The 144,179-nt window shown below is 44.8% G+C and overlaps 1 protein-coding gene across 3 annotated transcripts; it reads right to left on the bottom strand.

Moving 5' to 3' along the window:
* Window positions 1-35,503: 35,503 nt before the first annotated feature.
* On the bottom strand, window positions 35,504-118,887 carry LOC129505409 (mast/stem cell growth factor receptor Kit-like). 3 transcript variants are annotated; one of them, XM_055318451.1, is made up of 21 exons: window positions 118,754-118,887; window positions 82,495-82,764; window positions 79,402-79,683; window positions 78,176-78,312; window positions 73,432-73,603; window positions 69,333-69,522; window positions 66,091-66,206; window positions 51,627-51,741; window positions 49,483-49,676; window positions 48,199-48,305; window positions 47,980-48,106; window positions 47,590-47,694; window positions 47,393-47,503; window positions 46,034-46,184; window positions 44,038-44,129; window positions 43,430-43,557; window positions 41,989-42,111; window positions 37,956-38,067; window positions 37,743-37,842; window positions 37,294-37,399; window positions 35,504-36,227 (listed from the first exon to the last, which is right to left on the bottom strand). In XM_055318451.1, the coding sequence occupies exons 1-21, from the start codon at window positions 118,818-118,820 to the stop codon at window positions 36,099-36,101; spliced, it is 2,934 nt and encodes a 977-aa protein (XP_055174426.1). In that variant the 5' UTR covers window positions 118,821-118,887; the 3' UTR covers window positions 35,504-36,098. The 3 variants fall into 3 exon arrangements, with proteins under 3 accessions (XP_055174426.1, XP_055174424.1, XP_055174425.1); XM_055318449.1 differs by having other exon boundaries at window positions 49,495-49,676; XM_055318450.1 differs by having other exon boundaries at window positions 49,495-49,676; window positions 73,432-73,600.
* Window positions 118,888-144,179: the final 25,292 nt, after the last annotated feature.

The raw sequence follows: 144,179 nt of genomic DNA, 5'->3' as shown, positions 1-144,179 counted from the left end.
GCATGTAAGGTATTTTTTGGGGTCTCTATCTCAGTGTCTTTTTTTTTCATTTGTTTTTATTGAAGTTCGATTTGCCAACATATAGTATAACACCCAGTGCTCATCCCAGTGTCTTAAAGGAAAGATTATTCCGACCTCTTCTAGTGGTCTGGCATTTTGGGTGTGCAAAGAGCCTTACATTAACTTTCACTTCACAGATGAGTAGATGAGCCTCATAGAAATCAAGTAAACATTGCATGTGTGCGTGTGCGCACACTATTTATGTGTATCCTCCGTAAGCATATTCCCGACACCACATACTTTTATACATCCTGTATTTTAAGATCATATGCACATATGGATGTATATATCTCTCTCCACATAGTAGTACAATCGTTCATCCCACAGATATTTACAGAGCAATCACTAAGTCCTAGATTAGTCTATAGGTGCTGCATCAATAAGGGGCGGGGATACAGACATGGCCTCACCACTCATCCAATTTATAATCTCGGTAGGAAGAAAAGGTTAAATAAATAATCACACATGAATATATACTTAGTCTGGAGAATGTGCTACCAAGGAAAAGCACAAGGGGTCATGAGAATGTACAGGAAGGGCCTGGCCAGCCCGGAGGAAAGGCCTTGGAGCTGAGGTATCGAGATGAGCAGGTGTAGACCACAGCCTGTACGCCGCATCTGCTGAGAATCTAGAAATGAAACCATGGGTATGGGGGTTCATCACACTGTGGATGAGGCAGGAGTTTCCTGAAAAGAGACCAATTTCACAAAGCTAGATCATAAGTCTCAGCCCAGATCAAAAGGTAGGAGGGCTTCATGGTTAGCTGAGGTTAAAGTCCAATCACTTAGTGACCACTTAGAACGTGACATGCTGTAGAAATGGAAATCTGAACACAGATGAGCTCTCCAATAGGTTTTTCTGCCCTTTAAGCTTGAAAAAAAAAATAGCAAGAAGCACAAGACTTGCTTCTGGCTCTCAGAGCTTCCTGGTTTTGATGTTTTTCTCTCCGCTCCCCGTCATTTCTTTCTTCTCTACCTCTACTTCTCTTTCCTCTAATTCTGGATTACTCTCAGCGACTCTATTAATCTTGATTATAAATACCCATCCTCTCCATGTTAAGTGCTGACCAGTTGTCTTCTAGGGTCCAAAATTTAAAACTATATATGACATGGCAAAAACTTTTACCCTATCACAGAATCAAGCTTTTATTTTGTATTTACACACACACGCACACACACACACACACACACACACACACACACACGATCAATACCAAGGGTTGTTGGTGCAGGCTGGCATCAAATAGTTTTCTGGCGTCCAACACTGGAGGTTCATACACGCTCAGGAGAGCTCAACCTGCTCCTGGATGGTTGACTTAGCCTGGAGGGCCTTTGCAAGCAGGTAGTAAAACCAACACAGCATTACAGCAACGTTCTCAAAAACAAAGAGCTGGATGCTTGCTGTTGCCTTTCCTAAGTAAAGGAGAGACTTCCTGCCTTCCTTGTTCCTATTCAGCAGTTTCCAAGAGGCAAGAACATCAACACTTGGGCAGAAGCCGGGGTGGAAGGCGGGGGGCAAGCTAGCCAGTGGCCCACAGTGAAGTTTCCACACAGTGGTTGCCTTGGAGCCCATTTGGAGGTTAACTTGCTCTTGTTTCTCCAACATTTCCTTGCTCAAGGAGGTTTGTACTCCAATTCCTCCCTGGTTCCAACTCCAATAAAACAACGATAAGATGCCCTGGAGGGTTGAAGGCAGGCCTGAGGGGCAAACAGGGTCAAATCGCATCATGGGAACAAGATGGGATTTTACATAGTTTGAGTGTTGGCTGTTTCCCACTCACCAACAGTAGGACGTTTGTTCTTGTTGTTAAATAATTAAATAGGCAGTTTGTATTTATTTAACATACAGGCTCCAGCCAATTCCCGCTGACAGCTACCAAAATAACCCCGCACTGCCTGGGCCCCAGTGGCTGGGGAGGCTGCTGGCTGACTGCAGGGGCACCTGGGCGAGCGAAACTCCCCTCCAAGTCTCCGAACACCTTTTTTCATCACTTGGAACAATAAATCAATTCACAGCGTGGGATCCAAAAACAACAGGCCGGTTTTATTGGATGAGATTCCCGTGCTCCGAGGCGCTTCCCGCCACCAGCGCTGAGCTGTCTTGAAACTATGCTGGGCTGCGAGGAGGATGAAAAAAAAAAAAAAGCTATATTATGTTCCCTCGTTTGTGCCTGTCCGGGAAGGAAAGTGCTCTGTGCTCTGATGATTTAAAAATAGCAGGGGGGTGGTGGGGGGGGGAGTGGATGATGAGAAAGGAGCGAGTTTGGGAGACGCAGGCCATGGAGGGAGGGTCGAGGAAGGATGTATTTCAATGTCGGGTTGGGTCACCTGGGGAACTTTGGAACAGTCCCTGGTAAAGTGTAGGCCCTGGGTGGTTCCCAGAGGGGGGTGCCAGGAGCCACCAAAGACCAAAGATCCTCTGGATCAGGAGAGGGTGCTGCTGAGGGGATGCTGGGCATCTTGATGTATTCATTGTCAAGGCTCTTACGCTATCACAGGTGCAGAAAGTGTTAGCAGAGGAGCTAGAAACCAGACGCCCCTCGAGATTTCCATGGGCTAGTGCTTGGGGTATGTAGGCAGTGCCCGCTCAGGAAGGGGTTTTAGTGGAAGCTGGAGCCGGAGGAGGAAGCCCTCTGGGCCTCCCTGTGTAGGGAGCATCGCCCATCGGCCAGCAGCGTGTCGATGTGTGGGTGCCACCGGGCCACATCTGATGCTCCCCTCAAGGTGGGCACCAAAGGACCCCCCACCCCCGACCCCAGGGAGAAGCAAGCAAAGGAAGCAACAAGGGGGATGCCCAGGGGGAAGAAGGTTTCTTTTCCAACTCCCCATTCTACCTCATCGCCTCCCTGACTCTGGAATGGTACCTCTACTGGGCCGTTTGCCTCTTCGAGTGGCTCTATGGAGGGTGGGAACCGGGAAGGCCTCTTTGTGGTCAATGTGAAAACTAAGCATCCACGAGGCAAAGTGGCCCCGCTTTGAAGGGTTCAACTTCAATAGCAGCACAGGTTGGAAGGAAGGTAAAGAAAACCATCCACACAAGTCAGAGGCAGGAACCTGTTCGCATGGCGCAGCATTTCATCTGGAATATGATGCCCGAAGCGAGAAGTCTCTCACCCTGTCACCTGTACATTTTTTAATGGTCTGGCCTCAGTTTTCTCATCTGTGAAATGCACCCCTCCCCCCACCATCACTGTGTCATCCTGAGGACTGGAAAGCATCGTGGGAATGGAAGTCACTCTCTGTCATTCATCATTAGTGCCATCCTGTTAACCAACCTGGGGGCACCAGGGTTCAATTTCTACCTCTTCCAAGATGGGAAACTATGGATCAAACCTCAGAAATAATTTGTTGTTGTTGTTTTTTCTTTTTAAGTGGTCACTTCAGCCTCTGATTTTCTCATTTGCAAAGGGAGGAAGTATTCCTATAAAATCTCCAAGGTTTCTTCCAACCTTAAAGGAAAAAGAGAAGAAGAAGAAGAAGAAGAAGAAGAAGAAGAAGAAGAAGAAGAAGAAGAAGAAAGAAGAAGAAGAAAGGAAGAAGAAGAAGGAAGAGGAAGAGAGAAGAAGAGAGAGAAGAAAGGGGGAGGGGAGGGGAGGAGAAGGGGAGGAGGAGGGGAAGGGGAGAGAGAGAAGAAGAAGAAGGAGGAGGGAGGCCGACAGGCTTCGGGAATGTCACTCATAGGGTCTTGACCAACTTTGGAATGAGAAGTGACTTCTCATTCCAGTAAACCTCAGCTCAATCTCTGTTAGCTCAGCCACAGAAGCAGATGTTCCGGGCTTGGACGGCTCAGGAGCAGAGGCAGAGACCTTGGCGTGTTTGAAGGCGTGTTGAAGTGGGCGTGGGTACCAGAGAAGTGTGTCAAAACTGCGCATTATCCGGAACCACACTCCTAGGAGGCCCATGCAGCTATTCATAGCCAAGAACCATTCCTGGTCATGGTCCCAACTCTCCTGTGGGAAACCTGCTTCGGGTGCATCACCTGTCCCTGGGTGAGCTTTGCCATTCCCCCAGACCATGAATCAAGAGACCACTGCCAGAAGCAGTCAGGTGGCTGACTCTGGATTTTCTAGAAGGGTCGCTCACCTCTCGCTGCACTTTATTTCTTCTCCCTTTCTTGCCCCACCCACTGGGACCCTCTACCTTCTTCACTATCATCCCTTTTCTCTCCTGATCCTTTCTCTCCCCTTCATTTTCTCCTTCCTCAGCACCTCCGCTGATGGCAGATGCTGTTTTCCATATTTCTAAGCTTCTATCAGAATCCACACAGCCAGCTTCACTTACATTTCCCTTCCACCCCTCCTTGCCTGTGCCATTATGATTCCTCCCCACGGAGGACTAGGGGGCTGTGTCCAAACTGGGACCAAATGCAATCAACAGGGACTTTAATAATGCCCCACGCCCACAGTACCCTAAACCCCAGTATCATGTTCAGCAGGTCAGAGGACCAAACATCAAGCCCTTATTAGGATGGGATATTTTTGATCCCTGTGGAGACTTCGCCTCTGTCAGTCGAATCCCTTGACGTCCATCATACAGAACTGGATAATGGGCAAAGAAAAAAAAGAAAAAAGATCACAGTTTGGAGGTTATGGGAAAAAAGTCAGAGAGACAAATCAAAGTAATGTGATAAATACCGAGTGAGAGACATAGAGCTGAATGAGATGGAGAAGCATTTTGTGGGAAGGGGGGGAGCAGTGTTAGTGAATGGGAACAGCAGAGTAACACGGGGTCCAACAGAACTGGGGCGACAAACAGGAGGTAGGAAACGTGTCTCTGGGTTATAAGTTGGATCCTCACAGCCGTTTTTAAAAAAAGAGATACATCTTGGAGGCTGGATTCCTTCTTGATTACTTCTGGCTGTTTGATCTATCAGTCTTTGAACATACGTCTCTCTAGAAACGGAGCCATGTGAGTCAAGGAGGCAGATGGTTACACACTGGAGTTTAGGTAAATACAGGAACTTCTGGGTTGTCTTCAGATTAAGCTCTGACCACTGAGTTTAGGAAGGGTGATAATCGCTGGAATTTCCCCTACAGCACTCTCTCATCAGACAGATTTTTTTTTCCCCAAAGGGGAGTCATTTTAGCACAATTGGATAAAGAGATAAATGGCATCCCTATGCGTCTGGTATTTGATGCATCCATCCTCCGCTGAGAAGCTAATGCCTTCGTTCCAGGCTTACCTGAAGCCATTAGGAGACTACCAAAGATTTAAAACTCCTGTGCTAGGCTGAGAGTCAGTAGGTTTTAAAGCTAGAAGAATTCTCTCTCCGTAGTTCAAATGGCATTCAGAAATCCAATTAATGTTTGGTTTTTAAAGCAGAACCTGTAATTGTGTTCAATACCGCCAACTGTTCAGTCTGATAATAAAATAGGCGACTCCGAAGATGACTTTTAGTCATTAGGGAAGTCTGGCTCTGTAGGATAAACTTTCCCTTTGGAATAATAGTATCTTACATTTTTATAATTTCTTTTATCCAAGAATTTCACAGCATTTTAAAATACTTTGGGGGTAGATGGGAAATGTAATGTTTCATAAGTTATGTTACATATGTCAATACTTCGCCTGGGGCCAGAAAGTACTTATGCTATGGCAGTGATGTGGGTATCTAATTTTATTCCACTTACGCTGTGAAAGTATCACTGTTAATCATTACAATAGCTATTATTTGTTGAAAGCAGAATGCTTCTTCTGTTAGGCTTCACTGTATTAAGTGCTTTACGTGTATTAGCTCATTTAATCTTCCCATGAATCTAATTCTAAACCTCGAGTCATCCTAGTACGATTCTTTGAGAAAAGTACTGTTTTTATCCTTCCTTCACAGATGATGTAGATTAGACTCAGAGAGGTTAAGTAACTTGTTCCCCTGTCACATATCTACTGAGAGTGATCATGTCCCTTATTGGGTGGGAATCAGTCAGTAAAAGTTCTGGTGGTCAGCTACTTTTCCAAATGTCATCTGCATGGCAGTTTATGCAACCTCTTAGATCATGAGGCGATGCACTTCTTAATCCTGGAACTGTGTGGCTGAAATCTCTGCCAATTCTTCAATGTGCTAAGGGGTGGCTCCATTGTCCCTTGACACCTCAGTAAGTAGAGAAAACTCAAGGGTGGTTTTGAAAATATAGCAAATGACACCCCTTCTCAACTGTCAGCCAGTTCTCTAGAATTACAGCTACACCACGTACCACAGCCAAAAATTCTAGTACTTGGAGATATAGGGCCACCATCTTTCCCCTGGATTGTTGCAATATCCTCCTCTTAATTGGTCCTCCTGCTTCCACTCTTGTCCCCCACAATCTCATATTGATTGCACATTTAGAAAAATCATCCTAACATGTAAAACCAAAGTTAATGCCCTGCTTACCATCTCCCAGGGCTTTCTCATCATATTCAGAATCAAGCCCACAGTGGAATGCTCTACAGGATCTAACCAAGTCTACCAACAACCTGCTCCCATCTTATACCTCTCTTCTGGTCCATTCCATCCTAGCCTGACTCACTCAGCCTTTTTCAGATCTCCAAACACACCGAGTTCATCCTGCCCATGGGTCTTCATGAATGTTGTCACTTCCTGCTGAAACCTCTTACCCCTGGTCTCCTCCCAAATCCTTTCCTCTAGTCTCAGGTCTCAAATGTCACACTTAGCTTTTAGTGACACACACACACACAATTCTAAATTCTCCCTAAATTCTCTCCTTGCCACATTTTCTCTTAATGCCTTGTGTTTTTCCTTCATAGCTCTCATCCATATGTGTTTCCTATTTTTTTTTTTTAGTACATGTCTAATGCCATGAGGAAAAACTCCTTATCTTTTTCGTCACATTGGACTCCCAGCACAGGAGACATTGCCTGGCATGCTAGGTACCAATGAAATATTGGTAAGTCGAGCGACTCAAAATTTGATTCCTTATCAACCACCTGATTGCTAGTTACTTTGGAAATATATTCAGTTTCTCTAAGTCTCCGTCTTTTTCTCCGGTAAGTGGAGCTCACAATAACTATGTCACAGAATCTATGCGAAGAAGATGTACGATATTGTGTATACCACGCTTCATAAATTATTAAACCTTGTATTACAGAATTTTAAATTTTAAATTTCAGATTCAGCTTCACCCCTCCGAAGTAAAGGGCACTTCCTCCTGTGTGCTAGGCTAAGCTTGCAGAAAGAGCAACATGTGGGCAGTTTTCGCAAGGCTTGTAACTGGACTCCAGGGCGCTCAGGGGCTCAGAAAGGAGTGAAACGGGCCCAGCTTGTCCCCTGAGAAGTGCACTGGCCCCTCAATGGAGCTAGATGCTCAGATTGCTTATTTAGGCTTCAGAGACTCAGCCACCTCCTGTTGGCCTTTCATCCTCTTTCCTAACCGACTTCTCCCCCAAAGCACAAAGCCAAAGGGAAACCCACAAGGGCATGTGTATCAACAGAGCACATGTCCTTGGAGGGTCAGGGGGATCTGTGGTTATTTTAGGTAATAAAAAGATGGAAAGGCTCTGCAGTCACCTCAAACACGGGCTCTTATCTATACTCAAAGTAGACATCACCCTCTTGACTGCTTATAGATGTTTGGAAGGAAGGGCTACATCTGACACAGACTAAGACTTTCCCCAGGGGTTTTGATGAAAACCCTCTTGCTTCTTGTTGATCTGGACCTAAAAAAGCAGTAGCATCAGTAACTGTATTAGGGGAAAGGTCAGGATGACTTGAGGCCATTTGCTAGGGCAAGAGGTCACCTGTGGACACCAAGGTCTAAGATATATGCTTTCCTTTGACTTTTTTCTTTGCATCAGTGGGCGAAGCATCTGTGGAACCATCCTTGGAAGTTCTCTAATCCCCTCTAGCACCTCGAGGTAAACAGAGTACCTCAGAGCAGACTACAGAGCTTCCTTGCCTTACAATGACTTAGATCTTGATAAATCCATTGAAATATCATAAGTAGAAAGGCACTTAATACACTTCACCTCCTGAGCATCGTTAACTTAGCCGAGCCTGCTTTCAACATGCTCAGAACGCTCACATCAGCTTACAGCTGGGCAACATCATCTAATGTAAAGACTACTGTATAATAAAGTGCTGAACATTTCACACGATTTCTTAAATACTGAAACCGAAAACCAAAATAATTGTATAGGTACAGAATGGGTGATAAGGGGGTCAGTGTTTTGCCCACATTCAAACCCAGAATTGTCAAAGTCCGGAGCCCAGATTCCAATCTAGGATGTTTCTCTTGACCTTGAATAATGAGTAGAACTCTGGGATGAGTATTTGAAAGTACTTCTCAAAGTAGAAGTCATAAAGAAAAAAGAGAGGGAGGGTGGGGTTGACATGGCACCAGCCTGGGAATCGATATTGGAACAGAAACTTGAAAACTGGTGTGTCCTGCCTGGAGGAGAATGTGCCGAGCGGGCCCAGCTGTGGTTGGTGCACACCTGGTGAGCAAGCAGCTGCAGTTCACGTAGCACCCTGGGCTGGCAGCGGGAGCTCCAAGGAGGGGAGCACGGACTCCCTCGCACTCCCTCCAACCAGGCTGCTGCTGCTGGGATCTGCTGTGAAAGCAAAACACTTCCCTCCTTAAACACCAGGTAGGCCCCCTCCTGTTACTCTGACTAGCTGTAATAAGAGCTGGAGGGACGCATCAAAGAAACAGCAGAGCTGGGGATCCCGTTCAGCAAACTTTAATTGCTCCAAAGGAATGGTTATAGTGTGTCTACATAAAAGCCCCTAATTATCTGTTAACCCAATAAAACAAATTTCAAAGGGCCCACAAAGACCTATTAACCAAATGTGTAATCTGTAATTACAAATCATCCATTGGGCAATCAATAGATGTTTTAGCCATTACTTGAAAGTTTATGTACTTCTGTGGGAGGTGGTTTTCCTGAAGCCTTTTATGTTTATTTTTAAACTGAAATATACATAAAAATTGGATCATGGGTATGAGCTACCCACTGTTAAGGAAACTCCCACATCAAGACGGAATATCTGAACGCTGATGGGTTTACAGATGCAGACGACGATGTTGAGAGCAGTTCCTAAGTTGTACTAAAGGCAATGTAGGAACTTGAAATTGGGTCTACAGGAATAAAATGCTGGTCTTAATTCAAGAACTAACAGCTTTTGGTGTGTCTCAGCCATGAAACTAGAGCATCCTGGCTCTTGGGCTGAACGAGATCCTCGTAGGTGGTTTCATCCACGTATATGTTCATTCATCCAACAAATATTCATACTGTACTCCTACTCTATGCCAGGCACTTTGCTACACGGGAGGATTAGATTGACAAGGCCCTGCTCCCAGTGAGCTTGTATTTGGATGTTGGCAAGAAATAAGTCAATGGATAAGATAATTTCAGAGACTGGGTCGCTATTGAGACACTAAAGAAAGATGAGGGGATAGTGATGATCCAGTAGGAGGCTGGAGAGGGACTGATCTAGATTGAATAGAAGGCCTCTTGGGGAATGGGATCCTTTAGCAGAAGATTGATGAGAAGGATCCAGGAACATAAAGATCAACAGTGAGCTTGCCGCGTGTGAGAACCAAACAGAAGGCCAACGCGGCTGGAGCACAGTGAGCAAAGTGGTTACAAAACAGTATCAGAGAGGCAGGCAGGGGACCAGCTCATCTGGGAAGTTGTCATTCTGTGTTTCATTTTAAGTGCAGTAGGAAAACTGTAGGAGTGTTCAAGTAGAGGGATGACTTGAAAATATACATTTAAAAATAAAGAGCATTCTGACTACTGAGCTGATAATAGATCACAGGAAAGCATGAGTAGACAAGGAAACAGCTCAGACGCTATTGGAATAATCCACACAAGAGGAAAAAAGAAAAAAAAAACATAGGCTTGGATTACAGTGATAACAATGGAGATGGTGAGAAGTGGTTGGGCTTGGAATCTATCCTGGCCTCAGCGCCAACAAGGCCTACTTCATATGGAGGATGACGGAAAGTGATAAATGGAGGCTAATTCCTGGGATTTGGACCTGGGCTGTTGGGTGGATGACGGAAGTGGTCGCTGAAATAGGGGAAGGCAGATGAGGAGGAAGTTTCAGGAGCTGGAGCTGCAGGAATCGGTAGGTCTACTTTGAAAATGAGTTGCGTCTGCCTGTTGGGTATCGAAGCGAAGAGGTCAGATTGGCACCGAATGACTTAGAACTCAGAGGAGAGGTCAGGATTGGAGCTTTTACATATTGAAAAGTATCCCGATGTCAGGAAAACGGAGACTTGGGCAGAGGGGTCGTATATGATTGAGGTCCTACAGCTCATGAACGTCACCTCCCAGACCCCCGTGAGGGCCTCCTTCTACCCTCAGCAGCATTCACGGCCCCCTTGCCTGTTGAATCTCCAGCCACACTGCCTTTCACTCTACTCCTCAAAGGTCCAGAGCTCCTTCCTATAGCTTCAGCCCAGACATTCTTCTAGTTTTCTATCCAGCCCAAAGTCATTTCTCAGAAAAGCTTTTCTGACCCCCTGAAGTACATCGTGTATATCTCTGCAATCTGTATTCACAGTTCCTTTTACGTGTTACTGTGTGCCGTAATCAAATTTAAATAGGTGTGATTATTTGATTAACTTCTGCTCCTCCCCTAGAACATAAGCTTCATCAATGATCTCTTACTACCACAAATCCAGGACCTGGTAATCAGGAAATAGACATTGAAATTGGCAATTCATAAATAGTGGCAATCGATAAATACATGTCACTATATGTTGAAAGAATGAATACATTTTTAAAATGTTATGATTTTCTTATTGAATTCTAAAAATTAGGGCAGCCGGGTGGCTCAGCAGTTTAGCGCCACCTTCGGCCCAGAGCATGATCCTGGAGACCCGGGATCGAGTCCCACATCAGGCTCCCTGCATGGAGCCTGCTTCTCCCTCTGCCTGTGTCTCTGCCTCTCTCTCTCTCCCTGTGTCTCTCATGAATAAATAAATAAAATCTTTAAAAAAATAATTGATGACTATATGGATAGTTTTGTTGCCTGAATGATGTCAAGGAAGTTATTTAGCTTTCTTTCATCTTCTGCTAGATGTATAAAATTAAAGTGAAAACATCTTCTTTATCCTTCTGGGGATGTTAAAAGGCTTTATCCTTCTGGGGATGTTAAAGTGCTTTGCTAGTTTAAAGATAAGACCTTTATAAGTATATAAGGGTATTTCTAGACACAGAAAATATCCGTACTAAATCCATACTAAATATCATTTAGTTAGCAGTCTACTTTATCAAACCTTTTCTTAGAGTGGCAAACAAATTCATTTGAACAGATTCATGTTTTTCCTCCCTTCTCATCCTTTGCTCACCCACTTTTAGAAAGTGGCAATATTTAAAGAAAATGTTTCAGTTTGAGAGGGACCAGGAACGTCCCTCGTAATCTTCTAATAACTACGGAGTTAATCCCCAGAGGTTAGAAAAGCTGAGTATTTTTCTCTCCTGTTGCCTTCTTCATTGATGGCCAAAAGACTTGGGACCCAATAAAAGCCATCACAGGGCATCTGTGGGCCATGGGAAAAAAAGCGCCCTTCGCACTTGAGCCAAATATAAGAAGCCCAGCTACCTGCTGGAAAGACCATGTGCAGAGGGGAGAGGTCCTGGGATTACACCAGGGTCACTGGGAGCGTGAGAGCATAGCCCAGTGAGTGGTGGCGCCAAATCTCCCTGCCATCCCCACCAAGGTCCCAGAAATATGAGCAAATCAGGTCTGGAGACTTTAGTCCCTTGGCCCCCACCGTGACTATAGGCACAGCTGACACTATGTGAAGCAGAAAACTAACTGCCAAGTTAGTCCACAGAATCACACGAGATCATAAATTGTTGCTTTAATCCTCTAATATGTGTGCTGATTTCTTAGGCATCAATGCAAAAGATTATTGTATTTTTATATACCACTCACAATAATATTGCTTCAAATATCATTTATGCTTCAAAACAATTAAATATTTAGGACTAAATATAGCAAGAGCTGTCTATGCGCTGAAAGTTATAAAATGTTACTGAGAGAAATAGAAGAAATCCTAGGTAGGACCTACTTGCTAAATTGGATGCTGCCTGAATTAAAAATCCCTTAATCGAGCCAATTAGATAGAAGGAGGAGGAGGAGGAGGAGGAGGAGGAGGAGGAGGAGGAGGAGGAGGAGGAGGAGGAAGGAAGGAAAGAAGGAAGGAAGGAAGGAAGGAAGGAAGGAAGGAAGGAAGGAAGGAAAGAAGGGCCAAAGGAAGGAAGGAGAAAAGAGGGAAAGGAAAGACAACAGAGAAAAGACAAAGGAAATCCTAAATAAACTGAAACCTAGGCCAATTTTCATGACCCAGAGATTAATAGCATAAGATATCCATCTCCTCAAACTAATCTACAGATTTAATGCAATGCTAATAAAAATTCCAACAGGTAATTTTGTCAAAAATTGACAAGGGAATTCTAAATTTTATATGGAAGTACAAAGGGTCAAGAATAGCCTATCTACTCCCTACATCGTGAAGAAGTTCTAATTTAGAGAATTTAGATTACTAGACATCCAGTCTTAATTATAAAGCCCTGGTAACAAAGACCGTGTGATGTTTGCACAAAGATCTACAAATAAACAGAGAGCACAGGATAGATTTCTGCCCAGATGGACACTTTTATTGACTTTAAAAGTGGCAAAGTAAAGCAGAGAGGAAGATACGCTCTTTTCAGGAAATTGAGCCATTTACTTGTACACTTTCCTGAACGCATATTCCACTTCAATAAAAATGCCTATTAAACAATTACTTTGCCAGCGTGGGATGGGAGGCCCTCCTTGGCCTTCAGAGGCGAGTCTTGAGGAGAGCATGTTGCTGGTTTAAGAGTCCAGCCTGGAATGCAAAATCTGCGTCTAACCATGATGAGCATCACTCAAACCCCAAATGAGGAATGATCTGCTTTAAAAGTGTCAGCATCACGCAGGGCACAGAAGGGCCGTGGAAATAGTCCAGATCAAAGGTAACTAAGGAGACACAACAGTGAAGCACAATACCTGATGCTGTGCAAAAGGAGTGGACTAGATCAAGAGATCTAACTGGACGACGGAACTACTTTCATGAAACCCAATATTTAAGCAAAAAGGGCGATAGTGAATGAAGATTAGTCTCAGATGGCTCAGAAAAAAATATTTCACATATATACACAAATATAAGTACACATAACAGGTGAATCTGGGTGAAGGATAGTCGCTGTGTTTTATGTACAATTCTGATTCTGGCATATTTTCTCTAAGTCTGCAGTTATTTCAAAATAAGAAGATTTCAAAATTGCACTGGCTTATTGGATACCTCCGCTGCACAGACACTAGTTGACATGGTTTCTGAGTTTATACGTGTTACAAATAACTGAATAAATGGTTGAATCGCCCGCCACAGCCTGTTCTGCGTGGTTCTCCGGGCACAGCCACCCAGCTAGGTGTAATGAAAAGGGTGTCCCCCCATAACCCTACAGGTGGACTCAGCAATCAGATTCCGTAAGTGGCATTGACAATGACTTACAAGTCATGTTTAGTGTCCCTCAAACTTGGGAATATAGAATGTCTGTGACACTCGCATGTCTTTCCTTCTCATTGATCAATTCGCCCATGGAGCACCTACTATGTGCCAGGCCCTGCTTGAGGCTCTGAGCGTAGGGCTGAAAAGTAGAGAACCCACATACTATCCGAACTCCAGAAGGGAACATTAGAAGGGAGCGACATAAGAACAGTTTAATCGAGGCAATACTGATTTCACAAATGCTTATTGACTGGATTTCGATACAATGGGAAAGTTTTTCAAATGATGATTAAATACACAAACAATAGAGCTATAAAAATTCGGTCTACTTACTGGGTAAGGATCCAGAATTACCCTGCTAGGGTGGCATGTGTGTGGCCATGGCCTTCCCCCCATATATTCAGAGCCGCCCACCAACCTCCCATGGGGTGCACACCAAAGAGAGCAAAAAGAATGGAAGCAATCATCTGTGGAGAGATTATTGTCTACTGGACCCTGAAGGTGTTCGGCTTGGTGGTGAGTTGAATCGTGCCCCCCCCCAAGAGGTACGTGGAATGACTAGCCCCCCTTTACCTGTGAATGTGGCCTTATTTAGAGAATAGGCTCTTTGGGCACCTGGGTGGCTCAGTGGTTGAGCATCTGCCTTTGGCTCAGGTCGTGATCCCGGGGTCCTGGGATCGAGTCCCGCATCGGTTTCCCTTCGAGGAGCCTACTTCTCTCTGTGTGTCTGTCACAAATAAATAAATAAAATCTTTAAAAGGGGGGAAAAAGAAAATAGGATCTTGGCAGATGTAATCAAATTAAGATGCAGTCATAGTAAATGAGGGTGGCCTCTAACCCAGCGACTGGTGACTTTGTAAGAGAAAGGACAGGAGTTGAAGCACATGGAAGGCAGGCGAGACCTGCCTTTGACGTCAGAGGCAGAGCCTGGAGAATGCCCCAGGATCGCCTGCAGCCACCAGCCACTGGGAAGGCAAGAGGGAGTTCTTCCCTAGAGTCTTCAGAGGGAGGCTGGTCAGCCCTGCCCATAGCTTGATTCTCAGCCTCTGGACTCCAGAACTTTCCAACCACCCAGTCTGGGGTGACCCTAGGAAACCAATGCAGCCCTGATTTATCACTGAGGATGCTGGAGTTCAGAGACGTTACTGCTTGCTCAAGTTCACACAGCTGGTTATTAGCAGAACCAAAAGCCCATCCTGGCACTTTCTCTCCCTCTCTCTCCAGCCCTGACCTCGCTCTCTCCTGCATCACACCTGCCATATCAAGACGTCTACCTTGTAGTGTGACTGGATGATGCATAGGCGTCTCTTCCATGCCAAAATTAACGGGTCAGAAATGAACTCTTGAGTCTCCCTTCTCCCCCCTAGACTCCCCATCCCAATAACTTATATCGCCATCCACTCAACTTTTTCATTGAAAAACCAGAGTCACCCCTGCTTATTATCCCCCATTCCCCAATCCCTTGTGTCTAATCCGTTAGCGAGTGCTGCTCAGTTCATCTCCAAACTGAATCCTCAACCTGGCCACGTGTGGTGGCCCTCAGTGCAGCCACACTGGTCAGGGCGACGCTAACCCAGCTCCACCTGGCAGCCTGGGGTGACCTTTGACAAATATAGATCAGGTCCTACCGCTTCCTGGTGAAGGTCCTCCAATGACTTCCTATTTGCACTCAAATAAAAAGCTAACCTTTGTCATGACACAACGGACATCTGTCATTTCTTTGGTGATTCAGAATCCAAACCTCTTTGGGGAAGTCCCTGATTTGTGAGTTTTGATGGGTGCCAGAGTCTACTTCCCACTCTGGAACACTTCAGATACTCATTTTCCAGGCTGTTGTGTCCCCTAACATGTGGGCAAGTGACCACTCAGCCAATGGGCTGCGCTTACCCACCACAGTGGTTAAGTTTATGTGTCAACTCGACCTGGCCAGGGAGCGGACAAACATGGGGTTAAACATGATTCTGGGTGTTCGTGGATGAGATAAGCATCTGAGTCAGTAGACTCCGCGAAGCAGATAGGTCTCCCCGGAGTGCGCAAGCCTCATCACTGAAGGCCTGACTAGAACAAAAGGCAGAGAGGCGGAGTTAGCTCTCTCTGCTTGAATGTCTTTGAGCTGGGATGTGGGTTTTTCCCCCCCTGCCTTCAGACTGGGACTCAGGGCCTGGAACTCACACCGTTGGCTCTCCTGGGCCTCCAGCATGCCAACTGCAGATCTTGGCACTTCTCAATCTCCATGATCATCTAAGCCAATCCCTTATAATAAACCTCTTTATCTATCCGTACACGCATAGCACACATGTCCTACATCCTACTGGTTCTGTTTCTCTGAAGGACCCCGATATACCCACCGCTTGCAAGCTCTGGTGACTTCAGGGAGTTGTCCTGACGGTGGTGGCTTGGAGCAGCTTGGTTGCCATCCAGAGAAGTGTCCGGCGACCAGTGCTGGCAGGGGAGGTAGCATTGTCTGAGTCCAGCTGCCATCCCTTCCCTTGTCTCGCTTCCATATCTGTCCCTGGCAAACCTACCTAAAATCTTTTCAATAAATTCCTTTTCTGGTATAATCAACCAGTCAGCCTCTGTGACTTACAAAGGGACTGGTTTATGGTAAATGTGGCTTGTAAGCCTTACAAATGCTACCTCCTTGTCCAATTTCGTCATACCCCACCCTTCCCACTGGGTCCCTACACTCCATCTCTCTGGATCTTTTTTCTCCAAACCCTTGCCCCCTGGGTCTTTGCTGCTCAGCCTTCCTCGGGGGTCTTTACATGGTGGCTCCTTCTTATTACTGAGGATTCAGTCCAAAGAGCTCCTCTCGGGGAGGACTATCCTGACTGTGTGACTTAAAGCAAGTCCTTCCCCACCAAGATACCTTCATTATTTTTTTAAATTTTCTTTTTTTTTTTAATTTTCTTGATAACACTTGTAACTACCTTAACGTGTCTTGTTCACGTGTTTACATGTTTATGGTCTACCTCTCCCATTAGAGGTGAGCCCAGGAGAGCAGAGACCTTTTCTTCCCCATCAATGCTGCATCCCCAGGACCTCGAATGACATCTGGCACATGGTCAATGTGCAGGAATCATTTGCAGAATAGAAAAAATAAAAATAAAAAAAAATGAAGGCCCTTCATAGGAAGCACCCGGGGCCAGACTTCTCGGGGGCCCTCTGTCCTGCTCCAGGCCTCACGCTTCATGCCCGAGCATTCATTTCTGAGTGTAGTAAACTCATGAATTTTTTTCTTTCTGAGGATCTGGGCTTTATCCCCCTAAGGGTGCCAGCAGGGGTGGTTCTGTCCATGTCGATTACTGCCATTTAAACTCTGAAAACTGCTAGAGTGTTTGACAGGGAAAAGTTAGAAGGCCAAAGGCCCTGACCACCCCCAGCTACAAATGTCATCAAGAGAGCCCTGGCTGTGCTGGCGACAAAGGGCATCCACTGGTACTTTTCACTGAGTAGCAATAGTAACAAAAAAAAGAAAAAAATTCTTTCTTTGTTCTGGTCTGTCCTAATCCTATTAGCATGTTTCTTGCTGGAGAAGGGAGGGCACAGGGAAGAAGAGGACCTGGTTTTTCAGGCTTTGGGAGGAATATTTAGAGAACCAGGCTGTTTGGGGTGGGCATGGGGAGGAGGATGCAGATAGGGGAAATCGGAGGGGAGGGAGAAGGGAGGGAGAGAGCCAATCTCAGAGGGCAGCAGCGAGCTGGAGGGAAGGAGGAAGTGCAGCAGAGGGATGAAGGATGGAGGCAGGAAAAGGGGAAGGAAGGAGAAGAGCAGAAGGGAAAGGGAAGGAAGGGAAGGAGGAGGAAGAGAACCTGAGGCCAAGGAGTGGGACAGGTATGGAGAAGTGTGGATCCCAGGCCACTTTTTTTTTTTGTCCCCAAAACAGCAATTTCCCTCAGTGAGGTAGTAGAAGGCGCTCCTGTGTGGTTCATCTGGATCCGGTGCACGACCCTCCCCTCCTTCCTCCATCCTCCAGACTCCGGCCCATCGGACATCCACAGCGATGAGCAAACCCAGCACAGTTGCAGGGGGCCCCACACGGCTCATGTTACCCCTTAAGCCTTGCAAAGGCCCTAGGTGGGAAGGTCGGTGCCAGTGGCCCCATTTTTCAGATGGGAAAACCGAGACGCACAGAAGTGAGTTAAGCCTGCCGGGGGTCACAGTCTGATGAAGCGGCGCTGGGGTTCGACTGCAAGCCGTCGAGCTCCGGAGTCCGACTGTTGCAAACATCCCTCCCTGCCACAGAGAGTGGAGCTGCCAGTGCACTCGGGGCTCCCTGACGCCTCTTCCACCGGCCCAGGCGAAGCTGGCCACCCCCTTCTGCGCTCCCAAGGTGTGTGTGTGCCCCAGGTGTTGTCATGATAGATTGTCCCTGGATGATCTGCTTGCCCCGGGAGCCCTGACGTTGCTCGAGGGCTGCTGGCTATGCCTCCTTTCCCATGTGCACCTGGCACTTAGTCGTGCACCTTGCACACAGCAGGTCCCCACGCAGAGGGTGTGTGTTGGCTCACAGGGAGTGTGCCACTGCTCTGCCAACGTTACCCCCTCAGAGCCCGGGGCTGCAGGTGCCGAGGCCACAGTGAGGGCCCCAAGGCAGTGTGCAATCGCCTGTCCCTGTCCCGATGCACGTACCACCAGCTCGTGCAGCCCAAGGCGAGCTGGGAGGCCAAGTGGGGCAAGCAAGGGGTGCAATCACCAAAGCGGAGGGGAGGCAGGGGGCATTGCATCTGCAACTCCAATCCCCAAGGGGCCTTGCCCAGCCCAGGGGGGCTCGGGGCTGGCGCAGCATCTCTGGGATGCGAGCCCTTGGGGGGGCCCCAGTGGGACAGCACCGAGGGGGCCTCGGTGGGACAGCAGACTGGGGAAAGGTCACCCCCCCTTCTCAGCAGATGCCACCGCCTTCACAGAATCCCAGGCCCCAGAGTTCAACCCACTGGTGGTTTGCAGAACCTTTCTCTTGCCTGAGCAGCAGGACCTTTTCTTCCGACCAGAACCCACGGCGGAGAAATGTCAGGGGGCTCTGGTTAACAGGGGGGGGGGGCGGGGGGACTCAGACGTCCCACCACTCCCACCTCCACACTCGCGGAGTGTTTTGAAAACCACAGAGGCAGCACGACTGGCTCATATCAAAGAGGGTGACCCCGAGCCCCAGAGAACCTGAATGACCCAGAGGAGGTGACCTCGGGGCCAAGGGGCATGTGGGTGGGATGAACCAGACCCGAAGATGTGCCCTCCACTATGTCCCTCTGCTTCTCTTTAGAATAAATACAAATCCACTACGAGCAGTGATGAAAAGGGTGCTCTGAACGCTCCAGTGGGTGGCTGTCAGGGCGCTCGCTGCCTGCTGCAACCTGCCGACAGGCCCCTGGACAAGTGGCAAAGCCCTGGGTTGTGTTACGTGCGCTGGTGTTAACACCCGACGGGTGGAGAAGCTCTTTTTTGGCTGTGGTGGTGTCCTCTGTTGAAAGATGAGTTTGCGGGACAGGCAGATGCTGCTAGAAGACAGACGCCTTCTCCCTTCTGTCGCCTTCGCTTTCTAGAGGCTGGGTTCCCGGCAAGGCCTTAGGCAGGTTTGCCCAGAGGGAGTGAGGTGGCAGCTGGACTCCTGTGGGGGGCACTGGGGTGGGGGAGGACTTGGAGAGGCTCCTCACAGGGCCTCGGAGCTGCCCTGGAAGGCAGGCAGCTAGGATTCGGGCTCCACACCAGTAGGGGGCAAGTCCTCAGTGACAGAGAGCCAGGCCCAAGGTCAGGTCCCCCCCCCAGCAGTCACCAAAGCAACAGGCGTGCCTGGCTTGCAGGGGCCTGTGCATGACTTTTCTTTCCCCAGCTTTACTGGGGTATAATCTACAAATAAAACTGTGAGTATATTATATTTAAAGGGTGCGATGACATGATTTGGTATATGAGTGCATTGTGGAAGGATTCTCGCTGCTGAGTTAATGCACACATCCGTCATCTCACATCGTTCCTTTTGTTTGTTTGTTTGTTTGTTTTCTTTTTTAGTGAGAACACGTATGATTAATCTCTCACCAGCTTGGTAGGATGGGGGTGCGGAGCAGCTAGAATTTGATTTAGAAAAAGAAATGTGACTTGTCTTTTGGAGACAAAAATGCTGAGATCCCCACCATAGACAAGATTGAGGGAGCCAAATAAGCCAAATACGCTCGGCGCCTTATCTTCTCTGGGCTCCGCACTATGACGTGAGGTAGGTAGGGCACGTGCTACTGCTATATTCTCATTTTCTCAATGAGCAAACTGGGTCTCCGAGTGGTTTAGTGTCCCACGGCTACTAAGAGGGTCTTCTCCTTTTTCCTCCAAATATCACTTCCAAGATTTGTCTCGGAAAAAAGGATATAATTGCTTCTCCCTCTGCCTGTGTCTCTGTCTCTCTCTCTCTCTCTCTCTCTCTGTGTGTGTGTGTCTCTAATGAATGAATGAATGAATAAAAAATAAATAAATAAATAAATAAATAAATAAATAAATAATACATTCTTTAAAAAAAAAGAAAGGGTGGTGGGGGATCCCTGGGTGGCTCAGCAGTTTAGCGCCTGCCTTTGGCCCAGGGCGTCATCTGGAGACCCGGGATCGAGTCCCACGTCAGGCTCCCTGCATGGGGCCTGCTTCTCCCTCTGCCTGTGTCTCTCTCTCTCTCTCTCTGTGTGTGTCTCTAAAGAATAATAATAAATAAAAATCTTAAAAAAAAGAAAGAAAAAGAATATATTGGATATGATGTCATGGGAGAGCTTGCTACTCTTAAGAAAGTAAGGGGATGGGTGCCTGGGTGGTTCAGTCAGTTGGGCGTCTGACTTCAGCTCAGGTCATAATCTCGGGGTCCTGAGCTGGATACCCACATCAGGCTCCCCACTCATTGGGAAGTCTGCTCCTCCCTTTCCCTCTGCCCCTCTCACTGTTCATGCTCTCTCTCAAATAAATAAATAAAATCTTAGGGAAAAAAAAGAAAGTAAAGGGATGGGAGTATTTTTGTAATTAGATTCCCCCAAGCTTGGACCCAAAAGGATGCACAGCAACTCAGAAAAATACTTAAAGTGGGGATGCCTGGGTAGCTCAGAGGTTGAGCATCTGCCTTCAGCTCAGGTCTTGATCCTGGGGCCCTGGGATTGAGTCCTGTGCTGGACTCCTTGCAGGGAGCCTGCTTCTCCCTCTGCCTGTGTCTCTGCCTCTCTCTGTGTGTGTCTCTCATGAATAAGTAAATAAAATCTCTAAAAAAAACTACTTAAAGTGTAGTGTAAGGAATTGGCCCCCTGCATCCATTGCAACCTTCTTCTGTCATTTGCAGCTAACAGGATGTCCTAAGCTCCCTTGAAGCTAGGGTTCTGGCTATGAATTAGATTCCACCCATTTCAAGTGTTTATGTGAGATGGAGCAGGTGAAAGCGACACAGGGCCATCTTTCCCCTCCCGCCTCAGCTGCTGCGTTGGCCCACAAGGGCACGGGGACAGGGGTATCCTTGCCTGGCCCCTAGCTTCATGGGTGTGAAAGGCAGTGGCAGCAACTCACCAACAGCCATATCTTCATCCCTGCACTGCAGCTCCGAGGGGAGCTTTGGAAGTCAACAGTTCCGGTGGCGGCCTCCTGATTTTCATTTCCTGCTCAGAGACATTAGTTAGCTGACTCTGCAAAGACAGTTTTTACAATAGAGGTAGCTGGATTTAACTCCTGCAATTAAAAAAAATTCTGAGACAGTGGAAGGATGGGGAGACACCATTTTATATATTTTTAAAACATATTTTTAATATCTTAAATATAAACATTTTTAAACTATGTATATATTTATATATAAACACATACTTTTAAATATATAAAAATATTCATTATACATATTATATAAAATATTTCTGCAATAGTTATATTTATATAAGCAAATTAAAATATAAAATATTATATTATATTAGATATGCACCAGAGACAGCAGCTCCTTTGGTGAGTCAGTTCAGCAGTGTTTTTCAGAGGGCCAACTGGACTGGTCTAGAGCCCACCTTTTGACGCTTTAAACCCCGCATAAACCCTGAATCTCCTGTGTTAAATCTCTCTCTACTTGAAACAGAACAGTTATGGGTTTTGTGTCGGTACCTTGAATGATGCACAAAGTTCCATAAGATAACATAAGCCTCAGAAAACTATCCTGGAAAATGAAAGGAGGGGCAAACGAGGCCTGTGATTAGTACAAAGGGCGTATCATCGACACTGTCTCCATCTGCAAGTGGTGGATCGCTCATTTGGTTCTAACCTTTCTAGGAGTGACTCCGGAGAGGAGAAAGAAGCATTCGATTTGCAAAATTCATTAAGCCAAAACACTCCATTTCAGGGAAAAGCACCATTTGTTTCAGGACCTGAAAGAGATTTCTCTCGCGGGTCTTAAAAATGCTGTTAATGACAATAATGTAGTAGGAGTGATCTGGGCACAGTATTTCACTAATTGATTTAAAAACAAAACAAACAGAACCCCAATACTGGTTAAAGTGGGGGGCAATTATTTACCAAAACATCATGATACAGGCACACCTTATGCCTTTTATTTAAATTAATCCTATGAATATATGTTTGTTTCCCAATCTTATGGTAGGGTAAGGCCCTTTCTTTGATTCTGAATCTTCTGCTTTGAGTTATGGTGTCATCCTTATTCTGTAAATCACATCCACAATACATCATGACTTGAAGTTAAACTGGAGCATGAAATTAAACAAATTGTGAAGTATTTTGAGTGTGTATTTCTTCTGGGGTTTTTATAGTTTTTCCCCCCATTTTAAAAATTGTTGTTATATTCATACCTACATTGAGAGCAATTTTTTCTTGGCTACTGATCTTTATGAAGTTTTTCCAAATATTTTCCTTTATTTTTATTAAAATAAATTGCAGTCATACATATTGGAGCATCTTAATGTAAATATCAAAATATATTACTGTGATAAATTCAACTGACATAAATTTGTTTGGAATAAAACTACTCGGCTGGTATGAGCACAAGTGGGAGGGCAGACTGGAGAATGACCCTATTGGCCCAGAGTGTCCAGAAGGTCTGGACATCAGTCTTTATGATTCACAGAAGGTCTAGAGGACTCTGGTGAAAGTCACGCTCAAGTAAGACCCTGAGCTGAGTACCGTACGGCTAGAACTTAACACAGGTTATCTCCTGTAATTCAACAAACAGCCTATGAGCTAGGAGCTGTTGTTATTTCTATTTAACAGATGAGACAGCTGAGGCTCAGAGAAATTACAGGACTGGCCTAAAGTCTTATACTTAATAGATGGCAGGGCTGGGAGTAAAACTCAGGTCTTCTCGGGCACCTGAGTGGTGCAGTTAAGTGTTCACCTCTTGGTTTCAGCTCAGTTTGTGATCAAGATTGTGAGATTGAGCTCTGACACACTCTGCACCCAGTGGGGAGTCTGCGTGAGGTTCCCTCTCCCTCTCCTTCTGCTCCTCCCCTCACCACTCCCTCTCTGAAGTAAGTAAATCTTTAAAAAAAAAAACAAACAAACTCAGGTCTTTTCAACCCCAAACATTAACCACAATAATGTTCTTTTTATGATATCCTTAATCTAAGGTGGAAGCCAATGGAATATCCCAATGTCTAATTCAGCAAAAGGATTTCTGGGGATTATGGGACAATATAAACCTAGTCTGTGCACACAGCTTTCTTCTGTTCATGGACAGAACTTGACGTTCAAATGAGAGGGGAGATGAACTAATTATTCTTTAGACGATTGTGCATAAGCATGGTTTCTATCTATGTGGTTTTCAATGGATTCTGAATGTCAGGGAGTTGGAGGTTACCCTGCCTGACAAGTAGCTGGAACGCAGCTATTTTCACTGTCAGGATAAAAGCAGACTAATGCTTTACTAATCAGCCCAAAGAGGGGCAAGGATTGACATTCATGGGAGCGGGGGAGTTGCGATCATTGGGCAGCAGTTCGAAGAAAAAGTGATCGCCTATTGTGGTCTGAACAGTTCACATCTAATGTAACCATGGTGTGGTTTGGCTTTATTTTACTCAGAGACAACTGAGCTCTAAAGCATGGGTGTGATTGAGAAATAACTCCTTTCTTCCAATTTCCCTTAGACATCTAAGAAAAGCTAATAATCTTACTTTTTAAATGCATTGAATAAAACCAATCCAGGCAAACTAATATTCCTTCTACTTTCTCTGTCCTTTTTTACCAACTAAAGGATATTATACTTCCGGTCTTCAATAATGAATGCATGCACCCGCCTAGCACCGCTCTGTACCCTCTCCTATGGATCATCTTTATTTAATAAACTGACTAAAATGTATTATCACATACTTCCCCTTGATTTAGCTTCTTACCCAAACAAAACAATGCATGATATCCTCTACATTTGTTAGAAGTGGACCAAAAATATTAGGTCTTAGACTTCCAGTCGCCAATGTGGCAAGCTCTTATCTAAAAACATCAGGTTTAAAAAAAAATAAAAAATAAAAATTTCAGGTTTTTGGCACGTCCATCCTATGGGAAATCATACGTTTAATTTATATGTGATGATCTGTCATGATAATCACCATATATTGGAAGTTAAAAATGTAAGTTGTAGTATTAATAATATTCCCATTTCTTTTTAATTTTTTTTAAGATTTACTTATTTATTTTAGAAAGAGAGAGAGAGTGGAGGGAGGGGCAGAAGGAGAGGGAGAGAGAGAATCTTAAGCATCACTCTTCACTGAGCATGGAGCCCTGCTCAGGGCTCGATCTCATGACTCTGAGATCATGACTTGAGCTGAAACCAAGAGTCAGATGCTCAACTGACAGAGCCACCCATGCGCCTCTATCCCTATTTCTTAAATAACAGGAATAAATTTAAAAAGGTATGGGAGGAACCATACCCAAATGATCATTGATTGCCTAAGGGACGGTAACAGCTCAACAAATCTTTTCAAAATAATAGTATATGACATACAAGTTAAAAAGAAATTTGGAAACAAATTGGTGCTGGAGAAGTCTGGAAATATTGCAGACAGGGAAGGTGTACTTTCTTCTCTGTCTCCCTACTAAGTCAAAAGGGGAGTCTGCGGTTAAGTGGCTGGGGACTGCCCCTGAAGTGCTGCAGGCCTGGGTGTCTTCCAGCAAGAAGAGGCATGAGCCACAGCCAACCACAGCAGGTGGGATGGCATTTTAAGCTTCTGAACTGCAGAGGACTTTCAGTGGTCTTTGTAAGATGAGAGAGTCTGGGGGTAGCTGTGGGACAGGGGTGTAGAAGCCCGGTAGGTAGACTTCAGGGACCCCGTTGCCACTGTTTTGGTATTTTCATGTAACTTGGGCTGCAGCAGAGGCAGCAACAAAAGAAGTTGAAAATTTCCAATTCCACTCAGAAGGACTTTGGAGTCAAACCAAATGTACTTCATCTCCCTCTCACACGGCTTCCTCATCTGTGTAACATAGATAAATTCAGACCTTTTAGTGCTGTTAGGAGCATAACAAGAAATAATGCAGTTAGGTACTTAACATTTAATATATGGTCACTTAAAAAAAAAAGGGTCACCTACATGGTAAATAGAGGCACAAGTGGGGCAAGTGACAGGCTTGGAATACCTTCTACTATACCACTGTCTTCAACTTTCTCTGTCACCTTTAGACATTATGCATTTCAGAGACCTGGGTTAAATGGTCACCAACATATGTTCTGAGCACCTGTTCATCCTGGGAACTTCCTCTTTCCCTGAGAAAGTCATCGCATTTTGCCAGGCTCCTCCCTAAATGCTCATCAGCCTGGGAGGAAAGAAGGCCAGTAGGACACAAAGCTAGTGATCGTGATGGTGAAGACCCCCTTCTTGGATTGTAGGCCAGGACAAAATGCAAGGCCTTTACTGACCCAAGCAGTCTGTCTTGATTGAAACAGGATAATAAATGCACAGAGAGTAAGTTTGACATGATGGTAAGAACCCCAACTCTGAAACTAGACTCCCTGGATTCAAATCCTGCTCCAGCCCTTATTGACTATGTGGCCTTGGTCAAGTTACCTGCCCTCTCTGTGCCTTAGTTTTCTCATCCATAAAATAAAAACTATTGCACATGCTTGTTGAGAGGGTCAGATTAGGAAATGTTCGCAAAGCACTTAAAGCATAGTAAGAGCTATGTAAGTGTGCGCTGTAAGTGAATTCACGCGCTACATTTCTCACCGACATAAATCGATGACAGCATTCTTTTTTACCGAGTCTCTTTGAGTTCTCTGTAGCCTTCTGATCAAAGCCACTCTATGTATTGTTAATTGATTGGCTCGCCGAATGAAAACTATTTTCATGTCGTATTATAATGCCAACTGGAATGTTTAGAGGTAAGCATTAGAGAAAGTCAGTTCCCTCATACCAGTTCTCTATGTCAAACACTCTGCAAAAGTAAAAACGTATTTTTATTAGAGGCAAATGATGCCATGCAAGGGAGATTGGGCACTCAGACCAGGCGGCTTGCTGTGTGGACACAAGGGTTTTCAGCAGCCCTAGAATGCTTATTCACATCCTGAGACAGGCAGCCATGAAAACGTCCTTTTGCCTGTCCTCATTCTTCATTTGCTGTAGAATACGAGTGGCTGCTAAGCCACAGACCACAAAGAAAAAGGTCAGTCTCATAAAATACGCCACAGTCCTGCTGATGTGCTTGAAAAAGCACGCACACTTCAAAGCCAGCTATGGACGGAGACACATGGGCGAACCACTCGAGAACATTCATTTCAACTAGGAACATTTACCCTGAGGACCCAGCCCTTGTGCGGTTAAACCCCTCATAGCAGAACCCACATCATAAAAGCTGCATTTAACCAACAAAAGTGGAATCAACAGTGAAGGAGACAGATGGCTAACAGCTTGTTAATTTATAACCAACAATAACAACTGTTGAAGCGAAGGCAAAGCGGTGTTTTCACCCCCTACTCTCACTGAACCGAAATTCTTGATTTGCCCTCTCTCTCCTGCTCTTCTCTGCACTTCAGACCCCACCCCCTCTGCCAACCCAACGTTTGTTCTTCTCGTGAGGCTCAAATGAACAACTGTTGTTTGAAACATAAAGGGAAAAATGTTCCTGGAGGGTATGGGGGAACTTTGCATGGTACAAAAGGGAGTGGACAGATGAGGAACCTGCGAGATCGATAGATAACTCTGGAACCTCACATTTAATTTTTACTTCAACTGCCATTCTCACCAACATTTAGAAGAGCTGGTAAAGAGTAGCAAAGTGGTTGATTTATCTTTTCTTATATTTTTGAAGGTGAATGAAATGGCTAAAAGATCATCCAAAGCCCAAAAAATGAATAATAAGGGACTTGCCCATATACCAATTGGATTGGTGACATTATTGTTTAGAATCCTAGGATTCAGAGGTCAAACAAACTAGCACTTGCCTCTCAGCTCCACAGCTCTTAAACATGAGGTTTAAGACAAGGTTTAAGCAAGACAGTGAGCCTCTGAGAGGCAAAGTTTTTTCATCTTTATTTTTTTAACGATTTATTTATTTATTTATTTATTTATTTATTTATTTATTTGAGAGACAGAGTGAGAGGGAGAACAAGCAGGATGGCAGGGAGAGGCAGACAAGCAGACTCCCCAAAAAGCAGGAGGCCTGACTCGAGCCTCCATCCTAGGACCACAGGGTCATGGCCTGAGCTGAAGGCAGATGCTTAACCAACTGAGTCACCTAGGTGTCCGTTTCTTCATCTTAAATGGAGATAAATCATAGCTACCTCCTGGTGGTAATGTGAGGCGTAAATAAGGAAATATGTATAAAACAGCCAATGTAGATCCAGGTACACGGTAGACACTCAATAACTATCATTATCATTATCACCGTCATCATCATCATCATTGATGATGATCCAAGCAAGGTAAACCTATCAGTTATCACTGTTAATTATATGACCAAAACATCTAGAAAGATCCCAGAGACAACAAGTGAGACTGGATGAGTGTGTGCACGCTGTAAGAGAGAGTCAGATGTGTGGTGTCATCTTACCAGGCAAGAATATTGAAAATTAACCCATGGAAATTATTTTAATACCTATTAACTACAAACAGGAATGAGAGAAATTGAGGGGAGGATGAGGGCAATGTTCTAAAGCTGAATCACAGGGATGGATGAACAACTTTATAAATTTAATAAAATCACTGAATTATATATGTACAATGAGTGAGTTTTATGATATGTTAATTATACCTCAATAAAAATGCCAAAAAGATTCTCCATGGACAGGAGCTGAAGGGGAATTCAGATAACATGAAAACAGAAACCGCCTTGCATGGAGCATAAAAAGACAAAAAGAAGGAAAATGTGAACGTTGGATTAGAAGACACTGAGAACAGAGTAAGAGACTCTGTGGTGCACTGAACGGGAATCCCAGAAGAGAAACATGATGGGCAGAGGCCATTTTAAAAGGGCTGACAATGTCACAATTGATGACATTGATGCAAGACACCAGTCCACAGATTCTAGAAACCAAAGAATCCCTCAGAAGATAAATAAAAAGAGATCCTAGTTTAGATAGACGATAGTGACACTACAAAGACCAAAGGCAAAGGGACAGTGTTAAAATCAACAAAGAAAGCACAATAACTATCCTTAAAAGAACAAATTGATCTGACTTCTCAACAGCAATGATGGAAACCAGAAAAGAGGGAAATAAATGTGCTGAGATGAATGTGCTGAATATAATTGCCATTCTTAAATTCTATTTCCAGTGAAAATACTGTTCAAGATTAAAGGTGAGGGACCCCCGGGTGCCTCAGTCAGTTGACCATCTGACTCTTGGTTTTGGCTCAAGTCACGATCTCAGGGTCCTGAGATCAAGCCCCGAACTGGGCTCCGCAATCAGCAGGGAGTCACCTTCTCTCCCCTCCCTTTGCCCATCCCCCTGCTCATACACACTTTCTCTAAAATAAATAAAATCTTGGGGATCCCTGGGTGGCTCAGTGGCTTGGCACCTGCCTTTGGCCCAGGACGCGATCCTGGAGTCCCAGGATCGAGTCCTGTGGTGGGCTCCTGGCATGGAGCCTGCTTCTCCCTCTGCCTGTGTCTCTGCCTCTCTTTCTCTCTCTATGTGTGTGTATCATGAATGAATAAATAAAATCTTTAAATAAATAATAAATAAATAAATAAATAAATAAAGCTTAAAAAAACAAAAAAGAACAAAGGTGAGATAACACCTTTAGACTCCAAAAACAAGGAGATTTGCCACCTACAGACCTTCACGACAATCCAATTCCTCCTTGTGTTGGGTTTTTGTTTTTTGTTTTGCTATCACTGAAACTCTACATTCCTTCCATGAGTTGGGCCTTGATCGTTAATAATTAGATGCAGTGCCTAACTTCAAGAATCCCCAAATCTAGATAAGAGTTATTAGATTTAGCAAACAAAATAAACCCAGTTTAGTGGATTTAACAAAAATGCAACCCAGTTTAGTTTGCATTTCAGATAAATGATATTAGTATCTGTGTGTGCCAACTAGCGCACAGGACATTTAACTAGGTAGCCTCTGTTTTACCGGCAACCACAGTCTATTTGAGGGGAGAGATGTCAAAGATAGCACTGGAAATTGTCAGCTCATAGGTGACGCCCACATCCCAGGGTGGGGACTGGATGAGACAGATCTGAGCTTGGTGAGAGCACGTCAGGTGAAAGAAGACAGTAAAGGACCAGGCCCAGCATTCCAACCTTCGAAGAGTGAAAAGAAGAAAAACAGAGAAGAGGAGGACAGGGAGGGCAGGGCAGGCCAGGCCAGAAGGCAAGTTCCAACGAGGAGGACTTTCCCATCACATGAAGCTGCATTCATTCGACACGTATTCAGTGTCTGCTACAGACCAGAGAGCGTGGTGGACATTGTTCTAAATAATAAGAAAAATTGAAAAGGATGCCCTGAAATTTGCACTTTGGAGATTGTGTTCTTGAAGTTCTTCAAGAGCCAATTTTACTACTCTAGTGAGGACCAGGTCACCGGCTACAATATGGAGGGGTTTTGAGGCCTTCCTGTTACGGATTGAATTGTGTCCCATCAAATTCATATGTTGAAGTCATAATGGTAACTAACTCCCAGGACCTCAGAAGGTGACCTTATTTGGAAATCAAGTCATTGCAGATGCAGTTAGTTGAGTTCATACAGGAGTAGGGTGGGCCTTTAATCCAACAGGACCACTATCCTTATAAAAAAAAAAGAGGAAATTTGGATGCAGACATACACACAGAGGGAGAACACATATGAAGACGCAGAGCTCTGCAGGTCAGGGAATGCCTAAGATTGCCAGCAAATCACCAGAAGCTAGGAGCGAGGCATGGGACAGATTCTCTCGCAGCACTCAGAAGGCGCCAACACTGCCAACACCGGGTTCACCTCCAGAACTGTGAGACAATACTTCTCTGTTGTTTCCACCCCTTTTCCCCTGCAACATGCAGTACTTCGTTACAGAAGCCCCAGAAGACTAATACTCCCTTCCACAAAAATCTCCTTGGATGCTGACCAGATGGTACTTCCTGCTACAGCTTAGCTGTTCCCAAGTCCCCTCATGGGGGGTGTTTCCCCATGCGGATGCTGCCCCCCATCAGCCCTCTCCTAAGATCAAGCCTAGAATAGTAGAGGTCTCCCATCAGCAGTTTTTGTACTCCCCGTCCGGAGACTTGTTGGTAGCTCCAGTGCCTTTCCCCCATTCCAGCTATGGAAAGAGAATTTCTGCCACTGCTCCTTCCTGCCTACACTTCCCCATCCACCCAAGTCCCCCTTTTGTCTACTTCTTAGCTCCTCGCTCCCACAAAGCAGCTGGGCACCCCTCACCAAGCCTGCCCAAAAGAACTTTCCTAGTTCCCCTTTCCCTTTCTCCCGAAAGAAAGACTTAAAAACCTTCTGACTCACCTCCCACTAGTGAGTGTAAAATAAAGTCCCACTCTGGGTAAAAGTTGTGCTTCCGTAGAGTTCCTATCTTTCCTGGACCCATGTCTTCCCAGATGGCTCTCCCTTACTCCATGCTGATGGGATGTTTAATTATTCATTCAAAAATATTAATCACTCATGAAGCACTATCCTAGAATCTTCCCGAGTGTCTGAGACAGAGACCACCTGTGTCTCAAGAAAGTTGAAATGTGGGGATCCCTGGGTGGCGCAGCGGTTTGGCGCCTGCCTTTGGCCCGGGGCGCGATCCTGGGGGCCCGGGATCGAGTCCCACGTCGGGCTCCCGGTGCATGGAGCCTGCTTCTCCCTCTGCCTGTGTCTCTGCCTCTCTCTCTCTCTCACTGTGTGCCTATCATAGATAAATAAAAATTAAAAAAAAAAGAAAGTTGAAATGTGGTAATCATCTAAGGGTGACAAGGCTTAGGCTAACTCCAATAGATCTGTATGGGCTCCCTGGAGAAGACTGGGACTTCTAAGGCACCTTGGCTCTTTGAGAAAGAGTGATAATGAGTGATGTCTGCATGCACATGCAGTGAGGGACGTCAGCATGGGAATACTCGCCACCACCAAAGTACAGACTCCAGTCTGGATCCAAATTCTGGCTCCTTGTCTACTAAGTGAACTTAGGGAAGTCTTAAGCTCTCTCACAACCTCCTGAGCAGTTTATCCTTTGGGGTGTCAGATAAATATTTTAACAAGGAAGTGATGATCACTAAACCTAGCAATCCTAGCACATAGAGGTACTTTATGTTCACTGATTTTAAGACAGGATAGAGTGGGGGGTGAGGAGGAGACATACAAACCAAAATAATGACCGTACAAGGCAGAAGAGACTTTAAGAGCAGTAATTAGGAGTACAAAACGCCATGGGAATCGAAAGCCATCTCCCAATTGAGATCATTTCCCTAGTCTTGAAAGGTGGCGGCTGATAGGAAAGGAACAGACGATATGAAATCTGAATGGGTGGAGGCAGAAAGAGTGGGGCATATTCATGGGTATATGGTAATGGAAGAGAAGCCAGGAAGGAAGGCTTGATCAAGGACAGGGAGCCCTGCATCGGCTAAAAAGTTGGAATAATTTTAATAAAACACAGAAATCTCCATAGCAAAGTCAAATTTCACAGCAAACTAGCGCGATATTGTTTGCATTTGGGGAAAAGAAAACAACCAGAAGCAAATGTTGACGGTACCGTTCCACATGGGATACCAGCTGGGTTATGCTGGTACAGGAGCATCTTCTTTGTTCCTAGTAAGCCCAACTAGTCTTGACAAAAGTTACCATTTGTGAGCACTATTTATGTATTAGGCATATGAACGTGGTCTCGACAGCTTCACATTAGTACATTGAGGCAGATCATACTATTATGGAAACTAAGATTTCAAGAGCCGATCTGCCCAACACCATGCATTTTAGTAAGTGGTCAAGACAAGCCTGGAACCAGGACTTGAGCCCAGGTTTAGCCAGGACATCAAGCACCTTGATGCTACTGTGTGATTAGAAGCTGAGCCGGTCGACGGACACATGAAAAATGCTCCACATCACTCGGCATCAGGGAAATACAAATCAAAATCCCAATGAGGTACTACTTCACACCAGACAGAATGGCTACAATTCGCCAAGTCAGGAGAGGACAGATGCTGGCGAGGACGCAGAGGAAGGTGAGCCCTCTTGCACTGTTGGTGGGAATGCAAGCTGGTGCAGCCACTCTGCGGAGCAGTACGGAGGAGGTTCCTCAAAATGTTGACCATAGAGCTACCCTACGACCCAGAAATTGCACTACTGGGTATTTACCCCGAAGACACAAACATAGTGATCCAAAGGGGCACCTGCATCCCAATGTTTATAGCAGCAATGTCCACAACAGCCGAACTATGACAAGAGCCCGGATGTCTATGGATAGATGAATAGATAAAGAAGAGGTGGTACATATACAACGGACTACTACTCAACCATCAAAAAATGAAACCTTGCTATTTGCAATGATGTGGATGGAACTAGAAGGTTCAGAGAAAACAATTATATGATCTCAGTTGCATGTGGAATTTAAGAAACAAAACAGGATCATAGGGAAAGAAAGGAAAAAATAAAACAGGATGAAATCAGAGAGGGCGACAACCCATAAGAGACTCACTCTTAAGTGAAGTCTGAAACAAACAGGGTCACTGGAGAGGAGAGGGGTGTGGGGGAATGGGGTGACTGGGGGATGGGCATTAAGGAGGGCACAGGTATCATATAAGACTGATGAGTCATTGATCTCTCCCTCTGAAACCAATAATACATTATATGTTAACTGAATTTAAAGAAAACTGAAAAGAATTAAAAAGGAAAGAGAAAAGCTGGGCCAGTCAGGGAACTAACTAGAGGCTAATAATACAGGGGCTGTCGACGGCTTTTAACTCAAGATTTCACACGATGAAAAAGCCTAAATGACACTGAAAACATTCAGAAAAAAGGGACTTCTTTGTTTTGTGGTCAGTTAGCATTCATTCCTGTCCGTAATGTGATAATGGAAAAAGCTTGGCAGAAATGTGGGTGCTTTCACAGACAATTGAAGCGTTCCTGGCCACACCATTCCCTCCTGTAAAAGGATTCGTCTTCATTGTAGGCCGCACCTTTCACCCTTCTTCCTTTTCCTTTCCGGAGAGAACTTCTGCGGGTTTAGACGCCACGTCAATAAAGAAAATCAAAACTGATGGTGTTTTTTGTGCCTAACTCATTTTTAGGAGGATTCTGTGGTTCAGGGTTGTTGTTTGTTTCAAGATGGGAGGACTCGCAGGCCCTGGACAGGTTTCCCTGGTCTGGACAGTATTTCCTAATCACAAAGGATGCTCCGGCCACAGGACAGGACCCAACTAATTGGCACAAATCACCTTCCTCCAAGCAAGAGACAGAGCTTCACTGTTCCAGAAGCAAGTGAGGATAATGGTTGAAGGGTAGAGCATGAACATCTCATGATGGACAAAAACTCTTTTCAAAATCCAAGCCAACGAGAACACACACCAGTGTCTTGGGAGTCCTCATGTCAACCCCGTGGATTACTTTACAGTTCACGTTCATTTTTAGGCAATCTCTTTCAGGAGGAAACATGCCAGTTATATGAGACTGAACCACATGAAATTGCTATTTAGCTATCATTTTGCCCACAAAAACGGTCATTTCACACAAATCAACCTAATTATAATCATAGCAATGCGTAGTATTCTCAAAATGTTTCCTATATTTATTTTTCAATTTACACGGGGACACTGGGTTGCAAAAATAAAAGGAGAAAATACAGCACATACTAAATTCTTAATGTATCTGTTGAATCTTCAAGTATATAAATCCTAGTGATGCGACGGTCTTGCTCAGATCCTAGGCCTGCCAGGAACAAACTTTCTAATGTCAGAGTGAATGCACTTTAACACTTTGAGGTTGGGTTTCACTAAGCTTGAAGAAATAACCAAACAATTCCACTTGATTTATATGTGTACATTTTTATTAGAATTCTTCAGAACTGTCAACAATTGGACAACATACCAGGAAGAAAAAAAAAAAAACACATGGAATACCAACATCCTTTAAACTTGCACCGCTTACTTTTTCACACATAAAGTTACTGTATATATAAAAAATATTTTCAAGGACTCATGGGCTTAGGAATATTCAAAAGACATTATTGCTACATTTCAATATTTACCAAAAAAGCCATAAAATAATTTCAAACATTAAGCCACTGCAAAGAAATATCCGATGTAAAAAAAAAATCATAAAAATATAAACTTTCAAGAATATCCAAGACAAAACTCTCAGTGAAGTGCCCCTGAAGTACCTAGACATCTACAATTGACAACCACTTTTCTTACCATAATCCAAGTCAATAGAAACACAAAGGAAAGTTTCCGACAAAGGAGAGCAAACAGCGACAATCTCTCACGTGACAACAAAACCCCAAAACCCGTTACCTTTGGAAAGGTGCAAGAGTATAGAACTCCAGTGCAAATGGTTACTTCCAGATAAATGACCACAGTTCTCTAAAATGTAGTCTAAGGGACCCAGGAGGGGGAACCATGAAGGCAGCATACCTGAATCTCGCAGGACAACACACGAACCTGACCGCAAACACGCGGACCCCTGACAGTTGGGCAGTGAGTTTTTTTTTTTTTTTTAAGTGAACTCTAAGAATAATATCCAGGCTACAGCATAAAGGGTAAAATTTAAATATGCTTTAGTGGGGAAGTAGCCTTAGGTCTAAGGAATGGGTACGGTACATTGAGTCTAAACAACAGAGTGCTTGAAGTGTAGGTGGACTGCAAATAAATAAGTATTTAAGCACTCTGCTTCCTATATGGACGCTCTGTAAGCTTTTGGGAAGCTCCTCTAGACAGCTAGGTTCAGAGAAACGAGCAGTACTGATGATAAAAGCCAAGCTACTACTTGGGTACTGAAGGACCCTCTTGGGCTCAAGGCAAAGAACACCCCCCCCCAAATATTTCTCTACAAGCACACACACACACGCATACACGTGCACACACACTTATATAGGTACTGGCCCGGCGTCCAGGACATGCCTGCAGTTGGAGGCTGGATTTAAATTTAATTTCTGGCTACCGAAGAATCCAGACTAAAAGGGCACTGTATCGTCACTCCCGCGGGAGTCATGCAGTAGTAAATCAAGTCACTTTTTCAAACGGCATCCAATCCACTGAGCGCAATGCCATTCTTTCTGAAGCTGGTAGGCTTGTTCTGGACCATCTGCAGAGCAAGTTCACAGACTACAAAAGGAGATTTTTGTGAAGATTGTGCTGGGCGATTATGGGTTTTTTTCTTAAAAAAGAAAAAAAGAAAAGGAAAAGCACGGTTTCCTTCAATCCTGTCTGGCTCTTCATCTATTTCTACAACACAGCAGACTTGAGCCAGGGTCGTATCCAGAAACTACATCTTGTGGGTCCCCCCCCCTTCAAATATAGGAACATGTACAATTTACAGATGAGTATATACAGATGCTGGCTGGGGAGGCCTTCTCTCCAATTCTCAGCGTCCTAATAGCAAACTCTATTTACAAACCAGGTCAGTAGTACAAAGGCTCATGCACAGCAGCGAGTCTTTGTTCGTGCTCAGGGAGCATTTTTCCATGGCCTATGTCTCATTCCCAGCATGAAATACTAGATTTCTTAAGCCCAGACATTCATAAGCTTCTGCCCTTTGTTCTAATAACATCCCATTTTCCACATCAAGAGATCAGGTTTCAGCTTCTAATCTTGCTGCATCATCATATCATTATGGATGGTTAGGAGGCCCAAAGCCGACCACTGCCATTTATTCGAATAAACTATCAACTGTGCTTTTCAAACAGAAACTGGAGAAGCCTTGGAAAGGACTCGGGGTGTCTAGCCCATCCCATCGTCCCTTGCTCCAAGTCTGTATTATTTATTTTTTTCATTAATGGGGGCTGCCTTGCTATTGGGAATACAATGTGCAGTCTGAACTCTTACAACAGGATGGTGGCTGATGACAAAAGTCACTGGCCACTAATTAGAGTGTGCTCATAAAGAGGGAGGGACAGAGGGGTGTCCGCTACCCTGGAATAGGATGCAAGCTGAAGGAGAACAGAATAACCAGTATAGGAACCAAAAGAACAGGGATCGCTCTTGTTGGGGAGACCCCCGGCACTCCCCTGCTTCACGCATCTTCGTGCACCGGCAGAGGCTGGGTGGAAGACGCGCCGCTGCCCACGGAATTGACCTGCACGGAATGGTCCGCCACGGGGTGCTCTGGGTTGGGGCTGCGGTTCGCGAAGTTGGAATAAATCTGAGGAAAACAAGTCCACGATTAATATGCCAGTGCCCGCAACGGACACAGCAACAAGGGGGTACATATGCATTCTCAGATCACAAATAACTCACAAAGCTTCTTAAGGAGAAGAGATTTACAAGACTTTCACAGCCAAAACCCCATATTGATGAAAGAAAATATAAGCTTTGTCTTATTCCTCATTTACCCCAAGGTCTGATGCATAAGACGTGATGGCCAAAAAAAAAAAAAAAAAAAAATTTTTACTTTTTTGCTGGGACACATATGGAAACAAGTACTATCTAACCTATTAAAAGAGTTTCTAAACCTCTGTAGCCAACTATAACCCAATGGCTGATGTCATTTACTGGGAAATGGGTGGCCTTCCCAGGGGCCCTCTGCTGAGAATTAAACACATAGGTGGGGAATGCTGTTTAATTGGAAACATGCCCTGACACCCTAAAGAGCAAGCTTTAACCCCAAAATACCAGTGGTATGCTTTTAGAAAGGATAGCTCCAGGCCAATCCACCCAAAAGGCAGCTTTAAAAAAATCTGAGTTAAAGTAAGGATCACTAATTCTTCCGTAAGAGGGGGAGGAGAAATAATGGATTTGAGTTTTTCAATTCCACCCCTGCCCCCCCAAATCACTGGCAGGGATCTCCCAAACTCAAAAAGCTCTTCATGCTATATGGCTTGTGGGCATGACAGCCAGCTGCCATTTCTGGCTATGCTTGTTTGAGCAGAAGGCTTATTTCACTGCTGTAACAGGCTGTCTTTTCTGTGCTTTTATTCTAGTTCACGTTACCCCAACCGTCCCAAGGCTGAATGGCCCGGACACGTGAGGCAGAGACCACGCCGACCCCATGATCAGCATTTGGGGTGGGGAGGAACCATGGCAAATCTGTATGGCAGGCTCAGGACAGGGCTTGGCCCGGAAGAACCCGTTTCATTGCCTTCCTAGCCTCCCCGAAGCTCAGTACGCTGCTTGAGCCAAGGAGAGAAGGGATGGGTAACAGAACCCCCCGAGCCTGAGAACCCCAGGAGAAAGCAGGGAGGTTCTACGCCTGGTGGGAGTAAACTCACATGATCGCTGCTATCTGAAATCTGCTTCTCAATTACCTGCACGATCTGATTGAACGTCGGCCTTTTCAGGGGTTCAGCATCCCAGCACATCTTCATGATGTCGTACCTGCAGAGCGAGGACCATTTCCTGTCACTCAATGCCCTTAGCCTGGCTTCTCACGGTGCACGGTGTCATGCGACAGTCTCAAAAGTAATTCCAGGGCCATGCAAACTGGACATATCACGCATGAACCAAAACACCGTGCGTGTGAAAGGCTGCTGAAACTTTCTGCACATTTGGTGACAAGAGATCATGAAAAGCTACACGACACGTCATAGGAAGGAACCAGGAGACACTGCTGTTTCAAACCATGAAACCGTAGTGAAAACCCTCAACACTCAGGTTTCAGTCTTTGAAAAGGAAAATAAAAGGGGAAGCATGATCTGAAGGGAAATATCCCGGCCCTTACATTTCAGCAGGTGCATGCTCAGGGCTGAGCATCCGGAACCCTTCCTTGATCATCTTGTAGAACTTTGAATTGATTGGCATCCCAGGGTAGGGGCTGCTTCCTGAGGCACAAACGGTTTGCAGATCAGCATTAATAATAAGCAAGCAGGACCCTGCTAACCCCTTAAAGAAGATGCTCTCGCCCAACCAAGGTGCCTTTGCCCAGGCGTTTTACCTAAAGAGAAGAGCTCCCACAGAAAAATCCCATAGGACCAGACATCACTTTCAAATGTGTACACACAGTTGAAAATGCTCTCAGGGGCCATCCACTTCACAGGTAGCCGAGCCTGTAATGGAAGCACAACAGATCCGGCAATGTTAATTAAGAAGCTCAAAAAAAAGAAAAGAAAAGAAAAGAAAAGAAAGGAAAGGAAAGGAAAGGAAAGGAAAGGAAAGGAAAGGAAAGGAAAGGAAAGGAAAGGAAAAGAAAAGAAAAGAAAAGAAGAAAAGAAAGAAAAGAAAAAAGAAAAGAAGAAAAGAAAAGAAAAGAAAAGAAAAGAAAAGAAAAGAAGAAAAAGGAAAGGAAAGGAAAGGAAAGGAAAGGAAAGGAAAGGAAAGGAAAGGAAAGGAAAGGAAAGAAGAAAAGAAGAAAAGAAAAGAAAAGAAAAGAAAAGAAAAGAAAAGAAAAGGAAAGGAAAGAAAAGAAAAGAGAAAAGAAAAGAAAAGAAGAAAAGAAAAGAAAAGAAGAAAAGAAAAAAAGAAAAGAAAAGAAAAGAAAAGAAAAGAAAAGAAAGAAAAAAAGAAAAGAAAAGAAAAGAAAAGTATTCCTACAGACATCGCTCCAGCTAAGGGGGTGAGGGTGAGAAGGTGACGGTCATCTCACAAAGGCCTTTTACCCTATGACCTCAGAGGACTCCTTCCCACTTCTGAAATAGGTGGCTCACATGGTACTACCCTCATCTTCAAGATGGGGACATTGAGGGACACCTGGGTGGCTCAGTTTGTTAAGTGTCTGTCTTCGGCTCTGGTCATGATCTCGGGGTCCTAGGATCAAGTCCCACATGGCACTTCCCTGCTCAGTTGGGGAGTCAGTTTCTCCTTGTGCAATCCCCACTCTGCTCATGCTCTCTCTCCCTCTCAATTTCTCTCTTACAAAATCTGTAAAAAAAGGCGCGGGGGGGGGGCACCCTGAGTCCATACAGCATGGTGGTTAAGAGCACAGATGCCAGAGACAGACACATGGGTTCTATTCTTGGCTCCACCACTGGCCTTGATTAACACAGAGATTGGTTAGTTGCCACTGAATATGTTTTCCCTTTTTTCCTTAATAAGAGAAACATGGTCCTCCTACTATAAAAACTACATTCCCAGTTCCTTTGCGGCTTAGCAGAGCCACGTGACTCAGGTCAGCCACTAAGTGGGAAGTATGATATGGCAGGTGCAGGGAAGCCTTCTTAAGACATGGCTGGCGTGTGCCCTTTGCTCTTTTCCTGCTTGTCCCTCCTCCATCCTGCCTCTGGCTCTGGTGGCTGGCTATCTGGTGGCCATCGCGGCCCAACGAGGAGGGCCACACCAGCGATGGTAAGAAAATAGGAGAGTAGAAGGACTTGGTCCCTAGTGCTTCACAGAAGCTCTACACCTGCCCTGGCCTATGGCTACGACACTTCTTTGACTCCTCTTTTGGGTTTTCTCTCATATGAAACCCAAACTATCCTTTACAAATACGTTGCAAACGGCACTTAAGTATCTGTAAGTAAGCCTCAATGTGTTCTTGGGTCAAGAAGAAATAACGTTTCAAATGTCACGAGTCATTTTGCGGGTTAAATGAGATCGTGTGGGTGGCCAAAGGTGCTTAGCACAGTACTGCTGACTCACTAATCTCGAAGCAATTGCCTCGCATAAGCAGACACACAAAGAACAGTAGGGGCCTATGGTGACCATGACTATTCCAAGGTGGCGAGCGGCAGTTCGGGTTTTAAATTCAACAGCTGAACCTCACATCCCGAACCCTTTCTGCTAAAATCGAGCCAAACTTGCTGTGACTATTCCTCTTATAGACACTGTGGATTCTTGGATCTTAATCTACCATAAAAAGCTACAGCAATCCTCCTCTTAATCCATTTAGGGTTGAAAACTGGGAAGACCATCTTTTTTTCTAGCATTAAAGTTATTTTAGCCAGCAGGAAAAAAAAGAAAGTAAGAAAGAGAGCAAGTGGGTGCCTTGGTGGCTCAGTGGTTGAGCATCTGCCTTCAGCTCAGGTCGTGATCCCAGGGTCACGATCAAGTCCCGCATCGGGCTCCCCACAAGGAGCCTGCTTCTCCCTCTGCCTGTGTCTCCGCCTCTCTCTCTCTCTCTCTCTCTCTCTGTGTGTGTGTGTCTCTCATGAATAAATAAATAAAGTATTTTTAAAAGATAGGAAAAAAGCCTTCTAGTATCCCCTTCCCAGATTTTATGCTAATACTCCCATGGGGGCTCTTAACCTGAGACCTACTACAGGTGTCTTGGGTTCGGGGGCCTGTGAAAGACCTTTCCGAGAAACCGACACAGGGACATCTCAGTGACTGTGGATATAGTGAATTTGGGGTGGTACCAAGCTGTGTGAGCTTGGTGAGGAGAGATTTGTAATTGGTTAGTTCAATGGCCCTGAGCTGGAGCCCCCGATCTTGAAGCCGGGTGGGACCTAACCCATCCTTTCTCATTCCAACTATGGTCACTAACCGGTAACAAGCTAGTAAGAAGCTGCAGCCTAACAACCACTGTCATGATTATTTATATTCCAAATCAGACATCTATAAAGAACAGTTCGGAAGAACAAGTGCCATGTATTAGCTGCAACGTGGCTGGCACTGTTTTAAGCACTTCACATAGATTAACTCATTTAATCCTCACAACGTGATGAGTCAGGTGACAGTTATTATTCCCAAGAGGAGGGAAAAAAGCAAAGTTGAGAGCCACTGGGTAATTCTTGCCAAATAATAACACTCAGCCACTTAACGACGGAACCAGATTCAAACTGGGGGAGACTGGGTCCTGAACCTTCTGCCTTCCTCCTCGTGCCCTTCATTCTTTCTTCCAATACTGCATGGACCAGGATGGAGACAACTTGCTTCCATTAACCCTCATAACGATGGAACCTAGTCTTAGAAGAGGTTTATTAGAAATGCATGCATTGAGGGGCACCCGGGTGGCTCAGTGGATGAAGCATCTGCCTTCAGCTCAGGTCATGATCTCGGGGTCCTGGGGTCGAACCCCTGCATCAGGCTCCCTGCTCGGGCTATTTCTCCCTCAGCCCCTCCCCCTTCCTTGCTGGTGCTCTCTCTCAAATCAATCAATCAATCAAACAAGGAAAGAAATACATGATTTGATCAGGAAGTAAAGCCAGCAGCATTTCTACAAAACCAAGTCAAGTACAGAGGATGCCACGGTGATGGAGGAGAAAATATTACATTATCCTAAGGAACATAAATAGTTACCTCCAGAAATAAATCTGGACTGGGGAAATGGGCCTGGGCAAATAGATGTAGAAGAATACAGAGACACAGGACTATATGGCTTCCCATACTAATGGGACGCTGCTCTGGAGATCGTGGGCTCTGGTTTCGGCCTTTACCGACCTGTGTCATCTCAGACTTAGTTGATGATGCTTATTACTAAAATATATAAAATAGACTGAGCTTTAGTTTCTCCAACGCTGAAAATGTGAAGACACTGCACTCCAATGCCAGGGGCTTGTTCTGATGCTACGTGGAGAATTGGCAGGGACATAAAGCACTTTGAAATAAAATCACTATGTTCTCTAACCCAATCATTACTTACGAACCTACTTAATATGCTCTCTATTGATTAGAAGATCCAACATTCTACATACCTAATTCTGAACATTTTCTTAGATTTTGATCTTTTGCGCATAGCATGTCAATGTCCAAGGAAAATTCCCCTGCTGTGACCTTCAGGCCCACATTTGTTTCACTTGAACAAAATAGAGTTCGTTGCTATTCTCAGGCTATAATGAAAATTAAGGCTATTTCTGTTTCCTTCACGTGCCCCATAATTACACAATTAGAATTAGGAGTCCTATTATCGGAATGTTAGTTGTAGTAATGTTCAGCCTACCATGCAAATTTTGCTGAAGTACGCTTAATCTGACTGCTAAAATACATGGCATCTCAAAGGTAGGATTTGCATTAGGAAACTCATAAAAAGCAATTCTTAGAAAAACTCGAAACTAAAATCCTTCACGGGACTGTCAAGCAGAGTGGGTACTCACGTTTCCTCTGACCACATAATTAGAATCATTCTTGATGTCTCTGGCTAGACCAAAATCACAAATCTTTGTGATTCGACCGTGAGTAAGGAGGATATTTCTAGCAGCCAAGTCTCTGTGAATACACTATTAGGAGAGTGGGAGAGAAAAAGAAAACCATTTACATTTATTTTAAACTCTTCAAGAATGAAAACTCTGTTCAACACGAGGATGCTGCTATGTCACACAAATCCAGTACCTTGGCTTTGCCTTGAAACTCTTCGGTGCACCAAAAATAAAGATCTAAATTACGCTCTGAACGATGCTCGGAATTTGTGTTTCACATCGTTTAGGACCTTAATTACGATAGTCGCCTTCCAAACCAACTCGGATAATTTTTTTTTCTTCTTATGACTTGCTTTCATTCATAGGAAAATACATCATAAATAGTCGTATCGTATTTTTTAAACCAAAACCTCATTTTGCATGCTTCTCTTTGAATGTCCTTTTATAGAGTTTTTAAAATGTCTTTGCAACTCCAATTTGATGCCTCCCGAGGACACAGGGAAGAGGCTCTTTATTTCAGCCATCCTATATCCCTCTTTTAGTTTCGTGATTGTTTGGAAATGTCACCAATGACACTTAAGGGTAGGATCTGTTCCCTCCTCCTGGTCTGCTAGTCTCATTCGCTACTGAATTCCTCTCACCCTTCCAGAGACCATGTTCCTTCGTTCTCTTCCCATTTCTACCTTTTTCCCAAATGCTTATTATTCTCTCCGATTCCTTATTCCCCCACACTTCATGAAGCCACACGATATCTGAGGCCCAACTTCAACAAGACCCAAGCATGTGCTTCACCGAGCGCTGCAATTGCATGAGGTTCCTCCTCCCTTTGCTGATGAAACCATTCTCTATTTTCTAAGAGCAGCTCCTGTATTCTAAGAGCCAGGATTTTTATTTTTTTTTTCAGCAGAAATTATTTCTTTTTTTATTTTATTTTATTTTTTTATTTACTTATGATAGTCACAGAGAGAGAGAGAGAGAGACAGAGACACAGGCAGAGGGAGAAGCAGGCTCCATGCACCGGGAGCCCGATGTGGGATTCGATCCCAGGTCTCCAGGATCATGCCCTGGGCCAAAGGCAGGCGCCAAACCGCTGCACCACGCAGGGATCCCGAGAGCCAGGATTTTTAAATGGATTTGCTACATTAAAAAAAAAATTCATAGAAAGTTCATTTAGACAGGCTTACACTTTAAAGCTTATACATGAGAATAGGAATTCCAAAAAGATAGTGGTTGGAACATGAAGAAACGAAATTTCCCCTGTTTTGGGTCACCACACTTCAAAACGACACTGTGCATTCTATGAACTCTAAAATGCGCCACTGGGGTTAGGGGGTTGTGGGGGTTGGCACGGCGGGGGGGGTGGTGGTGGCAATACTCCTGGAGAACCACATCCACTCACATTCTTCGAGGCCAGGAATGCCATGCCCTTGGCCACCTGGTAAGAAAAGCTCAGTAAGTCGTTTAGATCTAGAGCCAACTCATCATCTTCCATGACGGCGGGAGTCACATCTCTTTCTTGGCGTGAGCCTGTTAGGAGAAGAAGGACTTTCTTAGCAATTAAGCCTCAAAGCTTGGAAAACAGAAGACAGCACAACAACAATACCAAAGGTTGGTAATAAGGAACTGATGTGACCGCGCAGGCAAGTCACCCACGCAGCGTTGAGGAAAGGTAAGTGCCCAAGCACCAAGTTCATATTCACAGTCTGGGGCTTCAGGGGAGAAGGATGGTGGATAAATACACAAATCTCCTATTTTTTTTTGATGTGTAAAATACATAGTTGATACACATATATCTTCATTGGTGCAGTGAGATGCTCCTATACGATGACGAACACTCTCCCACCCCAATGCTCACTTGGAACCCTGACCTGCCACTGACCAGTGGCTCTGCCGTCGGGCCCTCCTGGAAAGGAGAACCAGTCACCGTGGGGCATGGTAATGTATTTCCCAGCAGTATGAGAAAGCCTTTGTGAATGAAGTTGTTTTTATTATTTGACAGGTACCCACCTATTCTCGCAGATCTCCTTCTGCCTGCCTCGGTTGGCACGACGTAAGAAACGCTGGGTTTCATGTCCATGTATCCATTAATACTGTTGCTGCTGTGAGAGATGAAATATCCATCCGTCAAATTATGACTGAATAAAATGGGAAAATGGGGGAGTTCCCATGGGGCAGGCTCTATCTCCCCACTGCCTTTTTACGTAAGAGGCTGATTTTATTCAGAGAAAGTATTACTAGGTTCGAATGAAGAAAAGCTTGTTCATTATGCAGGAGTTTTTAATATTCAACATCAGGGCCCGATGCCCAGGAATGAGACGGTCTCTTTTGTGTTCATAGATGGGACTCAGGTTAGAAATGTCCCATCTCTTGACACCAGAGGTGTAATGGGAAACAGAGAACCATAAACAGTATCCCCTGTTCCCTCAAAGTCTCAAATTAGCCCCAAGAGACAAGATGAAAGACACAAGAAGGACGAGAAGAGCAGGAGCTCTGAGACGTGTGATGGGGAGGAAGGCAGGGATCGCTAACATAGAGCGACTGATGGAAGAAGGTCTAAAAAAGGCAACTTTAGTTCAGATAAACACCAATAATTTGGATGATTTTCTGAACCATCTGGACCTCTTGAATCTGCAACATTTGGCTGGAAAGTCTTCAAGATTTCTAGTACTTCCTGCTTCTGATTAGCATAGAAACACTATGACAACAATCTCCTTCAGAGTGCGCTGGTGGTTCCAGTCCCATATGGGATCCCAAAGCACAGAGAACACGACATCGGATAGAACAATTTGAGCCATTATTTCAGCAAGTTGAAAAACACGTATGGGGCCAAGGTTCTAGAAATAAGGCAAAGTGGCTCATTTATTCACATAAGGAGCATATGCTCTGGAGAAACTAACCAAAGGTGGTTTGTAATGTGTTTTTACTACCACTTGACACTACCCAAGTCTATAGGACTAAAAAAAAAAAAAAAAAAGGACAATGAAAAGGCTTCACCTGGGGTGAAGAAACCCTTTAGTCAAGGGGTACAGAAAAGGTCTTTAAGAAGTAACCCCCCATCAGTAATAGTTGCTGAGGCCTTCTCGAGGGCCTGGAGCTAAGTTTAAGAAACACAGTCTTGCCATCTCAAAACGTAGGGGACAGAACGAATAGAAAGGAGAGGAAAAAATCCACCACACCACTTCAGAAATATAAAGTATAAGGGATTGGGCATGACGAATATGATTTCTGTTGGGCTGGGGGCATCTAGGGAATCTTCCTCAACCTTTAGAAGGAACAGGCCAGGCCAGGCAGAGAGGAATCCTATTCTGGTCGTTAAGCCACACTAATTGTTCTTAAAGGAATCTGAAGCTCTGTGCACGTCATTCAAATTCAGAAGGATATTAAAGAGGAAAAGAGATGAAAATAAGGTACAGAATTTTTAAACACGTGCTAGAATCGTGTGCCTTTTTATGGCATGACTGAGTTTTTTTTAAAAAAAAAAAAAAAAAAGAAGGGCAAGGTATACGGAAATAATTCAGAGGTAGATGGGGAGAAACCTACGTGCAGGGGTATGTTCAGAGCTCCTTTGCCACTCCGTTAAAGGTTTTCGAGAAATTTACCAAGACAACTTGACAGACTTTAGCATTTTTCCTACAAACAGTGTCTCACTGCAGAGATGCATACAGTACCAAGCCCAACAGAATAAATGAAAGGACACACGAGAATAGAGCCCTGATAAGTGAAACAAGTACAGAATTATTCAATCGAACAGAACACTTTGAAAAAAAAAAAGCTAAAGATGCATTAAAAAAATCAATAAAAATCTAAGTTCAACGCTATTTAAATCTTTACAAACGCCGTTCAAACTTTCTAAATCGTCGACGACACCTAAATGATTTAATGATTCTGATTTGGCGCGCCTCGAAGTACCTCTGTTCATTTGTTGAAAGAATCAGCCTTGACTGCAAACCCTTTCGACCCCCTGAACTGCCTGTTGACAGCGATTGATGTGAATCAGTCTCACCAGGAAGGCTCCTTCGAATGCAGAAGGTTCTTATAAAGTGCCACTTCTCCGTGATCTTCCTGATTGGAGCCAATAAATGAATCACGTTTCCTTCGCAAAAAATTCGAAAGATCACCATAGCAACAATATTCCGTAATGACCAAGGTGGGCCCTGCAGATATGTAAGAGAAGGTGAAAGAGAGGTGAGCTCTCTAGACGACCCTGCGCCCTTTACATAGACTCAGGGGCCATCATGACCGGTTTCATTCAGGTTCCTTGATAAGGCAGATACTTAGCAGGCTCGGCAAAAACCAGCATTCTGAGGAGGACGACTCAACAAGTAAGCCTCCTCGTACCCCTCCCTAAGCGAGGTCAGGGCTCGGGGCCTGGCCTGACCTACATCCAAGTTACCAGCTTCCAACAATATCCTACAATCATCATAATTTCCTGCACGAATCCTTCCATCCACTTCGCTCTGCATCAGGGCTTCACACCCTCTCCTCATGTTATTATGGAGATGACGAAGGGCAGAAAGTGCAGCCTCAGAGGAAAACCAATGGCACGGGGTGGCCAGCTGAGATGACCCTGGAGAGGGGGAGCACCTGGCACGCCGGGACACCACCTGCCTTCTGAGCACCACCGGCCACCGGTGTTTCCGGGGCTGTAATTAAACCTCACGCTGCAGCTCTGAAGCCAAGAGGCACCCGATTAACTTGGGCAGGAATTTTTGCCAACAGGTCACGATGTGGAAGCAACATTAATGGGGGCTGTTTTAAGAAGTAAGTTAAGCCGTCAACTTGACTGCGAACCTCAGTACATCTTGAGGAATGGCTCATTCTACACATCTCTGTTCCTTTAGACCAAAAGGTTTTCTGGAAACATCGCAGAAATCCTTGAGGGAAGGCTCTACCTCAGAATTGCTTCCAACTGGAAATTTACTTTTTTTTTTTTTTTTTTTTTTTTTTGCCGAGGTGAAGTGTTTTGTCTCATTTGGTGTGTACTGGAGAACTTGCAGGCTTCAAGGTCTATCTTTAATTATGGATAGTGACCCTTTAGTGACTAGATGTGCTCCGGTAAAATAGCTTGCAAGATAAAAGAAAAGTTTTCTGGAGGAGATGAGAGGTTCTCGAGGTACTCAAGAGGTTGATGCTGATACAACGCCCATGACAGTAACTAGGGCATGTCCCCATGGTGATAAAACTCAAATATACATTCTTAAGAATGGCTTTTGGGGCAGGGGTGTGAAACATCTACAAGAGGTAACAACCCGGGTAAAAATCTTGCAGTAAGATATAACCAAGCACTGTCGCAATCATATTAAGATCTCCCCTCTTTAGATAATTCGAAAGATGACGAAAGTCGATTTGGTCATGGCCCTACCTCCAACGGTGCATGCTCCAAGAAGATTCACAATATTCATATGATTACCGAGGTAACTCAAGACTTTGAGCTCAGACATTAGGGCTTCTTGTTCGGTTAAATTGGCATTTGCTAAAATCAGAAAAAAATCTCATTTTAGCAAGAAGCAAATCTGGCAAGCCAATGTTGAGGGCATGCAGCCACCTGCAGAAACTTACGTTTGAGCATCTTAACGGCAACGGTCATGGCCGCATCTGACCCAGCCAGGCCATATGCAATGGCTTCAACCACTTTCCCGAAGGCACCAGCACCCAAAGTTTTCCCTGCAGAAAGGAAGAAAAGACTAAGGGGTGGTGGTAGGACCAAAGGAGCATCTGGGCAATTTCAAAGTCAACAATCGAGGAATTGTTAAGGAATTAAGGACAAATCCAGCTAGAGACATTTCTCTATAAGGTGCTTTATGCGGAATCTATCAAAAGTGATGGAACTTCACAGAAAATACTTATTGTCTCAGTTGGAACAGAACAAAGGAAGCTAATGGGGTTCCCTAAAGTCCCTGTTACACGTGCACAAAAACGTTACATGGAAAGCCCCTGTTTCATACTGACCAAACCTCAGCCTGTGTCTGGGAAACTCCCATCTGTGATCGTAAGGAAGCTGTGTTGGGTCTACGTAAACATAATTGTTTCCATTGATCTCCCCAACAACCCTCCACTGTAGTTCATACATGGGTTTCTGGTGGGGGGAGAAAAGAGAGACAGATCATCTTTTAATGATAACAGTTCGATCATTATGGCACTTGGGGCAGAGAACAAATGAATGGTTACCTGTAGATATTTGTAGGTAAGAATCATCACGATAATGCACATGATTCCAGCTGCGGTCACAAAGCCAATCAGCAAAGGTGTGAACAGGGTGTGGGAATGGATCTGTTCTAAAATGAAAGGGGGATGCGGAATCACAACGTATTAGCAGGGGTGGAGCTTCATGACAACCACCTGACCCCAAACTCACCCATCCCCCGCCTTACAGACCATGGCAGGATTCAAAGCCAAGGGCATCTCATAAACTCCTTGCCTTGCTAATACTACCTTCCTCTGGTTATTCAAAGGGATCTCTCGAAGGAACGACCTCAAACCAGACTACTGTGCAAGTTGAGATTTCTGTAGCCCACAGATAATTCTATGGCTGTTTTGTCAATGAAAAGCAACATAATAAGTGAACTTTGTATTTCAGCTAAATTCCTGCCTTGGACAACTTTAAGAAGTTTCCTTTACGGATAGTTATATTTTCTTCCTTGGGCTTTCCTGTATTTTCCAGATTTTCTACACTGATGAGAATTTCTTTTACAACCAAGAAAATATCTTTAAAGTGTTCTTTTCATTGCCTGAGGGGGAAAAAAAAAACCTGTGATGAAGAACAACGTAAGACTCTTCCCCTCGTTACTCAAAAACCGGGAGTATAGCACTTACTGGCACACACCTTTGCCAACTCAAGAAAACAAAACCAAGCGCTGGGAATGTAGAGGCCCAGCTTCTTTGTCTTCCACCTTCATACCAACTCATCAATGTATCCACAAGGATCATTTAACTTAATGTTCAGAGCTAGTCCCTCATGGATCAAATCTGGCAGACACGAAAGAAATGGCTCACTGACATGACTTCATAAAAGGCAACGTTAACTTTCTCGTATAGCATCCGGCAACGTGTTCAAACACATGATTTTCAAGGAGTAAAATTAAAATTTTTAACTGCCCTAATTCTGGTCATATCTGGCTGTGAGGCAAATATAATTCCCTATTTTCTTTCCCCGCCCCTTTTCAGTAGGAATGACTGGAAATACGCGATTCACTACACACACACACGCACACGCACACGCACACGCACGCGTACATACCTACGTGTAAATATACATGTATGTGGTTGAAATCACTGCGTACGTGTTATCAACAAACTAGTACAGGATGAAACTTAGTGAGTTTGATGACAGCATGGTATAATGTGGAAATTACCAGAAATGACTTGGTCATTGATGGGATGGACTTAAAATCATGATTGATGTGGCCGGCAGAGCCTAAACGTCCCCTTACATTGGATCAAAAAGAAATATACCTTCGCCATTACCTTTAAATGCAAAGTTAAAAAAGGCAGAACTCCTGCCTACATTGTTGTAAGCCCTACACTCGACTGTGCCATTGTGCTTGAAGGCACTATAATCGATGGAGCTCTGAACCACTAGTTTTCCAGACGGTGACAGAGACGAGTTTTGCATCTGCACATCCATTGGCCCAATAGGGACAGAACATCTAGAGGGAAGAGAAAATAACAGCCCGGATTTACTCTAGGAAAATCAATCAATCAATCAATCAATCAATCACATTGGAATGGGCATACGTTTAAAACTAAGGGAGTGGGTCATGATCAGAAATGTCCTTTTTCAACCAAGGGTGTGAGGATGCATGAGCACTCCCCTGGCGCTGTGAGCAAGAGAAGCAGGGCGGAAAGGAAGAAATGGGGAGTGAGACAGGAGTTTGAATCCAGATTCAAATACCTGTTTGGTTGACAAGCTACTTAAAACCCTCCAGGACTCCGTTTCTACAGCTAGAAGGTCGGGATGGTAATACCCACTTTGGAGAGCTACGGAAAGGGCTGGAAAGGAATGGAAGAAAGGCAGCGGGCACACAGTAGGCCTTTATAAAGTAACTGTGAAAGGGTACATGTGTGAGGGTTGACAAGAGAGCTTAGAGGAGGAGAGAGTTCAAGTCTGCGAGAATGAAGGCAGGTCAGCCCCCCAAATCCCAGCAGCTGAGGTCCTGATCCAGGTTTTAGAGGGAGACAGAGGCCGGACCACTGGCTTGTACTCCAGGTAGCAAAGCCCATCCATCAGGGGCTGGACCCCCAATTTATTTTTTTTTATTTTTTTTTATTTTTTATTTTTTTTGGACCCCCATTTTAAATCACGTCCCCCATATACCTAATATTTTTCTATTCCCTTACACCTTGCTTGGTTTTTCTCATTAGCACTTACCTGTTTATTTCATCTTTTGCTCACCTCTCTCTACCCATTAGATATGAACTCACAAAGCTGGGACTCCGAGGTGTGTTTGGCTCACTAGACCAGGGTATGGCATACAAGTGGCACCCCATAAATATTTGCTGTATGGAGAACAGTAACTGCTGGGGTTACTTCCACTGTAGGGGCTTTTCCAGGGGCCCCGGGTCCTTCTTACTGTTCCCCGAAGGAAACATTCCACTAAAACGCCGCTGAAAACAACAGTCCTACGTAACCTCTTCCAACGTGCTGTGATAAAAAGGACTATTCTGTGAGAAATGAAATCTCTATTATTATCCTGACTATTCAATTGTGATGTTACACTGGGCTTTTAAAAGCCCGAGCGCAAAATAGCATTTGATGGATAAAAACAGCCATGGTGACCCCATTTTCATCTCCAGGTAATGTGAAAGGACCATTTAAGGCTTAAGTGCAGATTGGAAGGGAGAGGGAGCACCCTGCCGGATGTGCTCTGCTCAGGGGCCGGGCACCTAATCAAGGAGGAAAAAAAAAAAAAAATTTAAAAACCCGCAGCTTACAAATGCCGTATGTATGTTGTAACTGCACGATCATTACTTTTTGGTAACTTGGCAATTAACTTCGAGGCAATTTTTTTTTTTCATGAAAACTACAGCCACATCTCCCACACACGTTGCCTCCTGTGTACAGAATGGAAATCTAATTACTCTGTCCTGGAAAATTGCTTTATCTACCTGCAGGCTAGAAACTGCACGATAAATCCAGAAGATAACCACCAAGACAGAGAAGTAAGTCACTCAGTAATCATGTCTCAGCAAACAAAATTAATGTCTACCACGAAAAATATGGCAATTATGCCCCCCTTAAGAAGCCACATGGGTAGGGAAAAAAAGGATAATCAAACAAAGCTTTAAAAAAAAGAATCTGGGATCCCTGGGTGGCGCAGTGGTTTAGCGCCTGCCTTTGGCCCAGGGCGCGATCCTGGAGACCCGGGATCGAATCCCACGTCGGGTTCTCGGTGCATGGAGCCTGCTTCTCCCTCTGCCTATGTCTCTGCCTCTCTCTCTCTCTGTGTGTAACTATCATAAATAAATAAAAAAAAATTAAAAAAGATTAAATAAAAAATAAAAAATAAAAAAAAGAATCGGAAAACCTATCTGAAGTTCAACTACCCTGCTGTCCTTCCCTCGTGCACGTTAAGTAGTAGCCAAAATAATCCCCTCACCTCTGCTCAGCTCCTGGACAGAAATACCAATCTACCGCGGGCTCTGGGAATCCTGCAACCACACACTGGAGCATGCCATTCGTGAGACTTTCGAGGGTCAGGATTTCTGGCTTTGCTGTAGGAAAAGAGAAATGGCCATAGGTCAGGCTGCCGGAACACCTCACCAAGGCTCCCCTCCACGGTTTCCGAATCCTTAGAACTTTCTTGAGTTTAAAGAGGACCCTGAGGGGACATAGTCAAAGGGGAGCATCGGAACCAGTGATGGAAGGCACAGGGAGGCAGAAGCGAGGGTCAGACCAGGAAAGGGTTTCCCCCCGTTTAGAGCTGCCTGGCTCCATTGTGGACTGTCCACACTGCAGGTGACAACTCCCTGTCTGGGGTCGAGTGAACGGAGGTGGGGTTCGCAGGACCCCCGGCCGGGTTTCTGCTTCCAGTTGGGGGGTGGTGGGGGCAGAATTTGCAAGACTGCTTCTAATCCAAACTTTAGGATTCCAAACTGTTGTGAAGGTGGAAATCGTGTTTAAGGTTCTTGCCATCAGACTTTCAAATTGCTGAACCTGTCATAGAGAATTTCAAGTTATGGCACAGACTGGGATGGATAAAATTAAGAGGAGTTCTAGGAAATGGGAAGCCCCCACCCACCCACCCACTTCCCCCCTCCAAGAATGTCCTCTTTTTCAGGGGTGGGGGCAGAAGGGAGTGGGTGGAAATAAAAGAACTGAATCACCCTATTTACGGAGAAGCCAAAACATAAGAGTAAAATACGATACGGGCTTTTAAACTCCAAATTTGTATTTCAAATGCAAAATATGGACAGAAAATTTTAAGAGGAAGCCAGCCCAAGAGTTTTACTCACATGTCTATCTATCTAAACCTGTATATAATCCCTGAAAAAGTAGGTTGTATGAGCAGGCATGCTCTGATTTGACATTTCTGGGGAACGACAATAATCAACTGATATTCATCCAATCAAGGGTGCCTAAAAGCACTGCAAATTCTTGAGGTTATTCTCTAAAGTGAAAGGAAAATGAACTTATTACATTCAGTTGTTCTACAGGAAATGTAAGTGAAGGGGTCTAAGCCTTGGAGAACAAGTAAGCCGACCTGTAAGGATCCGATGGCAGGGCCGGGGATGCGCTCACCCTGGCGCTCACCCTGGATCCTCAGTATGACATCGGACACAGAATGGGATGCACCCCACTGTGTGCTGGGGGGTGAAGGGTGTCCTGCCGCCGGCTCCCACGTTTACCAATAAACTGTCTCTCCATCAAGCCTCCTTGTGTGTCATGTGGGAGTAACAACAGTCCCCATTTCACAACGATGCTGGGACAATCAAATGAGACGGAGCACCCAAAGGAGGAAGAATGCTTCGCAGACACGAGACAGTTTTATTAACCACTAATTTATTAATGGTTCAGCTATCATTTCCTATTTCGGAATACCTACCCTCTCTGGTTAATCAAGTTTGCTACCCCTCAACTGTGTTTGCCACCAGGAATATGCTCTTCAGTGATCCAAAAATCTTCAGAGAGTGTGACGATGAGTGTTTTAACCCGACGCGTTGGGAATCTGACCTTGATTAGTTTGCAGCTGATAGCAAAATTGTGTACGGTGAGAAGATAGGGACCGACAGATCGGAGGCTCAGGAGTGTCTTTCTTCAAGGGAAGGGACCACTGTAGAACCACCTCCCAGCACCTCACCTCCTTGCAGGCAGGACGGCTTGGCGGGGATCGGTGTCCACATGCGTGGCACACCCACCTGTCTCTCAGCCTGGCCCGACGCCTGGGCAGGCCCTTTGGCAAATACACACAAAAGAGTGGCCCTCCAAAGCGATCTCAAGGTAGGGGCATCCTTGAGAGTTTGGATCCAACGCCAGCTTTCACAAATAGAGCAAGAAGACGAGCCATCGTCTTGCGAAAGTATCCGTCTGGCAAGTCTCATTTAATTATCATGGGCAACTGTGTGATTGTGCTGGAAAGTAGGACAGAACACAAAAAAACAGAGCAACTTTAGGAGAATGCTATTTGCTGAAGACGGCAGGCGCCATAAGGCAGGTCTCTCTGGACTCCATTCGAGCGTCATCTCCTGTTCCAAGCCATCCTCAGCTCTCCAAAGCCAAGTTGGTTGGTCGCTCCTCCCTCTTCCCGCAGCATGCGAGAGCACCTGACACTCTTCCACAACCTCCTGGGCTGCCTCCTCCATCAGACTCTACGTTCTCAAGGGCAGAACCACATCTCCCTGATTGTACCTCTGACTCGGAGCAGAGTCTGACCTGCGGCAGACGCACAGAGGAAGAGCTGTTTGAACCACTAAGTCCCCTCTAAAAAACCAAGTTCCTCGGAGTCCAAGGAATTCGATTAGAATCCTAAGAAGGGACCTGGGACAAGAGCCCGATGCTGACTTTGCTGTGCTAGGGGCTCTATTCCCACTCTTACAAGAAGCTATCCACACACCTACCTGGCCAGGTGAATTCTTCTTTAACACGGAGATTGTAGGGGAGAGGGGAGGTCTACACAGAGATGGCAAAGGTAATGGGATAGGACTTAGACTGGAATCGAGGTCCTAAGATGATTCCCTCCCATCGACATTCCTTTTGTCACCCATCCTTCCTAACCCAAATGATGAGATTTCTTAGAGTGGAACTAAATATTAATTCAATAGAGAAAAAAAAAGGTTGAAAGGGAACCTTAATATGTTAACGATGGTTACCTCTGGGTAAAAGGATTATGGATAGTTTCTACTTTATTCTTTTGACTTATTTTCTCTCTCTCTTTTTTTTTTTACGGTGAGCGTGTAGCTAATAATGAACCAATAAAACATTTTTTTAATTAAAAAAATTGGAACAGCTCAAAATCACATAATCAATTACATTCAGCTCTGGCTACCAGTGCTCAAGAGCCAAGCCTTCCAGCGTGACGCCTGGTGGCAGTTACACAACGGCCAGGGCTGGCAAGTGGTGCAGTCCGGCTGGCCTACTTGTTCCCGTGTGCTGGTTAACTGGGCAGATTTTTACCCTACCGTCTCAGGCCGGCTGTAACCCGAGGCTAGCAGAGCAGCTTTGTCCTGCTGGTCCTTAGCCTGGCCAACCAAGCCCAGAAGGTCTCTAAACATCAATGTGTGTTCGAAGCACTAAGAAAATAAAAACTAAAAAAAAAAATAGACATTTTTGCCCCCTACCCCTACTACCCCCATCCCAGAGATTCTAAGCCAAGGATCTGACCCAGCAACGCACCTTTTTAGTGGACCTACAAAAAAGACCCTGACTGGGGGTAGGATGAGGGTGAGGCAAGAGAAGCACATCAGGTGTGGAATTTAAGAAGGCACTCACCCTCCTCAAAGTCTTGCAAATACAGGGCTGGCTCCTCGAGTGAGCTCTTCCTTAAATTCTGCACCCCAGGCGCCTCGCCCTAATCCCAGTCGTGTCCCTGACATTGGTGATGACAGACCTCATTTTGAAAAGGCTAAATTACACGAGTACAGTTTCAGCTCTACATGGCAAGTTGCGCCACGAAAATGTCTGATGCATGAAGAATGAGCTAGGTATAAATGTGATTCCTAAAAATGAAAATCTGGGCTCATCTGCATTTTGTAAGTGCCTCAATGCACCGTGTAAGGCATTAGATATGCATTTTGCTTTTAAAGACACATGACTGCAATTCTCCAGGTTAAATCTGAGCTGTGGTTTCTGAGATATTCGGCAATCGGCAGAATACCAAATGACACGTCCCCTAATTCCTCCCAGGTTGGAGGTTTGGATAAGCCTAAGAGGTGCATGCCTTATGTATTTGCTGCGGAGATTAAGAAAATAGCCTTTTCTCCTTTCAAAGCGTTGGGGGCCTGGGTCATTCCAGCGTCTGCAACGACACTGATCAACTTGTCGGCTGATTTCAGAGTGCTTACGGCTCTACTGAGAATTTACGGCTCGTGCAATTAGAAATCCTAACCATTTGCTGATTTACCCCAAAGATATGTGATCTTGAAAAAATGCTCCTTCTCACCACCATCAGGTCCAGACGGGAGGCAGGAACAAAGCACATTTTTAAGACACAGCACAGATAATAAGTGCTGGGGTGCGGTGGGAGGAGATGCACGAGTCATTGCTGGGGAAGCATTTCTGAGTTGAGCTCCCCTCTTGCCCCTGAGCGCCTCGACCAGTTCCTGCTAATAAACCACACTTGCCCACACTCTATAACCAGCAAAGAACATAGACTGAAGCCTCCACCAGCAATAAAAGACTAAATGAAGAGGGATCATAGGATGCATTTTGTTTTTACGATTGTGGGTCTGCTGTAGTTTTAATGGCCACACAGCAATGCTTTCCAGCAATTTGGCCCTATTTGGGCCTGGGTCAAATCTACATTCCAGCCATAACACTGCTATGAAAAAGGAACTGAAATCAGCTAAAACAGGACTATAAAAAATTTCAGATTAACTTTCACTTATATAAGGCTATACTTAAAAAACAAAAACAAAATAAAACTGGAATAGATGTCCTGAGATTTAGCCCCGCTGAATGGATTCAGGCTCCATGCTGGGCAAAGAGCCTACTTAAGATTCTCTCTCTCTCTCTCTCCCTCTGCCCTTCCCCATCCCTCTCTCCCCTTCTCTTAAAAAAAAAAAAAGATTGTTAGAAACTGGCATATGGGCACTTTGATAGAAGTTTAACAAATGAAACAAAACTTCAATTATAGTTGCCTGTATCCAGCGGTCTTTAACAGAGTTTTTACTATTAAAAAAAAAAATCACCCTCCTAACGCAGTGACATTCTAAACTAGGAGTAAGCTAACTTTTAGGGTAAAGACTGAGGTGTAAGCAATTTCGGCTGTGTGGGCCTTAGGGTCTCTCTTGCAAATACTCGACTGTGCCACTGTACCACAAAGGTAGGCAGACGTGCAAAGCCATGCACAGCTGTGCTCCAATAAACTTTACTTATGGACACTGACATTTGAATTTTATCTTCACGTCTCACAAAATCTTCTGATTTTTTTCGACCATTCGACCAAAAATCTTAGTTTATGGGCCCTCTGAAAAGAGGCTGCAGGCTGACTCCGGCCCTAGGACTACAGTTTGCCAACATCTGTTCTAAACAGCCAGTAAAGATCTCCTAGTCCTGAGATTAAGTTAAAAAAATTTAAAAAGTGATACAACTAACTGCACAAAGCCTTGCCCAGCCAGAATCACGATGCTCAATTTACAGGGCACCACTGCCATGTGACCCAGACACGCAGAGAGCAGATGTAGACACACACGTGGAGGACTGGCATGTGATATAAATGCTATTTCTCTATTCAGTAAAAGCAGTGAATTCATTTCCAACATAATTCAAAAGTGGAAGGCAAGGGTTATTGCCATAAAACCCATGGAAAAATCATGCACCTATTCTCGGGTTAATTTAAATTTACACTAAATTATAGGTGAGCCTGGATCCACGTATAAATGAAGGGAGCTAATCTGATGTAAAAACATATATGGGCTCAGATAGCAAGGGAACTTCCACAGAGTCTAAGTTCCACTAACACGAAGGAAGAGTACTCACACCGTCTTTAGAAAATTATGCCCCAATTCAGGGTCCATTCCTAGCAGACACTGACACAGTCACAGAACTTAAACCTGTTTCTCCTGCTTTTCTACCATAAGCACGAAATGATGGCCAGACCACACCAACAAAGGGCCTAACGATCTAGAGGGGTTTCCTGTTCTCAGTTTCGGCCTTTAACTAGATCCTCCAAATTAGCAATACACCCCACCCGACCAACTTTCTCATGATACACGAAGGAAAAAGAATACTAATACATTTCCTAAATTTTTTCAGAACATAAGAGAATCAAAGTAGACTTTAAAAGTAGGTTGCAGTGATATCCCTTTTTTCTTTCAACTCAAATGTCTACAGCAATTCTTGCAGACAGAGAGATCTTCATTATGAGAAGGAGATATTAAAGTGTCACATCAAAACAACACTCATAACTCCAAAGCATTTAACAACAAAAACTCATTTCAAATTCAGTAACAGAATCTGAAAAACAGAGCTCAGACGCTGTCAGGTATCACAAATGAACATGCACTACCTATAAAAAGATTAATATAAAAAGACAAGAGACTACTTTTACATAGACTAGCAACCATACTAAGAAGACCTGAAAATTATTCCTTAATTTAGAACTGCCCCAAAAGCCAGGAGAGTGAAATCTTCTGTGACATATGTTTAAGACATGGGCGAGCATGAAAAATAATGACAGATGATAACCTTATTTACTGCCAGGCACTTAAGCTACGTCACTCATTTGAGATTAAACAAGATAATTATAAACCTTAAATAATTTGATGGGTTTCTTTAAAACCCCAGTCAATCATTTGTGACCCATCCCATACTATACAATGTCTCAAAACTGCACCAGATGTGGGTTTAAAAAAATGATGCACTATCCATGCAAAAGGACACCAAAATGAGGTTGCAGACAGGTATCTCATGTCATGGAAAGGTGTACTCAACGCATTCATTATTCAGCACCAAAACACAAGCTCATGAAGCATTAGGACCTCAGTTTTGTAAAAAAAAAAAAAAAAGTTAACAAAAAATGTTCACAAAGAACATATACAATAAGGGATATATTAAGGAACAGTATAAAATGTAAACCAACTTTAAGAGGCACAATTAAAATGTGCTTCTTGCTTTTGCTTATTTACTTTTTCCAGTTTTTCCTATCCTTTGCGTGACATTTTTACAATAAGAAAAAACTGTTTTAATTTAAAACTGTTTTATGTATACATATGTTTGCACTAACCAAGCTACATTTCTGGTTACTGTGATAGCCTTACAGCAAATTTTCAAAAGCAAGTAAATCAATCAGAAAGGAGTTCTATTCAGCACTGGTTTTATTTAATGTTTAAGAATTCCAGTCATTTGGGGGCACTTGGGCGGCTCAGTCGGGTGAGTGTCCGACTCTTGATTTTGTCTCTGGTCATGATCTTGGGGTCGTGGGATCAGGCCCTGGGTGGGGCTCCACACTGGGCTGGGTGTGGAGCCTGTTTGGGGCATTCTCTCTCTCTCTCTCTCTCTCTCTCTCTCTCTCTCTCTCTCTCTCTCTCTCTCTCCCCCCCCCCGCCTCTCCCCACTGCTCATGTGCTCTCTCTCTCTCTCTCTCTCTCAAAAAAAAAAAAAAAAGAATTCCAATAATTTAATATTAGAGATTTAATAGAATCCACCTAATAGGGGGAAAAAACACTAAAAAGCAAAACCTCTTAAGCAAAACTCAATGGTCAAGTGTGTTAGTCATAAGCCTTATTAAAATGTTTAGCCTCAGGGATCCCTGGGTGGCGCAGTGGTTTGGCGTCTGCCTTTGGCCCAGGGCGTGATCCTGGAGACCCGGGGTCAAATCCCACATTGGGCTCCCGGTGCATGGAGCCTGCTTCTCCCTCTGCCTATGTCTCTCTCTCTCTCTCTGTGACTATCATAAATAAATAAAACGACTTACAAAAAAATAAATTTAAAAAAAAATAAAATAAAATGTTTAGCCTCTAATGCAAGAATGGTTTGGACACCCAAATGTTTGAAAGGTCCTATCAGCCCTGAAAAAAAGGGAGACAGATGGTAGAAAACATTTCTTCCTCCCAAAGAGGCAAGGTTCTAGTAACTCTGTTCTCATCTCACAGGGATCATGAAAGACACAGACCCAAAGCCCCTAAACTGAGCAATCCTTGAAGGCCAGCCCACATTACCATTTAACCCTGGGTGAAGGTCCCTGAGGACTTCCAGCCAGGTGGGTGACTCAGAGGGCTGGCTGGCCAGGGGGTCTAAGCCATCTATTTAAGTGGCTGACTTGACACATCTGCCCTCACCTTTGGCAAATGTGCCACTTTGTCTGCGGGGTGTTCCCCTTCAGAGTGGCTTCTCCCTAGGAGGACAGATTGAACTATGACCAAAACTATATAAAAGGCAGCCCAGATTTTGCAAACGTGGTCAAAGAGAAACTTTCTCATCAAGAGACCTCACTCTGGATGATTTATTACTTTGACTGATACGGGCACGCTGTATGATCTAAAAATAATTGCTCATACCAGACAGGATGTTAATTACATGATACGGTGATTTAGAAATAATGCATTATTTAGCATTTCCTTAAATCGTTTCAACCCACTGTTAACACTGCCGTAAATGAAGTAGAGTCAGTGACTTTGAAAGTTAATTTGGTGTACTTCTGCAGTCATTTTGGATAGCCGATCTAGCTTAAAGGACATGTGTTCCACATAAGCCCCATGGTGAAGGGCAAGCCCCTGACTGAGTTCTCTCTATATGCTTGTCCTCCCTCCCTTCCTGTGACCACCCCCTGAGCCCCCCCCCCGCCCCCCCGCCCCAGTACCACAATACTCTGACTCACCTGGCGAGGTTTGTCATTAAAGGGCAGACCTTTAAGACTTGCCAGAGTTCTACTTATGGCCCCTGGATACCATTTACCTCAAATTTTAGATTCACAAAACTGATCTTGGAAAGGTTACCCGATAATGTGTTCAAGAGGCATTTTAAGACTATGGGTGAATAAAAAAAAACCAAAATGAGGTGATCACCCACACCGTGAGCACACGTAGTACCAAAAAGATAAGAAATAACAAACGTTGACAAGGGCACAGAGAAAAGGGAACCCTCGTGCACTGTCGGTGGGAATGCAGACTGGTGCCAGTGCGGAAAAGAGCATGGAGGTTCCCCCCAAGAAATTAAAAACACAACGACCATATGATCCAGCAAGTCCTACTTCTTGATACATATCCTCATGAAACAAAACTACTACCTTGAAGAGAGATATGTACTCCCATGGTCACTGCGGTGTTACTTACACTAGCCAAGGTATGGAAACAACCTAAATTTCCTTCGATGGATGAGCGGATAAAAGAAAATGTGATACACACAGACACTGGATTATTGTTCGGCCTGAAAAAAAAAGGAAATCCTGCCATTTGCGACAACAAATTAGGTTGGATAAACCTAGAGGGCGTTATGTTCCATGTAATAGATAGAGAAAGACAAATACTGCATGGTATCACTCAGATGGAGTCTTTAAAAAAAAAATCAAATTCATTGAAAAAGAGTAGAAAAGTGGTTGTCGAGGCCTAAGGGATGGGATGGAGGAATGGGGAGAGGCATTAAAGGAATATAAACAGGTGTAAGACAGTAAGGTTTAGGCATCTAATGGATTACATGGTGACTATAGTTGATAACTCTGTATTACATAATCAAAATTTGCTAAGAAAGTAGAGCTTAAATGTTCTCACCAAAAAACAAAACGAGCACCCCGCCCCCCAAAACCCCAGAAAATCAAAAACAAGAAGGGCAAACATAAACACGTGAGCTGATGTGTTAATTCACTTGATGTGTGTGTGGGGGGCAGTTTTTTCAAAATGTTTACATATATCAAAATCATGTATACACTTTAAAATCTTATTTTTCCCAGCTTTATTAGGGTACGATTGATAACATTATAAGTTTATTAGATCTTCTTAAAACCATTCCACAGGGGAAAAAAAAATCATTCCACAGTTGTGAGAAAACAATTGTTTTATCATATTAATCATACTTTCCACCATCATGTAGGTCACTTCAGGGTTCACATGGGGCATTTAAAATTACATGTCAAAATAAACTCCTTAAAGATGTACATTACTAACATTTAAGTCCACTGCAACGTTTGAGATTTAATCAAGAAATAGTGGGTGGGGAGGGAAAAGGGAGAGTGGATCACTTAGAGTTAAATGTGCATTTGGCCTTTTATGTGTCCTGGATCTGGTAAAAACCTCAATTGTGTGACATTTATTGCAAACAAAGAGACCATAGGTTTCTAACCAAGTATCATAGGCTACATATAGAACCTTGGTGGTGTTGGTTTTTCTAATACCTCTAAGAATTTTAGAAATAGTAGGTCCCATTAGGAAAGCACCTTTATCATGTATATTATGTCATTGTAGCTAAATATATTTTTTTAAAAAAGAAAACAAGAAAGCACGTTTGGGTAGCCCTATAGATTTTAGAACTCTTTCCTCCCAATTTTGATCTGCAAAGGAACCAAATGGCCAATTTCACCAAAGATCTCAAACTTAAAAAAAAAAAGATTTTATGTATTTATTTGAGAATGAGTGAGAGAGACCACCGAGGGAGACGAAGAGGGAGAGGGAGGAGCAGATTGGTCACTGAGCGGAGAGCTCGACGCGAGCTGGATCCCAGGACCCCAAGATGATGATCTGAGCCAAAAGCAGATGCTTAACCAACTGAGCCACCCAGGTGCCCCTCACACTTCTTTTTGGAACTAAGAACCTGATTTCTTTTTCTTTTAATTCAATTTTTTAAAAGATTTTATTTATTCATGAGAGACACACAGAGAGAGAGAGGCAGAGACACCAGCAGAGGGAGAAGCAGGCTCCCTGTGGGGAGCCCAATGTGGGACTCGATCCCAGGACTCCGGGATCACACCCTGAGCCAAAGGCAAACGCTCAACCACTGAGCCCCCCAGGAGTCCCAGAACCTGATTTCTATATACATCTTCAATAAGTAGGGCAAGGGTGATTATAGTGATGCAAATTCAACGTTTTTGTTGTTTGTTTTTTTTTTTGAATGAAAACTCCGCCCCACCTTCCCCCCAGCCAAAAAAAAAGTGGGGTGGGGGGACACCTGGGGTGGCTCAGTTGGCTAAGAGTCCTACTCTTGATTTTGGCTCAGATCACGGTCCCAGGGTCATGAGATTGGAGCCCCGCTTCAGGCTCCGTGCTGGCTGTGGAGTCTGCTTAAGGTTCTCTTTCTCCCTCTTACTCTGGCCCCAACCTCAACTCCACACACTCTCTCTCTCATTCTCTCTAAACAAAACCAAAACCAAAAAAAAAAAAAAAAAAGAAAGAAAAACCCAAAAACTCCCATCAGTTAGTTTCCACTGGGAGTTCTGCTCAAAAACAGCAAACATGTCATATAGCTCTTGCCCTAGAAACACCACCTTTAATGCCATGGGGCCAACTAACAGACCCCTGTAAATCATAGCTTGGTTAGAGGAGTTAAAAACAGACCTAAAACACTATCAGGTTTAATACGCTACACATTTTTCTCTAACACAAACTGATAGAACATGGTATTTTTCAAAGCCTCCCACACAAGCAATTAAACACACACGCATACGCATGTACACGCACATGCTCAATGTACTCAAATCCACATGTGGAGTTTCTAAAACAAATGAATTTTTCAACGATCAAACATTTAACCATTCCAAATCGGGGATTTTCATAAGCATTTCTCCCAGTTGAATCTATTAAGCAATCATGCAGCAATGTCACTGAGGAAAAGTCACTGAATTTCTGCACTAATATCATGCATTTATTATTCTGGTTTTTATCAATTCTAATTTTTGCACAGCAGAATTCCTTCCCTCCTTGGGGCTAAGCTTATTTACAGAACAAATCACACAGTGGATCTACTTGGCTCAGCTGAAATGTTACGTCAAAACGGACACAACCGCTCCGATTTTAAATTTCAAAACTATTTTTACCTTTTGATTTTAAAGTGTAACATTAGAAACCTTATCCAATTAAAGAAAAATCGACAAAGTTATTAGCTGACTTCATCTGTAAAGAGCGACTGGACACACTTCGCAAGAGGCAGATGTTTTTTAAGTTTCACACAAAAAATACCACCTCTGTCAAAGCGTGTGGAGCTCAAGAAATCCAATGTGTTAGGTAAATGCAAGAAATGCCTTTTGTCAGTTAAGGGTTTATAACAAACTGACAGCAACGAAAGACTTCCTGAAAAACTTCACCTAAGTGGGGAGACACTAAACCACCCTTATCTGTGTGCCCAGTGCCATGGAGCAGCTGTTCATCAGTTGATGCTGGGTGGGCATCTGAGACCTGGGCCCCCGAATAATCAAAGTTCTGCCCCAATAGGGAATCCGCCCCTCCAAAAAAAAAAAAATCATCTGGAAAGCTTAATGTGGTTCCCTATCTAGTTTCAAAGAGGCAGGGTTCACCAGCAGAGGTGACTAACACCAATCGTGCGGGATGGAAAATGAGCCTGGTAAGTAAAATTGCAGCAATTTTGTCACCAGAAAAATGGGACTTCAGAGACATCTTTGTAAGGTCAGTGACCCACAGCCTCCTTGACCTTGAAGCCAGGGAAAGACAGATGCAAATGGCACTGAGCTTTATAAAATTCCCCGCTCCCAATAGGGCTGCAGTGAGGCCTGTGGAGTAGGCCGAGGCCATGGTCTGCTGTTACTGGTCCGCAAAGAGGTGAGGTGCAGCTGACAAGAAGCATTTAGCAGGAGCATCCGGACAGTCTATCTATGGAATCTCCTTAAAAAAAAAAAAAAAAAAAATTTTAAACTTGGGTTTTGCATACATCATTATTCTTATTCAATTCACTTTCCTAGTGATAGGTTCTTACCGTATTTTGTAGCAAGGATTGATCCCGAATAACTTGGAAAATTAAAAAAAAAAAACAGGTCCTTTCCCATAGACAGTTTGAGAAGCACTGCACTAGAGCACCCAAAAATCCAGTTTTGGGTGGATAATATGCATATTCGGCTCGTAAGAATACTGATTTACCTGTAATCGTCTCTTAAGTTACTTGAATATTGAGATTTTTCAGAAGCAGGTAATTTTGCCCATGTGCGATATGCTAAGCTCCTCTGATTAACATCTGAATTAATCTAGAGCTATTTGAAATGCAGGCCAATGAGATACCATATAATCAACACTGTACTGAGGAAGGGAGACGTTAATGAGTATGATTCCCTCAAAAAAAAAAAAAAAAAAAGCTAAGTTCTGTGGTCAAACAAGTTGAGCTGTATACCCCATCCCACAGCCTCCTCCTGGCACATTAAGAATCTTGACAAGGTCTGTAGTTAAGAAATTCGTCTGGCAGGGGATGCCTGGGTGGCTCAGCGGTTTAGTGCCTGCCTTAGGCCTAGGGCGCGATCCTGGAATCCCAGGATCGAGTCCCAGGTCCGGCTCCCTGCATGGAGCCTGCTTCCCTCTCCTCCTGTGTCTCTGCCCCTCTCTCTCTATGTCTGAATAAACAAATAATAAATAAATAAATAAATAAATAAATAAATAAATAAATAAATAAATAAATAAATATAAATAAGTAAATAAGTAAATAAATAAATATTCTTAAAAAGAAAGAAAGAAATTTGTCTAGCTCCACAGATATGATTTTAAGGATCCTGGCAAGGTCTATAGTTAAGAAATTCATTTAGCTCCACAGATATGACCCTCTTGTTCTTGGAAATGAGGACAGAGTTAAAAGTCTCCAGATTAGGAATCCAAAGCCTTGAGTGTCACTTTTCTGTCTTCATCTGCAGCTGGATCATGCTACCCCTACCCCGTAGGGCTGAGTTGCAGCACCAACGAAGTAACTTGTAAAATGACTTCACAGAAGGTCAGCTCTTTGAGGACAAGAAACTGGCACCCCTCCTTTGTTCCCACAGCCCCTCCTGCACCCCACACACACACACACACACACACACACACACCACCACGAGCACTCAGCACAGTTACTAAGCTATCCCCTAGGGAATGTTCCAGATTGTCTCCTAATCCCTCACCTCCCAACACACACCCAGGATGGCTAATCCCAATGGTCCTGTTGTTGACCACTCCCCTGGAATTCTGTGTCTGTGGAGGCCTCCCATCCCCTGGTCCCCTGGTCCCCTGGCTGGTGTGGTGTGTCAGACACCTGCTGTCCTTCCTTGGATGTGCAGGTGGGCCCTAGAGTAGAGCCAGGAGGGTGCCCTGCACGGAGCAGAAGCCCCCCAGCTGGCGAGCATGCTCCCTTGGCCTCAACCTCTGTGCAAAGCCATTTCTCTGAGATGCTGCAGGGGCCACAGTCCAGCAGGGCAGGACTCAGGTGTTCAGGTTCCCACGCCCAAAGCCATCCTCCCGCCCAAACCACCTGCTCCCTCTCCCACAGTCCCCACATGCTTTGCAGGAGGGTCTCGTTGAGCTGGATCGATACTGCATTCGTCTTAGTGAGAGAACAATCTCAACACAGATGATATCACAGCCCTGGAAGAGAAAGCGCCCTAACAGAGAACTCATGACGGAGCCTGATAGCATCTCTTGCCCAACTAACACCACAATCCAGGTCCTATTCAACCTCTGGCTCCCCATTTCAACAATCAATAATAATACATTCCCCCCCCGACATGACAGTTATTTTTGACTTCTCTGGCTCCTCTGTTTGCGTCAACGGCAGCACCCGGAATCCGAGTGACCTCTGCGAGGTCGCGTGGTCAGTGAAACGTAGGGCAAGGAATTGGCTTTCGTGCACATTCTTCCAACCACCAAACCACAGGGTCTTTGTTAAGGTCAAAATCATCATGAAACATTATTTACATAGTACACAACGAGCTCAGAGCCGCAGCCGTTCCAAGCACGAGCCCCAACTTAAAATAATAAAAAATAAAAAGATAAGGGACTGTTCGTTTTACTCACTGTTCACATAAACATTAAAGGCCACCGAAGAATTGACATCGGAATTGGACACTTGAAATGTGTAAGTGCCTCCTTCGTTCCCTTTTAATCTGGTTAGATGAAGTTCACTCACATATCTACAAAGGATAAAATAGAAAAGAAAAAACCTTTAGGGATCCCTGGGTGGCGCAGCGGTTTGGCGCCTGCCTTGGGCCCAGGGCGCGATCCTGGAGACCCGGGATCGAATCCCATATCGGGCTCCCGCTGCATGGAGCCTGCTTCTCCATCTGCCTATGTCTCTGCCTCTCTCTCTTTCTCTCTCTGTGACTATCATAAATAAATAAATAAATAAAAATTAAAAAAAAAAAGAAAGAAAAGAAAAGAAATCAAGCTCTCGCGAACGGCCTGCCTCGGGTGAGCATCTTGTCCACAGTTTCTCTTGGAAACACACGCCTGTGGGAGGAAGGACCAGACTAAGCACTTAACTCAGTATTAACAGGATCCATGTTAACAGATACGAACCTATAGGCATGTATTTAATTTGGGCCCAATGGCTGAGTGGGGAGAGGCTTTCGTGGCCTTGTGGAGGCCGCAGCCTCTTTGGCCTCCTGGCTGTCCTCATGCCCAGGTCCCCCTCTGCCCATAATCCTTCCCCGGTGTCCTGAACTCACCCACCCTGCTGCCCTATAACGCTGTGCCCCTGGCGGGGCCCCCAGACGAGCAGGTGCCCACGTGGAGGACCCTCACCTTCCTTCTTGCAAAGATCATAATCGCCCAATTCTCCTTTCACCCCCACTACTTCCTCCTGGCATCCTTTCCAGTATGTGCTATTCAAGCTTCTGTTTTCCTACCGGGATGATACTAGATATGGCTGTGTAGACTGAGCCCACAGGCCTGCCAAGGGAGTTCCCGACGTGGGCACTGGTGTGGGTGGAGCGCCCTGGGCAGCCCTGGACCCGTGTGAGCAACATACACAACCGCCCAGATATACGCAGGGGCCTCTTCAGACTTTCATCTCCTCTCACAATGCACACGCCCCCGAGCGATCCACTCTCACGATGAACTCCTTGCTGTTTGCTCACAGCTTTCAAATCCTTACCTCTGGTTCAGAGCTCTCGGTCCTCGCCTCCTCTACAGAGCTATTTGCATGCCTGCATCTCCCTGCCTCATGGGTACAGCTTATAATGATTCACACCTGCAACATCCTCCCAAGTCTTGCCCTTGGACACTTGGCCCCTTTTGGACACTGACTGCCTCTCTAGGTCTAGGGCTGATGAGTGACTGCCCGTGGGGAGGGACAAAAGCTCTGGAGAGCGCCCCTGAGATCAGCCTGCCAATCACCCATCCATCCTTTCTCTCCTCCTTTACCCTTCCTGTCCTGCTCTCCCTCTCCCTCAATGAAGCTCTTGACCCAGAATCCCTGTCTCAGGCTCTGCTTCTGGGGAACCTGCCCTCGATACTTCCTACCTGAATGTCCACACTCAAGAGCCCGTGGACATTCTCAAATTCAACCAACCCCAAAAACTCATGGTCTTTGCCCTCCCAACCCTTCCCCCTCCTCCTTGAAAGACATCACCTCTCACCCTCCAACGTAGCTGATAAATACAGAATCTGAAGGGGTATCTTCAGCTCCTACCTCTCTCTCCTATCCCCTCAATCGCTGAGTCTTACTAAAGAGGTAGCCTGGATACCTCCCGAATCCATCCTCCTCCCTCCAGCCCCTGCACCTTGACCCAGGACAGCCTCACCTCTCACCCATATTCCTACAACAGCCCATAGCTCTTCACTGGGGAAAAAAAAAAAAAGTCTACGAAGGCATCCACTTCTGTTGGCCATTTGACCTTGGTCAAGTTACATCAAGACTCATTTGTGTCTCAGTTTCCTCTTCTCAGAAACGACAAGAATAAAAGTGCCTGTCCATGGGGTTTGTGAGGACTGAAATTATTGACTTAATATATGGAAGGTACTGAGAACAGTGCAGCGCAGGCAAGAGCACCTGCAGCCTACATAAAGTAAGCTACTTTTATGCTTTTGCTTTGTAGTTTTTATTATTTTTATTAATTTTATTTTTACTTACTATTTTCATTTTATTTTTTACTATTTTATGATTGCTACTGTTTTTTGTTAGAAATGTCTTGAGGATCAAATGAGAGATGTGGGGGCGCCTGGGTGGCTCAGTCAGTCAAGCATCCAACTCTTAGTTTCGGCTCAGGTCATGATCTCAGGGTCGTGGGACTGAACCCCACATGGGCTCTGAGCTCAGGGAGGAGACTGCTAAAGTTTCCCTCGGCTCCTCGCTGTGTGCGCTTGCTCTTTCTCTCTCAAATAAATTAAATCCTTAAAAAAAAAGAGAGAGAGAGAGAGAGGTGTGATGTCATAGAACTTGGAGTTCACTGCCTGGACCAAAGCTACTGAATGAATGAGGCTTAGTTTTCATATAGTTGGTTGTTTTACTTACTTACTTACTTACTTACTTATTTTTTATTTATTTATTTTTTATTTTTGAGACAGAGAGAGAGGACGTATTTATTTATTTATTTGAGACAAAGAGAGAGGACATGTGAGCTGTGGGGCCAGGGTGGGAAGGAGCAGAGGGAGAGAGAAGGAGAGAAGCAGACTCCTCACTGAGCCGGGAGCCCAACTCCAGGCTTGATCCCATGACCCTGAGATCATGAGCTGTGCAGAAATCAGGAGTCAGAGGCTTAATGACACAGGCACCTCTCTTTTTCTGACAGTTCTCATTGTTTATTTTTAAAGATTGTATTTATTTAAAGATTTTTATTTGCTCATCTGAGAGAGAGAGAGAGAGAGAGAGCACAAGCAGGGGGAGGAGGAGAGGGAGAGGGAGAAGCAGACTCCCCATTGAGCAAGGAGCCCAACGCAAGGCTGGATCTCACGACCTGAGCCAAAGGCTTAACCCACTGAGCCACCCAGGTGGCCCTGACAGTATTTTCAAAAAGGTTTCAAAGCACTCACTTTCCTCTTTCCTCTGAAAAATAATTTAATGTGTCCCTAGAATGTGCCATTCCCTGCTTTCGATCATCCTCCATATCAGAAATGTGAAAACTGATGCACAGACTTTTTGTGCGGGTTTTAAACACAACACAAAAGGCAACACTGGCCTGAAGACTCAGGAAGGAGCCCCACACTTCCTCCTATGCCAGGTGTCCTCTCACACACTTATGGGCCACAAAAATAGGATCTGGTAAGCGAAGGGAAGTGGGGAGAAATGTCTAATCCCCAGCGCGAGGCTCTTCTCTTACCTGATATTACTTTCGTTGTCAGACTTGGGGTAATCTTCCCATTTATCAGTGAAGGTTCTGTTCATACAGATCCACTGCTGGTGCTCCGGTTTGGGATATGCCTCATATTCAACAATCAGATCCACATTCTCTCCATCATTTACAAATATTGTAGTACTCGTCACGGGGAAGATATTAATGAATCCTTTATCTAGTTATAACAGAATAAAACAGGGAGAAACTATGATCCACAACCACACAACAGAAAACACAGCTTCCCCTTTGGCTGTAAGGATAGTGGACTGGGGTCAGGTATTAAGAATATTTTGACTTGCCATTGTACCTTTTTTGGGTCTTTTTGCTCTTGTAGAATCACCGTCATAAAGTGAGAAAGGACAGCCCTCAAATGTTCATTCTCCCACCTGTCTCTCAAGCAACTCTCTTAAAGATCTAGCACCATCTTGTTAAAAGTCTTCTAGAATGACTGGACCTGATGCTTCTTAGGTCAAAAAACTTTGGACTAAATAGTCATACCCAGACTCAATATAAATGTGATGATATGAAGGTGTCCAAAATCAAGATGAAGAAGAGATCCTAATGGTCAGTGGAGATGTTGAAAGAACACCATTTAGTATTTGAAGAAAAATAAACATCCATCTTCTCATCACATCATGTATCACAGATGAAATGAAGGACAGCACCTTAAAAACCCTACCGTATTTTTAACTAAACAGAATTAACTCCTATCAAACTTCTAGGTGGGGAGGGGGAAGGGCAGTTTTCTAGGCTTTTTAGGAACCACAGAAGAAAAAGAATCCTAAAATCATAAAAAATCCCAAGAATCTGAATATATAAGCTTTTTTTAAATGTCTATATAGTAAAAGTAAGGTAATAAGAAAAAGAACATGAAAATATAGATGGAGAAATATTTAAACTAGTACTTAAAATAAGTCGTCACTCTTCACTTATTAAAAATAGCAGAACTTCAATAAAGCTGCTAAAAAATAAAGTATATCCATCCTGTGGAAAAATAGGAAAACTAATTTGAAGGAAACTCAATAATTTTGCAAGTGTGGTAAAAGTAGCACGCCGAATTACACACTGTAAATTGGCACAACTCTTTCAGAAAGCATTTAGCAATATAGATTTTCTATAATTATCTATTCTCCCATTTAACCCTGTAATTCCCACTTGAGATCCCTTTTTAGTGGATAACTACAGACCAAAGGAACAGCTATCCACCCTGGACATAATAATTTTCAAAATCAGAGAACTGGTTTCTCAAGCAGCCCTTAGAAATGGTTATATAATAATAAGATAAGAAAGAGTTTGAAAAAAAAAGTAATAAAATTATTGCCAATATTAGTTTTATGGCCACCATTTATGGAATGTTTGCTATGTGCCAAGAACTGCCCTATGCAGTTTAGCATACACTCTAATTAATAATTACGGCAAATATATAATTGTATAACAATACTGAAAGAGAACACTTAGAACTCCTAATTGACACATGAAAAATATCCAGTCCTGGAAAACTAAACGGTTAGCTACCCAAAGGCAGAGCCCAGATCGGAGTACAGGTTCATGAGAAGCCAAGGCTGGCCTCTTCTTACAGCAGCAAATTCCCTAGATTCTCTACTTTCAGTTCGAGAGAGAGAGAGTGACATCTTTTGTGTAACTGAAACCCTGCTGCGTGCAAAAATATAATCAATTTACCAAATCTTTAAAAACAGTTCTATCACATTAGTGGAAGGGTTTTCACATTTTATTCTTCCATTTCTTTCCCCAAATTTAAGAATTATAAAATTTAAAATTATTCATTATTTTTGGCACTACTCAGTTGAAAATGTTAAGGTCCTACATGAGTTGTCGTTCTAGTATTTACTGCCCTTTAGTTTCCTAGAGATTCAGAATAAGAAAAGAGTCCAACTGCACCAATGAAAAGGATGTGTCACAGATGAGAATAAAAAAATCATCCGGGTGAAAGATGGAGATGGAAACCACCACCCTGTTCTAATGCCTGAATCATAAATGAAGCTCCCTCTGCCATTTTTAAAGCAAATTTAGATTTTCGGTTAATTTTGAAGGAATAAATCTTTCCTCGGAGTGCTGTGTTACAGTTTCAGGTTCTTAGGGTCATAAATTGATCCCACACAATGCAAAATGCTCAAATATTACGGACCACAATATTTGCACTGAAATGAGTTCCCTCATCATCACCATACATAAAATACTTAAGTTCCTCCTGAGTTTCCCAGAGTCCTTTGGCTCAATATACTTTTATGTCCTTCAAATTCATGAAGTATCAGAATTATTCAAATCAAAGAATTCCATCAGGGTTGTTTTTACATAAAGTATGATTTTTTTCAGGTACTTCTGCATTAAGAAATTGGTGATGCATTAGTATTTAACCAGTACAAACGCTATGTGAGGTACTTCTATGAAATCTATTGCCTTTTCTCCTCTCTATAACCTCTGCAGTTAGAGGTAGGGTTTCTCATAAGAGAAAATGCAGGTAGAGTTAAAGTAGGCTGCATTCAAAAGTTGGGTGGCACGGCCCCAACTTAAAACCAGGTGGGGACCATCCCAAAGCCACTCCACATGGTATCCAAATTCTCCTACTCCCAGCCCCCAAAGAAATTACTTTTCTCTTTGTCTCCTCCTGTTCGTGTCCCATCCCAACCCACCCCAAAACAATAAAAAACCAGATTCAGGTTTCAGAGCCACAAGCCTTTCCAGTTACACAGTCATATTCTTGGAAATTGATGAATGGATTTTAAAAATCTGATTACATACAATAATATGCTCAAAACGTCCTTACTAATTGCTTTCTGGAGCTGAAGCTGATATATCAACATGCTCCCTAATCAACTTAGCAAATTAGCACTTATGGAGTTTAATATTTTGAAAGCATAGCTTTCCATTCAAATTAATAAATGGTTCACAATCACGTTTAGGGAAAAAGTAATACTCTTTCTGCATGCTGGTTCTATCACTGCAAGTCAAGCGTGTTTCCCACGTTTAGTCTGGTGAGATGCTTTCCATTACAACATGGGCAGAAATGCCAAAATTATATGAGCTCATTGTGGGATAAATCACAGACCTCTAACACTGCTTCATAAATTATTGAGGAAACATGGGGGGAAGAGGAGAAATGAAAACAAGTATCACATCATTTTATTATGGCTCATGATGAAGAAATTTGCCACCCTACCAGTACTTAATCAAAGTCAAGCACAGAGACTGTACTTGCATTAAAAAAAAAAAACACAAGAGATTAAATTCAGACAATACTCACAAAACAAAAAAATGTGTAAATAAAGCAATTTAAAAATTACTCTTATTTCCAGTAAATCAAAAAACATCCAGTACATTCACTACCTTCTGCTCCCATTAAGTAAATCTTGGAAAATAAATATTTAGTGAGATTTCCAGAGTAGGGAAGGAAACTAAACCACTTGTGCATACCAGCTATGATGGGGTTAGGATTATAGGGTAACATGACCCAGTTTATGCTGTGCAGAACCAATGATTCAGGCCCCAGGGGACCTCCTTCCTGAAGGTTCACACTATGGCCTACACGGCTGGAGGATGGGGTAAAGTGAGCGGTGTCCTAGGAAGAAGCAGCCCAACTCAGCCCTTCCTGTGACAAATGAACTAGACCCATGAGTGGTAAAAAGATAAACCAAAGGCTCAGGTGCCCCCCTAAAAGATTCAGAGAACTACTTCAGGCTCTCAGCATCTGGACTCCTCCACTGAGAAAGTCCACACCCATTTCTAAACTCGAGTCATTCAGTAAAGACTCGAATTTTTGAAAAAAGTTCCACCTAACATCTTACTTGTTTAGTGGGGGGGGGAGGGATGGGAGAAAATGACCCATTTAAACAACTTCAGTTGCAAGTTTCCACTTCCTCTTTATTAAACTAGTGGAATTTGCTTTTGTGCTCTGGTTGGAAAAGGCGACAGTGATCATTTTCATTCATTCATTCATTCATTCATGTGGTGACAATTAAATTTCTAGTAATCTCTTCAACATTCTATTAGCATAAAAAGGAAGCTATCTAGCAATTTCTTCTTTCACTACTGCCAATAATTTATACATTCTGATAGAGACATTTACCTACTACTTCCAAGGTTGTTGTGACATTTGCTGATCCAAAAGTATTATTGGCGTAACACATGAACACTCCAGAATCATTAACTCTTGCTGAGCTGATAATCAACTTTTCCTGACGTTCAAAATTGAAGTCACCGCGATGCCAGCTATTACTCTGTGTCTGTGCATTAGTCTGCTGGTTTTGGAAAGAGAGAAAAAAAAACCAAAGATTACCATAAAATTTATATTCAGGATCTTTCCTAGATAAATTAAAAATAGCAGCAATTAACTTCTCCATATTAACATTCATTATACACTACTTAAGTAAGAATAATAAAGCATCATGACAAGTCTGTCATTGGAACACTTCATATTACAGGATTATATTGAAAGATAGTCATTATTAATGATTGGAAAAAACATGAAAATTCATTTCATGATAACCATGGCGTACATCATTCCAAATTCTCTGCAGCACTAAATATTTTAACGTGCCAAATTTTAGAAGTTACTATATAAGAAATATTACTGAATACTGATACTTTACATTTAGTCAGCATATTTAGGTCATATCAAGAACTCAAATCTCGGGATCCCTGGGTGGCGCAGCGGTTTGGCGCCTGCCTTTGGCCCAGGGCGCGATCCTGGAGACCCGGGATCGAATCCCACATCGGGCTCCCGGTGCATGGAGCCTGCTTCTCCCTCTGCCTGTGTCTCTGCATCTCTCTCTCTCTCTATCATAAATAAATAAAAATTAAAAAAAAGAACTCAAATCTTCCAGTTAATCAAAAACATCCAGTACATTCACTACATTCTGCTGTCATTAAGCAGATCTTAGAAAATAAATAGTGAGATTTCCAGAGCAGGGGAAAAAAGCGACACCAATTGTTCATAGTTAGGTCATATCATTATCTCTATATCCCAGTGATTGAAAGAAAACACATCACTATTAATAATATTCTATTTTATCAACATCTATATTATTTTCACGAGTAAAAATTGAACCACAATGTCTAAAACTAACTTGGAGACTCATCCTACAGTTGTTATCCAGTAGAATTTTGGCAACTATTAAAAAGAGTTCCAAAGTATGTGAGACGTCTAAGACCAAACCCCAAATTATTTAAGCATGAGTGGAAGAGAAAAAGTTGCAAATTTACTCTTGTGCTATCACCATTCTACTCGTATTATTTGCCTGCAGACAAGACACAGAGAGATTTCTTGTATGGAAAACATCATGGGAATAAAACATAACATAAACTATAGTCACTCTGAAAATATTAGAGGGAGTACTATAGAGCTTTCTGCAGCTTCCCAATTTTCGGTAAAATGAACACATTCCTACGGAAAAAAATAACAACTGAAAACAACAAACAACAAAAAAAGAAACAGGAGCTGATACTGACATGAAACGAGACCAAGGGTAATGCGCTGGCCAGGCTATGGTCAACCTATCAGCACGAGACCATTCTGACACTATTGTAAATCAGAACAATCCCTGTGGAAAGCAATTTGGCTGTTTGTTCAGACCCCTGATCAGTTCCAGCAAACTTATCTCAAGGAAATAACTCAATTTTTTAAAAAAGCTTCAAAATATTTACTGCAGTGAAATCTCAGAGATGACCTAAATGTATACCAAGTATCAAAATTATAAATGTGAAAATAAGAAAAGGGTTCATATTACTTAATAAGCATAAACCGAGTGTACCTTAAAACTGCAAACATGTGGTAATACATATGCATGGGAGCAGAGGGAAAAGAAATATGAAAAAAAAAGTGGGCAATATAGTATTTATAAAGACCAGACACACAAAGAATACTGAGCTCTTGGAATGCTTGAGGTCCAACCTGTGTTATAAATATAAAGTATGCCCCAGATTTTGAAGCCTTAATATGAAAAATAGTAGTGCAAAATAACCCATTGATATTTTTATGTTAATTACATTGATAAGATAATATTTTGGCTATACTAGGTTAAATAAAATGTGTCGATTTTACTCTGGCTCTGTCATGTGCCTACTAGAAAATGTTAATCACACAGGAGGCTCACATTTTATTTCCCATTGCACAGCACTACAACACGCAATGGTGGAATCATATCTGTTTCTTTTTTCCTCATGTTATTATATTTTTGGAAATTTTTTTTACGTTAAAGTGAGCATACATAAGAGCAGACTGCCAAAGCGGAATGTTTTGAAATAAAAAGAAGAGAAACCTGCTTTCTTAACTAACTGTGAGATCTTGAGCAAGTCGAGGATACTACTAGTCTCAGCTTTTGTTTCTATAAGGAAATGAGACGGGGGGGGGGCCTGGGTGGCTCAGTAGGTTAAGCGTCTGCCTTTGGCTCAAGTCATGAACTCGGGGTCTTGAGATGGAGCCCTGCGTCGGGCTCCCTGCTCGGCAGGAGTCTGCTCTTCCCTCTGTCTCTCTCCTTCTCTGTTTCTCCCTCCCTTGCTTGTTCTCTCTCTCTCTCAAATAAATAAAAGGAAATAAGAAAGCAGAGGTCTTTAAAGGCCTTTTCATTTTGAAGCACAATGCAGATATGAAGACACTCTCTTCCAAGAGATTCTTCTAATAATTGGCAGAAATCTGCCATTTCACTGCAGAAGAGCAATCAAGAAGATGCAGTAGCAAGGTGAGGGGACACTGTTTTGTCCTCTCCCGGTCCACCAGGTCACAGACTTCTCTGCAAAGGCAGAGTAATCACAGACAGCTAACATACCACATTCTAGATTTGTGGTATAGATATATGTAGCCCGAGGGTCTATGACAAGGAGCTAACCAGGAACAAGGAACACATGTCAGCGCAGGAAGGAATAGCTTGGTCCGATGTGATACAATATCAACACCTAAACCCAAAGACCTTAATTCAGGATGATGTCAAATAACATAATTAAAAGTAAAAATACAAGGGTTTAGAGGCACTAGGAAAGCTAACCAAGAGTCACGAGTGGTGAATAAACTCCAAGACTCTCTTAGGGTTTAAAACAAACAACTGCAAAAACTCTAGAGTAGTCATTTTATCCTAAATTTCTCTGTGAGTTTTAAACTTATTCTAAACGGTCAGAATCAAATACCAGGAATTTTTAAGATAATTTCATAGCGCTCACAGTGCTAAGTATTCCCAATGAAGCCAAAGGATATCAACAAAAGATTCACGGCTGAACCTTGGCATGGAGCCACGAGCCCCATCTGCAAGTCACACATTACATATTGTTTGCATGTGATTTGGTTTTCCTTAACCCTTGAGGTGCACACTGGGATTTCCCCAAAGAGCTCCCAACACTGAAAGCTTATCTAGCAGCGCCAGTGGATTAATTGGGAATGGCACGCAGGACTCCTGGGAAAAGTGGTTCAGAACAAAACTGCCTGGGGCAATTGAATTTCTCATGAAAAAAGGCTGATTTTCAAGTTATGCAGAGGCTCAAATACACACATGGTCTAAACTGTTCTCTCATCTGAAATCAAGGATTATGGAAAGCCAATTAATATAGGATTGCGTTCCGTAGGGTCAGTCAAAAATCCATACATAAGCTATTGTTTTTATTAAATTATATGATATGGAAACTAAAACTTGTTTCTTTAAGCCACTGGTCTGAGAGAACAAGACTCTAGTACGATCCAGTCTCTAGTCAATGGCAGGCTTCATCAGCAAGGTGTCATCCATCACAAGTCTACGCGAATACCATCATAGTACTTTGCATTATGCTAATCACCATGGTTACTTATGGAGCAAAGAATTCTTTAAAGAGGCATGAAATTGGCCATGTTGAATACAGAGCATGAGAAGGAAGAAGAAGAGGAGGAAGAGGAGGAGGAAAATATATCTTTTCTCCCATGCAATGCATACATGTGTTCTGAAGAAAAACCACTGTGATAGCAAATTACCTTAGATGGCCAAGATTATGCAAATAAAAATTACTGAAAATTCGGTGGATGGGAATTTTAAAGCAACATATTTGGGAAATTAGAATTTGAAAGACCTTGCTATTAATGATTATTTAGGGGGGGGGAAAACTTCATATAACTGGCTGAAATTTACTTAAGATACGCCTTCCACAGTATCTGACATATAGGAGACATTCAATATGCATTTGTTAAATGAATGAGAACTTAAACATGTCCAAATGTTTCAGATTAAAGATAACCATTTTATGAACAGTGACTAAAACAAATAGAAAACCATTAGCAACTTGATCTCAGGTAACCAGCCTCAGAGGGGAGAAGTCAGATCAAGAAAAAAGGAAACACAGCTCTCAAATGGATAGGCCACTTTGTGGGAAAGGAGGGAGCGCCCCGGTTAGTATCTGAGATCATTGACTGTTTTTAAATATGGAAGGGGGGAAAAATTGACGACTTTTCCCAATATTTTAAATCATCTGGCCTGGATAATTTTAAGAGTCTTAAAACTCAAGGTTAACGTACGTGGCTAACAAGAAGTGTTCTTAAAATTTTCCCTACAAAAGTCAAAGAAACAGCACACGGTATAGAACAGGAGGAGTCTGAAGTTCTCTCTTCGGTCTTCTCAAAATAAATTTACAAAATGACACGTATTTGTCGCTAATAATGAATACACACATCCACATATGGTGTTACGGAAGGGGGCAATGTGCATCTCGACATACGCCCAGACAGCCCCGCCTCAGACAGACACACCAGCGGAGCCATCCCCAGGATAATCAATGGACTGTTTTAAGGGGAAAACCTTAAAATGTCCCCCACAGAGAGAACAATGTATTGAGAAAAACAAAGGAAACAAGCCACTTACCTGGCTGTTTTCCTTTAGCCACATCGAGTCCACGAAACTAGACACATCTTTTATAAAGCACGTCACGGAGAAGGCTTCCCCTTCCTTCAGGAGAGAGCTTGTTTTGGACACTGACACGACGGGTACAGCTCTGAAGGCTAGAACAAGAAGAAACGTGGCCCTCAAATTATTTCTTCCACGATCATATGCCATTGTCACCTACTGCTTTTCCTCGAATGCACCCGACCTATTTGGGCATCTTTTAAATGAAATCTCAAGTACTGATCAATCTGTATTACTTGCCTATCTGAAGACATCAGCAATCCAATCTTGCATCCTTCAAGCAAATTCATTAATATTGAGCGACAAAAATAGGAATGTCTGCTTTGAGATGATAATGCTCCTGGCCAAAGCTATTTTGAAACAGGGAGAAGCCCTGGCACAGGGAAAGTGGCTTTAACCTTGATGGTTTCATGAGGACGTGACCTACGACTACTTACAGTCTTTCAACCAAACAGGCATCTTTCCCATGTGCCGTAGTAATAATAGCTTGCTCATTTCTGAAAAATCTCCATTTTTAAATAGTCGAACTTTCCTTAATCCCAATGAGCACCCTTTTTCAAAAGCCTCCATAAAAACCCCTCCGTAGCAGAATGTCACCCGGTGTGGAATTTGATGAGCTCGGAGACACAGAAATCCAGACATCTTCCGGCTACGAATTCGATCAACATAATGCCACGATGATAACAAGGGCCACACTCTGTTGGTGCTCTCCTCCTCAGACTGGGAATAAGTCTGGGAATGCATTAAAATCAAATCGCTGAGGAGAAACTCAATTCCTCTCTCAACAATAAATCAAGGGGTGAATAATGTATGTGCTAATCTTTCCCAACAGTGGAATCAAAGCTCCCCAGTGAGGTTCCGTCGGAAGCACACCTCATGCAGTCATGAAACTCTGGGTGTCCTGATGTTGTGAGGTTTCACAGCTGTCCCTTTGGGGGTCTACGCACCGGTTTCTGGCAGATGCACCTGCCAACGGTGGCCAACGGAGGCCAACGGCGGCCGTGCATTGGGGGTGTGGGGCTTGGGGCTACGAAGCAAAGAATTCACCGGCCACGGACAGTAGTTGGGAGCTGGGGAAAGTGATGAAGAGCCAGAGAGTAAGACAGACCAGGGAGAGGAGACAAGTCACCCCTCCATCAACAGATGCTCCGCCTCCCCACAAGAAAGAGAGAAAGGGCCCCTACCTGCCCTCACTTTCAGGGTGAATTTCTTGGACAGCACCGTCCTCCCCTTCTGGTCCGCAGAGCAGTGCAGGCAGAGCCGATGGTACTCGCGCTTCACGTTTCTGATCGTGATGCCAGCCTTGGGATCAGCAACAAACGTCAAGTCCTTGGGAAAAGGCTTCCCCTCGCACCCCCTGAGGGAGTAATTGGTCACTTCTGGGTCCGTCAGAGGACAGCGGACCAGCGTATCGTTGCCTTCTTTCCCATACAACGGAAGGTCTACGAGGAAAAGCTTTGCAGGATCTAAAGCAGATCAAAAATCAGTCGTCTGAGTGGCAGGCAGCAGGCACCGAGGACATTTTAAAAGATCACGGATGACTCCGCATTTTGTTCCTTCTTTGCAAGCAAAAGTAGAATTTATCCAAATACTACGAATCGAGTAACAGTTAACATTTGTTATACACTTCCCATGTGTCGGACACTAAGCTCGGACCATTACACTTTAGCTCATCTCATCCTCGAAGCACCCCGACGTGATGGGCACTATGCTTACCCCCGTGATGTGATGGGCACTATGCTTACCCCCCCCCCTTTTAGAGGTGAAGAAACTGAAGTCTCAAAAGTGACTCTCCTAAAAAAGTGACATGGCCCAGAAATGGCTGAGCGGAACTCAAATCCCTGCCCAACTGATACCACGATTTGAGCCCCTAAAACTCGGAGGGTATTTTACTGCAATAGTTCCTATTCTTCTACAACAGGGAATACTCAAGCAGCATGGGCCAAGACTAAGGCTGTGTGATGATACCCATTAGGGTCAGGGAAAGCTGATCTTTCTCTATCCTTCTGGTGGTGGGGCGGGGGCCTTTCCAGAACTCCCCGTGGCCAGGACCTTTCAGCTTCTGCACAGAGCCTGGGAGACCATCAGCCGGCCACCCTGTACAAATGTCATCAGGGGCCCCACTCTTCCTATTTCTTGAAAGATATGGATAAACATAAACTTCTGGAAATCCAATGAAGCCATATTCCCAAGGGGGGTCTTAGGAGTTTCGGGAATGCTGTGGCAAATACTTCATCATCCGAACCAGGACGCTTGTGAGTGAAGGGCAGTGCTATTAATAATTACGCCAGGACACCAGGTGTGGCCTGGGAAAGCCTCGGGCAGACTGGGACCTCCTATAAGCAACGACAAACCTCATTCTGTGCACACAATATGCGGCCACCCCTACCGTGTAAAGCTAATACAGACAGACGGTTGGGCCAACAGATCATGTTTAAAATGTTGTTTGTTTTTTTTTTTTAAAGGGCACTGAGGGGGGGCACTGGATGGGATGAGCACTGGGTTTTATACTATAGGTCGGCAAATCGAACTCCAATAAAAAAATATACAAAAATAAATAAAAATAAAATAAATTTCAAAAAATTTCTTTATTCATTGTCCATTCCACTTGGAATTTGGTGTCCCACAAAAAATCAATTTGACATTGGTGAAATAGATTTACCATTTAATTTTAGGGAAAAAAAAGATTCTAGGATGAGTAATTACGCATGTCCCAGCCTCACTCCTCTGTTCTCTGAATAAAGCACCTCATGAGGATAGAACTGAGGTCCGAAGCCGTCGCTGGTTATCATTCCATCTACTCTCTCTCAGTTGCTGGAACCCGGCTCCTACAATGCCCCAATCTCCTTCCCTGCTGTAACGTAAACTACTCAAGTATCCAAAACATCTCAAATCAGCAGTTTAGTGTAGCTCTGATAGCTCTGACTTACTGAGGAAGACTTCCCTTCTAAAAGAAAAAAAAAATCCATGAACTCTGCGAGACTGACTTGGCTACTAGCTTCCCCCCATTTCCTCAGTCATCTACCCACTGTATTCATATGCAGAAGGAGACTTCATTACCACCTGGAAATTAGAGTATCTTCTCGAATTCCAACGACCAGCACACAGGATACCTCCACAATTACGAGACATACCCGGAGGCTAAGCTGTGCCTTATCCATGGGTAGGTCTCAGTTTACCCACGTAGGAGAATAACAGATACACTAAGGAGAGGCAACCTTCCCTACAGCGAACACAAGGGGAGTCTACTTGATGAACCCTTGAGAGAGCCAGAATTTGCACGATTCTGGTCTCCTGAACGACGACAATTACACCAGGAAGACAGAGCAGGAGACTCTCAGGGTTCCGGTGAGAAACCGAGACTCCTGAGGTCCCTCAGACCTGCAATCTAGGACAGACGTATTCATTATTCCCCCACAATACTGTGGATGAGGCCTCCTACGTAGTCCCGTGTTCACTGGACAGAAACTCAGAGCCAGAACCGGGACCCTATTCTTCCTCCTAGGACCTGAGGATGCGTCTCCTAAAGCTCAAAGTCCTTGTTTTTACATCAACAGAAAGAGCCTCCTGCCTCCCATATATTAGCAAACCTCCTCTTGACAAGGATGTTCAGCAAACACAGGCGAATCACCGAGTTTATCATAGGAAATGAGGTGCGGAAATCCAACAATCGTAGTTTTCTTCTGTTTCCAAAAAGGTCACCATTTTGATTTGGTTCTTTGTTTCTTTTTCTTTTCTTTCTTCTTCTTTTTTTTTTTTTAAACGAATCAACTGACAACTATTAAAGAACCTAAGAGGGACATGGGGTGATTTAGCTGACTGGGTTGATTTTCTGGAATTTGCTCCCCTAAGAAGTGGGTCAATTCTTTTTGAAGTGTTGGTCTGTTTGGGCCTCCCGAGGCCTTTCGTTCCCTGAAGTGTTTTTACTAAGTGGGAGCATCTAGGATCTCAAGGCATTAAAATGAAGCTTTCCCAAAGGGCCTCATTTATTCTCAGGGTTTACTCAGAGAGCCAGGACAAATGGGCTAACCATATCGTAATCTCATTAGGAAGAGCAGCGCAGGCTCACACACCTTCGGCTGAAGTCACACCCACAGCCACGATGGATCAAGAGATGGGGCGGGGGGCGGGGGGTGACCAACAAAGAAAATTTTGTTTTAGGCTTTCTAGACCTAGCCATATTTTCTCTATGGCTCAGCCATCTCTATGTCACCCATAATTAAGAACAGGATATTAAGTCCTCTAAAGCATAGCATGAAAGAAAGCCACACATTTACCTCTGACAAACACATAAATGGACCTGCTCAAGCCATCTCTGTTGGTGCACGTGTAATTGCCCGTGTGGCCCGCCTCTGCCTTCTCTGTGATCCATTCGTTGTGTGTGTTCTCACTCAGCTGGCGCAGGGTCTCAAAAGTCCACTTGACAAATCCTGGATCGGTGCAGGTCAGCCTAAGCTCGTCGCCGACACTGACTATTAACTCTGATTTTGCTGGATGGATGGATGGGAAAGACGGTTTCCCCGGACGCACAGATGCTTGAGAAGGGCCTGCCAAGAAAAATAAGAATCGTGTTGAGTACGATCTTTTCCTTGGCGAAATAAAGCGACTCTTCCGATATTGATTTCCATCTTCTGTGCGCTCTACAATAAAAATAGGACAAAGTTGCCCCACTATTTACAGTTAGAAAGAGTTCTGTTTAAAGTTTCTTAAGTTCTTCATCGAGAAAATCATTTTCTGCAACTCTCCATTAATCCTGAGGGTCACACTTGGTAGGCAAGCCGTCCTTGCGGGATGCCACGCATGGCCCTTCTCCGGGGGAGAAACACAGCTGGGTCACGTTTCCACTCTGAATATGGGCCATCGAAATGGTGCTGACATGCTGACACCCTGCTCAGGAACAACAAAAACAAAACCCCACACTATTAAAAACAAACAAAAAAACCTGCTGGCCTGTTACCCTTCTGGCAAAATGTACGTGACCATGACATGGGTTGGCTGTGAATTCAGTTATTTGTGTGAAATTCTCCTTATACGGTGATGTTCCCCAAAGGAGAACTATTTAAGAGTCTCAAATAATAAGGCAGCACATGAAAATCCCATTTTAAAGATCAGACCATGAGGGCAGCCCGGGTGGTTCACACCTTCAGCCCAGGACGTGATCCTGGAGACATCAGGCCCCTGCATGGAGCCTGCTTCTCCCTCTGCCTGTGTCTCTGCCTCTCTCCTCTCTCTCTCTCTCTCTCTCCCTCTCCGTATCTCTCATGAATAAATAAATAAAATCTTAAAAAAAAATCAGACCGTGACATATCTCATGACATATGTTGGGCTGCAGCCTAATCAAACTAATGCCTAAATAGGCTTCTTAATATAAAGATGCAAACTTTAGACTCGGAGTATGAAACTTGAAGCTTAGAAAATTCATGGCAGTCCATTCATTCATTCATTCATTCATTCATTCATCCATCTGTTGCATGAATGCAAATGTGCCTGTTCCTTATTCACGGTCTGCAAGAGCTTCGAGCTGGGTGCTGGGGAAACGTCCACATAAGTGCAACACCTGGTTCTTACACGCACCCCAGAGTTTAGAGAATGCACTACTCACATGTCACAATAAGTGAAACGCAGCTGTTCTGGCTTCAAGCTGAAGAAGAAGGAAGAGGTGGGCTGGACCTTGACCATATCAGAAGAGGTGAAAGAGAAGACAGACACGGGCCGTAGATGTATACCACAGAGACCACACAGACCGTGCAGAGACACTCGATATTTTCCAGCAGAGAAGTGACATGCACAGTAAGATACCGAGATCCTCCAGATTCAAGGAACTCCGTGAAGAGCTCCAGGCCTCAGAGGTTGGCAGAAGGAACAAGACCGACAGTAAGGATCTGAGACTAAAGGAGCATTATTATACCATCAGAGGGAAAACACATTAATGGTTCTAGTGTAATTAAAACTACAAAGACTGACTCACATTCGACCTGGGTGAGTGAGTGGGAAGAAAGGGTCCCGGGGTGAGGTAGGCTAGAGCAACAGGGGGGGGGTGGAGGAGGAGGGAGCTTTCAATCGCTTCCGCAGGGTCATAGGCAAAATGGCATATCTATCCCCTCCGCACACATACAAGGTCGGAGACAAGAAGCGACCTGAGTTCTGATGTTGGAGTAAAAATCCTCCAATCCAGGCGGAGAAAGGAGCAGGTGGGAGGCAAAGGCAGCAGGTAAGCCAGGCCAGGAAGCTCTCCCCAAGTCTGGCATGACTGGGGGTGGGGAGACATGATCAGAAACGTGTGGGGCCAGGAGGGCCAAGAGCCCTGCTCTCAGGGGCTCCCGGGCCAGTGGATGGGACTTCTCACCTTATGACCTGCATTTCATATGGTGGAGGAAGAGCAAATAACGTGTGAAGTTAAAAGACAGGATCAGGGGACGCCTGGGTGGCTCAGGGGTTGAGCATCTCCTTTGGCTCAGGTCATGATCTTGGGGTCCTGGGATCTAGTCCCGCATCAGGCTCCCCCGCAGAGAGCCTGCTTTTCCCTCTGCCTACGTCTTGCCTCTCTCTGTGTGTCTCTCAGGAATAAACAAATAAATAAATCTTAAAAAAAAAAAAGGCAGGATCAGATAGTCAAGGGTGAGGGCTTGTGGAAGAAAGAGGCACACACAAAATACCAATCTTGAAGAGCTCGTCCAGCTAAGAGGGTGTAGATTTGAGATTTAAAAGTCAAACAACAATGAACAAGCTACAACAACAAAACCACCACCAGAAAGGAAGAGGGTGGGAGGGGAAGGCAACACATCAGAAGGTTTCAAAGAGAAGGTGGTGGGGACTAGGGCAGATGCTGAGCGAGATCAAGAGGATGAACAAAAGCGACCAAGGGAACAAACCGAATCTATTTGGTGAGAAAGAAACTGCAGGAAATGCAAGAGAACAATTTCAGGTGAGTGGGAATTTCCGTGTGCTCCCAGGGTCAGAGGCTCTACACGTAGACCTCTCTGTGAGAAGCTACGGCACAGGAAGGCACAGAAACAGATCTATAGTCAAAGGAGGTGAAAAGTTCCAGAAGAGGGGCGCCTGGGGGGCTCAGTGGTCGAGCGTCTGCCTTTGGCCCAGGGCGTGATCCTGGAGACCCGGGATCGAGTCCCACATCGGGCTCCCTGCATGGAGCCTGCTTCTCCCTCTGCCTGTGTCTCTGCCTCTCTCTGTGTGTCCCTCATGGATAAATAAAATAAAAATCAAAAAAAAAAAAAAAAAAAAGAAAGAAAGAAAGTCCCAGATGAGACTTGTTGACACGTGAGGACAGAAGAGGAGAGGGACACACCAAAGATGCTCTAGAGCAGCAGTGAAACCATCCCCTGCAGGTGCACATAGATGATGACTGGTCTCCATTCCAATTTGTTACCCAATATTTCATCTGGGCACCTTTCAACCATGGCTTCAATTGCAGCTCCGTGAGGTCATGCCAAGTACACCCCAGATTGAAGATACTCAGCAAACCTCGATTCGCAGAAGGTAACAACAAGGTCGATTACAATCATCAAACATTATTAAGCACCAATAACACATGAAGGGCTATAGGCAAGATCATCTGTCCCTTGCTGGGCTCAGCATCTAAATGCAGGGGGCCAGAATAGGAAACGAAGTGCTTGGGATTGTTTTCAAAGTCATATGCAGTGTTAAATAATGAAAATGGGCACAGCAATAAATGGAGACACTATTATGTCAATTATTTATCCCCTTTTAAAAAGGGAGTTGTTGCAAGGGAATAGCAGTGACGTTGACAGAAAATTTAATCCAAAAATCCTTAAAGAATTTATACTTCAAAACACTTCAATCAATTTAGCTTTCTCGGGAGGGGATCTTAAGGGCCATAGGTATTATGACAATCCAGCTGAATAACCATCGCCAACTTCTGGAGAAGGACCGTAACCAATGGAAGCTAAGCCTCGCTGCGTGACCTCAAAGGCAGGCCACTCTACTTCTCTGTGACCAAGTTTCCAGATCTGGAAAATGATAAAAATACCCTCATCTCATAGAGTCCTTATGGGAATCAAATGTGACAAATCCATGCAAAGAGCTTAAGACAGGACAGGGCACTTTGAAGATGTTGGCTTTCACACTGAGATGGTCGAGCATACTCAGTAAGAGCTTGGCTCTGGAGTTAAGACTCTAGATTTGCATCCTGGCTCTGCCAAGGAGTTAAGTGTGTGATCCTGAGGCGAGTTACTAATCAATTCTGTCTTGGTTTCCTCATTTGCAAAGTAGGGACAGCAACAGAACCTATTTCATAAGGCTGTCATACAAAGCACTCAGAACTGTTTCTATTACGTAGAAAATACATAATAAATGTTAGACACAATTATTCTAGAAACAGAACCTCTTATCACCCCTCCAGTCAGTCCTGACTCACTCACTTCCCATGAATGTAAACGGTTCCATCATTTCCCAAATGGGTTCCTGCCTGACTTCTGCCTCCTTGGCAGCAAATCCCAGCCATCTCCTCCTTTGGAGCCTCTGCCTCTCATCCTTGCCTGCCTTTCCTCTCCTGCTGCCCCACCCCAGACTAGCCACCTACTACCACCCAGACAGATGACATCTTCTCCTAGGAGATTTCTGTGCTTCCAGCTCATCAAACTCCCAACTCATCAAACCTCATGGCCCTGAGATCCATCAGGCCAAAAAAAAAAAAAAAAAAAAACTGTCCTTCAACAACCCCAGTCCCAGCTTCAAAAACCCTGTCAGAGGCAGCAGCAGCTAACACTGACCTCATGGATAGCTTACAAAGCACCTGCATGGGACTTGGTTTCTAGCTGCTTCCTCTGGACTTTTACCTCCCTCTCCAGTAAGACAGTCTTAGGCTGGCGGGCTAAGGAGCCTATAAACAATTCCATCCCTTCGTGGGCCCATCTTCCTGCCCCCATTCCCAACCCCAGAACACATCTACTCCACCAATTCACCTTCTTGCCATGTGGAAAGCCCTGTTTTCCACAGGCATTGGTCCCTAACCACGATCACCTGCCCTCACTAACTCCATCCAACATGTCCAGCACCATCACCCATCCGTTTGTTCTGATGCTCACCGTGTTCTAAATCTAAGTCTTACCTCCTCCACCTAACTCCAAGGATCCTAAATTGTATTTTCCCCCTGGCAAAGCCATAAAAACATACCCTTCAATCCCTGAACATAGAAAAGATCGGAGGAAGGACAGATTCCTAAATACCTAGCCCCTGTAACGGGTGTCAACAGTCCACTGACCTATCCCCAAAAGAGGACAGATGTCATTTCTGGTGTTCCACTAAGAAAAGGGAGTGGGGTTCTATGCATCCATTAAACTGCTATGGATGCTTCTAAAAAAGAGTCCTCCGAACTTGAGGTCATTGGTTTCTGCTTTACCTCTAGAGCTTTAGAGAATAAATTTTAAGATAATTGGCACCAAAAGATTAAGGGTTTTATTTTCAAAGTAAATTACTTATAAGTTCAACCCTCAAACTCATCCTATAAAATGAAAATAGAACTTATATTAGAATGGGACTCTAGGTATTATTTATTCTCTTTTTCCCAAACTATCTTGAATGTTGTTATGAAGCTCTTAGAATAAAGACTAGAGATTCATGTTAAAAAGTATGTACCTACCCTTATTATATTTAAAATTCAATACCAATAAGGTATTCCAACTGAGCTTAGAAATTGCCCTGAAATTACACATTTTAAAAAGGTGTCTGGTACATAGCAAGTTCTCAACAAATGTTTGTTGAATTGGGTTTTATCTACATTAGGAGTCTCTGCATTAGAAAATGTACTTCTCTAATCATGTTTGGCTAAGGCTAATTTAAGAGTTGTTTTCTATTCCCTGAGCACATGTTAATTAATGAGCCAGAAAAAAAAGAAAACAAGATAGATGGCAAAACCTACCATTCTGGGGGCCAACTACTAGAGCATATGATGGTTCTGGACTAAGAATTCCAGGAACTAATCAAATATTGATATATTTATCCCAGGTACCTGGCTAAGGGCTGAACCTTGAAGGCAGTCCGTGCTCTCAAAGAACAAGAATAAGGGAGAAAAGGAGCATTTATGAACAGTCAATAAGGTTGCAAGAGTTTAACAATATCACGATAAATGCCAACATACCCTCTATAACCCCTTTCGCTCATGTAAAATCCAACCATATCCAAGAGAACCGAGAAAGTAGGGATGCAAACAGATATTTGCACGCTCATGTACACAGCAGCATTATCTACGATAGCCAAAAGGTGGAAACAACCCAAGTGCCCATCCTCAGGTCAATGGATGGACAAGTGGCAAGATCGTGCAATGGAATATTATTTGGCCATGAAAAGGAAGGAAATTCTGACACAGACTACCACATCCGCGAACTTCAAAAACATCCTGCAGCGTGAAATTAGCCAGAAACAAAAGAACAAATGTCGTATGATTCTACTTACGTGAGACACCTCGAGTACACAAATCTGTAGAAACAGAAAGTAGAATGTAGACACCAAGAGTCAGGGGGAGGGAGGAATGGAAAGTTAATGGGGCTAATGGGTACAGAATTTCCATTCACAACATTGTGAATACACCTAATGGCACTGAACTGGACATTTAGAAATGGTACATTTTGTATTGTGTGTATTTTACCACAATAAAAAAAAAAACCCTAGGGGCACCTGGGTGACTCAGTGGTTGAGCGTCTGCCTTTGGCTCAGATTGTGATCCCAGGGTCTGGGATCGAGTCCCACATCGGGTTCCCTGCGAGGAGCCAGCTTCTCCCTCTGCCTGTGTCTCTGTCTCTCTGTGTCTCCCATGAATAAATAAATAAAATCTTTAAGAAAAATTTTAAAAATTTAAAATAAATTTAAAAACCCTAACATTAAACAAAAAACAATTCTTCAAAGCCCTGGTGAGCCTCAAAGCTGCTCTGCTCTCCTGGCTCTTTCTTAGCTGACTCCTCTGACCTCTGGTATTGGCCTCAGTGAGCCCCCTGCCTTTGTTTTAAATCACACCATCTAAAAAAATTAATTGTTGTCATTATTTGTATTTGTCCCACACAGTTGTGCTTGCGGGCAAGCATACCATCTTGGTTCCCATCTCTCCGCTACCTGACACAAAGCAGGCATTCATAAAAGTGCTTTCAACTTTCTGGGCTGAATAAGCTCTAAGTTTTAAACCAGGGGACTTTGAGTGCTCAAGACTGTGAGGTTCTTCTCTCTGGCACCTCTGCTCTCCTGCTTGCACCATCAGAGTCACATGGTCTTATTCTCAAACTGTCTACAGAAGCTAGACTTGTGGCGTATTATATATACAGATTAAGTGCATATTATGAAAATTGATGAAATAGGAGTGTGTGTGTGTGTGTGTGTACGCTGAAAAAGAGCTGTTGATTCTCTGGTAACAAAGAAACCCTCAAAGGGTGACTCAACTAAAAGGAGTGTCCAATTAAATGGGATTGAAACATGAGAAGCCTGGGGGGGGGGTGCTTACCACCAAGGGGAGGGGGGGCTCTTTATCCCAAGTGCTATTTCATAAACACTACACTAAAGGAAACTGAAGTTAGAAACTGCAGACCTGGCTTGCATTCTGGGTGTGGTGTGTGGTGAGAACTCCCGCCCCTCATCCCAAACTCAAAGTCAACCAAAACTCAAAGAAAAGGTTTTGCTTCTCCATCAAAATGAACACAGCTGTCCATCTTTCTTAAGGGAAAATAAACTATTCAAGATACACCTGTCATCTTTGCCATCTGTCGATTAAAAGACTAATTGAGAGTCCAGGCTGCACTGGTCCTATAGAATGTTCTCGATGACCAGTGTAAGAGCCACCTGCTTGAGTGCAAGGCGCTCCCTGGTCAGCTCCGCCGTAGCTGGACCACCCATTATTGCAAATGTTGTCCCAAAGATCCCTCCGCCCTAAGGGGTCTGTGCACTTCACAAATGTCTAAGCTGCAAAGACTGGATTTATAGCCGGAGTTAAAAGTAAGGAAGTCATTTCAAAACCTTTTCTCCTTTGGACACAAATATAAGGAACCAGGTAAAATAACGGCAGGGAGGAAAACCCACGTAGAGAGGCCTATTTTGGTTTTGAGGAAGTAGAAAGGGACCTATAGAAAAGACAAAGCTCCAAGCTCCATTGTAGTCCAACTACTCTTTAGTTCATGTACTATTTATTTAAATATTCTATTTAAATTCAGTTTGCCAATATATAATGCCCAGTGCTCATCCCATCAAGTGCCCTCCTCAGTGTCCGTCACCCAGTTACCCCATCCCTCCACCCACCTCCCCTTCCGCAACCCTTTGTTTCCAGAGTTCAGAGTCTCTCATGGTCTGTCTCCCTCTCTAATTTTTCCCCCCGCTCACTTTCCCTTATAGTCCTTTTCACTATTTCTTATATTCCATGTATGAGTGAAATCATATAATGTTTGTTCTTCTCCGACCAACTTACTTCACTCAGCATAATACCCTCCAGTTCCATCCACGTCGAAGTAAATGGTAGGAATTCATCCTTTCTGATGCACTATTTAACCACAATTTGTGATTCAGGAAAAAAAAAAAAAAAAAGCTCATGATTTGTATATCCTACTGTTTCTGACATACTTTTAGATCCCCACAGGAATAAACTGGATAAAAACCAAGATGGAAGGATCATAGTAATTGCCCACAACACCCATGAGGCTTTAAAAACAAGTAGATGATACTGGAAATAGAATAAAGCTGGGGTGGGAGGAGAGAGAGTATGAGCTCAGTGAAAACCAAACAAATCTGAAAAAAAAAAAATGCTCTTGCCCAGAGAGGGGGTGGGGGGCGGCACTGTAAATCCACTCTGGATCACCCTTACAGAGTGAAGGAAGCCATGCAACGGAGGATCCCAGAATGGCCTCCACTCTACTGTGGTGAGTTCATGCTACCATAAGCACTAAAATCTTTGGCTTCACCATGCATCTGTTGCATAATCATTAAAACAGTAGTGAACCAGATGCTGATGGAGGAGCTCAGAGACAAATGCAATACAAATGAAATAAAAATATGGAAAGGGGATGAACACGTTCCAGGACTCAAAGGGAGCGGCTACTCTTCGGACTAGAGCACCACGAAAATGTCCAGAGGGATGGGGGCCCTGAGAGCTGGGCCAGTAAGACTTGGTCCATTTGCATGTGTCCATGTTTATGTGTAATCAAAGAGGGGAAAGGCAAAGGCAAAGCTCTCTGAGTGCAGAGGTGTGTGGTAGTCAGGAAAAGCTCCTCCCTACAAGCACCCCCCCCTCCTGCTCCTACCTCACCCTCAAACGGTAAGCTCTCAGAATCCAAAGCAAAGTCTGTGTCTATCTCCATCCCCAAAGCCTCACAGAGCACCAGAAATACGGAAGGGGACAATAAGTGCATGGTGACAGAGTTACTACATATATTAACTAGGGAGGTGCGGGGCAGGGGAAGGTAATTTGGAACACCATCCTACAGAGGAGTGCTTCTCGGGATCTCGGGTGCTTTCACCCCGTCTTCTGGGAGGTCCATTTCTTGCAGGGACAAATCATTTTTTAAACGCTTTTATATTATCTATCATAACATGGAAAGTAAAAGAAAAATTCTGGTGGAAAAACATGAGCTTTCCGAGAAACTTAACTACCTTCCAGCCACATCCTCCCAAACACACCACCCCAATCCCTAACTTTCAACAGCACCTCCATGGACGAGTTTAAACAGTCCCCGACTGCATCACAGGATTCCAGATTCACAACTCTGCTGTTTCCAAAGGATTTTCTGGGTAAGGGGGAGTTCAGATGTATCTCTAACCTTGTAATACAGAGATTAAAGCACTTACCCAGAAAGAGCTCATTGTGAAAATCTACTCGGGTCAGACAGGAGGTAAATACTAATAATTGACACGATCTCCTACTGTCTTAAGTCTTTCACTGCCCTAGTCCTGTGTCCGTGGACTCAAAAACCAATTCCTTGGCACGGTGCAAATTTGTACTTAGTCCTTAAAAACAAAATAACTTTTCTATTTGCGGGCCAGGGCTCGATACTACAAAATCATACAAAACATGTTTCAGTACTGGAGACAGTTCACAGTTTTCAAGCCTCGTACAATGATCAGCCATTTGGAAGTCAGTTTAAAATCCCAAAATTAGAAAGACTTCACTGAAACACAGTTTAAAAAAAAAAAAAAAAAACAGCTCCTTAAGTGTATTCCAGCGTTGGCCTAATGATGATGAACTAATTGACAGAAGGGAACCAAAGGACAGGGAAATAAAAGCTGGAGCATTAGTCATTACTGGCAGAGAGAAGGATCAGTAACAAAGCAGGCACTTCTCAAACTGTCTTCATTGATGAACCGGTAACTGAGCTCCTACCAATGGTCCTGGGAGAGGCTGGGAACCAGGAATACAGAGCAGGAGCTGGGGGCCCAGTGGGGAAGATGGACTCAGAGATAATCACCATAGAAGCGAGCCAGCACAGCCAACAGGGGAAACTGGGGCAGCGGGAGGGTCAGAAAAGGATTCCCAAAGCTCAAATTAAAGAATGTGTGTGACGTGGTGAAGCCCAGGGGTGGAGGAGGAGAGAGGTCTATTAGGTGTGGGAACCGCAAGAGCAACTATCCCAGACCTAGTAAGGTGTGTGCTTAGTATCACAGGATCGTTCAGAATCGCTGCAGCATCAGGGTGTGAGGCCACGGGTCCTGGGGGGCACCATCACCTCAGGGCCCCCTGTGTCACAGTTAAGGGGGTGAGCCCACCCTGATGGGGAGCTACTGATGTGCGCTTGGGGGGAACCCCTCAGGGAGCAGTGAGGGTTAGGACTGATGGGTAAGGGTCTGGGCTGGATCTGGGCAGCAAAGGAGTGAGAGGAAGAGAAGAGAGGACCCCTGTTTTTGGCTTAGGTGATGGGGAGACGGGGTGCCAACAGAAGAGAAGAGGAAGAACAGGTTTAGATGCATATGTGGACCAGTGGGAGGCACTGAAACGTCCTGGAGATCAAGCCAGGGGTGGTGGCCGGTGTCAGGGCCACCAATGTCCTCCGCAGCACACCGTAGGCAATGCAGGGGGGTGAGGGGTGGTAACCAGCCGTGTTCATAAGATCATCGAGGGTGGGCGTGGGGAGTACAAAGAGATGGCCCAAAACGGAATGACAGGTGCAAGGTGACTGGAGTTGGGTAGAGACGGGGAGCAGAAGTGAACAGAGAACCAGGCCCGCCACCCTCCACGCACAGGACTGGTCCCTGACCGACGTGAGGAGGGACAGGCCATGGCGTGTCCTGCATCCCTCCTGACAACCCTAGTCGTTCACCCCACGTTCACCCCTGGCATCACCCCACGCCCATAGCACCAGGATCTCCCACGGTGCCACAGTCCTGGCAGGTGGGAGGAGCCGCCTTGGATGGCTTGGGCTACTGGGGGAGGGCAACGTCGGGGCCAGCCAGGGGCAGGGGGAGGAGCAGGGGGAGGACTCTCAGAGCTGGAAAGCAGGGGAGCCGAGGGCTCCCAGTGAGGGGGGGGGGGTGATGAGCATCCTCAGGGGCGCGGGGAGGATCACAAAGAGCAGAGAGGATTGGAAGGGAGGCAGAGAGGACCGACCAGCAGAGAAGGCCAGAAAGTATCCCGGCCACAGGCTGGTGCGCTGTTCTTGCCTGACCTTGGGGGCTGAGGCATGTGGCTATAAGGGGCATGAGCCCACTTGGGGTTTAAAGGCACCAAAGCCAAGGTGAAAACACCAATTTCAGGTCCCTTTTGCTCCGGGCCTACTCATTTCGGAAAAATACCTGTGGCCCAAAGAGGCCAGTGGTACCACACGTGGGTCCTGCATTCTCACGGACGTCCAAGGAAACAGGGGTTCACCAGGCTCCCCGGTGCTAAGAAAGGGATGTCCCCCCATCACCAGGGGTGGGTGCTCTTCTCTGGGGGGGCAGGGCCAGGCCGATCACCCATCCTACCTTCTCACCCACTCGCTTTTCTGTGGGCTTTTCAGCCGGGGGGTGGATTCACCGGTGGTTTGGACCCTTCCTGCCTCTGCAACTGAGAGCGGTTTCCTCCCGGGGGCCGGGCCGGCTCCTCTCCTTTCTGCCTTAACCACGGAACCGGTAGGGTGCGTGCCTGGAGAACCCCAGGCCTGCTCAATCACCTGCGTGGAGCACACCTTTCCCGTTGCACTATTTGCATTCGCTGCTTTTCCGGCGGTTACCGGGATCCCTGGTCAAAGTCTGCACACCCAGGTCCTCTTCCTTTAAGCACCTGCCACTCAGGTCCCCCCAACACCGCACAGCAGGGAGCTTCACTGTAGCCAGAGCCTGGATCCCTCCCTGTCACTAGGTCCTCATTCACAAGCATGCCATCTGATGGCAAGAGAATACCCCCACCCCCAACCTCACCCCTTGAGCTGACTCTGATGTTTGAAAAGGACCCCCCCAAGATCAAGGAGATGTTAAACATTCTGCTTGCCTCTTAGGACACTTACACTAAGAGGACCTAGGGGCCAAGGTTCAAACTTCCGGTAAATGCCTTTTCAAGATACAACATCTATGAAAGCTTTGCTCAGGTTGAAGGAGACTAGCAAAATTATTAATTGTTTGGTTTCTGCTACGATATGCAATATTTGTAGGCTTTAGATAAAATGTATAACAGCCTGTTTTTGCTCTTAAGCAGTTCAGGGAAGGGTGTGAAGGAAAAAAAAATGTCATGGTGGAGAAATGCAGAAGTTCTGGATTCTAAATCTTGGCAAGTCACTGAGGTTTCTCTAGGCCTCCGTGTCCTCTTCTAAAAAATTATGAAGAGGTCATCAGAAGCTCTAGGATTCTAGGATCTGTTATCAAATATGTAGGCCACGCAAGGGTCAAGATACCGGACAGTGGCTGGACAGACCAGGTACTCAATTCACTGCAGCAAGAATGAAGAGCAGGGATTCTCTTGTGACATAAATAATGTAACTTATCACTTACTTTGTTTTAAAAGTACTGTGGGAACAACAGAATAAGGGCCTAGACGTGCAATCTGATCCCTGGCCCTCACCTCTTATAAAAGGAACAGGAAGGGGGCACCTGGGTGGCTCAGTGGATGAACATCTGCCTTCAGCTCAGGGTGTGATCCCGGGGTCCCGGGATCAAGTCCCATATTGGGCTCCCTGCGAGGAGCCTGCTTCTCCCTCTGCCTGTGTCTCTGCCTCTCTCTCTCTCTGCCTCTCTCTCTCTCTCTCTCTCTCTCTGCCTCTCTCATGAATGAATAAATAAAATCTTTCAAAAGGGGGAGGGAGACAGGAAGTGTGGAAAGGTACAGATCATTCAACCCTGGAAGAAAGGCCCTTCTCAGCTGATTATTTTGCAAAATTTCTTCTTGCTATGCATACGTCGCCAGCAGCAGAGGCTTTCATAGGACGACTTAATGTATTTCCTACTCACTCACTGTAAGAAAAATACAACCCAGTGTTGGAGGAAGCAGGACTTCCTCTTTTGATCTCAAAGACACACAGGGAGAGGAAACCTTTCTCAACTATTATGAAGTCGGTCTTTGGGGAATCAGATAAGGTCTGGATTTGACAAGCATGATATATTAGGATCCATCCCTGCAACAGAAAAGAGGAACTTTCTCATTTCCAAGGGGGGTTTTCCCAATAGCCCAGTACAGCTCCTGTTGTAAATACGCAGACTTCCGTGTTTCTGAGTTCTGGAAAGCACTCACTGAAATCGGAACCAGATAAGAAGCATTAAGGGTTTGAATACAATAACCACCACAAGACCCTCGCCATCTGTGGGGTTTGGGTGGGGGTGGGGGCAGGGGAGCTCTTGACTTCTTTCAACTTGAACTTCCTTAACTTAAAGGACTGAGGAACGACGTGAAAAGGAACAGGGCAAAAAGAGCATGGGGAAGGTTATTGACCAGACGAGTCAGTGGCCAGCTCTACCCCAAGACTCACCAAGCTCCAAGAAGCCCCACATGTGGGTGTCTCATCTCAAGGCCGACCCTTCAGGCTGCACGGCGGAGATCCTCCTAAGAATTTGCAAGAGGACCTGTTGGGCATCAACTGCCTTTACCTTAGCTTTGTCCTGGGAATGGGGAGCAGTGTGAGCCATACCATTTCCTCCCAGCAGGAGCCAAGAACTCCTCAAAATGCAACTCCCAGGTTCAGGAGGGGGAATGAGGCTGAGCTCGCAGCCACTGAAAATGCGAAGACATAATACATACCTGCCAACCATAAGCTCTCTTCTAATTCCACAGCATCTAATTCTAATGATGTCAAAAAAAAATGCCAATAAGTAGGGGTTCGGCTCACAAGCAGAAAGATAACCCCAGTGTGGCATTGAAAATTTTGCTTTAGATCGAACCTAAAATCTACCATTTTTACCATTTTTAATGATACAGCTGAGTGGCATTAAATACACTTACAATGTTGTACCACCAACACTGTTATCCACCTCGGGAGCTTTTTTATCATTGAAACTTTGTACCCGCGGAACAGAAACTCCCCAGTTCACCACCACCTCCCCGCAGGCCCTGGCAACCACCATTCTTCTCTGTGTCTCTAAGAATGGACTATTCTAGAAACCTCATATAAGTGGAACCATAAAATGGTTGTCCTTTTGTGCCTTGCTTATTTAAATCGGCATCATGTCTCCAAAGTACTTTGGTGTTGTAGCATGTAGCAAAATCTCCTTTTTAAAGCGGAGTAACTAACATTCCATCCCAGTACCTACCCCGTCGATCTTCATCCATTCATCCTGACATCTGGGCTGTTTTCCTATGGCATCTTTTAAACCTTGTCTTCAAATGTGGATCTACATTTCTGAAAGGCCTCCCTGATTAAGTTCTAAAAAATGTTAGGAATTATGCTTGGCTCAAATAGATATTTAAGCTAATTTCCCCCATAATGGGTAAATCAGTAAGTTTTACTGATAATAAATTCCAAATCCTGCTTTTAATGGACCTGTCGGATGAAGGAAATTGCACCTTCCCCTCCATCCCATACCCAAACCGGACAGAAGGTGTTTTCCTTCTTTTTCCACTTTCAAAATGTCGTTTTCTAGCCACAGGGCTGGTTTACACCAAAGGAAGTAAAAACAAAAGTAGTCATTTTTTTTTAAGGGAATTTTATCTGAGCCAGTGGCCAGAGAAAAGGGTTAGCAGCATTGATAACTGTCTTTGCAAACAGACTTGAACTAGCGGAGACCACAGTTTAGCTGCAGGTCTGGATAACAAGCTGAGGGATTTGGAATCCCCCCCCTCGCCCCTTGCCACAAAATAGGTAGAAACATACAAAAAGCCCCTCTCTATCTGCCCTTGTAGTGCCCTGTCAAGAACACGTTCTGGGTTTCAGGTGCTAGAGAGGGCAAGTGTCCGGGAAGGCGCATGAGTTTTAGGGTCTAGTTGAGGGCAAAGTCAAGAAAGCTCAGAGGTGTACCTCCTTGGATCATGGTCCCATGCTAAAAGAAAGAGGGAGCCACCCTTGGGTTAAGGACAGAAGAAGGCAGTCGGTCGTTCTGGGTGGCCCTCAATGCTCTCATAAAATACAAAGCAGAGAGAGAGTTGCCTTCAGAGGGCTCTTCAGGGAGGGAGGCATATTAGCAACTTATTTTCAAATGGTTCAGAAAAAATATAGTATGTATATACACAAAGGAAATGTGTCGAAATGTTGACCATTAGAGAGTCTAGGTGAAGGGTATGCAGGAGTTCTTGGGACTCATCTTGCAACTTCTTTGATTTGATTCAGCACTATTTTCAAGGCTTGAAGCCAGCTCAGAGGCTGGAGGTAATGGTGCTCCCCTGAGCCTCTGGGAGCAGGTGCAACAGGGATGGAATGAGAAAAGGGTGTTGGTTTTGGAGGCAGACAAGCATGGCTTCCAATCCAAGCTCTGGGAGACTTCGGGGAAGCTCCTTGACCTTTTCCAAGCCTCAGTTCTCACGTCTCTCACTGGGGGTAAAATATTTCAAGATTCTGACCTCGTCTCCAAATCCTGCATGTACCTGGCAGTTGCAAATGGTCCTGTTACAAATCACTTGCTAAGATGACTTGGCTGCAACAAAGGAGGGCGAGGGAGACCCAGAGAAAGCACCAGAGCCAGGATGGAACCAGAATGGGCCTGAGAGCAGGGGGAGGCAGCAGGGATGGGGAATGAACCACAGTTGAGGAGGAAAGATGGCATCTGATAAACAAAGGACACAGGCACCAAAACATAAAATTACAGCCATGTGTGCCATCCCCGCTCCTGGCCAGCTCAGCAGATTATAGCTATTCTGATGATAGCTGTTTGAGTGAGAAATTGTGTTTATGATTTTTGTTGCAAAACACATTGCATTTATTACATTCGCTTAATCTAAAAGGAGTTTACAATAGGTCTAAGAGTATGTTAAGCCTCAGATGTAAAAAAAAAAAATTAAAAAAATACACAGCATAACAACCAACTATGCTTGACAAATAGGCAACGGATCAGTTCTATTAATAGCAAGATTCCCATAAGCATGTCAGCATCTTTACCCTCTAGGTCTTGAAAACCCTATCTTAAAAAAAAGAAAAAAGAAAATTGAGCCCCTGTTCTCCATGTATGTATTTTTATAAACTTCACACGTGCAGTCTCTTGGCAATCCTATTAAATATCAGCACAGCTTACTTGGTGTCTTATACGAGACAGATGCCCCCACCTTGAAGCTACTGCCTCTGGGAAGCAAATGCCATGCTCTCTCCTTCTGGAACAGAAATAAAAAGTCTTACTTTATCCAGGTCAAGACCAACAGACTAAAATAAGGCAAAGGAGGATATCTCTGTTCTATTAAATGGACTTGGAAGTGGGTGGGAAGACACATAGTGCCCCAGCATCAAACTCTATCAGCAAAGCAGGCAGCTCCCTTCTTGGAGGCTCTTGAGGGGAGTGGGGACAATAGCCACTTCCCTGAGAACTTCTCAGGTGCCACTTCCTCCACTAGAGCTGCTGGCTTCTAGCACATGTACTATGAATGTCTCCAAGATCATATGATCTCTCTCCTTTCCCATATTCCTGGGATAGTAATACTCAAGAACTTCTATTCTTGGATGTCCCAAAAATCAGACCCCAAATTAGAATCAGGTTGTGAGGGAACCCTCGGTGGCGCAGCAGTTTAGCGCCTGCCTTTGGCCCAGGGCGCGATCCTGGAGACCCGGGATCAAATCCCATGTCGGGCTCCCGGTGCATGGAGCCTGCTTCTCCCTCTGCCTGTGTCTCTGTCTCTCTCTCTCTCTCTCTCTCTCTCTCTCTCTCTCTCTCTGTGACTATCATTAATTAATTAATTAATTAATTAATTAAAAAATTAAAAAAAAAGAATCAGGTTGTGAGACTCCGCTGCCTCTGTGCAAGGGGCTCGCCAGTCCAGTGGTAGGATTCGATGGTGGTGACCATTGATCCCATAAATAAAATTTATTAGGGGACACCTCTCTCCAAATGCATACATTATCCAGTCCTATGACCCAGGGATAAAAAGAGGACTGTGTCCTCCCATTCATTCCTTCATTCAACCATCTGATAATGTTTACTAAAAGCTTGCTCCTTGCTGGGCCCTTGGGCAGCAGGGAATATGCAAGGTCTGTCCCCCTCTTGGAATTTATATTGAGCTCCAGAGATGAGCATGAGGAATAAACCAATCATTACATAATTGTATAATTACAATGTGATGAGTATGATGAAGTGCACTGTACAGTGAGAACTGACCTGACCCACACTGGGGGGTCAGAAAGGATTGCAAAGGCAACAGGCCAGTTGCAATCTGAAGTGCACTAGAGACCAGGGAGGTTCCCTGGCAGCTGGCAGAGGGGAGGCTCCTGCAGAAGCCACAACTCCAAGGAACAGGATACCTGGAAGGGGTGAAGAAAGCACTGACAGCGAAGGAATGAGGCAGGTGTTGTGTGCAAAACAGAGATCTGAAGGAGACCCTGGAGGCCTCCAGTGGGATTTACCTGGATTTAAACAGAGAGGGGCATGGTCATATTTGTCCTTTCAAAATACGACCTCAAAAAAAAAAAAAAAAAAAACCACCTCAAGGCACCTGGATGGCACAGTCGGTCAGGTCATGGGTCAGGTCAGGTCATGACCTCGGTCCTGGGGGGTCAGCTCAGATCATGATCTCAGGATCTAGGATTGAGCCCAGGGAGGCTCCACACTCAGTGGGGAGTCTGCTTCAGATTCTTTTTCCCTCTCTCTCTCCCTCCCCCCTCTGCCCTGCCCCTCCCCACTTACATGTGCTCACTCTAAAATAAATAAATAAAACCTTTAAAAATTAAAATACAACACAATACAATACCACCTCTAGAGGGGCCTTCCTGTCCCCTCTCCCTCTGGCACATGCACTGTTCTGAAGGCCCCCTGCAGCCTCTACTCAGGCACCGTCCGCCAGCACTGCGATTGTCTGTTTTCCTGTCTGCACTAACCGAAATTCATATCTATCTTTTTAGTGCAACAGAAAGAGAACTGAGAATTGCACCCTGGTCTGGCACTCACAAGGTCACACACGCTTTAGCTTTTCAATTATCACTGCCTGATGCCGTGACAAGGCCCAGTAACTATAGACTCCTGGTTTGCAAACTTCAGCCTGTACCAGAATCACCTGGAAAGTTGTTGAAATGGACTGGGGGGCCCTTCCCCGAGCTTCCCATTTCAGTGGGTCTGGGGCGGGGGAGGAGGAGTGTGGGGGAGGGAAGAGTCTGCACTTCTGAGAAGTCCCAGGTGATGCCCCTGCTGCGGTCCAGGACAACACTTGGAGAAGCAGTTACTCAACCCCACAAGACCATCAGCTACCAAAAGAAACCCATGCATGGCATTAGTGCCGAATAAGAGAGAGAGAGACAGAGAGACAGAGAAGGAAAGGAAGGAAAAGGGAAAAAAATGAAACGAAAGGAAAAGAAAAGAAAAATTTTACCAGTATCTGTATCTTGGAAGTCAGAGCAAACCTACAAAAACAGATTTTCTTGAGTGAGCAAATCTGCCTGGCTTTTACACCTAGAAATCGGCCTCGCACTGGGTCCCCCTGACAAGCTTTGGCAGCCACTCGGGCACCAGATTTCTCGAATCCCCAAGCTTTAGAAGTGGGAAATGTTGCAGAATTCACCAGTCACAGCTACAGGACTCCAAATAGTGACACTGGGTGGCAAATACAACTTCTGCAGCACATCAGACCTCAATCTGGTGCACTCCATCTGAGGGCCCCGAGCCCAAGCCCACAGCCCCTGCTAATCCAGTGCGGGCCTCTGAGCTCCCATTTGCAGCGGGTGAGAAACAGAGCAAACAGCACAGGCTTCTCCCGAGACTGTACGTGTTCTTGCACATGGCCCTATCAAATACCAGACATTTCTTGGTGAGAAGTCAGATACCATCCACCAATTTTCTAAATTGCTAATCAGAAAATTGCTGCAATAGTTAATTCTGCATTCTACATTTGAATAAACAAAATAAAAAATAATTAGACCAAAACAATCACAATGGTCCTAAAAGCACACTAATGGACAAAATTAGCTTATTCAAATTTGTTGCGACATTCATCAGAACACTTGCTGGTCAATTTGCTTAATGAGTGCTCACTTTTCCCTTAATTTTTCTTGGGTGACATTCACTTAGAACAACACATTAAGCTGGCTACCCTTCTGCAAAGAATTCTTAATGACCAGCTCTGTTTTCAAAATGATTTCTTCTCATCTCTTTGTAGAAAATAAGAGGAAATGTCTGAAAATGATCTTACTATGTTTTCCAGAACTTTTTTTAAAAAGTTTCTAATATGTCCATTGAGAAAGTTTTACTCCTTCCTTATAGGACTTTAGAATGATGGCTATCCTTAAAAGCAGGGGGATAAAGAGGCCAATTCTAAAATTGTAACCTTCTAGTAGGTAATTTAAATCAATGGCCAGTTGAAAGAAACTCAAGCTGGAGGAAAGAAATTTAGTATTTTTGGAAACCTAAATTAATATTATGTCAAGCCCTGGGAGCAGATTTTTTTCAAATGACTATAATTAAAGATATGTGAATTTTTCACAGGAGAAAAAAAGCTGAAAGTGAAAAATGCACCTAATTAAGTAATGATTTTATCTTTATTAGATGGTATTAAAAATATTATGTGGTTTAATGCTTTTAGAACCATAAAACAGCATTCTCTCTTTCACAATTCAAGGAATATTACACCAAACAATGGCAAAAGTGTGTCACTTTCTGTATGTTTTTCTCAGAAACAAAAGCTCAGATAGGAGTTTCCTGGTACTCTTATGATTTCAACCATTACATTTTGTCATAAATAAGCTTAGAAAGTTAATGCTAGGTAGACCATAAAGTGTTCAGTTCTGGTTTTCAGATAGCTACAACTACTAACTTTTCTCTCTACACCACATTTTTAATAACTTATTTTGTAAGAAAAATATTTTTAAAGTCAGCTACCAGTGATGTTTCAAGACTTTTCTACTTCGGTCCCAATTTGGTAGACCAAAAAGTTACCGAATCTTATGTTAAAAAGTCTATGTAGAGGCACCTAGGTGGCTCAGTTGGTTAAGTGTCTGCCTTTAGCTCAGGGCACGAGCCCAGGGTCCTGGGATTGAGCCCCTCATCTGGCTCCCCACTCAGCGAGGAACCTGCTTCTCCCACTTTCCCCACCCCCAAATCTTAAAAAAGAAAAAAAAAGTCTATATAGATTCTGGCAAGGTGGCAGCAATGGTAGTAGCCTAATTATTGGATCTCCCCTACCTGCACCCACCCTAACGCTAAAAAAAAAAAAAAAAAAAAAAAAAAGACAAATAAAGCAGAACCAAAACCCCAAGAACAACATCTACAACAAACCCAAGGTGATAGAGTATTCCCACCAATCCTATATATGACAAGATGAGGAAAACCAACCAACAGCTTCAAGAAATTTCAGAGAGCCATTCTCGAGAACACCCCCTACAAACTGGATGACATTACAGTTTTTAATTTCCCTAGTTAAGTGCAGAGGGAATTGTGACCCACAGATGTCTCAGTGCTGGAATGTCCTGGGTGGGGGGAGGACTGATTCTTATAAAAAAACAAGAGAGGAGAAAGCCCCCGTATGGAGGAGAAACTGCTGAGGATGAATCTAAGAAGAGCAAAACAGGAGCAAAGGTTGGGTGGGCAGGTGGGAATGGGAACCAAAAATGTAAGATCTTAGACTTTTGAAAAGTAGAGTCCACATACCACTCTGTGAAAACAACGTAAGTGGTACTCCAGAATTGTGAAACTAGGAAAGCTATACCGGCCCCACTAAAAGCACAGGAAAACCCATAGTGAGCAACAGAAAGGAACCACAGCTGAATTCCAAAGTTATTTAAAGAAAAAATAAGGAGCAGAATAACATCCCCAGTACAGACAATAAAATCATGCCAGAAAAAAGGAAAACAGATGTAAACCACAACCCGGTATTTCAAAATAAGCTAAAAGAAATGAAATCAAAGAAGCTATAAAGAACCACATAAGACGTTTTAAAACCCAGAAATTAATTGACTGGAGAGAATGGAAGAGTGGAGGTAGTGAAGAAACCCAAGAAAAGAACTAAGAAAAGAAGTAAAAGAAATGAAGGGTAAATTTTTTTAAAACACACACACACACACAGCACATAAAATGAATTGTGCCTTAAAAGAACTGGAAGATAGAGAGGAACAAAATTTTTTAATTCACATAAATGATGAAGACACTGAAAGGTTTTGGGAGAAAGTGATCATCATAGAAGACAGGCAAAGAAGATCTAACACACATATAATGGGAGTTCCTGAAGCCAAAAAAAAAAAGAATAGGACAAACAGCTAAAGCTATGCTACAAGAAAACTTTCCGGAGTAATTACACATTTAAGTAGCATTATTATGTGACTAGAAAACTCAACACAGAGTGGCCGACACCGTAAAATACTACTGGACTTCAAAGAATAAAAGCAAAACACATTCCTTTGGGTATCTAGGCAAACCTACCAAGTTAAACGTGAGGAAAAGAAAATCAGAGTATCAGCCGACTTGGACAACACTTTATGGCAAAAGACAGTACCGTAAAATATTAAAGATACTTGAGCAAAGAAAAGATGAGCCAAGGACTTTACATCAGCCAACCTGACTTTGAAGTAGAAAGGTGACAGACAAGCTGTTGTGAGCATGTAATTCAGGAAATACTTCCCATGAGTGCTTCCTGAAGCATCTAGCAGAGAGGATGAGCTTCAGAAAAACAAACAGCCAGGAAAGACAGGACAGAAGGACCAGTGGCCAGCATCAAATAGATATTTACCAGGAGAACAGAGCAGTAACAAAGAAGAGAGGAGAACATGTAATTATCATATATTCTGATAAAGCAATTTTAGTACAGCTATCATTAAAATTAGGGGAGGGAGGGAGGGAGGGGCATTTGAAAAGTAGTATATGATCAACTGATTGTATAGATAGTAACTGGGATGAAAGGACATGACTTCAAATGCCAAGCTGGGGGTGGGGGAGGGAGAAGAAAGAACAGGCTTCTAGCTAATTTAAATGTTACTCACAGAAATAGAAAATAGCACCCCACCACCACCACCAAAGAGTGAAACAAGGGTATTATAGAAAAGTATTAGCATAAAAGCAACCAGCAGAATGAAAAAATACCAATTTTTGCCAGCACCCCAAGGAATACCAAAAGAGCGGAAAGAAAGTAGACTAACAGAAGAACACTCCAATTATTAAGTAATCTTGTTAGGGGAAAAAAAAAAAAAAATATATATATATATATATATATAAACCGGAATAGGACCAAATCTCTAAATCACAAATGCATAAGAAATACAGGGGACAAAGAGCCTGTTCACCAGCACCATGGGGATGCAACCAGAAGAATCAGCAGAATCCTGCACAGGACCAGTACTCAGTTCCTTCAACGGAAATGGGGGAATAGGACCTATGGGTGGCCCAGCAGTTTAGCGCCTGCCTTTGGCCCAGGGCGCGATCCTGGAGTCCCGGGATCGAGTCCTGTGTCGGGCTCCCGGCATGGAGCCTGCTTCTCCCTCTGCCTGTGTCTCTACCTCTCTCTCTCTCTCTCTCTATGTCTACACTGAATAAATAAATAAAATATTATAAATAAATAAATAAATAAATAAATAAATAAATAAATAAATAAATAAGAAATGACTTAAAGACCACATGAACCAACTGCAATATGGAAATCTCATTTGGATTCTGTATCAAATGTGTACAAATTGGTGTGCCTATTTTCATACATATTTTTATAGGTATTATATTTCCACAGGGAAACTGTGACTCCTGGGTAATCAACAACATCGTGGGAAATACATTGACTTGGAAAGCTGTGACACTGGCATTATCACTACATGTGGGGAGGGTAATCTTTGTATTTCAGAGCTACATACTGAAAACATGTCTAGATGAAATCCCACGATGCGTGAGAGGTACCTCGAAATAATGGAAGGATGAAGTGGACAAAGATGAAACAGAAAACGCTGCTTGCTGATCCAACTGTTGAAGCTGGATGGTAGGTATAGGAAAGTTCATTACACTATTACCTAGGTCTGAAATAGCCTTGTGCTTTGTATATTTAGATATGTAGATATATATCAATTTTTATGTATATACACATATATCATTTTCGTTTTTCAGAGAGAGAGAGAGCATGAGTGCCTGGAACAGGGTTTGAGGGAGAGGGAGAGAGAGCAGCATCTTAACCAGGGAGGGAGTGGGGCTCCATCTCACAACCCTGAGATCATGACCTGAGCCCAAATCAAGGTTTGGATGCTTAGCAAACTAAGCCATCTGGGTGCCTCTATATTTTAAAGTTAATGTGAGGTTCAATTGCTCCATCTTTTTTTTTTTTTAAGGTTTATTTATTTCTTTTTTGAGAGAAAGAACCCATGTGTCAAAACAGGGGGGTAGGGAGGGGGAGAGGGAGAGAATCTCAAGCTGACTCCCCGATGAGCACGAAGCCTGAAATGGGGCTGGATCTCACCACCCTGAGATCGTGACCTGAGCCAAAACCAAGAGTGGAATGCTAATGCAACAGCCACCCAGGTGCTCCTCAATTGCTCCATCTTAAGATAAAATGGCTACTACTAGGTTTTCAGACAACCCAAGGAATAGTCTAAAAGTTCCAGGCCCCCTACTTTTTTTTTTTTAACCCTTTTCTAGTTAATTGATAGCAAACTTAAACAGGATCTATTTAAACTAGGCCCTGAAATTCTCACCCAAAACAGTGGGAACTAACCAGTGATGACTGACCACACTGGATAAAAATAATTCCCTGACTTAGAAACACCAGTCTTTTGTCAAACGTGAAGCAAGTATATGACAGCAACGGGTCCCATCATTACTTAAGGACCCACACTTGTATATCTTAAAGCTGGTCATCTCAGCAAAATTGTTAGCTGACACCCTACCAAGCACCTGGGGAAATTTTGAAGGCCTTCCCGCCAAAGCTGTGGTCACTGGGGCCGCACCGTCTTGCCCACAACTCACAGGGGTACCACTCTCCATTGCCAGATGGTCTGTATATTGGATTCCTTCCTGAGCATCAACCCACAGTATACCAAAGGTGACAACAGTCCTACTCCATGCCCAAGAAACCGACAGAGAAGGAACTTTCTAGTCCTCAGTAATTCTCATCTGGGGGAGTCCTAGATTTGAAAACTAGAGAGCTTATCACTTCATGGATCTTTGAGAGGCCACTCTCAGGCTATACAGAGAGTCACCTGAAGCCAAGCTGCTGCCACCCCACCCTGGCCACCTACGGTGACAAGAGAGTGGCACACGATGCGCCCAATACCTGTCCTGGGCTGAATGGCCCAGAGTCGGACACAAGCTGCCATCGGCGGATCGTAGTTATCATGAAACCCAAAGATGGTCCGATTTTAACAAGAAAAGGCTGAATTTAAAAAGGAGGTGAAGAGTCTCTAGTCCTTGGAGACGACCTGAAGAGCACTCAGGCTTGGACCCCTGGAGGATCTCTCTCAGCTGTGAAAAAGCATTCTGGTACATTCTGAGAAAAATGATTCCAAGCCTCCAGCCGGTGGGTCCTTCCAGGAAAACCTGCTCATGTGGCTCATCGTTGTTCTGGAGGCCCCTTCCCTGGGCCCCTCGCCCCTTCCCTGTCTCTCCTCTTTCCCCTTCTGGTTTGCCTTCTCCAGTCCCTCCTCCTTCCTCGTGAACCCAGGCCGCCCCGACCCCCCTGAGAAACCTTTACCTTTCTCTGCTCTCTTCCCTAAGTGACCAGAACACAGAACTGAAATAAATCTATATTAAGCCGCTTTCTATGAGAGACCCTAGGCTTTCTTCTTCTCTTTCTGGGCTCTTTGTGGGGCCTGGGCTCATGAGCCAAAAAAAGAATTCACTGGAACAGAAGCCCCAAAATGAGGAGGATTTTTGCTTGGTGCTCTCCCCACTGCTCTCCCCACTCCCCCGATGCTTTAACAATCCTGGATGAGCCAACCTATGAATGTTAAAAGATCTTAAATTTTAAATTTTAAAAATTAAATTTAAAAAGATTTTATTTTAAAAGGTCAGTTTAAAAGATATTAGAAGGGACCAAGGGAATGAAACTGAGTCATAAGACTACAATTTTATGGATAGAGCTGCTGGTCCAGATTTCCCATAGGGACACAGAAGCCGGCTTATACCCTGCTAAGGACTGTCCTCACCTGCTGGCCTGCCACCACCTCAGCTCTCCAGCATCCCCCTCCCTTGGCCAGCCTCTCTTTGGAAGGCAGTCATTCCGAACCTAAGGTGATCATTTTAAATAATATCCCTTGAAAATGCACAAATGTAAATTAGGCTACACATTCAGATCTACTAAAAAATTCATAAACCCTTCTACATATGCTAGTTTATTTTAAAAAGCAAAAGAGGAGGGGGGGTTCTTTTTTTTTTTTTTTTTACGAAAGTGATGCCTTTGGGTTGAGCTAGAAACGTGTCTACTATTTCCCTGCAGTAAATACCCTGACGATACTATAAGTAGAAAAAAAAAATGTTTCCACATCCCAATTAAACCTTTTCAAGTGGCTCTTCTAATGCCATCTTTTGGATTAAGAATCCGGGTTTCATTTAACAATGACAAGAAGCCTAATGACCACCCTGTGTGGTTTTTATTACCAGGCCAGTTCTTAAAACGAAGATCTTCCCAAGGTACATGGACTCAACGTCACCCATTAAAAGAGAAATCAGTGGAAATCAGAATGGAAATGCATTTAAAACACTTCACAAGCCAAAAGACCGAGTCGGTTTAAAAGTACCCATAGCCTTTCCAAGTAGAAGAATTCTCAATTTTTTTTAACATGCTCTTGTTTTCTTTCAAACATGCGCCAGCCCAGTAACAGAGAGCCAATGCCCCCACCTCCCCACCCCATCACACTTCTAAAATCGCCAGTGTTTTCCCCAGAAGCCAAATCTATATTAGAAACCTTTCTATAAATACCTCCTTCCAATAAAAAGACACACCAAATAATCCCCAAAATTCTTTGTGATGATATCCCCTTTGTTCTAACTCTGCTAAGCAATTCTGCTGCTGTTTACCAGCCTACCTACATAGGTCATTCTATGTAAATTACTGGCAGCCCGGGATTGTTTTTGAAGAATTTTCTAACACCCTTTGAAATAACCTGAATCATCTGGGGTAAAAATCCCAAAGAAGCTAGGTATTTTGCCTCACTCACTCAACTCACTCGGGAACTTAAAAGATGCAAGCGAAGGAGTGAGGGTGTCTCCTCTTTTCATATTTCCCTATAATATTTTTTTTCCACTTGGTCAGGAACAAAGGCACTCCCAGGTGAGTGCCATCACACACCTTTTTTTTTTTTTCACACCTTTTCTTTAAGTGATTGACTTTTTCTCCCACCAACAGCCACCTCCTCACCCAAGGCTCCCTGCTTTGGGGAGGGCGGGAAACCAGTGCCCCCAATTACCTTCTAAATGCCCTCTAGTGCAGAGTGGAGAACCCAGAACAGAAGCTCAAGATGTCCTAAACCCTACAGGAGAGCTTGATTATCAAGGTTGAGAGGCTTTGCTTATTCCTGGTTTTTTTGGAGTGGGTTTTTTTTTTTAAAGGAATGGGTTTATGCAGATTGCCACACGCCTGGATTATCATTTTACTAAATATTTAAAATCTGCTAATAAGTAAAGAACCAAAAAAACCATCTAGTGCCACTACGGGACGTTGAGCCTATGAAATCTGTAATCTTGGCTGGCTGTGGGGAGGTAGGAAGGTGAGGGAGGGTAATTAGCCCTGGACTTAAAAGCAACTCAAAGTACGTATCCGTGGCCCTACTCTGGATTTGCATTGTACATGCATCATGTGTAATACATGCAAAAGGAAAGTCTGTAGTTTTTCCATTTTTTAAAGTTAATTTCTCTGAATAAGTAACTACCTGACCAGATTACACTTAACAAAAATCTCCTCACATATGGCACCGGAGGAAATACTGCAATTACTGACGAATCAAAAAAAAAAAAAAAATCCTCAGAAATTACCATATCTCATCTTCCAGTAGATTCTTTCCATGGGAGTCTTTTGGCTAGCTGAAACCCTTTCCTTTAAGATTCACACCTTACCCCATGCCTTCACCGAGATTTAACTCAGGCCCCACATCTTCCTCTGATTCAGCCTCTCTCCTCCAGAAGGATGCCTATGCCTCTAATCCAGTGGTAATGAATATGCATCCTGGCTTCTGGTCCAGGACTGGTATTTAAATCTTATTACAAATCCTATTACATTAGCACCGACCCCAGCCCTTATCTTCCCATAGCTCTCAGGCTCCTTCAAGGCAGGGATCACATCTCAGAGCATCATCACACATTTCAACATGACAAGTGAAATGGCATAATCAACTGGAAGCTGTTGAATTGCAATTTCATTTCTACCGTCCTCCCTACTGGACGGCTGAATGATCTGATCTGTGCCATTGAGCCATGACCATGAAATGACCCAAGGGAAAGGGCAGGTGGGAAGGGAAGTCTGGGGGGTGGGCAAGCCACAGGGCGAGCAATCCACCCCTGAGCAATCAAGGAAAAAGGACTTCCTTCATCCTCACAGATCTCTGGGCCTAGCTGCAGCACGGCTGGCTTTCTCTCAAAATTATCAGTGGGGGGATCACAGAGCACAGTGGTTCTCAGGTTAGGGTGAATTATGATCGATTATAGATTCCTCTGGACCTCGGACTTCCTTTTGTTCCTCTTACTTTGGCACTTGGCTTAAGCGATCCCACAACTGCATGATCCACTCTGGTGAGACAGCCCCAAACCCTAAGAGATCAATAACCCAGGCTTAAGCTGTGGGTTCTTTATTGGCTATTTTCAATATGGCCAAAAACTGTGAAGAGTGGTGGATCACGTTAGAGTCGAACCCGAATTTAGAGAAACACTCTTCCCAAAGCCAAGGCAGGAAAGAAGGAAAAAGTGGCTGGTGATTTTATTTAGAAACGATTTCAGACAGGCCCTTAAAGGGTCATCAGACCAGCTGAGGTAAGCAGGACCTAACCATTTCAATGACAATTATGTGGCTCTCCTCATACTTGCAGCAAAGACCCTATAACTAGCTCTGGCGATGCAATAACGTATTTTCCAAAGCTCCAATCAAAGAATCCACCCCCCGCCCCAACAAAAAAAATCTCAATTTCCTTCTGGGGCAATTTAAACTATTCTCACTTCGTCCCATTCTTCACTCACATATTGCAAATATTTGAAGACTGTCATTCCCTAAAACTTCCTCACCTTATCTTCTCCAGGCTTAATAAATCCAATTTCTTTAAGTTGCCTTCAAAGGGCCTATTTGCCAAAGCTTTAATCAACTCTGTCCTCCCTCACACCCACACTGTCCATTCTGTTCTCTGAGAAAACCAACAAACACTCTTGAAAAATGGCTTCATGTGGAGAATAAATGCAGAATTATCCTCCTGCTATGTATTTCTTTTCGTGAAAATTTACCTTTCATTGTATGACTGACACACAACACGCAATTCCTTAAAAATCCCCAAATCCTACCATTCATATCACACAGCCATGTCCTGTTGACTTCTGGGGCACAGTTTTGCTCTTACGTGGACCCGACCCTAAGAAGTATCCCATTTGTATCTACCATCATGAAATGGAGTTTCAAGGAAATGTGGCCTGTAAATAGTCAATAAATAAACACAACAGAGTCCAACGCCATATTCCTCTTCCTCCCCTCAAACGGACTGCTCCTCCTCTGGCTTTATTTCCATGTATAACATAGTACCTACCACCAGTTCTCTCAGTTACCCATGCCTACTGGGAACTCATGCTCCCCTTCCCCTCAATCTCATCCATGCCTGACACATCCAAGATGCCTGTAAATTTGCCAAGTGAATTTAGTCTGCCATCTTGATCTTCCCCACATCTCATTAGTGTTTTCCCTGCTTCCCTGAACATGCACCCTTAACACTCAGGCCCTCACGCCTCCTTCCCCCAGAGGCCACCTAAAGAGTCTGACCATCGCTCTACCCTGCTCCCCATCAACACATAGCTCAGCCATGAGACTGTCCCCAAAGAGGCTCCTGAGAAACTCTCCCTTAGGTGTCTATACCCCCATGTTCACAGCAGCATTATTCAGAACAGCCAAAAGGGGGGGAGAAGCCACCCAGTGGTCCATTGATGGATGAAAGGATAAACAAAATATGGTATAAACTTATACATGTGCATATGCATATGCATACTTACATACACATATACATACATTTCCCTCCTTAAAGAGGAAGGAGATCCTAACATATGTTACAACGTGGATGAACCTTGAAGACATTATGCCAAGTGAACTAAGCCAGTCACAAAGACAAATCCTGAACGATTCCACTTCTATGAGGTCCCTAGAGTAGTCGAACTCGTAAATACAGAAAAACAAAATGACGGTTGCCAGGGGCTGGGGGAAGGGGTAATAGGGAGTTAGTGTTTAATGGGCACAGAGTTTGTTTTGCCAGATGGAAAACGTTCTGGATATGGACTGCCCAACAACGTGAACGTATACTTAACACTACTGAACTATACATCTAAAAATGATTAGGATAGTAAATATTACGTTATGTGTATTTTCCTAAAATGCACACACAAGCACATACACACCTCCCTTGGTCTTGGTTACCCACAGCAAGGGGGTGTCCAAGTTTTCAGGGGAGGTTGGGGATTGGATGGAATGGTGGAGCGAGCAGTCCTGGCCAGATGGTCAGCAAAACCCAGAGTCACTACGGGGTCAGGTCCACACTAGTCCTGACCTCTCAGCTCTTTTCAGAATCTGGACTGGGACGCCTGGGTGGCTCCGTGGTTGAGCATCCGCCTTTAGCTCAGGTCGTGATCCCAGGGTCCTGGGATCGAGTCCCACATGGGGCTCCCCGCAGGGAGCCTGCTTCTCCCTCTTCCTATGTCTCTACCTCTCTCTGTGTCTCTCAGGAATAAAACGATAAATAATCTTGAAAAAAAAAAAAAAAGAATCTGAACCAAACGCAACAATAAATATTCCCTCCCTCCAATGTTCCTTGAGGCTAATCAAAGAGCCCACCTTTCCTGCCTCTCTTCCCCTCCGATTCTCTACCCACCCCAACCACCACACCAACTGGAAGATGTGACAATCCTCAAATAAGATCCTAAGACTTGTCCTCTGTTCCCAGGGTTTTTTCCCAATTGAAGCCTCAACTACACTCTACCCTCCAACGCACAGAAATCACTTTGCACTTCTTTTGACACCAGGTTGGATTTAAATTGGAGGCTCTGCTCTCAGGCCCCCCTCCCCTCTGGCCCACACCTGTAGTGCCTGCGAGGACGAAGGCCTAGGGATTGACAGATCTTCCTAAGACCCGTTCTGAAAGGTTTACTGAGCATTTACTATGTTCAAATGCTGCACAAGTGCTGGAGAACGGGAGATGTTAAACTCACATCTACGGAGCACCGCTGTGTGTCCAGCCTGAGGCAAAGGCCAAGGTCAGCCAGGTCCCTCACTCCTAGGGAAGGTGGTCACAGAAAAACCCCTCACTCTTGAGGTGCTTTCAACCCCACTTCACAAAGTAACAGGGTCCCTGGACCCTAAGTGAGCTACCCTTACTTATTCACCTTGAGAAAATGGCCATTCTACAGACCTGTCCCGTCCTAAAGTTTCACCTGGAAATCCAGATCCACCAAGACAGGGCTAAGAATAAAGTGGAACAAAGAACCAGGGGGAGAACTATGCATTGTTGCCACTACCAGCGGATTTTTTTTTTTAAAAAAAGCTAGACATAAAAATAAAACAAAAAAAAAAAAAAGCTAGACATGAAGTGTACACATTTCTCACCTTAGTACCAAAAACAGCCCTCTACAAAATCTGGTTTCAAACCATTTCCAATTTTTTTTTCTAAGAGACAAAGCTGAAAGAGGGCCATGGAATCAGCCTGATGTGGAATTCCCATGCTGTCCCCGTGAGACACCATGCTAGGGCATGTGATCCCCTTTTGGGAGCCCATGCCATCATCCCCGGGTCACACATGAAGGACTGAGGCTTACAGAGAGGAAGAGTCCTCACCCAGATCGCACAGGTGGCAAGGGGCCCAAGTGGACACAAACCACAGTTGGTCCCATTTAGGAGCCCAAGGTCTTAACTCTGATGCCACCCGCCCTGGATAACAATTTAGCCTGACGTTTGCAAGTGTGGAAAATGTAACCATCAGAAAAGGAGGCAGGTACCCAACAAAGTGTGTAGTAACCAAAATATAGCATGAAGGCCAGAGCATAGGATGAATGGAAAAATCAGCAGATGTGAATGTTTTCACTGGAGAAATCTTCTGAGTTTGTTTGTCTTTCTGGGGGAGGAAAAAAAAAAAAGTTCAACATCCATCCAGTCTCCGAGTAGGGATTCCCAACGGTTAGGTCAAAAGCTATATAAAACTCAAAACACGAAGTAAAGTTTATTTCACGTTAAAAGCTGTCATGTTCGTACTTAATTGGTACCTTGCATGAAAGGTTCCAAAGAGAAACCGTCAAATTCTACATCCTCACAGAGCTCACTCACTCATTAGGTGCCCATCCCATCCCAGGCCCTGTGCCAAGCATCTGGACAAGAATCTCTTTCTGATTTTTAGGACAATCATATGAGAGTAGGCATGATTTCCATCTTGGGGAAAACAGTAATTCCTATTTTACAGATGGTAATTATTGACTGACATGTATTGAGCTTGTACTGGCAACCATTCTAAAAACGCTACACGTAGAACAGATTTACTGGAACAGAATGGTTTCGTAATTTAAAGTCACACAGCTGAAACGAGGGTGAAAAAGGAAATTCAGTGGGGTGACAGACTTGCTCCAAGCCCCCAAAGGTCTCAGCCACGAAGCCAGCAGACTAATTAATACAAGGCTGTCTTCACTACTTAGGCCTGTGCTCTGTCCCCTAGGTACCTGTCCACCAGGTACCTGTCCACCAATTACCTACCAGATACCCGTCCACCAAGTACCTGTCTACTAGGTACCTGTCCACTAGGTACCTGCATGGCCCATCTACGTTCACCAGCGCCTGAGGCTTAAAGTCTACAATGTCTAAGGGCTGGCAGCAAAGAGTGGTATCTCCTGGAGCCTCCTAAGGAACACAAATCCCATCTAAAGAGGCAGAGTTTTCCGTTCTTCAAGAGAACAGAGAAATCGAGAACTTGACATAAATTCTCCAGATTTTTAAGCACCGCCTCGATGTTTTCCTAAAAAGCAGCATGTGGGGGGAAACAAAACAAAACACACACGTCCAGGGGCCAGCAGCCGGTAACGTCTCCCTACCTAGTTAGAGTCTGAAGTCAAAAGCTGGGCTGTCTCGGGTCCCAAACGTCCAGAATCAGAGGTCCTGGGCCAGGCTTCCTCAGAGTCCCCTCCCCTTCGACACAGATTTACCCTGGCTTTGCCCTCTACTCACACCGGTGCCTCTGCTTACTCCCTGGCAGGTGCTCCTCGCTCTGGACTTGCAGTCACAAAGCCACCTTATTCAAGTTACAGAAACCGCCTATGAAATTTTGCACACTTGAGATTCCTTCCAAGGCCTTTCAGTCCCTTATTTGGAAAGTCCCCTCCCGTGCATGCTGCAAAACAAAGCACTTCCCTCGTCCCAGCCTGTGGACCCTCCAACTAAATCCATTCTGGAGCCAACGCTGCTGCAGCCTTGACCACTGCCTCCCTCGGAGAGGTTCTCATCCTGCAAGGCCAGCTTTAAGATTTCTGCTCGCTCGGGACACCGGGACACCGTGGCTCATTTCCCGGTGTCCTCTCATCGGCTGGTGGGGGTGGGGGGGTGGGGGGAGACTTGAGGAAATGAGTCAAAATCCTAAGGGCAACTTCTGGCAGCTGTCAACAACAGCAGCAAAATCCATCAGCACAACAACATCTGTCCCTAAACAAACGCGCACGACCAGGGAAGCCCAGGAAACACTTGGCCCGTTTCTGATGAGGATGTGTTTGGGGCTATGAGTGGTAAACTGCCTTTCTGGCTCAACTGTGCCCATTCAGGGTAAATGGCCGGTGGTGTGAACTCATTCCTGGCAGTCTGCTCTTTCACAGCTATGCCACAAGTATATGATAATGCTAAGAGCATTTTAATTTTTTTGGAGAGGGGGATGGAAACAAAAAATCTCAACTGACTTTCATCATCATTTGAGAGACCATTGGTCTTCATTTCCGAGGCCTTTGGAATGGGACACCTAGAGCCCTCAGGAGCAGGGTCAGTTGCCTAAGTACCCCCCCAGGGAAGCTATATTGAATGACTCCCCCTCCCCAGTGAATACTTCCCTCAAACTGAGAACACTTTAAGTCAGACATCGTAAGACAGGCAATTCTAGGTCTTTTTTTTACCAAAATTTGGAGGGCCATCCCATATTCTCAGACCCTCCAGTGATACCCCGGCATACAATATGTGCTCAGTGAATAGCTTCAAATGATCTCACAACTGATTCTGTTAAGGCTGTGAATGGATATACAGTTGGGCTAATGTCAGGCTTCACCACTGATGATTTTGATAACAGACTTATCCTCAGCAGTGTCTCCAGCTATAAAATGGTAAGGATGGTAAGACTACTGCCTCCAGGGCTTGTTGGGAGGACTAGAAATACCACATGAAACCCTCTCCCCGACTCCCCCACCCCAAAACACGGACCTGGCCCAGTTTTGAATAAAAAACAATTACACAACACACAAAATGAAATGTAAGGCACATCAGAGAATGCGTCGTGATAACACAGCATACAGACATTATCAAGTCATAAAAAAAAAAAAATGTGTGGATGAGGGGGAAAGACCAGAATGGGGCTAAGCAACTTTGCTGGGATCCCTTTACAGGACCACCGTATTATTCCCAACAGGATAAGAACCAAAATGTCCCTTGGCCAGCTGCTGGGTATGACTCTGGCCTCACACCTGCAGGAACGAGAGAGGAAAGTGTGATTCACTATTCCTGGCAGGCTCGTGTTGCCGGGCACAGGAGTTGTAAATACTGAGGGGAGCGGTGATGGAGGGTCCTACACGGAGTTGGCACCTCCTAGGTTGTATTCAAAGGGAAACTAGGCAAAGGTGGGGACTGGGGAGGAAGCAGGAATAAACCACACCCCCCTGCTTTAGCATAGGGCTCGAGCAGTAGCAACCACCAGTGGTCCCCGAGAGGGGAGAGGCAGAGCAATTTCAGGGAGCCAGAAAGGAATCAGGGAAAGAATTCCGAAAAACTGTAGTCTACACCCAGAACACTGGAAGAGGAGAATGTGGAACCCAAAGGATCCTTCATGATGCCGATGCCTCACTGTTCTCTGGAGGACACTGGGACCTCCAGAATTTAAATGACCTGCCAAGGGCACACCGCTAATACATGCTGCAAAAAGGAGAACGAGAAGGGCAGCTCAAGGCTCTGTCACTATACCACACTGCCCCCCAGGAGCCAGCCCTAAAACTCCCTCTGCCAAAAATCTATTGAAGGGAGCAGGATATTCACGAAGACAGAGGCGACCGATTCACGTAATTTTTAAAAAGGGAACTATTCCGCGTGGTCTGCCTTTTCTGGCGCCCTATTCGGGTCCCTGAACATACCTTAACTGCAATTTAAAATGCCAAGGCACAAAGACAGGAGGACCAAATGTGTCATTTGAAGCTTAAGCGGTCAAATCCGCCACGGAAACCGGGCCCTGGCTCATGATCCACGCCCCCACCCCCCCATCTCACAGGGTCCAGATGCAAGGCCTCTCTTCCTCCACAGGAAAGCCCGCACAATGCCTTCCAAGCCCGGGAGCAGGCCGGCTGGACCCGGGGACTTTAGGGGAAACGGGCCGGCGGTCAATGGAGTACACGACAGTTCATAACGATGCTTCCTTTTCTTTCTTTCTTTCTTTTTTTTTAAGCCCCTTAAATTCCAGTTGAGACTCACTTTCTGTCCTTGCACCATCGGGGTGGCCTTAAAGGGTCTTACAAAAAAAAAAAAAAATGACCTGGGTTTTACGGCTTAGCCGGGCGCCCTGCACTCGCTCGTGCACTAGCGACACCCAGAAAAAAAAAAAAAAAAAAAAAAACGGGGGGGGTGGAGGGGAGGGGAGGAATCTGACCCAGGGCTTCCAGGAGCCTGCAAGTCCTCCTCCTCCTCCTCCACCACCACCACCTTCAGACCCAAGTTCCCGCGCACACAGAACCGGGTTTTCACTACAGATGCAAGTACGATTTGCAGAAAGTTCCACTGCGTCTCCCACCCCCGCCCCCGGCGGCCCCGGAGGAGTGCAGCTGTCACGTGGGGCGGGGTGCTGCAAACCTCCCAGCTCCCAGGGAGGACGGGGCCCCCCGGCTCCAGGGCGCAGACCCGGCTGGAGCGGCTTGCAGAGCCCCGCCGGGCCGTCGGGGGGCGGGGGGGGCACGGGGCGCCCCGCGCGCGGTCCCTGCCTCCCGGCCGCTCGGAGGCGCGTGGCAGGAAAGAAACGGCCCCGCGGCGGAAAGGGGCGAGCCTCCGGCGTGGGATCTCCAACAGCAGAAAGTCTGCAGCCTAGCGGCGGCTTTGCACGCGCCCTGCCCAAGTTGTCCCCGCAGCCGCCGCCTCCAGGCTCAGGGGTCCGGCTCCCCGGGCGGACACGCCTATAACCGGGGGCGGGGGGCGACCCGGGGCGCGGCGGGGCCGGGCGGCGCGGCTCTGTCCCCAGCTCCGGGCCACAAAGGGCGCCCGCGGTGTGCAGAGAGGAGCCTCTGCAACTTCGCCCTCGGCGCGGCCGCGAACCTGCGCGCTCCGGCCTCACACGCGCAACTTTCAACAAAAGGAAGCAGCGGCCGCGCCTCGGTCGGCGCGCGGAGGTAACGCGCTGGGTGCGGACCCCGGACCCGCCCGCCTCGGCCCCCGCGCGCCCCGCGCACAAAAGCCGCCCCGAGCCGCACGGCTCGCGCCCTCCCGCCCCGCCGGACCCCAGCCCCGCGCCCCCGCCGCCCGCCCCAGGGGCTCCCCGCGCAGGTGAGCGAGGCAGGGCGCGGGGGCGTCCCGGGCACGCCTCGAGCCTCCGGAGGCGGAGAAGCACGGGCACCCCTGCGGGACCCCCACCCCCACCCCCAGCCCCAGCCCCAGCCCCGGCCAGCGGGCTGCAGCCCCGGGGCGCGCCGGCGGCGCCGGGGTGGGCACGCGGGGCGCGCGACCCGGGGGCCCACCTGTCTGGACGCCGAGCAGCAGGAGCAGGACGCAGAGAAAATCCCAGGCGCCGCGAGCGCCTCTCATCGCGGTGGCTGCGCTGGGACCGGAGCTCCGTTCCCCGTTCCTGCTCGCGCCCAAGTGCTCGGAGCGCGGCGGAGCCGAGCCCCCAGAGCGGCGAGCGCCGAGCGCCGAGCCGCGGCCCCTCCTCCCAGCGCCCTCCCTCCGCGCGCGGCCACGCCCCTTCCCCGCGCCCCTCCTCGCCTCCCCCCCCCCCCGCCCGGGGCTCGCGGGCCGCCGCGCCGCCGACGGGCTGATCCCCGGGGCCCTGCCTCGCGCCCCCTCTCCGCCTCCCCTGTGATGTGGTCGGGGGCCCGGCGCGGCTCCCGGGGAGGGGCCGTGTGAAGCCGCGCACCCAGCGCACCTGAGGGCGCGGGCCCGCCACCTGGCAGGTGCTCCCCAGACAATGAGGTCCGCCGCCCGGCCCCCGAGCTCGCTCCCGGGGCGGGGGGTGCAGGAGCCGGCAGGAACGGGGGGCGCCGGGGACTAGTGGTGAGGCCCCCCGCTCGCTCTGCCCTCGCTGTCCGTCGTGGGGGCCCCCGGGGCGCAGGTCACTCACCCCGCTCGGCTTCACCTGCTCCGCGCCGGGAGCGCACCGCACCGGCGGCTTCCCCGGGGCGCTGCGGCCTCCGCCCGCCGACCCCCGCCGCGGCTCTCGGAGGAGCGGGCTTGGCTTGCGAGCCGGGGAGAGGCGGCCGCGGCGAAGTTTGCTCCGGGAGCCCGAGTTTTTAGACGACTTTGCGCCACGGTTGCAGCGCTAAGCAATTCGGGAGCCCCCCGCCCCCACCCCGACCCCCCGACACACACACACACCCCCCCCCCGCACCCCGGCGGATCGCACGGCGTCCCTGCCTCGGAGCCAGAGCACCGTCCCCGGGTCCCCTTAGCTGCCCTAACCTGTACCAGGGGCAACGTATCAGTAAAATAATTCTCTTAAACCAGCCTCCACTGCCTGGGAAGGGCTCCATCCGAGGCAGCCCCGGGGCTTTGCCGCTCCTCCGGGCTCTGAATCCGGGTTGAGGCTCACAGCAGCAGCTTTGCGAGGCAGGGAGAGCGCAGTGCTCCTTACTTGGGGTTTAAAAGTGGCCTCAGATCGCACAGCAGGTACAGGGGCGAGGGAGTCCTTTTAAGGCTGACTCCAGGTATGATGGCCTTTCCCCTTGGCTTCTTAATAAACCCAGTAAAACACCTTACAAGAGCTTAAGAGTGGAAAATAGACAAAAAAAAAAAAAAGGGGGGGTGCCCATCGGAAAAAGTGGTCGAATAATATAGATATACCTGGACTTTTCTCTAAAATGACATCCAAAATGTGTAAGTAACCGCCCCACTTTATTTAATATCGAAAGCTCTCCTGTTGGATAATGATAGGACCCAAGTTAGTTTTTTTTTTTTTTAAAGAAATGAGTTTTAAAGCTAATCACTTAAAAATGATCACTGCTAGGGGTGCCTGGGTGGCTCAGTCGACTAAGCGTCTGACTTCTGCTCAGGTCATGATCCTGGGGTCCTGGGATGGAGCCCCCCCCTCATCGGGCTCCCACTCAGTGGGGGAGTCTGCTGCTCTCTCTCCCTCTGCGCGTCCTTGCACTCATTCTCTCTTTCTCTCTCTGTCTCAAGTAAATATATAAATAATCTTTTCAAAAAATTATCACTTCGAAGTCAATATGTATGATTGCCTCTCCTTAAACTCATGTATTCATTCAACAAGCATCTAAGTGTCTACTCTGAACAAGGAATAGCTGGGTACGGGGAGGACCCTTTTTTAATAGACAAAGGTGGACCCTGCCACCCTCCTTAGAGTCAAGACTGGGAACCCCCCACCCCCATGTCATGTCCTAGCAAATATGTCAAGTCATACAGCTGTGGGAAAACTGAAATTCAAAGGTCTCTGTTTGTGCTCTGGGCCATCAGGCCACATCTTTTTCTTGGGATGACAGAGATAAAAGCTACCACTCAAAGCAATCATAAGTTTCTGGGATCTTGATTTATTTCTAAAATCCATTTTGTAGCAAGAAAAAAAAATCACTGTGAGTTAAAATATCAACATTATGCCTGAGAGAGAAAATTTACAATTTTCTTCTTCAATCAACTGATATTGGAGAGGATAACAAGTCTTCAGAAGAGCGGGTGAAAAGGGACCATATTGCAATTTAATTCTAGGCAGGAAACCTCTATCAGAAAAAAAAAAAAAACAGAATAGGGAATTATACAATGCTGGGCTGTCAGTCATCCCAAATATCTATTGAACACCCTGGTAGGCACAAGACCCCCAATAATTCATAAAGACAAAGTCCTTGCCTGGGAAGGTAGGCAGATCCCCCCCAAAGAAACTCTGATCTCTGCTAACGTGGTTTGTGTTCAGCCAAGACACACCAAGTTGGCCATACAGGTTGTTAGAATATTGAAGTCCTTCTGAATCAACTGGGAAAAAAGTGACTGCCCCAAACCCCCAAGTACCCCTTCATTCACTCCAAGCTCTTTCCTGAGAGACCCCAAATCTCAGGTCCAGCAATGAAAGACTGAATACCAGGCATAACAGGAAGCCGCCAGCTGCTGTGCCTTTAGGGTTACAAGCTATGTTTAATAACACCTCATGCCAGCCATGTACTGAAAGAAGGCGTATAGGAGGCACTGTGAGTGACGTGCTACGCGAGTGAACTCTATTTCAGAATACGTCCAATAGAAACACAACGATGGAAATGTTTTACATCATCAGGTAGGGTGTACAGGGCCAACTCTGTACTTTTTTGTGTGACAGCCCTCCTGCAGCCTTTTATAAATTATATTTTACATAGTTCATTGTTTTCATAACTGTGTTAGCGAGGACTCTTGATTGCAACTTGTAGAAACCCAGCTCAGGGTGCCTGGGTGGCTCAGTCGGTTAAGCATCTGCCTTTGGCTCAGGTCATGATCCCAGGGTTCTGGATTAAGTCCCATGTTGAGTTCCCTGCTCATCCAAGTGTTTGCTTCTCCCTCTCCCTCTGCCCCTCATCCCCTATCAAATAAATAAATAAAATCTTTAAAAAAAGAAAAAAAGAAGAAGAGCACCTGGGTGGCTCAGTGGTTGAGCATCTGCCTGTGGCTCAGGGTGTGATCCCGGGGTCCTGGGATCGAGTCCCTCATCGGGCTCCCTGCAAGGAGCCTGCTTCTTCCTCTGCCTGTGTCTCTGCCTCTCTCTCTCTCTCTCTGTCTCTCATGAATAAATAAATAAAATCTTAAAAAAAAAAAAAGAAAAGATACTCAGCTCAAACGGACTCAACCCAAAAACCAAAAACCTGAAATTTATGGATCTTATAATTGGAAAGTCCAGTGATGATAGCATTCGAGACTTTCCTAGATTCAAGAATTCAAAGTCACCAGGACTTGAAGGTAATGTGTGTGGTGTGGTGTGGAGTGATGTGTGTGTGTGTGTGTGTGTGTGTGTGTGTGTACATGCATTTTCTCCACGTCCATCTTTCAGCAGCACACGCCTGTATGGCTTCCTGTCTTCATATGCACTTAGGCAGCTCTAGGCTCACAGCTTATTAGCATGAATGTGAGCAGAGCTTTTCTGCCCCCATGAACATCTCCTATAGAAGTATTGACCCAGCTAAAGTCACATGCTCACTTGGGACCCATCACTGAAGCCAGATGGGTACAATATGATGATTGACTGCGTCTGGATCCCGCACCCACCCCTGGAGCCCGGGGTTGAGGGTCCACTTCACCCACACCATGAGGTCTAAGAATGAGGAAGGATGTGTCCCCAAAGAAAAACTGAGGTACTCCCATGGGAGGAAGAAGGAACAAAACAAAAGATGCTTATTACAACTTAACAATTTTTGTAGTTCTGGCTGTAAAAGCAAAGGTGCCCATTGTAGAAAATCAAGGAAATGCCAAAGATTATTTAAAAAACAAAAACCACCCAAGACATAACTACTAAAGAGTTCATTTTGGTATGTTTCTGTCAAATCTTATTTCTCTGCTTATTGTAAGGGTTTTTTTTTTCTCATTTATGTGATTTAAGATTTTACAATTTTTGTTAGTTTTCTATCCATCTTTTTTTTTTACCGAGCATAACAGAAGCGTTGTCCTGGGTGATTAAACATTCTTTGGAAGCCGTGTATAATGGCACTATAACATTTAGTTGCATTATGTACCATAATTCTGGATGTTGAATTATTTCTCTATTTTTTCCAGTATTTTTTCTATCATGAATTACTTGGTGATGAGCATCTTGGTGAATAAAGCTTTTCTGCTTCTGATTATTTAGGAGGGATTTCTAGAGGTAGAATTACTACACAAAGGGTACAATCCTTTTCCAGGTTGTCACTTCGAAGTCCCGACTCTCCCGGTAACTGTTTGAAAGTCTCTTGTCTGTAAAGTGGAAGAAACGAATGTACGATCCTTATTGGTAGACCCTAGTCTAACCATAGCCACCTCACAGTTTACGAAGATGAAATGAAAATGATATATTCCCTTGGCTCAAGATTTCATTCAGTATTTATTGAACACCCTCCGTGTGCCAGATGTGCCAGCCGAGGTGCAAGGAATGCAAAGTTAGGTAAGACACAGATGCTGCCCTCATGGGACTTGGAGAGAAAGAAGGGACACGTAAGGGGGTCAGAGATGAAGCTGTGACACATACCCAAATGGAGATACGCACAGAGCGATGTCTGAACACAGATGAGCAGCTAAATCACATTGTGTAGCTCCCCCAAAGAGGTGGCGCTTAGATTTGGAGGGGTCAGGAGGAGAGGAAGGCAGAGCCAACAGGGGACTATGTTCAAGAGACAGGAAGCACAGGTGTGAAGGGGCCAGAGGCAAGACACAGCACCAGGATTCCAGAACCCTGAAGTCATGAGGCACAGGACAGCTAGCGAGATGGGGTGTGCAGGGAGGGGAAGTGGGGAGCACAGAGATAAACAAGGCCCATATGGGCCAAGAAGCATGAACTTCATCCTCTGAAGAGTCACTCCAGGACTTTAGGCTGGGGCCAGATGCGGTCAGGTTTGCATTTTGTTGGAAAGAGAGTGGGGAAGCCCAGTCAAGGGTGAGCTGAAAGGGGACAAACCTTGGGGCCTGAAGAAAATAGCAGGGAGCCTGGTGGGGTGATCCCCAGGAGAATCGGTGAGCTGAACCAAGTTGGTGCAGGTGAGAAGGTGAGGGGGCGGATAAGAGAGAAGGTAGGTAACCGGGTAGGCCCCCATCGCCCACAGCCCTACGGAAGATGACTGCGAAGAGCATGTGCCCAGGTCTCAAGCGTGAGCTACAAGGTGCTTCCCTTTGGCCAAACAGGAAAGTGGGGTTGGAGTGGCAGCTGGAGGTCTAGTGGCTCAGCATATTGAGTTCAAGGTGCTCAGGAAGCTCCTGAAAGCTCGAGATAGCATAGCCTGGAGCTCAGATAGGATCAGGCTGTAGGGAGGTGGCTGCTGCCCCCGAGGACCAGGCGAGGTCACCCCAGCCAGTGCCCCCCACCAGGAGAGCAGAGGGCCGAGGCCAGCGCCTTGGGCACCACCCACATGTAAGAGACAAGCAGAAACAGGTTCCACAAAGGAAGCTGAGAAGCAAGGGTCAGAAAGGCAAAAAAAAAAAAAAACAGAGAGGGGAGCCACAAAAGGAGATTTTCAGGGAAGTCGGAGGATTCGGTTGTATTCGCTCTCTCTTAGGGAAGGCAAATTAGATAAGGGCAGAAAAACATCCAGTGCAGTTTGTAACCATAATAGGAACTGACAACACCTAGTTCCGAATTCTTTATGGGCACAAAATCATTTAATCTTCACAGTAACTCTGCCAGATAATTTGTCCGTCTTTTTCCACTTTACGGTTGAAGAAACTGAGGCACAGGGAAATTAAATAACCTGCACCAGGATTTGAACCCCTGGTGGGCTGAGTCCATAGGCACTGTGCTTAATTACTGGGATAACTCACTTTCTTGGTTAACCCAGAGCTCTTTGGTGATTAAACATGTTCTCTCACCCTTGGACACACACACACACACACACACACACACACCACACACAGTTTGTGGGGCCAGAATCCAGGCTGCAGCAGATTGAGTAATGAATTTGAAGCAAAGAGGTGGACCCAAGGATTTATTGTTTGATAAATTTTCAAGAGATGTCATGGTGCAGGGGCGCCTGGGTGGGTCGGTGGGTTAAGTAGCCAACTCTTAATTTCAGCTCAGCCGTGATCTCAGGGTCATGGGATGGAGCCCATGTTCAGCTCTGCGCACAGCGTGGAGTCCACTTGAGGTTCTCTCTCTCGGCCCTATCCTCTGCTCAATCTCATTCTCCAAAAAAGAAAGAAAGAAAGAAGAAAGAAAGAAAGAAAGAAAGAGAGAGAGAGAGAGAGAGAGAGAGAGAAAGAAAGAAAGAAAGAAAGAAAGAAAGAAAGAGAGAAAGAAGGAAAAAGGAAAGAAAAAGAAAAAGAAAAAGAAAGAAAAAAACTTAATGGTACAAGAAGGGAGGGGATGGGGCAAGAGATTGAGGGGAATCTGGGGAGCTTGAGAAATTTGTGGGCTAAGGAAGGTGACAGGACCAGAAGGGGGAGATTTTGAAGATCTTTTTGTTGGGGGAGGATGGTCGGAAAAGGGAGGTGGAAACCCAATGTGAAGCCAAGACAAGGGAATGAAGAAAACAGAGAAACATGAGAAAAACAGCAGGGACAAGTGAGAAACGGGAGAGACGTAGGAGTTGATTTGAAAACCCTAGAGTCTGACACCTGGGTGGCTCAGTGGTTGAGCATCCGCTGTCAGCCCAGGGCATGATCCTGGAGACCCGGGATCGAGTCCCACGTCGGGCTCCCTGCGTGGAGCCTGCTTCTCCCTCTGCCTGTGTCTCTGTCCCTCTCTCTCTGTCTGTGTCTCTCATGAGTAAATAATTAAAATCTTAAAAAAAAAAGAAAGAAAGAAAACCCTAGAGTCATACACATATATGATACTCTCCTTCTCTCTCTCTACATAGTTATATAGGACTTAATATTTTATACACATTATAGATATGAGTATATATGGATGTGTACGCATAAATGTGTGACGTGTATTATATGAACAAGCCTTACATGTATGTGTGTGATGTGCAGGACTGTCTACCTCTGGTACTTAAAATGTGACGCCACAGATTGCTTTATTGTAATTATCAACAACCATTGCTGAGACCTTCATATGCCTGGGCCACTCTACAAACATAAATAAATTAAAAAAGCAACAAGATAGGGCTTCTTATCTAAATCCACGCCACTTCCCAGAATTAGGAGTATTTCTCAACTCTAGAGTCACATCTGTGTCCTATAAATCCCCACAGCACATGGTTCAGACATCTCTCTCTTAAGTCATATATCTTTCATTGCTTTTTAATGGGATTACTTGCAACTCTGTCATAGCCTCTCCACTAGATAATACATTCTTTGAGGAAACCGTGCTATAATTCCTCTGTGGATCTTACGGAAAGGCTTGCCCCATACAAAGCCACGATGCACGCAGTAGGCGCTGCCTGTCTGCAAAATGGAATTAAGTGACAAATTATGCATCTGGGTGCTTTTTCTACGATTTTTATTTTATTAGGATTTGTTTTGGCTCCAAGAAAGCCAACTTAAAAAAGAATGTATTACTGTTGTCATACGTTTGTATGATCCAAATCTGTCTTATCCTCATACTAAGCAACGTGACTTTTTCACCTTTTTTTACATTTTCCTAAGGATCTGATAGAGAAGTCATACTGCAGGAGTAAGAAAAACTTGCTTTAAGACTAAAAGTTATTGGGACATCTGGGTGGGTCAATGGTTAAGTGTCTGCCTTCGGCTTTGAGTGTGATCCTGGAGTCCCAGGATCGAGTCCTGGGATTGAGTCCCGCATTGGGTTCCCTGCACGGAGCCTGCTTCTCCCTCTGCCTACGTCTCTGCCTCTCTCTGTGTCTCTCATGAATGAATAAAATCTTAAAAAAAAATATTAAAAGTTATGAAGTGGGTTAGTGAATATAGGGAGTAAGAAGAAATGTATTTGACGCACAGCACATATAAATCAGGTCTCTCGATTGGTAAGGGAGGGAGGAAACAGACATTTTAATATATTTGCAATTCCTAAAATTTGCAGCTAAATGATCTCAGATTAGGGATCCACCACTCATTTTTTTTTTTTTTTAAGATTCCATTCGTTTGTTTATTTATTCATTCACAAAAGACACAGAGAGGCAGAGACACAGGCACAGGGAGAAGCAGGCTCCCTGCAAGGAGCCTGATGTGGGACCTGACCCCGGACACCAGGGATCGTGACCAGAGCCAAAGGCAGATGCCCAACCACTGAGCCACCCAGGCGCCCTCCCCCACCCCTTCCTCTTGATTGATAGAAATGATTTCCATAATTGCAAGGAGAGCGATAGGAGCATGGTCCTTGTTACATGACCCAAAACTGTAGCATAAACCATTGCTAGTGACAGAAATAAGTAGCTCTGGGCAGAGCTTGTCCGTGGGCCTTTAGTCGGCAAGGTGACAGCGGAGACCAGGGCATACCCCCAGCAGGGTGGGAGTGGCAGGTGCACAGGGGTAGAGGTGAGCAACAAGGTAAACAGGGGAAGGGTGACTCCAAACCACGTTTTTTAAAACATGCCTCATGTTTTAGGTGTAGGTAGGGTGATCACATAACTCATCACCCAAACTGGGACCGTTTGGGGAGTGGAAGAGGACAACCCGCACAAATCAAGCAGTCCAGGAAGGACGGTTATCCTGAGCATAGGGATTACAGCAACGTCTTTGCTGCTGTCCCATTTCAGTTAGGAATCAGATCTCTTGTATCCCTTAGGCCCTGAGGGGAAGAAATGCCTTGGAGATGGAGATGTGGCTTCAGGGATCAAGCCTTTACGACCTCAGCTTGGAGAAAAGTGTGAGCAGAGAGAGCAAAAGAAAGAGAGGGACAGAATATGAGTGCAAAAACACTTGTGCGTTACTGGCAATTGACAATTAAAGGCAATTAATTTTAATTGACTTGCACTTTAAAAAAATAAACCCTGGCCCAAATCATCATCATCATCATCATCATCATCATCATCCACAATTATTATTATGTATTGTTATTCGTGGCATAATAAGCAGAACTATCCACCTTTCACCATCCACTACAAAGTGCCTCCAAGACTTATTAATGGGTCATAACCATGCTGGGATATTATAATAATATCTAGTGTTTAGTGCATGATTATGATGTTTCAGGTGCTGATGTGAGTGTTTACCTGTATTATCGCAAGGCTTTGAGGCCGGGGTATTACCAGCCCCATCTTACAGGTAAGGAGGGGAGGGCACTGCTAGGCCATGTGCCTTACTTAGGGTCACCTGGTGAGTCGGTGGTGGAGGTAGGCTCAGGCCCAGGCAGCCAGTGAGCAAGCCTCCATCCACCCGTATCGCTTCCCCCTGCACCACAGTGTTCATTTGATCCACTTTAATAGTAGAGTTTCAGATTCATTCTTGACCTTTCAGAGCCAAAGGGTACGGTTTGGTTTTTTTTTTTTTTTTTTTTGACCATCCCTGTGTCCTCCACACTGCCTTGCATTTGCTAAAAGTTCAAAACTTGCTCACTGCAAACCAACTATTAAAAAAAAAGCGTGCAGGAAAGAGGGCAATTTGAACAGTAGCAACAAGCCACTTGATCATATTAAGCGATATTGTTATTTTTGAGGCATGGTAATAGCATTGTGCTGATATTTAAAAAAAAAGAGAGAGTCCTTATTGTTTAGATTTATACTGAAATGTATGATGCTTGAGATTCCCTTCAAAATTCTCCAGCAGGGGTTGGAAGGTGGGGAGTGGGCAGGAATGTAGATAAAGCTAGATTGGCCGAGTGGGTAATGGCCGGTGAAGCCGGGTGGTGAGACACAGAGCTCTCCTATACTATTGTTGACATTTAACTTTCTCCAAGATAGACAGTTTTTTAAGAATTGCTTGCAGTATTTAGCCCAGTGGGAAAACCATGCAAAAGACTGAGGGCAGGAGGCAAAATCTATGCCCCCCATGCTCATCAGCTCGAACTTTGCCCAACTCCCGTGGATGTGTGGACTTATGTCTTCCTCTTTTGAAAGGAAAAGTGTACCCTTGACAGTTTCTGAGGGTCTGTCCAGCTCCAAAACTTTCATGATTATCTAATTTGGGGGCAATAAGTCCGAGAGAGAAAAAAAATCACCAAATTCTTGCCATGATGGCCAAGCAGAGCTGCCCAGAGCACTCATTCTTCCTTAACCTTCACACGTTGAACCTCTAGCTTCCACTCCTCTTACTCCCTAGCTGTGTGACCTTGGACCAGTCATTCAACCTCTGCACCTGTTTCCTTACCTATACAACCGGGTAAGAAGAGGGTCACCTCATAGGGCTGCCGCGACAATTGCGTGAGTTAATGCATGTCAAGTGCGAAAAGCAGCACCCGGCATATAGGAAGCACCCAATAAAGGACAAGGTATTTTCCACTATTTTAGTTTTACGGCTATTCAAAGGAATTGTGGTCCACTGAGGAGGAGTGGTTTAGTCGAAGTCTGTCAGTTCTCATAAACAATAGGGCAGACGTTCAAAGGCAGGTTTTTCTGACCCTAAATCCAATGCTGCTTCCCCTCCAACTGCCCTCTGAGGGCATTAGTATGAAAGACAGCAATTATGAAAATTTATACTAAACAACCATCTGGGAGAATCAGGTACTAGCCTCCGACTCCAGCGGTCATCAGAAACGAAGTTAACATTTATCGTCAACACAAAAACTTGGTCTGGTTGCGGACTGTGGACTTTGCGTCTCGGAGCCAGCCAGCGTCTCTCCCAGACAGCCTGGAGCCCAGCCCAGAGCCGTGGAAGCTGGGTGGCGGGGAGGTGAGTCACACCAGGCCGCAGGAGTCCCCACCGCAGGGAAGGGGCTGGGCGCGGGCCTCCTTTGCCACCCTGCTACCCTCTTCACCCTGTAGGGCCCGGCCCCTTGGGAAGAACAGGGCCTTCTGGGCATGACCTGCGGTGACCAGTTTATTTTCCAAGTGGGAGCATGTTACGCATCCTTTTTTCCAGCACTTGTGCCTTCTGCAGCTTCTCTGCATCTCTCGGCAGCTTTCATTTATCTTCCCAAGATTATTTTCTTAACAGCTCTTCTAGAAATGTCGTGCAACCCCCAAAATAAAGGCGATCTCTGTTTGCTCACATCGAGTTTCAGGATGGCTTGCTAGAGAAAACGAGGAGGTGGCAGGATGACATGTGCAGGATGACCCAGAGCTCGTTACGCAGTAGGTGGAACCATGCAAAGGTGCTGCAGGTTGTGCCCTTTTTGAACCACAGAGCCCGCAGTTTTACCTGGTTCCACCTAGTATCTAACCCATTCTCTGCAAGGCTACACTCCAAACCATCGAGGGGCCGTCGCCTCTGGCCAGGAGGGCCCATGTGGGAAGGAGGAAGGGCAAGTAGGGAAGGAAGTTCACTCCGTCCCCCCTTTCCTTGCTCTTCTTCAAGGAGGTTCATGCGTGACTTTTGTAATTTAAAAATGAAAGAATGAGTTGGGATTTCTTTGGCCAGATGGAGTCACGTCAAATATTTTCTGCAGTGAACCCCAGAATTAATACATAATATTTGTGTCAAATTAAACATTCCTAGTCTCAAGTGTTTTTGCATTTTGCACAGACCCGGGCCACACGCTTCGGATGGCACGAACTTCCAGTTTCTGCGCCTTGACTGAATTTTGTATTTTTCTCCTCGGCGTGACTTTATTGAGGAGGAGAGGGTCATGGGGATCGTTTTCTTTTCTTTTGTCTTTAAAGGGAGGCAACATTTCTCACCCCTGAGGCTGAGTCGGGGGCCCCCTGCCATGTGTTTTAATTGGTGGCACATCTGTGATTCTGCGCTTCTCGCCCCTTTACCTGCCTGTGTCTCCCGGTGCCCCCCTCTCTCCCTTCTCACCTGTCAGCAGCTAGAAAACTAACACCACCTCCACCCCTGAGCCTCCCTAGCCTGCAGTGTCCAGCACAACAGGGGCTCACCCACATTTGTTCAATGGGGGGGGGGTGCCTGGGTGGCTCAGTGGGTTCAGCGGCTGCCTTGAGCTCAGGTCATGATCCTGGGGTCCTGGGATGGAGCTCAGTGGAGAGTCTGCTTCTCCTTCTCCCTCTGCTCCTCCCCACCCCCCAACTTGTTGTCTCTCCCTCTCAAATAAATAAATAAAATTTAAAAAAATCCTTCAATGGATGAAAGCTTGCATGCATCAGAGGGACACACTCTTTCCATAAATCGTTCATTTTCATCTCAGAGAAAAATACATGCCACGGTTATGCCGATGGCAGAGTGGAGCTTTAAGGAATTACTCATGTAATGGCACAAGGGCAAAGAGCTAAAAGCAAGTCAGAAACTCCTTCATGTTTCGTTCAAAGCCCACTGACGCTTCAGCATGTATTAAATGTTAATAAGCAGCTCTCTGGGGCAGTGGGTTAAGTGATAGCGACGCTGGGAGGCGAGAGGTGAAGAAATGCGTGGAAATGACATTCGAGGACAGCAGCAGAGCAACTCATGGAATGGCAGGCAAGTGACTTAACCATATTATCTTTTTCCCTTGTCCCATACAGCAGGCCTTGGGAAAGTGACAACATTCTCTTACTCAGGCAGCCGGTCAAATCTGGAAAATATCAGGGAAGATCCCACGGTTCGGTCACCTTCTTCTCCTTAGTGGCAGAAAAAAAAAAAGAAAATCACTACATTTAACAAAACTGTCAGGAGCTGATTATATAGTTTGTGACCATCCTTTCCTGCTCCTTGCATTTGACCATTTTTTTTTTTATTCTGCATGTTCTCATGGAGGCCAAGGAAAGAATCAAAGAGATGTTGTAGACCGAAGTGGCCGCTCCTTTTTAAAAGCAATACAAAATGACAATAATAATAATAGAGAATGTCTTTTGAGCACATCGCTATGTGTCGAGTAGTTTCCCAACATCATTGGTTGGGGGGGGGGCAGTGGATTGGCCCAACTGGGGACTTTTGGCGATGCCTAGAGACAGTAATTGTCACCACCGAGGAAGAGGGGAGCGCAGAGAGATGATACTGGCATTTGGTTGGATGGAGGTCAGGGGTAGTGGGGAGGCTGCTAAACCTCCTACAGGGCACAGGGCTACCCTCCCACGACAAAAAATTATCCAGCTCAAAATATCGAGAGAGTGCCAAGGTTAATAAACTATTAATAAGCTGCTTTCGATGAATTAGCTCATTTAATACTGAAAACAGCCCCAAGGGAGTATTGTCTCCATTGTACAGATAAGGAAACTGAGGCGTGAGCTGGGGTAGGGTTAGAGTAGCTCTTTCTAGCCACATAGCCTGTGAGCCGCCGAGCAACTACTCAGTCCGAGCCTGTCTGACTCTGGAGGACTTCACCTTGATACTGGGCATGGCCGGAAACAGATGATCTTGGCTTCGCTGTGGACTCTGGTTGCGTAACAGAGAATCACTGACCCAGGGACCTACTGTGCATCGCTGGCAGCCTTCAGGAACCTCGAGGCGCCACCTCTCCTCTTTGCCCAAAATGTGAACTCTGGGAGTGTACTCACTGCCCTTTGTCATCCTTCAACCAAAACGGTCTGAGATTGTTTTGTTTTTTATTAAGATAACGAGTTATGATTAGCAACAATGCTATTTAGTAAGAAAGCAGTTTGCAAATAGTTCTCTGGAATAGGAGACGTGTTAGCAGAGTAACAAAATATGAAATCCAGCCTCTCCCCATTCCACGGAGTTTCTCTTCAGCTATGCGTATCGGTGGGCAAAATGTGCCCCAAGTTACGTGAAAGTCATGAAACAGCCTTACATCCCTTATCAGCTGTCATTTTCCATATTTTATAAGAATTAAACATTAAAGTACGTCTCGCCCAGTGCACGGCAATAACCCAGACCCGGCAATAAGGTATTTCACATGGTTGTAATTGCATTTTATACGCGAAGCGTCCCTTTTCTCTTCCAAACCCCCAAAGGCCTGTCATTGGTGGACTCCACTGAAAATCATCCATTTTCCGTGAGCCTGAACGAGTTCCATATACAATGGACCGATACAAAACATATTAGAAATATTAGTATGTGTGTTCTGCTTTTCCCCTTCTCAGCGGGCTATGCTTCTTTTTCATTACTACTTCCTGTCCTAATCAGATTTCTTGTTTATTGGCTTGTTACTACATTTGATTGGATAGTTTCCGTCTCATACATCCGACAACCCTTTCAGCTCTTACAACCCTGTTCAGCTCTCTGTTGTAAAAAAGAACAGGGGCACTGAGGGTCCTTCAGACCCCCAAACCATATCTGAAACCCTCCTTGCTTCAATGCCTGCCCATCCCGGCTTCAATGGCAGGCTTCGCATTACTGCTCTAGAGATACCATCACTACTCAGAACGCAGTGAAGGGGAAAAGAGGGGAAAGGAGGTAAAAAGCCTAGAAAAGTCACAAAGAGGAGGGGCTATCTTTTTTTCCCTTTTCCTTTTTCTTAAATTTAAATTCAATTTGTCAACATATCCTATAACACCCAGTTATATATATATAGTATAACATTCCATCAAGAAGGAGGAGCTATCTTTAAATAAATTAATTTATTTATTTATTTATTTATTTATATCAACATATCCTATAATACCCAGTTATATTTTATATATATAAATTTTATCTATAAATTTATATATAAATATATTTATTTATATATGTTTTAATATGTATTTTATATATTTTTATATTTATATATATATATTATATTTTATATATTTTTATATTTTATATATTTTTATATTTTTTATATATTTTTATATATTTTATATATATTTTATATATTTTATATATTTATATTTTTTATATTTTTTATATATATAAAAGGAGGAGGGGGTATCTTTAATAAATGTAGCTATTTCTCCACTTATACTACTTTTTAATGAAAGAGCAGATTGGAACAAAATAATATGTATATGCTTTAATGAAATAATTCCATTTGCTAGGAGCACAGTGACTCAAGTATAACATTACATTAACGTTAAACCACACCACAGAACCAAGTATAAATTAATAGGTATTTTTTTATGTTTTAGATTTGAGGCAGAAGATAGAAATCAACCTAACTTAGAACCCTCAAAATAGCTTTGACTCTTCCTGTCCCACACCCCCACCTCTCCAACCCATGCTGCACACTGCACAGAGAGTTATTTTTCAAAAATGAAGGGGTGCCTGGGTGGCTCAGTGGGTTAAGCATCTGCCTTCAGCTCAGGTCATGATCCCAGGGTCCTGGGATCCAGTCCTGCATCATGCTCGCTGCTCAACGGGGAGTCTGCTTCTCCCTCTCCTTTGGCAGCTCCCCCTGCTAGTGTGCTCTCTCTCTCTCTCTCTCTCTCAAATAAATAAATAAATAAATAAATAAATAAATAAATAAATAAAATATTTTTTATTTTTTTAACAATAAAATATTTTAAAAAAAAGAAAATGGAAATATGATCACTCCCATGACTACCTCAGAAAGCTTTCACCATTACCTAAAATAATATTCCAAAGCCTTAACATGGTCTTCTCAATTCAGCTGGTATGGAGCTTTCCAGCCTTCTTTCTGGCCAATTCTCCTTCCTTTTATTTCTCTCATCACTCAGGAAGCTTCCATTCCAATCAAAGCAGACCACTAAGGATTCTCCAAACATGTGTTCCTATTGGCAGGCCCTTTGTACCTAAATGCTCCTTGTCATCCTACCACGCAGCTCAACCCATCTTTCTAGGCCCAACCTAAATGATATCCTCTTTCCTTTCCCATAGCATGTTGCTCATTTCTCAACAACTGAATCCTTTAGAACAGCCAATAGATATTTTGCTCACTCACATAGATATCTGTAACATACCGTGACTTCTGGGGTCAAAAATGATTCATCTTCTGTAACCTAGAATCATGCGCATAATTAGGGGGTAAGAAATGTTTGATTTGAATTAAGTGACCATAGGGAATATGCTTTTAGCACTAACTGGTCTTGGCAAGCTGAGAATAATATCAGTACTCGCCACTCTTTACATTTGGTATATTTCGAAAGAATTTAGGTGGAAGTGGTGGGAAAACTATATCCCGAGTCGGTCAATCCCTCCAATAACCGTGAGATCGGAGGAATTCCAATCAGGTTTATATCAGTTCAAATGCCTCTCCTGAGACCCCCACCCCCACCCCAACTGCCCACCTTGAGGCTGAAGACGCTTCTGCAAAACTTGAAAGAATTTTTCCCACTTGTGTTTTCCCAGAAAAGCCACTTCCTTGCAGTAATTCTAGTCATACAGTAATTATTATGTTGATACAAGGATTTTGGACTCCATGCCATACAATTTTCATTATAATTTGCAAAGACCTGGCAATTTAGCAATGTCTTTGCCCTTGCTGGCACTGCACATAACCAGTGATACAAACATTTGGCCTAAATCAAGGCCCACTTGGGTGTATTGTACTTAGGAATTTGTAAACATAGAAATTTGAGTTCTTTGGGTCCTTTCTGGAGAAGCAGTCACCACATTCCTTCAGGCTCCTACTTCCTTGCTTCTTTCTTAAAGACTCCCTGTGCCCTGAAAATGGAATAGCAGAAATTGCTTTCCTGACTCAAAGATTAAGGAAGAACAAGCAGGCACAGATCTGGTTAAAAGATCTACCCTTAGAATGTAATCTAGAGAATCAAAGGATGCTAGTATTGAAAATGGCCCTGGGGGCAAGCAAGAGCCAACTGCTGGACCACCTCTAGGTACCAAGCAGAAACATCCAAATGTGAGTAGGCTGGTGGACGAAAAGCAGGGCTACTATTGGAATATAAGAGCTTGTGGCCTTTTTAAAAGGAGCAAACTCTTCTTTTCCCAGGTGACATTGGCTAGGTAAGAAGGAGCGTCCCATTATTGCCCAGAATTTCCAATTTTCCAAGAGAGGCTAAAAATCTAAGTTTGGTGGGAAATCTCCCTGTGGGGAAACTAGCTGAAATTTATTTTCAGACATCATGTAAGTCCAGGTAAAGTCCATCTATAGCCTGGAAGTGGCTTGAAGCCCCAGGGTTGCAATCCTCATTTTAGGGAAATCTTAGCCTATCTCCTTCATCTTACATATGGTAATGCTGCAGGAGAGAGAGAGAAATTTCACACAGCTGGGTGGGAGCAATAAAGATGGCTAGAACCCCAGTCCTCTGATTGCCAATCCCCTTAGAATCATTCACCTCTGATCAGTCATTAGAATCTGAGACAATTGGGATGTCAGGATCAAATCAGCCGGGAGGGTTCTTGCCTAATTCAAAACAGGGTTCAGAACTCACTGGAGTTTGAAGGATGGTTGGATGACAGATGCATTCCAGGTCCCTCTATTGTCTCTCGAATCCCCTGGAACTAGACCAGCCCTTCCCTAATGTGGCTGAACCTCGGGTAGACCTGAAGAATCTTCAGAATGATAGATTTCCAGGCTCCTAGAACAGAGCAATCTGAAGCTCTAGGGACATGTATGTTTTTCATAAGCTCCATCAATGATTCTCAGTGAGTCTAAAGCTCGACCACTCTAGGCGAGGAATAAATGTGGCCCAGACCCCAAATTCCACATAAATCCCAATCCAACCCTGTGAACGTAGAGCAGTGTGACTCTTCCACTGAGTGACTGCACATTAATTTTTTCCATGCTTTAGAATTTGTTTCCAATGTCTTTCCAAATTCTTACATCTCACACTTTTGGGGGGGGGAGAAAATAAAAGAAAAAAAAGAAAATCTAATCCTGTTGTGGTAAAACTTTTGATTTTCAATAGTACTGCTGGGTGCAAGATATTTTTATTCCAGCGTGAACCTGAACAGCTGCAGTGAACTACGAAATTAAATCATGAATGATAGATTCCTCATAAATTATACTTAAACATTTTATAATTTTAATAGTTCTTTTTTTAAACTATAATCTGTAAACATTTAAGTGGAAGCTGTGAATTAGATTTCAAAATAGATGAGTAATTTTAGGCTGCAACATCCATTAACATAGCATCCCAGTTTATTTTAAGGGACAATTAGTAGCACTTGTAAAAATCTATCTAATTGCTAGACTGAATCTAACTGCACAGTACTTGGATGTTTTTGCCCTCGTCAGGCCTATTTTTTTTCCCCTATAGTGACCAAAACAATAAAGGAATAGAGGCAAAAAATAAAATTCAAGGGAAAATGCTTATAATAAACCTAATTATCATTTTGAAATCAGCCCAGATTGACTTAGGCCAATAACTCCTTCCCAGGTCTCATAAATCATTTATTGTTTTGACCCCTATTGCCGACATGGCCAAAGTGTTTCCTGATGAAATGTAACTAGAACCTCTTTATATCAAGTTCAAACAGTTGCTTATATTGTTTGGGGGCTTAACTTGTTTTCAAATGCTCAGATGAAAGCTCAGGCTTCATTGGTGAGGATATGATGTCAATGCTCTGCTGCTGCTAACTCATCATCAATTGATAAAATATGCACTTTGACTTGTTTGTCCAGATACTAGTTTTTTTTTTTTTTTTGTTTTTTTGCCAATTTTCAATACGTGGGGCCTAGGAACAGATTTAAATAATGCCTATATTTGTTTCCTCCTTTCTTTAGAAGTTGGAGGCATGGTGTCCTTGAGTAACTTTTATGAGCTCAGTTACCTTGGTCCTAAGATGAAGAAATCAGTTTAGCTTCTTACTCCATGCCCAGAATTTGACAACATAGATCTCAAGGGTATTAAATAATTTCTATTCCAGCCACTACCTACTGCACCACTTGCAGAGAGCTTTGAGCAAATCTCTGAAGGACTAATCAGGCCTAACTCCATCTCAATCTTGCACAAATATTCCCTCAGATGGTTTTCCATTTCTGGTGGGTCTTCTGATGAAACTCTGTATTTACCTACTTTAAAAATCCCCCACTATTATTTTCAGGATAATTGTACTGGGGCAGAATTCTTGCATCAACACAAACTATTAGGAAAAGCAAACAGAGAGGATGTGAGCCTCCAAAAGGGGTGGCCACTACCCAGCTTCAGCCCATTGGGCCATGTGGCAAAGAGGAACCTGTGTGGCTAGATGTTCTGGCTTTCCAAGAAAAGTTGACGTCAAAATATTTATATGAAATTCCAATTTTTTTTTAGATTTTATTTATTTATTTATTTGAGAGGGAGAGAGATAGTGAGAGAAAGAGAGCACAGGTAGTGGGGAGAGGGAGAAGTAGGCTCTCCCCTGAGCAGGGACCCTGACACAGGGCTCGATCTCAAGGACCCTGGGATCATGACCTGAGCCGAAAGCAAATGCTTAACTGACTGAGCCTCCCAGATGCCCCTGAAATCCCAATTTTAAAATATAGGCAATCGATTTAAAGCAATTTAAAATACTACCCAAGTCAAATAGTACACTTCTGTAAGATACCTCTAGCCAGTTTGCAAATTCTCTAAGAACCAGTGCTCTGTGGATTTATAGTCTCAGTGATAATTCAGTTCAGAAATTTGAACCTGGACGGCTCTTCTGTAACAGCAGTACCTATATAATGACTACTGCGTGCCAACCCCTATTCGACATACAGCAGGAACAAAACAGACAAAATGAAGCTTCCATTCCAGCATACATTCATCTTCGTGGGATTCGTAAAGGACAAGACAATAAAGTGTGAGAAAGCAGAGGGCAGAGACAGCCTCAACGAAACCTAGAACCAGGTGATTTTACCAGATGATTTAGCATGCCATATAGAGTTAAATTAAAACTCTAAAAGCAAACTATGTCCTAGAAGAAGCAGCCAGTTTAAAACCCCCTATCAGAATAAAGTGTTTCTAAACAGAGGAAAGAGCATATGCAAAGGTCCTGAGGTTTGCAAGAGCTTATTTAAAGAATTGAAGGCTAGTGAGGCTAGAGGACAGTGGGTTGAGCACGGAGAAGGGACAAGCAGGGCCATGTATCCTCAGGAAAATCTTGGGGTTTGCTCTAAGAGTGAGGGAAATTACTACACACTTTCAGTGGGGGGAGTGACATGCTCTGATGTACACTTTTTGAAAATCACCAGGGCCATTGTGAGTGCAAAAAACACACAGGGGTCAGGCAAGCACTGACACAGGGAGATCAATTAGGAGGCCATGATAAGTAGTAGTCTCAAGATAATGGTTGGGTGCCCCAAGACAGTGTGGCTTCGGAGACAGGGAGAAGGACACAGATTCCAGATACATTTTGTTTTAGGGGTTTCCCCTTAGGTCCCACGAGTCTCTCTGTTTGCCTATTCTTTTTTTTTTTTTCCTGAGGGATAAAAACACAAGGTTAAAGTCAACTATGCTTTCTGTTACAAAAAAGCCAGGGCAGGAAATGGACAGTCCATTCTGGCCTAGTAATGACATCTCTGTGAACTGACTTTCATGGACTTTAAGTCCACAAAGATAAAAATCAAGGCTATGATCCCATGTAAATATCTCCCTTAGTGCCAAGAAGTTGGGTCGTCAGTTCTTTGCATTCTGAAAGATAACAAACAGCACGGCTGCCCCTCTTATCAAAATAGTGTATGTGTTTTATTGCTTACTTGTTAAAAAAAAAGAAAGAAAGAAAACTGACATGATGATTGCAGAAGAGACTTTACTGTGACTCTTCGAATAAAACGAATGGGGAGTTAGTCTTGGAGAAAGTTTAAATGAGTCCATCGAACCGACAGGGTCTGGGACTTGGGATTCTGTGACTTATTTTTTTACTGCAGGTGCTAAGAACTCAGTGAAGCCAGCCTGGACCCAGTGAGTGGGGCAGTGTTCCCCATAAGGAGGGCTTGGAAACCAGGGACATTTGGAAAGATAAATCAGAGTAAATTCTTGATTTTTTTTTCAACCTGATGCAAGGAAGGGGCAAGGAGAGAGCTTGGGGGCGGGGGGAGTTAGCAGGAGTTCTCAGCCTGGGACCCAGGCCCTCTGCAAGGGGAATGTTCCCTTAAACTCCTTCTCCCTGCCTCCGAGCCCCTTACTTCATTCTCATCATTCCCATCTTCTGCACCCCTTCTGAGCATGGGTTTCTTCTCTTTCTTTGTTTATTTTATTTTATTTTATTTTATTTATTTTATTTTATTTATTCATGAGAGACAGACAGAGAGAGAGAGAGAGAGAGAGAGAAGGAGAGGGAGAAGCAGGCTCCATGCAGGGAGCCCGATGTGGGACTTGATCCTGGGACTCCAGCATCACACCCCGGGCCAAAGGCAGGCACTCAACCACTGAGCCACCCAGGTGTCCCTCCAGCATGGGTTTCAGCCAGGGAAAAAGAAACCTGGGGAATATCTAAATACAAGAGAACATAGCAGATTGATTAGAGTTGGAGTGTTTGAAGTTCCTCAAGTGTGAACTCCCCAGGTGAGATGAGAATTAGGAAAAGGTCACAGATGCCTAAAGAGTACAGCCTGCCCTACCTACATACTTTATGTTACTTTGTGGGGGGCAGTGGGTGAGGGGGGGCACGGGATTCTCAAGGAACACCACTTCCTTTAGCTGATCTCTGGAGTCATTTGTCTTCCACCTCTTTTCTTCAGCCAGTCCCACCTCAGAGTAAAGAAAAACACGGCCAGCCTCTCTGACCACCCTGGTAACACCTGTGAAGGATTCAACATTTAACCCAGAGAATCCAGGACTAACCTAGTAATGGACGAAACAGAGTTTGAAAAGAAAAAAGAAAAGAAAAAGAAACAGAGTTTGAAGTCAACTTCAGAAATTCTGTCTGTCCCCTGGGGTTTTAAACATCGTGGGAAATCTGCAAGGTCTGAATCAGGGCCTTCTTCCCTCAGTGTTGCCTCTGTGAATAGGCCAAAGCTTAAGGTTGAGAACAGCAAACACCACGGCCCCTAGGGTGTTGGGCAGCATCCCAAGGGCTTGACCCCAACTACCTCCTTTAGATCTTGAAAATGGCCTTGCAGAGCCAACCAGCTGGTTGGTGGCATGCAGTCTCACTCAAGCAGCAGGGCTGCAGGTGTCTGCCTTTACTGCCCCTCCTGGCCACCTGTAGCCCCCCAATCCCTGCCCCCCTGCTGGTTTTCCTGGTAGGTATCTTAAAGTCATGATAAATGTCCTTGTAGGAGTCATCCTTCTCCTTTTCAGCTCACACCTTACACGGGTGGGATTGAGTCATAGGGATAAAGTAGGAAAGAGATCCTGTGAGAATAGTAATCGCCCCCAAATCTGACATCTAGGGGACCCCCCAGTGCACATGGACTATCTGCTTCAGCCTTGCCCCAATTCTCAGAGGTCAGTACCATCCCCCCGCCCCAGTGGAGAGATGAGGATGTGGAGACACAGAGAGGTTGAGTAACAGGTCCAAACCACACACAGGAAGGAACAGAGCTGTGACTGGGAATCAGGGTGACCTGCTTGGGACCGCATGCTCTCAGCCTCGGAGCCTGTGAGCCACACACCTCGCGAGGACTCATCATCTGTGTTGTCTCTGCTCTTTGCTCCATAAGGCAAGAGGGTTGGCTGCTGTGCTGGGTGGGATGATGCACTGCCCGGATCCCCCTGCAGGAAGAGGATCCACCCTCCCAGTTCCAGGACAGACAGCTTGGCTGCTACGGATCCCTCTCCAGGGTTGCCCTTGGTGGGAGAAAGTCACCTTGGCTAACATGGTGCCCCTCCCTGGGCAACCCACATACAATGACTAGATGTAGAGATGGGAAAGCTCAGTCCCTTGTCCTACCCTTGAGTCAAGCCTGAGTTCCCCACTATGTAAGTTGAAGTCTTTGCTGTATCTTCTGTCACAGTCTACCTCCTCCCCATGCTGCTCCCTGCCCCATCCCTCATATGTGTTGATCCTAAGACCACTTCCCAATGCGCCTCCTGCATACAAATCTCAAAATCTCCTTTCCATGGGGGTCCCTGGGTGGCTCAGTGGTTTAGCACCTGCCTTTGGCCCAGGGCATGATCCTGGAATCCGGGGATCAAGTCTCGTATCAGACTCCCTGCATGGAGTCTGCTTCTCCTTCTGCCTGTGTCTCTGCCTCTCTCTCTCTGTGTCTCTCATGAATAAATAAATAAAATCTTTTTTTCTTTTAAATCTGCTTTCCCAGGAATGGAATTCAACATGTGAGGCCAGCCAAGTGTCCCAGTGCCCTCTCCAAACCCCTCTCTGAACACTTGCCCCACTAATGCCTGCTATTGGTGTCCCGAGAAGGGGGAGGGAATAAGTACCACCCATGCCCTTACACTGTGCTGGGCACAGTAGTGGACATCATATGTCTAGCCCTCTGTCCAGTGAAGTGGATCAGGGAATCACATACCACCCCTACCAAGGATGGAGGTGAGGACCCAGGACTGGGGACAGGACACTCCTATTATGCCTTTTCCAGCGGAGCCCTGCTGTATTTACTTTTGGGAGCCAGCTGGTCTCCTCTGATCACAGGTGCTTGGTCTGCTGCTTTTCACTGCCTTCCCATCCCTTCATCTGCGATCAGGGTCGAGCTCTCTGAGGAGCCTAAAGCAAGTTGAAAGGAAAAACAGGGCAGATATGACGTCTTCGTCCCTCTTTAAGATCAGAGCTTTTCATCACGGCTAAGCGTTAATTGAGAGTATTGACTTTCTCGGGTTTGGGGGTGAGGCTGGGAAGAGAAGCAATCCTGGTCCGCTGGAAGGGAAAGTCACATTTATTGAGTCTCTGCTCAGTGTCAGTAAGATCCCAGTTTTGTCAAGGAGAAAATTAAGGCACTTACTCAGGGTCTGCTAAGAAGTGGCAGCGGCAGGATGCAAACCCACATCTGTTCGATTCCAAGCCCTGGCACTGGGGCTCTTTCTTTACACGCTGCCCTAACTCTCAGACTTGTGTTTTAACATCGATCGAATAGTAACTTCTCCTCCTTTTCCAACGTCCTCTCCAAATTCATGGACCACAATGCTAATTTATATATATTTCAGAAACCACGTTCCCACCTCCTTCTACAGATGACTCCTCCAGGGCCCCTCCACACCGCATCTGTCCCCCACACCAGCTCTCACTTGCTCTGGAGCTGACCCAACACCACTATCTTGCCAAATGCTTTTATCTCCTGTGAGGCTCACCAGCACCTCTGGATTCAGGTGTCCTAGGGCTCCTGAGTAAAAACCCAAGCTTGTGGAGACTTCCCGTCTCCAATTCCTAACACCTTAATGGCTGCTATCCACTTGTTCCCGAAGCTTCCATGATTATAGTCCAGACTCCTATCGAGAAGGGCAGGCACGTTAGAGTCTTATGGGCTTTGAAGAATTTAAGGATTAAGAACTCTGGATTCAGACTGCCCAGGGTTCAAAGCCAGCCTCTGCCACTTGCTAACTGCATGACCATGGATAAGCTTCTTAACATCCTCTGTGTTTCATCCACAAACTGGGACTAACATAAGTACCAGCTTCGTAGGGTTGATTGAGAATTCAGTTGGTTATGGGTAATTGTCCAAAGCAATTGTTCAACGAGTGTTCATTGTTCATGATTATTTCATCCGATGCGTGGAAGATTTTGATGAAACAGAATTACCAAACTTCCCTGCAGTGGTTTGAGAGACTTCCAGACGGAGGTGGGCATTACAGCAGAGTAGGCAAGAGGAACCATGAAAAATGAAGAGTCGAGGTCCAGACCTTGGTTCTGGCTTTCTCTGCCTGTAAGACTTGGGAAATCATTTAATTTCTTTATGCCTTAGTGTCCTCATCTCTAAAATGGGGGAAATGAAAGTATTGACCAGCAAGGGATGTCGGGGAAACGAAATGAGATAATCTAAGCTCAGCACCTGGTACGTAAAGGCCTAATACGTGTCAGCTCTTATCCTATGCTGAGGTATTTATTATATATCTCACTATATATATTATATGTTTATATATTATTATAGAACAAAATGGACTTCTCTCCATTGTTTTAAGTCCAGTCATTTGGTAAGTCATGCATATTTGTCTACGTAGAGAGAGAGCTTCGCATTTACAGAGTGATCTGTAATCGCTGCGTTCTTTACTTAACCAGTTAAAGTGTATGATTCAAAATAGCCCTGGAAGTTCTCTGCACTTGTATCTCTGTGTTTGTGACAAGTCTTGGAAACTCGAGGTCACAGAAGGGTTGATGACAGAATCATGAAAGGACTTTGCAGTCATGTCCCTAAAATTTGCTTTCCACTCGATCCTTGATAATTCATCCCCATCAAAAACGAACACTGCTTGTTTAGCTGGGTGATCTGACTGTGCAAGTGCTTTAAGGGCCTCGATCCCCAAGATTCCCAAACCTGCTCACATCCTGCATCCTTGCTAAGAGCAAGTGTGGCTCAAGTGGAAACTGAGCGCACCACCCGGTGGGTGGACCGCTCCGACCTGGGCCTTATGGGTGAGTTAGGAACAGGGTAAAAGCTGGGAAGTTAGCCTAATGAACTCAGGATTTGGAAAACACCCGAAAGGGAGCCAAAGAGAGTAACTTCTATGGTTGAGGTCAAGGGGAAAGAAGGATCTTCGGCAAAAGGCTGTG

This window comes from Nyctereutes procyonoides, unplaced genomic scaffold, assembly GCF_905146905.1.
Source record: "Nyctereutes procyonoides isolate TBG_1078 unplaced genomic scaffold, NYPRO_anot_genome, whole genome shotgun sequence".
Taxonomy (NCBI): domain Eukaryota; kingdom Metazoa; phylum Chordata; class Mammalia; order Carnivora; family Canidae; genus Nyctereutes; species Nyctereutes procyonoides.
Note: the sequence above shows the minus strand (reverse complement) of the source record. Positions and strands in the feature narration are given on the sequence as shown.

Excerpts from the sequence above, each read along its gene's own strand:
- LOC129505409 (XM_055318451.1), bottom strand. The coding sequence starts at position 118,820 with ATGAGAGGCGCTCGCGGCGCCTGGGATTTTCTCTGCGTCCTGCTCCTG. Across the intron at positions 78,313-79,401 it reads CACCCTGAAAGTGAGGGCAG|CCTTCAGAGCTGTACCCGTC; the intron begins GTAGGGGCCCTT and ends TTCTTGTTCTAG. Across the intron at positions 49,677-51,626 it reads TGTCCAGGAGCTGAGCAGAG|ATGTTCTGTCCCTATTGGGC; the intron begins GTGAGGGGATTA and ends TCTTCCCTCTAG.